The sequence below is a fragment of the Lytechinus variegatus genome, chromosome 11, assembly GCF_018143015.1.
Source record: "Lytechinus variegatus isolate NC3 chromosome 11, Lvar_3.0, whole genome shotgun sequence".
In the NCBI taxonomy this organism is placed as follows: domain Eukaryota; kingdom Metazoa; phylum Echinodermata; class Echinoidea; order Temnopleuroida; family Toxopneustidae; genus Lytechinus; species Lytechinus variegatus.
The window spans coordinates 14,603,300-14,721,739 of record NC_054750.1 but is presented as its reverse complement, the minus strand read 5'-3'; the positions used below and the strand labels follow the sequence as shown (position 1 = coordinate 14,721,739).

At 36.1% G+C, this 118,440-nt stretch overlaps 5 protein-coding genes across 6 annotated transcripts; 2 read left to right on the top strand and 3 right to left on the bottom strand.

Moving 5' to 3' along the window:
- The first annotated feature begins 509 nt into the window (after positions 1-509).
- LOC121423978 (solute carrier family 23 member 1-like) lies at positions 510-29,945 on the top strand. Of its 2 annotated transcripts, XM_041619535.1 has the most exons (13): positions 510-620; positions 1,717-1,941; positions 15,967-16,124; positions 16,423-16,511; positions 18,563-18,639; positions 19,380-19,561; positions 20,694-20,814; positions 21,546-21,702; positions 22,072-22,325; positions 23,975-24,104; positions 25,479-25,622; positions 28,087-28,182; positions 28,604-29,945. In XM_041619535.1, exons 2-13 carry the CDS (start codon positions 1,735-1,737, stop codon positions 28,858-28,860), a joined length of 1,872 nt encoding a protein of 623 aa, XP_041475469.1. In that variant the 5' UTR covers positions 510-620; positions 1,717-1,734; the 3' UTR covers positions 28,861-29,945. The 2 variants fall into 2 exon arrangements, with proteins under 2 accessions (XP_041475469.1, XP_041475468.1); XM_041619534.1 differs by lacking the exon at positions 510-620 and having other exon boundaries at positions 1,612-1,941.
- A 2,702-nt stretch (positions 29,946-32,647) lies between these two features.
- Positions 32,648-62,965, bottom strand: LOC121424284 (monocarboxylate transporter 12-like). Its single transcript, XM_041619911.1, has 7 exons — positions 62,531-62,965; positions 48,727-49,024; positions 43,147-43,443; positions 40,025-40,524; positions 36,911-37,136; positions 35,799-35,942; positions 32,648-33,241 (listed from the first exon to the last, which is right to left on the bottom strand). The coding sequence occupies exons 2-7, from the start codon at positions 48,908-48,910 to the stop codon at positions 32,973-32,975; spliced, it is 1,620 nt and encodes a 539-aa protein (XP_041475845.1). The 5' UTR covers positions 48,911-49,024; positions 62,531-62,965; the 3' UTR covers positions 32,648-32,972.
- A 7,991-nt stretch (positions 62,966-70,956) lies between these two features.
- Positions 70,957-82,783, bottom strand: LOC121423771 (thioredoxin domain-containing protein 12-like). Its single transcript, XM_041619257.1, has 6 exons — positions 82,616-82,783; positions 79,062-79,122; positions 75,107-75,159; positions 74,279-74,352; positions 73,412-73,565; positions 70,957-72,648 (listed from the first exon to the last, which is right to left on the bottom strand). The coding sequence occupies exons 1-6, from the start codon at positions 82,695-82,697 to the stop codon at positions 72,587-72,589; spliced, it is 486 nt and encodes a 161-aa protein (XP_041475191.1). The 5' UTR covers positions 82,698-82,783; the 3' UTR covers positions 70,957-72,586.
- Positions 82,784-86,104: 3,321 nt separating this feature from the next.
- Positions 86,105-98,218, top strand: LOC121424351. The gene is made up of 7 exons (XM_041620001.1): positions 86,105-86,336; positions 93,064-93,107; positions 93,899-93,955; positions 94,461-94,540; positions 95,360-95,674; positions 96,235-96,436; positions 96,948-98,218. The coding sequence occupies exons 1-7, from the start codon at positions 86,276-86,278 to the stop codon at positions 97,221-97,223; spliced, it is 1,035 nt and encodes a 344-aa protein (XP_041475935.1). The 5' UTR covers positions 86,105-86,275; the 3' UTR covers positions 97,224-98,218.
- A 1,699-nt stretch (positions 98,219-99,917) lies between these two features.
- On the bottom strand, positions 99,918-114,978 carry LOC121424409 (zonadhesin-like). The gene is made up of 11 exons (XM_041620096.1): positions 113,784-114,978; positions 112,626-112,705; positions 110,054-110,260; positions 109,724-109,909; positions 108,686-108,871; positions 106,611-106,787; positions 105,629-105,808; positions 104,431-104,601; positions 102,840-103,034; positions 101,492-101,747; positions 99,918-100,693 (listed from the first exon to the last, which is right to left on the bottom strand). Exons 2-11 carry the CDS (start codon positions 112,690-112,692, stop codon positions 100,597-100,599), a joined length of 1,722 nt encoding a protein of 573 aa, XP_041476030.1. The 5' UTR covers positions 112,693-112,705; positions 113,784-114,978; the 3' UTR covers positions 99,918-100,596.
- Between the last annotated feature and the right edge of the window lie 3,462 nt (positions 114,979-118,440).

The window sequence follows — 118,440 nt, the reverse complement described above, 5'->3', positions numbered from 1 at the left end:
TTGAGTTTAAAAATCAGATTCTTTCATACTACAAAATATACAATTTGTTATCTTCTTCTTTTTTATAAAGTTTGGACATAATCATGATAGTGGTGGAAGCCTGCAATGGTGATGGCATCGTGAGAGAGGGAATATTGTTTGGTTGAAAAATGGAACGTATTGTTCGAAAAGTTGGGCACCATACATTGCCAAAGGTCACATCGGTGAAATCGACTTTAGACCTCCAAAGACTATATGACGTTACCGGGGAGATTCGAGTGATGGGGGGGGCGCAAGTCCACCTAAAGATGACGTCATGTTATATTGAGGGATAGTATATGTTGCCTTACACGACCTAGACTACTTTACTGACACTCTTCTTTTTCTCTATTTCATTTTCGTCTTCTTTACAAAAAGTTCCCTTTCTGAAATATTTGAAAAATAAAAGGGGCGGTACGTCGCCCATGGACCCACCCCCGCCCTCTGAAATTTCATGGTTTGGTTTAGATCCAGTTTCGCTTATGTGCCTGCATCATTAAACCCGGATAGTCATTTGTGAATTTACCTTTGATCAGGGTTCGAATTCATAATCTAACGGATTTACCTATGGCCAGTCAGTGTTTGTAGTTGGATACTATTCGGTAAGTAATCCCATGTTTCTCTCTTCATACTGTTAGCAAGTTTGTACGTTTCGCTCAACCAATAATGATTAACAGAAGAAATTACTTGGAAGAAACGCTTTCGAAAATAGTTTCTTCTTTTCATTAGAACGGGAAAAGTCGTTTGATATATACCGATGTAACAAAATCTTTTATATTTATTTACTTATTTATTATTTTGGGAAGATGTTCTGGAGGCAGCGTTATGCCTTTTTAATTTTAGATTAAGCAAAAGGTATATTTAGAGAATTGTGAGGAAATAAATAATTTTGAATTGTTTTTAATAATTTCATTATCCATGTCCATGACGTGTCAATCAATCATCGAGAAGAGTGTTTGAAAATCACCTCCGTATTAGTTTATAACGAAAAATTAGATAAAATGTTAAACAGAATAATTATACAAAAATATACCACATTTGCTGATTTCATAGATTAGCCCCTGTATTACAAACGCTGTTTACAACATTAATTGATATTATTTCATTTTCAGGCGAAAAAAGGTTAGAGAAACAAATTTTTTTGAAAGAATACAAATTATGAAATCGTCTGAATGAAATTATTGCAAGTCGATATCAATATTCCACCTTTCTACAATATTCAATGCATCGGAACGACGTATACTATGAAAGCGCTTTGCAATAATTACCCCGGTCATCAAATCCTGGCATGCCCGTACACAATGTATGCACTTTCTCTACTCCCTGGGGAGCATTCTAACAAGAATATCCAGGCTATTTTTTTTTAGTTATTCTACATTGTTTTGCATCCTTCAGACACGTCGGATACTCATTTTGATATCATTAATAAGATCAAACGAACTTTATTTGTCAGAATTATTACACTTTAAAGATAAACTGCCACAACCTTCATGATTTTATCTTTTTTTTACGAGGAGGTGGTTTATTTCATATAGTGTATGAATCGAGAGGTCGATGTAAAGAGAAAGAAAATAATGATAAAATAGTTGTTATTTAATCATGGCATTGTTATCAACACAAGTTAGATTGTATTATATAGTGAAAACAGTTTCTCTCATGCCACAAAATATACATTGTGTTATTGTTCATTTAACAAAGTGTGGATATCTTTTAAAAATGGCGGAAGCGATCAATGGCGATGGAGGGATTAAGCTTACGACTTTTGACAAAGAAGATGACCATGACGACGTGGAGAAGGAGGTCGACATCGAGAACATCGCCCAGCAGAGAGCTGATGATATCATGAAGGAGACATCGAGTAGGGTTATGTATGCCGTGGGGGACAGACCGCCTTGGTACACGACTATTATACTCTCGTTCCAGGTAGGCCGTTTTACATCTACCGAGTGAGTTTTAAAAAAAACCTGACGCCTCACAAATCCAACATTTTAGGAAAAGATATGTCATTAACACATACTTATAGCATATGGCCTGAAAGAGTATCCCCTCCCCTCCCCCTTCCCCCTCCCCATAAAGAATCTTTATGTGGTATGTCTTCATGCTTGGAATTGATGAGAAGACATTTTTTTATTGTGATGTAAAGTTTGATTTGTGCCAAAGTAAGGCATGGCTGCAATTTCATTTCATTTATTTCATTTTCAGCAAAATATAAATCAAATAAATACAATCATAACAAGTCAACATCATAAAAAATATATCAATGTCATAAAATCAACTTGAGAAAGACATGTTATAAAACAGTTACATATAAAATAATCATGTGTAAAGAAATTGTGATTTATAATTTGTGAAAATGGAGGATCCCACTAAAAAGCTAGGCTTGTATATTGTGGGCTCCGCAATGAATTAATCCAGATTCCAATAATTTCATAATCACACATGAGTTTATATTATTGCAAATTCATTTTTAATAAAATTAACTTGAGAATTGTAATGCAATGTTGAAAAGGTGTTTTGCAATGGATTTTAATTCGATCCTTGTAGGATTATTGCAACTGGATTCATGAATTGCAGTCCTTACTTTGGCGCAAATAAAAATTTACAACACTTCAAAGAATACCTACTGAATATCTATATACGCGTGAAGACATATCACATAAATATTCTACCAAATTATTTCGGAGATGATACTCTTTAAGGCTCAATATAAATGCCTATTATTATCATTAAGGCCAAATATAATTATTATGTGTTCATGAGATATCTGTGAGATTTCAAGTTCTCCTTTTTTTAACTCAGGCGGGTATATTTGGAGGACTGGGAATTTTCTCAAATATGGTTTTTCTGTATTATAATCAAAGGTCAAATTCGAAAGGAAGTATCTCTTCTCTATAGTCATGATAGTCGTGTTCTGAATAACATTGGGCGAAGCCACAGGGTAAGCGAATGGGGGGGGGACAGGGGGACCGTCCACAATAAGTGAACATGCTGATAAATGGAGATGAAGGAGGATGAAATGTTAAGAAAGAACCAGTGGCGTATCTGGGATTTTCCACAGGAGGGGGGGGGGGGCAAATTCGTCCGCCCAAAAATTTGACAAGCAGTCTTCAACAACAAATATAGAATTTCGTACCAGAAAAAAAATTGACAAGCTCGTCAGGGGGGGGGCAGGGATACGTCCTTTGCATGGGTTGTGACTCGTCAGGGGGGCAGGGGGCAGTCTGCCTCCCCCCCGTAGGTACGCTAGTGGAAAGAACCCATCAGAAAATATGAAAGGACTAAAGGGTGGTGCAATAACAAAATATTTTCTATCAATTACAAATATTCTGTTGAAATTTCTCTGCTGATTTTAACTGTAGCAAGTTAGTCTGAACTCCTTGTTTCAAGAATCAGATTAACAATCTGCAAGTTTGCAATTAATTGCAAGAGATATGAATGATTTAGGAGCGAAAATAGACTTCAATTCTCTTGCCATATCCGACAAGTTGTGGAAGTCTATAGGAGTTTCATTTACGTCATCTAACCCCCCCCCCCCCCCCCTCTAAATTAACATCCTGGGGCCCGTGGCATAAAACTTTTGCCATTAAAACTCTGGTACATATTTGCCTGAGTTTTTTAATGTGTAATTTTCAATGGCATAATTTTGTTTGCCAGAGTTTTTATGGCAAACGTTTTATGCGACGGGCCCCTAAAGTCTTCCCTTCTACATAACGCACAGAAATGTTAATTGCTATTACATGATGGATTGTGACTTTATGAATGCAAATGAACATACATAATAAATACAGATGAGTTCTGCAGTTTATAGCTCATTAGTATTATAAATGAATAAATAAAGTCACAATATGAATCGTTAAACCATATTTATAGGCAATAATTCAAAGTTTGGACTATAATACCGGTAGCCAAATTTAGGGTTAGTTTGGATCGGAAAAATGAACTAGACGTTGAATAGATTATTTTAGACGCACAATAACAATGATCAATTCCGATAAACCAAAAAGGGTACACCTTAAGGGGCCTGTTGCTTAAAACCTTTTACCTGAGAAAACTCGGGTTGTTTTTACCGGAGTTTTGGCCCTGTGTTAAAGTCAATGGCAGAAATCTAGACTAACCTTAGTTTTCAGTTTTTACCAGAGTTTTCTCAGGTAAAAAGTTTTATGCAACAGGCACCTTGCGGTTGCATTACACTTGAGATGTATAAACAGATAAAAGCCTGGTCATACCGCCCGAGCGTTGTTGGAGCGGTCGTGGAGCGGTAGGGAGAGGGGATCAAATTTCGCTCACAAAATTGGGGAAAAAATCAAAAACAATAATCGAAAACAAAATGAAAACAATCGAAATCGAAAATGGTGAACGTGAGCTAGCGGTGATGATTTTTTTTTTCTCTCCGCTCCACGACTGCTCCAACAACGCTCGGGCGGTGCATTTGTCTATTAAACAATCTGGATAAATGATTTGAGGCAATTTGGGTTCCAAATTATGACAAGCCTTTTTGTAACTGTTCGTATACTGATACCATAAAAACCTATACTTCCAAAATTATAAAATCGATTATTGAGATCTGTGATTCTCGTACTATATGCTTGGTTTATTTTCAGTCGGTCTAATGCAAATTCGGCCAATTGCCAACTCGTCTACTATCATTTTGGTTTACCATCAGTTTGTCCACTATCCACATCGTCTAATTGTCTTTTATTACACTGACAATTTCGTCTAATTACCAATTGGTCCAATAACCAAATTTATTCCATATGCCATTTGGGCTATTTTGAATAAGGGGTTAATTGGCGAAAAGAAGAGCAAAATGGAGTTAGATCAACTGGTTATGAGGTGAAATGGCCATAGACGAATTGTTGATTAGACGAAGTGATGATTGGACCGAATGGTTGTTAGACGAAATGTTGATGGACGAAATGGTATTAGACTAAATGAAGGTAGACCGTACGTGTTGAGTGGGCATGTTGGTATACTTAGACACATTGGCAATTTACAATATATTCGAGTTTGTGATATAGAATTGGAATTCGGGGTATTGAAATCGTAACATGGTAAAATGGCTTGCCTTATGCATGCTATGCAGGAGAAAGAAAACTTAAGATTATATCCCGTTTATTTACCACAAACAAAGTGAATTGTAGTCTTTGTTTTGACCTACCGCGCGGGAAATATCGCACTCAACAAGTACACTTCAAATCTTCATATCGGCGAAAAATTTCGCGAAGTTCGTGTCTGGAATCAATAGCCGACTCCGGGAGCCGACTTTCGGTCGACTGCAGATAGAAGACGAAATGATGGTAGACCAGATGATAGTAGACCTGGGGGCGTTTCATGAAAGGACTTGTCGGACGTTTTGTCCGACAAGTCCTGTTTTATCCGACAGTTACCATAGGAACAGTGCCTCTCAGCCAATCAAAATCATGGAAAGATGTCAGATCTGACAACTTGTCGGATGAAAATATTGATGAAACGCTCCCCTGTTGGTAATTTGGACGAATTGGCATTAGACCAATTGAAAATATACCTTTTATATTCACTTGGTCTACTGCTTGTCTGAAATGTCTAATTTATTTTACTAAATGGTATTGACCTATTTGGTCTACTATCAAGTTGGTCTAAATGTCGTTTGGTCTGTCTATATCAGTGGCCTACCTAGGATTTTCCACAGAGGGGGGCAAAAACCTCCGCCAAAAAATTTGACAAGCAAAAAAAAAAGCTCTTCAAGCTCGTCAGGGGGGGGGGGGTAAACTATAATATGATAAGACTATGTGGGATAAGACTAAACGGACCGTAGATAAAGCGGGCCTACACCAGTAGTTTGCCAACGAGAGGTAACACTTTGCCCCATTTTAAACATTCATAACAAATTTTATATATTCCACAGAGACCTCGACCTGCATATTGACCGAAACATAAACAGGAATTCGGTAAAAAGTTCACCAGGCAGCACATTGCTTATCAAGGCATGAATGAAAACAACAGGCCAATTCAAACATGGGAATGAAACCTTTGGAACAAATAGGCTGGTGTAGAAACAGAAAAATCAAAGAATAAGAATAAAGAAAGTTTGAGAAAAATCGGACAAATAATGAGAAAGTTATGAGCATTTGAATATTGCAATCACTAATGCTATGGAGATCCTCCCATTGGCAATATATGCGACAAGGATGTGTGACGTCACTGATGAACAACTTTCCCTTTGGTGGACTATAAAATACCCTCAAAATGTCTCATTTTGCTTTTTCTTATGATGATACAAACTCTTTATCCATGATGTATTCTTAAAAAATATGTATTACATGCCCTCATGTACAAAGAACACATGATCTATGGATAGATGTGATAAAAGAGGCAATTCAAGTGAAATATATATGGGGAAAGTCGTTCACAAGTGACATCACACATCTTTGTCGCATTTCCAATTTGCTATATCTCCATAGCAATAGTGATCGCAATATTCAAATGCTCATAACTTTCTCATTATTTGTCTGATTTTTCTCAAACTTTTGTTGATGTGTTTCTTTGATTTTTCTGTTTTCACACAAGCTATCTCGTTCCAATGGTTTCATTCTCCTTTAAGAGACTACATTGAGGTACCTGGGTATTGCGTAATGCATACCATGTACTTTTTCTCAAACTTGAACGATATGCAGAACAACTTTGATTGAAATTATGATGGGGGTCTGGGACGCTCCCTTAATTCACCGGTAAATGGCTGAAACTTACAGACCATATAGTTTCAGTTTCCTGTTTCAGTGATAGCTAAGATTTGTTTAATTGAATCTCGATATATATATTTACGACAGGTGTGTTCATATAGACAAAACAGGGATGTAGGGCTACAACCCCTGTAATTCTCCAATATCTATCTAAAGGTCAACGTATAAAATCAAAGTTAACGCGTATGAAATTGTGCCATTAATATTGATAAATCAAGGTAAACAAGGACATCATTTCTTTTCTGATATTTCACGTACGAATAAGATTACATACACACGACGTTATATGAACAAATAATGTCCACTGACTCTCAAATATCTGTTTAGTTGTAAACATAACATGAACTGATTTCTGAGAGATAGAGATGTAGGAGTTTACTTTACCGAGTAAATATGTTTGCTCAGTCAACACATACACATGTGAATTAAAAAAAGTATATATGTTAAAGTTGATTAGAAAATAGTTCAGTGTAAATGTATAGTTGATGTATTCATATTCAAATGCATGGAAAACCAGAGCAGTTTTATCCCACAAATTTCTACAATAATGGTGGTTGTATTGCATTCATAAATAAATATAGAACCTATACATGTAGATTAAAATTTAAAAGCTAAATATGATACTACCCCCATCCTCAGGGGTCGGAGGGACCGCATGCGTGTTCCCAAAATGTCCGGTAAAGGTTTTTTTTTCGCGGGACAAAGGGAGGGAACGAGCATTATAGGCGTACCCTAAATAACACTGAGGGGGAGGGGAACTCCCCATCGGAATCACTGAAATATATCTGCATTGGAAGTCATTCGGCCGCTGCCGGAAAGAAAATTATTTGACAGAACCATCATGACCATGGAGGTAAAAAGAATTGAGTGACAACGATATGCAAATAGCTTCCAATTTCTAAAGAAGTACAAAATTAATACACAGGTGCCATGTAGCCTTTGTTGGCGACTTATGATGCCGCCAGTTTCATGGGAAAACTGAAAAATTATTTGTGGCGAAAAAAGATAACTGGGATGTTTCCATTTTTATTTGAGCACAAACATAATTATTGAACACATGACGAAATATGACGAAATATATATCAAAGGCGCATTGTGTCTTATACAGGACGAAATATTGAATGATGACAGTTTAAAAATGTGATAAAACCGAATAATTTGACATTGTAAAAATCAACATTTTACAAATTCCCACCCACTTTCACACTATAAAAATTACATGATTAGTTTGTTGGAATGTGTCAATATGTGATGCTATGTGTCAGAACTGCGGCCAGTCGAGTAATTTTAAATCATATTTCAAGACATACTGCAACATCTATTTTTGCTGTCCCCTGTATAAAAAAAAGTTAGCAATGTGTCTGCTCATGTTATCCGACCAGAAGCAGCGTAAAGTAATTATCATTACAAAAGCATATTTCATTTAGTAATTCACCTGTATAAAGTCTGGTGTTAGGCAGGAATCTTTTGTCTACAATCTGCAAGAAATATGCATGAAACAAAATATTGTGCAACATATTTTATCATTGCGTCATTAAAGTGACTATAAAGGGAAAATGTTGGGTTCTTCATGTCTTAAAACTCCTTGATAGAGCGGTGATAAGTCGGTATTTGTTTCCTTTCTGTAAAATGAATGAGTTTGCATCCATTTTGATACGTCTGAAGAAAGATAAATTGACTTTTGGTTATAAATGGTATAGAATATGAATTTAGTGTCATATCACAAACCATACATTCACGTAGTATGTTGGCATCCTTATACAGTATAAAGGGGATTATCTTTTGTGTAGAAAGCAAACAAAATAAAAACAAATTTCCTCTATCTGTTTGTATGATGGCGCCGGGGTCATCTTTCGAACAGAGATGAATAAAAAAAGTAATATAAAATACATAAACAAGAAATGCATACATTCTATTTGTGAAGTATATACAAAGGTTATAGTATACACCTAGTCTGCTGGGCGAACCCTTCACTCGAGTTAAGGGTCTGAATGTGCAGCCTACTCATGCCTTGTGTACTGTATGCCCTCTCGCAAGTTTTGTATGCGCTATAGTCTTTGAGTGGAGACACGCTTGTTGATCAAAGTTTCAATCAGGGTCTATGCCTGTAGACTACTATACACCAGTATCTTTATTTTCTTCACAATAGGTATCACCTCAAAGGGTAGAGGGGGGGGGGGGGTGTCACTTTCCACGTGGACTGCTGCCCATCTGTGTCCAACAACCCCCAAAATATTTATTAATTTCTTTATTTATCAAAATATCTTTATACAATATATACATAAAAGATAAAAGTGTAACTTAGGTTCTGTACAAGTAGTGAATGAATTCAATTTGTTCAAAGATAACATTCAATTTTTGAGGAATTGATGAAATGAGAATAGTTATCTTGTAGACAATACAATAACAGCAAAATATAAAGTAAGGTGTATGATATCATTGTAAATTAATAATTCAACAAAATTTATGAAGGAAATCAGGATTCTAATTATCATTGAGCAAATCATACTAGACTTATGTAGAAAATGTACATTATATTACAGTTCGTATCAAAAAAAAGTTTACACTTTGAAAAAGCCCTGGGAATTTGAAATTATACAACATGTGGGTATTTTTTCACATATTACACAATTTCACTCCAGAAGGAGCTATAATCCACTCTCAAAAGATGCAAATCCCACTCCAACATGACTGGTCTTTGAAGTGTAATTAGGGACAAGATTAGATATTTTGCATTTAGACTGTAATCTTCTTTTCTCCCCTTTTTTTTTTTTTTTTTTTTTTTTTTTTTTTTTTTTTTTTTTTTTTTAATTATATTTTTATTGGAAAATCATCGAGGATCACAATATATACAAACAATTTTTACATGATTAGAAAACAAAATCAAGGCAGAATAATAGCAAAATGGTGCATTGATCAAAAGCGAAGTTCCGAGACAGAAAAGGATGGCCAGTGTACAGACCTTAGTTTACAAACCTCCAGAAAGTCACTATTTCACTGACATCGAAGACCTACAAAAAACAGGTAAACAACGCGCAGCTATGGCCGGAATAAACAAAGTCGAACGGCAGGGCGATTCATGTAAAAATACAAATTGCCTTCCACCGCCAACACCCAGGCACCCCCCCCCCAACTGTCTCTCTCTCTCTCTCTCTCTCTCTCTTTCGCACTTTCTCCTTTCACCCCCCCCCCCCCCCCCCCCGAGGCATTACAATTTTTCATCACTTCCACGTACACCGCACCAACAACATAGAGTAAACCAAAAAATCGCTCCACCACTCGACCCCGTTCAGTCCAGCCCATTCAATATGCGAAGTCTACAAATTGTTCACCACCGAAAACAATGGTGGGAATTGTAGGTCAGGAGGTCATGCTTAAACGCTCGCCCTTGAGGTAAACGAGAGTTTACATAATAGCAGTACATACAAGTATCACATTGTAAATGAACATATACATGCAGCACTATCAGTATCATGGGAATAGGCAAACATTAGATGTGGCATTTTATACAAAAAACTGAAATAAAAAGACACTTTTAAGCAGAATACGTATTAATTTTAGGTTTACACAGGGTTTGCAAGGGAAAATTAAATCTCAAAGCGCCATTTCTTAAAGTGAGCAGTTAGTTTGTTTTTCTTCTTTGCCAAGTAAAATTCAACTTCTTTCTGTTTTTTAACAAGGGACCTGAAAGCTGATGAATTGGGAAGATGGTTCTTGAATTTGCAAATGAAAATGTGGTATTTCAATAACAAAAATAAATATGAAATGAATTTGTCATTACAGATTCCAAATAGTTTTTCAAAGTTGGTTACAATAATGACAGATTTGTTTTTCTGAAAAATTATAGCAAGAAGGTTCTGCCAAACTGGGGTAACCAATTCACATTCACAAAAAAGGTGGACCATTGTTTCCTCCTTTTTATTACATAGGGAGCAATTAGGTGAATCTTTTCGTTTAATCTTATAAAGAAAATCGTTTAATGCAATTGCTTTGTGGAAAATCTTGAAGTAAAATGACCTTAATTTGGTATCAATAGTGCACAAGAAATTAGTATTGTGGACCTTTCCCCAGTCAATACCAACTGGTACAGGTAAATTTTCATTCCAAAAAGCATATCTTTTGTTTGGAGTGTGAGAACCAAGCAATAATTTGTAAGTATTTCTGGGGACTTTTTTAGTGTTTACTAGCTTATGGACAATTGTTTCATGGACACCAACCATATCAGGATCAAAATTCTTCATCCACTCTTCTGGTATATTTTTAATTAAAAAATTAAATTTCCTCCTGTCTGTAGCAGGGATATCAAAATCTAATATAAGTTCTTCAAATAATTTATGGCCAGGTAGAGGTGGATCAAATAAATCAGATACTGTCAAAACGTTTTTACTATACCAACATGGATAGAATAAATGAGATTTAGATTTAGACCGAATTGATCTATTATACCACAGAATTTGACAAGCGCCTAATTCAGAAAACTTTTGTCATAAAATTCAATAGTAGCTTCTTCTCTAAAAATGTACCAACTTCTTAAAGATTCAGCTAGTTGAATATTACCCAAGGAATTTAATACACTCTCAGGAGCATGAGTTTCCCACAGAAATTGAACATTTTGGTTAAACTTTTCCAAACACGACACTTCAATATGTTTCCATGGAGCATCAAAATCATCATCTAGTAATAATTTCACCCAAACAAGTTTTTGAGCAGTTGCAAAGGAAAGGGGTCAACCATCTTGAGACCTCCTTGAATATAATCATTACACATTATCTTTCTCTGTATTCTATCTTTACCTCCATTCCAAATAAACTTAAAAAACAATTTATTCAATGTTTTAAAAAAGGAACAGGGTAATTTAATAGAGAGAACCGAAAATAGATATATTAATTGTGGTAACACGAGGGTTTTGATAACACAAACTCTGCCAATTAATGAAAGGTTTCTCATTCTCCAGCAGTCTAAAGTTTGCTCCAATTTTTTCAATTTCTCCTTGTAGTTCAGATCATAAATTAAGGAAACATTCAGACAAAAAGTAATTCCAAGACACTTAAATTGAGAGTTCTTCCACGAAATACCACGATCTGCATAAGGGAAAACTTGATTTCCCTTTTTTGAACCTATCCAAACAGCTTCAGTTTTGCTAAAATTTATTTTACACCCTGAAAATTTACCAAATTTACGTAAGGTTTCAAAAAGTTGAGAAAGCGAACTGTCTGTGCCATCCAAAAAACAAACAGAGTCATCAGCAAACAGGGAGATCTTGACTTCTTGATTTTTTACCAGGATACCCTTAATCAAATTATTTTGTCGAACGGAAAGGGACATGATCTCTATAACAAGTAAAAATAAATATGGAGAGATAGGACACCCCTGAAAAATTCCTCTTTCCATAGGGATGCGTTCTGTAAGGAAGCCATTATTCAAAACATATGACTGGCGACCAGCATATAATGTCTTTATTGAGTCTATAAAATCTTTGCTAAAATTGAACTTTTCTAGGGTTAGAAATAGAAAATTGTGGGAGACACTATCAAAAGCTTTCTCAATATCTAGTAACAGTATAGATCCAGGAATACTATTTGTTTCAGTGTACTCAATTATGTCTAAAATTAATCGAATGTTGTGACCAATATTCCTACCTTTCAGAAAACCTGACTGATCGATGTGGATAAGATCTTGTAAACAATGCTTAAGACGGTTTGCAAAGCATTTCGCCACAATTTTATAGTCAGTTGTCAATAGCGTAATAGGTCGATAATTATTTATGAGGAGAGGGTCCTTATCCTTTTTAGGGAGGAGAGTGATTATTCCATTCCTTTGTGAAGGGGACAAAATACCATTTTGTAAAGAGAAATTCAGAGATTTTAGAAGTAAATCGCTTATATCAGGCCAAAATACCATGTAAAACTCAACAGGTATACCATCAAAACCAGGGGTTTTATTCATACTCATGGACTTAATGACATTATACAGTTCTTGTATTGTAAGAGGGGTGTCTAAAAATGATTTCTGGTCTTCAGATAATTGTGGAATATTGATTTTATCAAAGAGAGAATCATTAATTTCCTTTTCATCAATTAATCCTCTAGCATCATCCTGAAAAGAGTATAGCTTACTATAAAAATTTTGGATTTCTCCTAAAATCCCAACTGGGTCAGTTACTAGGCTACCATTAGAGTCTTTAAGCCTAGAAATATTTTTCTTATGCCAGCCCCTGTTCTCTAGATTACAAAAATATTTAGTGCTTTTCTCTCCTTCCTCTACCCATCTAGCCCTGGAACGTGTAATTAACCCTTTTGTCTCAAAATCATAAATTTTATTCAATTTTTCTTCAAGTTCTTCTAACTTTGTCAAAAGAAAATCATCATTGGGAGATGGAACATTATTGGAAATTTGAAGTCTAATCTTATCAATGTCAAGCAGTAACTTATTTTTTTCATTATTTCTTTCTTTCTTCTTCCTAGATGAATATTCCATACTAACACCTGTAATAACACACTTCAGGGAGTCCCACAATATGTTTGGATTACAGTCAGAATTTTTATGATTTTCTTTGAAATCATTGATTGTATCCTTGATTAATTTAACAAAATCATCATCGTGATGAAGGTAGTGACAATTCATTTTCCAAAAACCTCTGCCCCTTTTGGGTTGATTGTCATTAAATAAAATTTGTACCATAGAATGATCAGATTGTATTCCAGGAATTATTTTAGAACTGACACAATTATCTATAAAGTTACTAGAAACTAAAATAAAATCAAGTCTGGATAAAGCCCTCGGGATTTTTGGTGACGAGTATACTGTCGTAAGTTAGGATGAAAGTGTCTCCACACATCAATTAGTCCAATATCTTCCATTAAAATAGAGAGCATTTCACTAGAATTTTTGTTTGAATGCTGTGGTCTTGTACCCTGGTAGTCAAGTGGACTAGTTACTAAGTTGAAGTCTCCACCTATGATTAGGAAGGGACTGCTTAATTTATCTATTTCAGCAAAAACTTTTAACAAGAAGTCTGGGTCATCCTTATTTGGTGCATATATGTTAACTAAAGTCAATTGTAATTCATTTAAACATGCCTTTAATACAATAAATCTCCCATCAGGGTCACTGAATACAGAATGAACCTGAACAGAGACAGTTTTTCTAATAAGAATTGCTACTCCCCTACTGGCAGAATTAAAACTTGAAAAAAAAGCCAGTTCGCCCCACTGAGTTTTCCATAACATATCATCTTTTTTATCTGAATGTGTTTCTTGTAGGAAGATAATATCTGAACCCAAACTTTTCAAATAGTGGAAAATCTTCTTTCTTTTATGAAAATCTTGCAATCCACGACAATTAAAAGTATGCAACTTTAAAGCCATGGTGTAGGATCTGGATTAAACACAAATACTAAAAGCCAAGATATTTGAATACTACATGTACATGTATGTTGAACTCCACTGTGAAAACAAATTGACAAGAAAACTGCATTGAGCACACTACTCCTAATGAAAAAAACATTCTGCCACAACATAAAATAAATTAAAAAAATTAACATGAATAAAGATAATTACAGTACCAAAAAACAAAAAAAAATGGGTTGCACTAAATCGAAGGAGATGGCCTCAAATCACATCACAGCCAAAACCAAAAATGCAAACAACAGGGGATATAGCAATCCCAAACAGGAAATAGATTTTCTTTTAAAAAATACCTGACTTACCAACTGTATTCTGTAACATATGAACAGCAATGCATACTGTGACATTCGAACCGCAATAGTATATACATATGCAAGCATAAAAAATACCTCTGAAGCTTTCGAATCAATACTGTATAACAGATGACCATCTGATAAAATCTAAATCATTTCAAACATTCACTTCACAAAAGGAAGAAACATTTCTAGACCAATCCGAACAGATAAACCTAACCAAAAAATTTACTGTAAAAATGACCAACAAACAAAAATATTTTTAAGCGAAATAGTATTAGGCCTACAGTACCAAAAAATTGTAAGGCCAAAACTGCCCACAATACATGTTTACATGTAAATAATTCATATCAGCGTTGAAGTTCTTCATAACAAATGTGACAAAAACTGGATAATACAACTGGAATCTTATAGTGTGTGTAGTGTTTAATGTTCAGTTATACGTTGATCAGCTTCCCGTCCGCATCCCTGTAGCAGAGTTTATCAGGAAAAACAAAGAATGGCTTTTTGCCTTCGTCTTTCAGCCGCTTGAATGAGACTGCCTTATTCTTCCTCAGCTGGAGCACACGGTGTGACAGGTCCTCTGCGACGAAAACCTTCTGCTCGTTGTAGACTGACTTGGTCATCTTTAACTTGTCGATGCAAGCTTTCCGTGCATTCTCTTTAAGCATGTAAGAAGCAAAACCTAGGTGGATCCTCCTAGGATGTCTTGATGAATTGACATTTCCCTGGGGCTGTGGGAGGTAAGTAGGCGTACGATGACATCTCTGGATGTCTTGGATGACTCCTTCCGGCACATTTGCGAACCTCAGGAAATCTGCTACCTTCTGTTTGCAGTTCTCCTTGTTGGATTCCTGAATACCAAAAATCACCAGATTGTTTCTACGGGAGCGGTTCTCCAGATCGTCAATCTTCTGCTCCAGTTTCCCATTCTCTTCTTTCAATGAATTGAGAGACGCTTTCAGATTGTCAACCTCAAAACCCAGACCTTCGATCTTCTCCTCGTGTTCGGTGACCTTTGAGGTAAGATCTCCTAACTTTCTATCGAGAATAGACTCTATGCGTGCATCCTGTCTATCCTCAAAGTCTGAGAAAAACTTAATAAACCACTGTGGTGCCTGCTCACTCGTTGATAACTCACCGGGCGGTGCGGGCGTTGGCGAGCTGCATGGCAGAATGCCCCTCTTGGCTGAGGAGATGTTGACTGCAGTGTCCCCGGCAATCCCGGGGGAGTCACGAAGAGGTTTCGCTGCGTCCACATGCTCGTCGTTTAACTTAAACTTCTTCGAAAGAGGTGAAGCAGATTCCATGATTGTACGTAAAAATAGCTCCAGTAAATAAATAGATGTATAGCAGAGTGTCACAGAAGAAAAAGATCGCTAAAAATCAACAATTTTAATGTCACTTTGATTCGTCACCGGTTATAATTCCTGTCTGAAATTGCTCGCTACGGAAATCACATCCGCACGAAACGCGCCGCCATTTTCCTTCCTTTAGACTGTAATCTTCATGTCTCCCCTTTTCATTTAGAATTCTCTAGGAATGTTTAGTGGCGCCCTCTCCATGCCCTTGGTTGTCGCTCCGTACCTATGCATCCTGGATGATCACTACAGCCTGTCACGTGTCTTTGCGTCAACATTCTTCGTCGCTTCAATACAGACACTGTTGCAGACTACCTTCGGTGTCCGGTAGGCTATCATGTAGTGTTTCCTAATACGACCCCCCCCCCCCTTCCACCGTCAATCAGAATAGGGTTTATGCAGTGAAAACTAATACCCCGTTTAGATCTACCGCAGATCGTCCTTTGTCCACAATAGACGGTCTCGGTACAAAGCGAGGTCACACGGCGTGAATTGACATTGTTTTCAATTGACTAATGTCCATTCATTATCATTTCCAAAGTCTTATGAACAAATTTTAACAGATTGATTTTCCTATCAACAAACCTTCTCTGATCCCCGCCTTATTTTCACCTGACCTTGACAGATTACCCATAGTTCAAGGACCGACAATGACCTTCGTCCTTCCAATGTTTACTCTGATGTCACTCCGGGGTGAATGCCCTGTAATTGGAGGTAAGTTCTCCTACATCTTATCCATTTTTTTTCATTCTATCGTTTGTAACATGATCAACTACAAAGCCCTAAATATTTCTATCGGTTATCAACATTAACGTTACAGTCACTCCAACGAAACCGACTCTGGATCGATGTATGTCGTGTCATTGGTCTTAATTTCACCGTTTTAAAAATGAATAAAACAACCGCTTTCGACTCGGCGTTTAAGGCCGCCGTAGGGAGAAATATGACTGCGCATTAATCACTTTGACCGGGTTAAAGGGATGGTCCGGGCTGATAATATTTATATCTTAGTGAATACAGTAAAATTCACAAAGCAAAATGCTAAAAATTTCATCTAAATCGGACAACAAATCACAAAGTTATTGAATTTTAAAGTTAATCAATATTTCGTGAAAACAGTTATATGCACATCGCCATGAATATCCAATAGGTGGGCCGATGATGTCACATCCCCACTTTCCTTTTTCTTATATTATTACATGAAATCATAAATGTTTCATTTTTTTCATTATGTGTAAACGATTTGTCTCCATTATGATGAAATACATTGCGGCAATACATAACTAATGCACTTAATCAGTTTTCAATCCGATTGTTTTAGTTCTTGGTAGAAATTTTTTGAATAAATGTAATTTCATGTAATAAAATACGAAAGAACAAGGGGGATATGACATCATCAGCCCACCTAATGAATATTCATTGAGACATGCCTCGAACTGTTTCACTGGAATAATGCAACTTTTTAAAATTCAATAACTTTGTTGTTTGTTATTCGATTTTGATGAAATTTTCAGCATTTTGCTCTGTGAATTTTAATTCATTTATTGAGATAGAAATATATCCAGCCTGGACCATCCCTTTCAGTAAATGATGTTAACAGCATCCTATTCTTGATTATCAAGAATGAAATGCTTGGTATATGAAAAAATGGGATAAAGGACGTCGGCATACGCTAGCAAAACGCCAGGGCCCATTGCAGATCGACTTGCCTTTAAACGCAACAAATGCAAACAATCAAGCGCAAGTCACACAAATAAACAATTTTGATTGGTTGTAAATCAAGTTGCCGTTAATTTTTGACGTCACTTTTGGTTGCAACTCTTTCTGCATCCCGGGGGCCGTAAAAAGCTGTTCGTAAGTATAAAGAGCGATAAGCCCCTTTTACACCTTCACGGATGCAACACGGATCATCACGGATCTCAGTCCGTGATGATCCGGGGTGCCAAATTTGTATTTTCCTAGCATTCCCGGGAGTGAGTACGGAGTTAACTGGTTATTAACACGGATATGTACGGAAAAGTACGGAGTCTACAAGGATAGGCAAGGTAGCAATAGGGATCCTGTTTGATATGCTCCCGGAACCAACACGGAATACCCGGATGATCACGGATGTTACTGGCTGGGTCTTTACACGGACCTTACCACTTCTTGTCGCCGGCATCTTGCTAGAATGAAGTCTCGTCCCTTTTTGCAGCATCTGGAGCATGCTCGTGCTTGGTTATGAATACGGACTATTGTTCATGTACGCAAACAATACAAACATTTGACCCCGGATAAAGCCGGTATCAACAAGGATCACCCGGTACTTACAAGGAGCCTCCCGGATGCATTCGGTAGCTACACGGATGTACAAGGAGGCTACAAGGATGAACACGGATGATTATCAGTCCGTGTTCTCCGGGATGAAAAATTGAACATGTTCAATTTTTCTACCGGACATGCCGGTACATCAAGGATGGCGCCGGATGAGTAGCCGGAGTGTACACGGCAGTCCCGGACTGTACACGGATGACCCCGGATTGACAATCCGGGATGATCCGTGTTGCTTCCGTGAAGGTGTAAAAGAGGCTTTGAACGACTGATGAACCTTTCTTGCGCGCTAAACCATCGCCAATGGTGCATACCATTTACCATAAGAAAGGATCACCAGTCTTTCTTAAAGTCACTCTTAACTTACGAACAGCTTTATGAATCGGCCCCCGGTGTCATAACCCCTTGATACTTACTTTGCCCACTTTGCTCCTAATCATTATTTTTGTTTTTAGATCCTATTGGTAATGAAACCAATGTCACGGTAACGGTAGAGGATGTCAGATCAGAATTCCGGATACGAATGAGAGAGGTAATGATAATGGATAACACCTTTGAATGTCATTATAGGGTTCTAGGACACCTTCCCCGGATAAACACCATAGTATCGATTAGTGCTTTTCCCCCTGGATTGGGGGGGGGGTATCTATATATACCACCGGAAAAGGCAGCAATAGATACTGCTGTCTTCGGGGGGGGGCAGAGTTTCTCTCTGGGGTATTCCGCCAAGGGCAGCCATCCTGCTATTCTCCTTGACAAAAGAAGACCAACACCTGTGCCCAGGACGACTATCCTCTAGAACAAGTGTGGGGGGGTGCTCCTGTTATGTTCTTAGAGGGTGTATATGCTATGATTTTCTGGGGGGGGGGTCCACGGTGAACGTGCTCGGGAAATTTCATCTGCACTATCCAACAGATCTCACGTTCCTCTTCAAGGATTGACTGCTTGTCTCTCCATAATCAAGTTCCAAAAGTTAAGCGAAAGCCTCACGAGGAAATTTGCATAATTCTCCTTGTTATATGAAGAAGTTGAATTTCTACCAACAAACCAATCGTATGATCCTATTCAAGAATTTGTAGATATTATTTTGATAATTGTGTAATTTCTGAAATCAAGGTAGAACACCTAATTTATCATAAGTTCCTATTAGTATAGTATTATAATAACCATGGGTTCCTTGAAGGGTTGAATTCCTGCCAACTGTATTTATTGCCTGTATCATCTGCGTCTCAAGGATACATTTCTGCTAATTATATATTTTTATTAACCAAGTTCCAAGGGGCTCTGTTGATAGCTTCCCTGTTCGAAACCCTTGTTGGTTTCCTCGGCATCGTAACCCTGGTCATGAGATTCATTGGACCGATAACCATAGCACCAACAGTAGGACTGATCGGATTCTCACTGTTTGAAATCGCAATCCTGCAAGCCGAGAGTAATTGGGGAATATCTGCATTGTAAGTATGTTTTGTATTATTGAGATATGCTATGAATAAAGTAGAACCATTATTGAAACACCATGACATATATGTTCTTGTTTCTTTTTCGCCAACGTAGAAGGATCTTATTTTTGAAAAGCCCCGATATTCCACTCTGATAACTTGATAATTTGATAACAGTATTCATAACTTTTAATGTTCAATCAAATACCTGTGTCCGTTATCCATATAGGAGGCGCTGTTGACATTCTGAGTTTTAGAGAGTCTGACTATCATCACGCTAAGTCATTGGCACACAATATTTAACAAATTTGCCTTCCAGTCTTAAAAAAGTGATGAAATTTATATACCCATTAGGCCATTGCTAACTAATGTATGAAAATACACTATAATCGAGTCAGGGGCGGATCCAGAATTTTCCAGGGGGGGGGGGGCACGGGGCGGCTTGAGGGCAAATAATAGGCATTTGTGCATTGAAATGTGATAAAGCATTGTTTTGCTGTCGTTTGCACAGGTTTTCAACTGTGACGTCATCTGAGAATGCTCTCCATGTATCACCAACGGAGGACCATTTTATTGTTTAGAAATATCTGTAAATGATAGATTATCATGGATGGTATTACAATTATTATTAATATACTGTGTTTTATACATCATCTTCATCTCAATGACTGTTATCCTATGATAATCATATTATCTTATTATTTAACGCTAATAATTACAAACCCTAGACTGATGATGTCCGAGTTAGAGAGCGTGTGTTATTGGACCACACCTTTAATTATTGTTTCGCGTCGAAAATTTCGTTATCTACGTTATCTTTGCAATTTACATTTTGGCTTGCAAAATGAACTCATAAATTCAACAGCTTTTTCACATTTTAGAAGCAAACTATTAAACAGTCTCCAATATCATATATCAGTTCTCGGTTTACCAAGTAGTAGCAATGCATTCTCTGTCCTAAATGCTTCTGTAATATCCTGCATGCATGCACGGTAATTCGGGGGGGGGGGGTCCCCTAGAAAATCAAATTTTGTACAGCAGCCTGTGTGAGAGCCCTCCCCCGACAGAGACCAAGATTTTCACGATCAAGACACAGAAAGTTAAAACAGGTTGCTTAAGTCTGAACGCATTTTTTTTCTTTCTAAAGCGTGGCAATCTTGGTAGTGATTTTCTCCCAGTACATGGAGCGTCTGATGGTGCCTTGTTTATCCTACTCTAAGGAGAAAGGCATCCACATCTCTCGGTTTCCCGTATTCAGAATATTCCCGGTAAGATATGATAGGTTGTTTTCGCTCCGTGGCATAAGGACGATTCAAGACCACAGTTAATGTATTGAATAAGCCTATTAACTACAAGGAAAAGCTGGGAGGTCTCTTTTATTTCGAAAATTATGAAGAGGAACAGCAGTTTGGACTGAGTTTCTGAGATGACGAAAAATTACAAATATGTCATTTCTCCACCAGTGTCAAGGGCTAAGCTGCTGCTTTCATTCTCGAATATCTGACAAAGACTTCTGTGTTGTTCTTTGTCACGAAGGGCATTCGCCAGTACATTTCCTCCGTCCTCGAATCCTCCTTAAATCGATGTGCGGAAAAACCTAATAAGATAGTAAAGAGTTCCTCATTGTGCCAGAATAAAATCGTATTTCATTTCACCTGGTTGCTAAATTGTTTTTCCTACCACATTCTCTTCCCGGTATATTATAGGGTTTATTCTTTCAAAGTCTACACATGATGAATCCGAATCGTAGAGTAATATAATTTGCGACGGCTTAATCCACTCGTCAGTATGAAAATGTACTTACAAAAGCTATATAAAAGAAATAATAGGAACTGAAATTATCCAAAATATTTAATAATGAGAGGGAAAAGAAATGTTTTCAGTGATCAGTTGGTACTTGAATATTTCTGCTGATGAAAGTTGTCGTAAATGGAGAGATGTGTATGATGTCTATGAATTCGTTTTTTTTTTTTTGGGGGGGGTGGTTGACTATTAACAGATCCTTCTGGCAACTCTATTAGGATGGCTGCTTTGCTACATTCTGACCATCACGGAAGTATTTCCTAGTGACCCGGAAGCAGCAGGTTACCGAGCCAGGACAGATCTCAGAGACGAATCCTTCCGAGAAACCGACTGGTTCTTTTTCCCATCTCCAGGTACAGAAAACAGTTGTTAAACAAATCGCAATTAATATATGAATTATTATTTCAAATGCTCATGTGCGACATTGTGTCAAAGAATTTAAGCGTAATTGAGTTTCAGTCCATATTTGGGGAACCAAAAAAATTAGGGGGCTCCACCGAATTAATGGGGGGGGCGCAGGAAACAAAATTGACAAGCAAAACAAAATGAAAAAAAAGTTTATCAACAGATATTTTAGGGGGTCCGTCCCCCACCTCAAGATTTTCAAACCTTTCTGTCGAAATCAACGCTCACTGTGATTGGGATATACTTGTCATGCTCGTAATTAATATGTTGCCTTTATTTTAAGGTGATAATGATAATTAATTATTTTATGAATAAAGGCCAGTGGGGTGCTCCTACCTTCAAAATTGGTGGAATCCTCGGAGTAACAGCTGGTACATTTGCCTCCATCATTGAATCTATTGGAGATTACTACGCATGCGCAAAGTTGGCCGGAGCGCCACCCCCACCCGGTCATGCGTTGAACCGGGGAATCGGTATGGAAGGACTTGGCGGATTCTTTTCGGCATTATGGGGTACCGGTACCAGTTCTACGTCATATAGTGGTAATGTTGGTTACATCGGCATAACGAAGGTAAGCACTATGGATTTGTCCCTTTGTTCGTCTTAGATGAATACCAACACATACACTATTAGAAATCCAATTATAAAAATAATCATCAGTGACGTCTGACCAATATAAAGGCACATCGAGCCCGTGTAGCGGCGGATTCGGTGCTAGGCAGATACGGTTGTACGAACACTATCTAAAGGCGGGTCGTATTCCAACTCAATTCAATTCTTCAATTCATTTCCATTCAAAGCATAATTCAAAGTAATATAAAGCAATACAAATCAAGTACAATTTTATAGAAGGGCAATCTTACTTCGTAAAACAGAAAAAACAGTATAATATAGAGCATAAATGGAAATGAGGGGGATCCACTAAAGAGCAAAGCTTGTAAAGTGTGTAACAGCTGGTACATTTGCCTCCATCATTGAATCTATTGGAGATTACTACGCATGTGCAAAGTTGGCCGGAGCGCCACCACCCGGTCATGCGCTGAACCGGGAATCGTTATGGAAGGACTTGGCGGATTCTTTTCGGCATTATGGGGTACCGATACCAGTTCTACGTCGTATAGTGGTAATATTGGTTATGGATTCAGAACTGACTTCTCATCGGCAGATATCGTTTCTCGATCTGCATGCACTCGGTACCCATTTTCTTCAAAATTATATCGGGCCTACCATTTGTATTAATATCTATTTTGATAGGAAAATATTTGTATTTATCTATTTTGTATGTATATTTGTATTTATTTATTTTGTTAAAAAAAATCAAACCGTCAACCTGGCAGATATAGTTCCGAGTAAAGAACAATACCTGCCTGTGGATGCCGTATTTATCAATACATTCATTCAGTTTGCTTAGCTGTTACGTTATAAATCTCATGTTTTCTAATTGCTTTAGCTGCATAGAGTAGTCGTTGAAAATGTTATTTCCTTTTGGATTATGTCTCTGTTCTGATACGTCTATAATGTTTGACCTGTGTATTCACAGCTTCAATCAATTTGCTATATCATTTTCTATGATATTCTCTAGATTATATGTATGCATTAATTTCATTTGAAGTGAATGAATAATAAAGATTACTTCAAAACAAAAAAAAATATCCACTGTGGAACCAGATCTGCCGCTACACCGGCCGCACATTTTAATTTCCCACATAAATTTCATCTGGAATGGAATTCACTCAAGATACATCGTCCTTGGACAAAGGACCAGACATTTTATAAAGCTTATAACTCATGAAACAGTTTTCCAAATCAAAGATTCGTTAAGATAGCATTTTCCATGTTTCCGGAGGTTCAATAAGTTTTATTTTAAAGGTAGAATGTGTGTTTTGTACACCAAAGTATCAAAATAGAAATAAACTCAATAAATACATGCAGTTGTCGAAGAAGAAAATAACTATGAAAGGTGTTATAGCCGATAGTAGGCGCCTGTCGAACCCCCCCCCCCCCAAAAAAAAAAGAGATAATATTTTCTTCCAATTATGTTCTATGATGTCCGCCTATATAATTATGTCACACAAATCTAGTGACAAAATGTGTTAGCTCTCTGAAAAGAAAATAAGCTTATCCTTGAATCGAGCTAGTGGATGGAAATATATTTATGCTATACATTATACATGCATAAAACTTTAACATTATTTGTTTTATTTTTGTTTTATATGCAAGGTTGGAAGCCGACTTGTTATACAGGGAATGGCACTAATACTATTATCGGGAGCTTTTCTTCTGAAAGTTAGCGCCTTTTTTGCCCTTATTCCTGTACCGGTTGTAGGCGGGATATTTGCAGCCACCATAGGTATGGATATCAGGACCATTCACAACAAACTATATTGTGTGATCTTGAAATTCAAAGTTGTAAATGGATGCATGTCAAAAGAAACAGACCAAAATCAAAATTTTATTGACCATTGTCAATTAAAACAATAGATCTTACCATTGTATCCATTAATTCCAAATCACGTCTTTGAAATAATGCATTGGTTTGGTGGCTTTTGTGTTTAGGATGAGCCATCAAAGCTCACCTAACTTGTGGGAACAGTTTATTTTTGTGCTATATTGCCATAACACAAGAACGTGATGTATCATCCGAATCGTTACCATCATTGAAGGTGTAAATGAGAGATGAGCAATTTTTAATTTCCTCATAGCTATTTCGTAACAAGTTTTAGAGAATGACTTTTCTTTTCTTTTTTTGTTAATTAGATAGGTTCTAAATTAATTGTTATTTGTTTAATAAGATAATAAGCTTGCTGACCAATCTGCGACATTTAACCACAATAAAAGAACCAATACAAAGGTCAGGGGACACGATTTGCAAGTTACTATTTAGTACACTGCAGAGGGGGTTCCGGTTTAGCCTAGAGGACTCAGTGATCATATTTTTTATGATTTTGATATTGTCATTTGATTACTGAGCCTAGACAAGGCAGGCTATGCCAGTGTGGAGAAGATCGTCGACCAGAAGGGAATTCCCTTCATATTTAACATTAGAACTAGTGGTCCATACATAGACCAACATTTTATTAAATTGCATACCTTTATACACCTAATGCGTATAAAGGTATGACGGTTCCCCCCCCCCCCCTCCCCCCCAAAAAAAAGAGAGAAAAAATAGAGATTTCATACCAGACCGATGTCATGTATCCATACTGTAAACACTGCGAGTCAATAGGCTTGACCCTTGAACCCGCTCCGATATGACGTACACGTACGTAGCTTCGATGAGCTGTATTACCAAGTGCCATTTTGAAGAAAAATTCATAGATTAAAAATGTTTTTTTATTAAATAATAAAAATGAATATTGATTGTAAATAAATAATTATTGTGATAATAATTATTCACAATCAATATTCAAATTCTATTATTTAATAAAAAAACATTTTTAAAACATTTAGTTTCGGTTACCATTATCGATCTAAAATAATTTGCTATCATTTGACACACTGGCTGTTGCCAAAAACCAAACATGACTGAATACTTTCTTAATGAGATACCAATCATGCTGTGAAATAATTATGTGAATAATCATGCTCATCTCGGCGATATACACTATTCCGGCTTACGCATATACGGCCAATGACCTTCATCTGCTCCTCCGCAAATTGTGATTACGTCACGAAATGGGCTTATTTGAGTAACAACGGATATTTATGCTCTATCCATCCTTAGGTATGATTGCCGCTGTCGGTATGGCAAATCTCCAATATATCGACATGAACTCACCCCGTAATCTCTTCGTTGTTGGGATCTCTTTTTTCTTGGGTCTCGCTCTTCCACAGCATATTCAAAGAAATCCCACAATTATCCAAACAGGTATGACTATACTCTATTTATTATATATAATGTTTATATATATATATAAATGTATATATAGGAATTTTCCTCACCTCTGGTCTACCAATGGTTTCGCGCCTCGGTCACAGCTAGGCGGCTCATCAGGACACTGCTGAAGCTAGTTGGATTTGGTGGGGGTTTGGTCCCTCGGTTGGGGCAAGGATGCATTTCACGGTCCGACGGTTCTCTGTTCCTTCTTTTGTGACGGCATATAATGATTAGTTCGGACCTTCGGTTGAGTGTGTTTTTCTTGTGAGTTGCAATAATGAGGGTTTTTTTCGTCTAAGCATAGGTTGCAGATTCCACTTCCCCGCATTGTCAAGTTGGATTTTTTCGTTATTGTCCATTTTAAATTGTATTGTTCCCCTTTCTTTTGTAGATCCCATATGTATTTAGATAGTTCTGTTTCGTTTTGATATTTCTAGTTTCGGAAATATTTTGTGTGATTTCTGAATCTTTCTCTAAAAGTTCCTCCTGCTAGGCCAAAATACGCTTTCGTGATTGTATCTCTTTGGCCGTGTGTGATAGATGCTTTGTATATTATCGACTTGGTCAGGCAAATTTCCCGTAGAGGGCAGTCTTCCTTCACTCGGCAGTTGCATGTTTTTTCCGGAGGGTTCTCTTATTATTTTGATTTTCTGATGACCTTTTTCGTTGTGTGATTTGATGATCAAATTTACGTCTTTCATGCAGCTGTATAGCTAATTTTTTACAGTATTTTTGTTAAAAATATTGTGCAGTTTGTGTCCCTTGGGGAAATGTTTTTCGACTAGGTTGATGAATTTCCCTCCGATGTTGGTTTTGGCATTACTGCTGTAGGGTGGATCGAACCACGTAACTTCTTTTAGGCGTTTTTTCTGGTTCTCTTGGACTCTTGGTTTTGGCGAATTTGATGTCACCATGGTAACCGCTGTTGCTCAGGGCTTCGTTGTATACCGGTGCTGCGGTCTCATTTATTTCTCTTCATTTGGAGATATTGGGATGAGATTCTTGCTTGTACTGTAGGAATTTGCATAGTGATGTGGGGATAGTCGGAGTTAGCGTTCACATACATCGGGGTGTCGTTGGGTTTTCTGAAGGGTTGGTAGGAGTTATACTCGAGATCTAAAGTTACATCTAGGTAGTCTACCCGTTTCAGGTTGGTTTGCGCTGTTATTCTCAGCCCGAGTTCTTGTAAGACTTTGATGAGTGTTTTTCTAGCTCTGTCGGCCCTGCTGCCCGAGGTGCGTCTTAAAGTGGCCAGTCCATCGTCCCTGTATAGACCGACACTGTCTATTTATTTTGGTTTCCAACTGCGATAGGGCATATAGGCCTACCAGTTCGCAGATTACGGCCCCATCGTAGGCCCCCATTGAGACATCGAATCGGCGTTGTGCCTCCCTTTTTTTTTGGCCACTCTTCTGTTCTTACGAACAGATCTGTAGTGCATGAAGTAATTTCTATTTGTTTATAAATACATGGTCTCACATGGAAGATGACAAAATTTATATTTAAGTTATGAAATTTGTTTTCTGAGTAGATAGCAGTATAAGCGAGAAAAACTTACTTAAAATCGTAAATTGCTCGTGCAAATGGAAATTAGAACTTATTTCTATTGTTCTAACTCAGTCATGCGTACATTATGAACGTTGAGATTGGCTTCAAAATTATGAAAGGGGGGGAAACGTATCTTTTCATTAATGTTCATAACATGAGGCTAAAGTATAATTATGATGGCAAAAAATTATATTGAATCCCGGTTTCCTTTTTTTCTGGGACGCACTGTATATTATCATAGATTACCTGGATTACCTGGCAAAACTCATCATGAACGTCCGGAATTTTCGGACAAGCAAAGGAATAATGAAAAAAGAGGTCGATATTTAACATTTTTGCAGGACCGGTGAATAGAGGTCAATTTCAATACCACATTTCCTGCTATTATATTTTTTATGAGGTCAGGTTAAATATGTGTAAGTCCCATTACAATTATGTTCCTTGGTTCAAAAAGTTGTTCGTTAATATATACGTGCAAATATTATATAGATATTTGTAATAGTGATTAGTGATTATTAGGAGTGTTTAGTAGAAAGTGTTTTTCCATATCGGTGATATTCACAGTATACTTATATCAACACAGAGCCACTGAAATTAACCCGGAAGTTTTTTTTTTCCTTTTTTTTTGGGGGGGGGATGGCGCAGCCATAGAATAAATGTTAATGATTTCAATAACTTTAAATTAACTGATTAAGCCATTATCGACTGAAACAGTTGAGTACTAGTATTGCAATTTGTTCTAAGGAATTTGTTTTAATTTCCTACATATCAAGTATTAAATTCGTCCCCCGAACCCATTTTTAGAGATAGCTATTATAATTATGGAATATATAGAACCTTTTAACAGTATACAATATATCATGTGTCATTTGATAATATATCATGCAAACAACTTCTTTTGAAACAGGATCAGACACACTTGACCAAGTTCTGCTTGCGGTCCTATCAACGAGTATGTTTGTGGGTGGTGCAGTTGCTTGTTTTCTGGACAACACTGTACCAGGTACGTCTTCAACAGTCATACATGTATATATTATCTGTGTTTTTGTTTTTGTTAGACAGGGTTTGAAAATTTGACATAACAGTGGTCCAATAAAGTAGAGTGTGATATTGCTGTGGGATAATTGAGTTGACGTATGAATCATCGTTGAATACTCACAACCTGCAATCCTGTTAACATATTAAGCACTAATGATTTTGGAAAACTCATGATCTGCGGGGATTAATTGGTGTGTCAACTTCAATAAAGGTATAGGGATTCCGATATATATATATACATATATACATATATATATATATACAGGTATATATACAGGTATATAAACATTATAGTGCGATAAGGGAAAAAATGTGTATAGATTCAGAAACATCTGGAGAAAAATGATATTATTCTGTCGATGATACCCTTGTCTTTTGTAATGAAGGAACGATCGAAGAGCGAGGAATGATTAAATACTGGAAGTTATACGATGATGACAAGTATGCAGGAGAATACGACGAAGAAACCGAGGGAAAGATTGAAAAGGAGGTAACTCGCATTGTCAATGAGTGTTATGACATGCCATTTGGTATGGCTCGCCTTCGTAGCTGGTCCTGGTCCTATTATGTGCCGTTTAGTCCAACGTTTAAGGGATTTAATACCCGATGTGGCTGCAAGAAACGAGAGGCGAAGGCCTCGTAGGTGATAATGGAACATATCTTTATTAAGGAGAGTCTACCCGGAATGGATAGTCGTTTCATGAAAAGAGAGAGAGATAATAGGTGGAAAATCGACATACTGAAATAAGAAAATTAAGATCTTTTTATTTGGTTCAAAAACATGCCATGCTCGAGTGATAGGGTCAAGAGAAATTATGAATTGGCTCCGAAGTGTCAGAAATCACATCTTATCAGAGTTTTAGTCAGTACGATATTTTTGTTTGTATATGTACGTATTTGAATATTCTATAAATTGGAAATTATGTATATACATGTATATTAGTTTTATACTAATCCGATAGCAACATGTTTAGGAAAAAATATAATGACAAGCAAGTACACGACAAATACAAGAATTTCCCTCTTTCGCGTGTCAAGATCTACTTTTAAAATTTATGGTTTTAAGGATTTACATTCTTTTATTTCATTTTGAAAATGGGCAAAACTTTCTTGTTTTATAACATATACATGTATGCAAGGGCTGACAATTTGTCCGAGTGTGGAGGGTTACCCATGTACAAATTTATCACCTATTTGTGACAGTAATTTTGTTAAACTGAAATATCTCAATAATATGTCATATCAACTACACTATAAAAAGAGCTGGTCAAAAGTATTGTTTTGGTGAAATTGTATTCCCGATCGGTCATATCTCACAAATTTGTTTCATAAAAATCGGTGAATATTTTCGATTCTCAACAAATGTTTACCTTACGAGTGTATCGAATGAATTAAAATGGGATAAATGTCAAAACATTTTTGCAGGTGGAATTACACACACAAAAAAAAAACCTTCCGGTGTAACGTATTCAAATCAAGTATAATTACACGATTTATATACAGATATATAAAAGGAACTGCTTAAAACTTGAGGTAAATGAAGATTTACTACGTATGTGAATACATACTTTTATGAAGTGATATATGCACATTAAAATTTAGTGATAATTCATTATCGCATCAGTTCTCACGTACATTTAGAGGTGTGGAGTTCTATGTCATTAGGTTGAATTCCAGCTGCCAAATATCAAAATAATTTCATTAGTATACCTTCCTCGTATATGTGTGTGTGTGTGTGTGTGTGAGAGGGGGGGGTGAGGAAGGTGGATGGGGGGGCCGAGAATTATGTCTATGAGGGTCCACAGATAATCTTTGTAAAGACCCTATTCCAGGATTTTCGTAACTCAAATGTGTATACAGTGAGTCCAACAAAAAAGAAACCAGTATTCATGGATAAATTTCACAATTATTAAATATGTTTTTACTATGAATTTGATACTTATGGTAAGGGTGGAATCTCATCTTAAATTTTAGACCAACAGTTTAGCAAATCATTCACGCATGGTAGGTTACAAACGAATTACGCAGAATTTCACGCGTTAATCTGAATCAACACTTATTTCAGGGTTCAGCGAGAGAAACTTAAAGAATACAAAATAAACGCTAATGAGTCAATCGTCAAATAAGCACGGCTGTCGTATCACGAATCAATCTTGTCCAGTTTTTCTGCGCAAACTGATATTGACATTAACATTTCAAACTCGTCTTGCTCATTATAAGTGAAGTGTTCGTCATGTATTAGGTAACAAAATAGAGAGGAATAATTGAATTGTACGAAGATGTACATAAAATATCATAATTAATTTACATTTGAAGGAAAAATATGTGGGAATCACGGATTCCTTTTTTTTCTGGGACGCACTGTATACACACTTTATGTATTCACACACAATGCATTTTCCCTCATCCATACAGAAACAGACTTTGGGTGAATCAGATTGTAGATCTAACACAGAGTTAAAATATTTCAATCAATTTAATAACTTTTTTAAATATTGCCTATATTCAGCTTCTATTTAATTAAGAATAATCATCAATTTTACATAAGAGATAAATATATCATATAAATTCCTTGTCATTATTATCGTGGTTTAATATTGAATATTATAGTCAGAAAATATAACACATGTTTTGTTTAAATGCATATAGTATGGAATGATTATAATTTATTAAATTTTGCTCAACCCTCTCAGAGGGTCTTACAAATCTTTACTTAATATGCACCTTCTCATAGATTTTCAAATATTACCTTACATTACCACTGTTACCTTGATAATACCGTAATATGTTGAATCTATATCGTAAATTTGATATATTTCTTAATTCCTTTTTTATATTGCTTGTTTGTTAATTTCATTGTTTTTAATTGTACAACATTTTTCAATTGATCATATGTTTTAATAAATCTTGAATCTATTACACATGCAGTATCTATATTTTTAAATAGAAAACATAATAGTTACGTAAAAAAAAAAAGCGGTATAAAAATACACACAATTACATATACAAATATAATTTCAACAAAACTTAAGAGAAATACATCAATTCATGCATTTTTACTTTATTACGTACCTGTATATTTATAAATCAAGAAAAATGAACTCGCCGCTAGGAATGACATGAAAGTTAAAACATAAAGAGATTTTGTGTTTTGCCGAATTTTTAAATGAAAGAAATATCGCCTTTTGCCAAAATTTCATTTCAAGTTGGTTTTCAACCACTTTGTGGGAGGAAAAGGGGGCTTGAGCCTTGACGGATACGTGCTTTTGTGTAGTAGCGCTACTGTAATTCAGTTATTACTATTCACAGGATAATGTTTACCCTTCAGAGACCAAAATACGTGATATGACCAATAATCTATATAAAAAAGCGAGGGAATGAAACAACCGAGGTAACAGTGTTGTAGTCAAGGCCGGAACCCTCAAAGCCAAGGCTTTATACCCAAGGCCAATAAGGCTTTGAAACCCGAGGCCAAGGCTTGAAAACCTCAAGGCCAAAGCAATACAATATTACGATATAAAAAATAGGGAATTTTACAAACAGAAGTAAGGCACGACAAAAATATGCATAAAAGGTGGATGATTGATTGAACCAACTTATTTTTAATTCACCGGAATTGATAATCTGTGAGATTACATGGTTTTAGTCGTGGTTTGAAATACCCATGCACGTTTGGTAAGTGTTTCCTTGTGCAGAGGTGTGTTTGATTCCATGTTAATGTTGACGCTAAGGTGTATGAAAACAAAAGATACTGCTGAGAAACTCACTCATCACCGCGGAAAAAGAACATAAATTTCAATATTGTGTCATTTTGTAACTTTTGAATTTAGACCTTGCCCCCACATTTCAAGACACTGCACCTCCAAGTGAACCATAATCATATGTAGGGTGTCATTTTAAAGAGAATTAAATGATCTTCTGAATGATATCAAATGTGCATTGTGTAAAATTGAGAGTTAAGATAAATTGATGGACAAACTCAGATGTACAAACTTTTTTTTAGTTTATATGACAACTATTGTCAAGATCATGGTCAGTTATCTTTATAACTGTTATTATCATGTGGAAAATCATAATTATTATTATTATGAATATCATTATTATTATAGTTACGGTGACTTTGATCTTTCATTATCATAGTCGAAATTATTATCAATTATCTTATGGTGACAATAAAAATAAAGTAGATGACACTATTAGTACTAGTATTATGGTAATATTGGTCATCATTGTCATTTAACATACAAAAAAATTAAGAAATTTAAGTTTAATACAGAAAAGACTATAGAAAGTATAAATTAAAAACCCTTGAAAATGCCTTGAAATTTCAAGGTTAAAATCCACAAGGCCAATGCTTTGAAAAAGTAGGTCTTAAAGCCAAGGCCGAGCATCAAGGCACTACAACACAGCGTGGTAATTACAAGAATTTTCTTTTTTAATCATTATTAAAACTAAAGGATCTGGTGCATATTTTTCTATGGAATTTTATTAATCTTTGCAATAAATAAAAACAAAGGGTTCGAAAATTTCTCGTGGCGATTTTTTTTCCGAGAATTTTAATTAGCAGTCAACTTATTTTGGCCTGTCGTTAAATTGAATTTTCTTTAGCTACAACTCGCTATTGATATGCTCACTTACGAAGCAGGCACATGTATTTGGGGGGGAATTGACCTAATCTGAAATTATTTTAGCTTATCAATAAAAGAAACCAGCTCCTTTAACTTCCTGTGCGGATGCAAGCAACAACAACAAAAATCATACCGAAGACACCTTATCCGTGACAATGTATGTTACGTTTTCTTCTTCATCCACACAAAGTGCTTTTTCTATTTTACTCGTATGTATTCCATCCTTGGTACTTTCTTCATGTTTGCATTCGAAATAAACGTCCATAACAAAACGGTCTTTGGCGAAGCACCTCTGGAGAACAGGAACTAGAACGCAAAACAAGGCACACACGGCGTAAACTCCAATGCAGACGTATAAAGTCATTTCGTACGATCCAGTCCGATCTACGCTTTCACCTACAAAAAAAACAAAGAAACTGCATGATATCAAGAGAAGAAGGAGAAAGACAGACAGAAAGAGAATGAAACTGGGTGCAAATCTTTCACAGCCTATGCAGAAATAATGTATTTTGCGGGTTAATAATAAAAATGACATTTTTTTTCATCTAAAATGGGTCTGGCACCGCATGAAAGGTAGCTCCAGACCATTTTTTCGGTGGGGTGTTAATCCTTATATCCAAGACCTGTCTCGGAGACAAGTAGGAAGTTAAAAACTTAATCTCTGGAAAAATACCCCTCCCCTCAAAAAAAATAAATAATAAAAAAATAAATAGATAAATTGAGATTTGGACTATCATTACAAAATGTTAACATATATAGTCTTGGGAGTGTTTCATGAACATGATGAAAGGACTGATTGTAGGGCGGTTCCTTTATTATCCGACAGTAGCCATAGTAACAGAGGATCTCTGCCAGAAAATGAAGGAAAGTTGACACCTACTGAAGCATCAGTCACAATTGTCACGGGGCCGTGGATCCGGAAAAGCTAAGCAATAGCTATTATAAAGTCGCCGCAGTGTTTCCGTAATGATTTGCGGCGAATTTTGTGTAGTCCTTGCGATGCCCTATAAGCATGATAAGGGGTTCACTCCTATTTTTCCATCAAGCACACAGTATGCAGGACGTGCAAGGTGGTAGCTAGACCATGGAGTTATTCAGAGCTCAATGGAGAGCTCAATTAATACACATTACATGTGACTTCCTCTTATAAACGAAATCGATACACACGGTCACTGTATTTTCTCCGCGTGATTACGTTGAACGCACAAGCAAATTGCGGCCACATGAGCTTCTTTGTTATAGAATGGAGTGTGTTTTTCAAGTGCTGTGATTTATGCTGATTCAATATTTCTAATAAAAAATACTCCATAGAATCTAGATAGCTCAAGAGAATTGAGGCGAAGGCACTTGTACGTCTGGATGTGACCACAAAAATTTTAGAACTTACTTGCCGTGATTTTTTGACAGAGGCAATAAGGCAGACGAACAAGATGGACGCTGTCCGCTCACATGGCAAACGCACTGAGCCATCGTACGCGAGACGTACGGCCGTTGTAGAATCGTTCAATGGCATTATGACATTGTTATTGTCAACATCGAAATGAAAATATTGTAAAATTCAATTCGAAAGCCACATTTTCGGACTGTAAATTTATGGATGCGCCGTAGAGTGGCACTGAGGCCGCCGCGTTTTTTTTTTTTTTTTTTTTTTGGGGGGGGGGTATTATTTGAGCCGCAGCTAATACTTTAGTCACTAGATTTCGAATACTATACGGCCGTCGCACAGTGGGCCGGGGTGAAAGAAAAGTCAAAAGTCATTTGGGGCAATTTCAATTTTTTTGTTCATGCCCAGCTGAAAGACAGCACTTTTGAAGAATGCTTCAGCAAAATATTTCATTCCGGAATTTGCACAAAGGTTGTTAATTTCCTACCTCAAATCGTAAAATGTGACATCTTGCGAAATGTCGCGTATACGACAACCTAGTTGAAAAACAGGCCATTCACAAGAAGTTTTTCCTGTGAGAATCTGAAATGGCTCCCACATAATCCTGATATATTCTTTTTTTCGTGTGAAATGGTTCAAAGTAGATAAGAGACACCTTTCAGGGGGTTTATAGGATGATTATTCCTCGATCGAAATATGCTGAAAATCCACGTTTTTGCATTTACATTAGAAACGTTTCGATTTCCGTGGATTTCCGTCTAAATTCTATAAGCACCATTTTTCCCGATGTCTAAATTTAAGTCGATACCAAATTTTACTGCCCGTTTTCATGTTAGAGCCGATTTTACTTGACACAACACCCCCAAAAACCTGTTCGAAAACGGTAATTTTTATACCGCGCAGTCATCGTAGTGCACCGTATGGGTGTACATTGCCGTTCGCTTTTGCACTTCGAGGACGATTCCCCTTAAAATAAAGGTTGCTAACGCAAATAAGGGCTTTACTAACAACTCTTCCAGAGATAAAACTTACTTGTACAAAAACACTCCTCATAGTGATACATTCGTGGTGTTATATACTCTGCGTTTTAAACAAGTCAACACAGGTTGATAAAGCACGGTTGATATTTTCAGATTTCAAAGTTTTTTTTTATAAATCTTAGTAATGATCATTTTGATGCCATAAAATTATTTTCGGCATCTCATACATACTTTTTAGGCATGTGAGAAGCATAAACCAACATTCACTCTGGTCAATCTTAAACTAGCACATAACACAAAGTTTATGTACTACACATTGTTGAGGGTTATTTGTCTTTTCACAGCTAGGTTTTAAGTAGCCAATCAAAATTTAGTATCAAGGTGACATCATATCGCCTTTAAAGTATGTTCAGTCGATTCTACGCAAATTACCCATAATCAACATGTTCAAGTAAACACGGGATATAATTTTGGCGCACTTTCAATTCATTCTGGCCCTCTGTGCGTCGTACATAATAAGACCCAAATTTTTTCTTTCTTTTCTGACGTCCAGTTTGGAAAGTAATCTTCATAATCCCTTGCATCTTACCGAGAAAGGATGCAAACATGAATCCAGCTCCATGGAAGAAGGCAATGATTGGAAGGGCTTGGGTTCCTATTGAAACACCGAAGGTATTGTTGGAAACTGAATACGGAAGACTGTCACATGTACCTATCACAGTCACGCCCAATGCTGAAATCAATCACAAATCGTTAGGAATTATCCACAGAGAATTTTTCTGCATATTCCATTTTCAAAAGAAATGTGCATGAACATAATGATATACATAAGAATAGGATGGATACCGGTAGGCCTTTTTGTCACTTTCCCATATTCCGTCACTCTCTGGCCCGTATTCTGAAGTCACGTTTAACTTGAACTCAGGTTTAAAGTTGTGTTTTAAGTGTGGATAGTCAATTCTTACATATACATCACTAACAGTAGATACATCATATTTCAGCTCATTTGGCTCTCAAATCATTCGTAATTGTCTAGGAAATATAAAAAGATGATTGTCTTCACCATGGATGAATCAGGAAAGAGCACAGTAAACATGAGAATAGTACAACTGAATAACAATTTTGACACTTATGGCTTCCCATAATTTTAGCACAGAGTTAGACCATGGGCTAAGTTAAACCTGACTTCAGAATACGGGCCTCTATCATTTTAATCTCATCATGGGGAAAGGAAGCATCTCAAAACTATGGCTGTGACATGTTTTCTTGTTTCTTGAGAGATGGGCAAGGGGGGGGGGTGGCAATTGAGGAGAAGAAAATGCTGCCCGGTGTGCTCACCACCCAATACTCCAAAGAGATAAAATCAGACCTCCTCAATAGATGATCATGATAAATCAAAGTGTTCCACAAATTATCGTAATATGTATGACAGAATGAAACCGTAACACTTAACATTAAGAAAATAATTCGCTAGCGTGTGTGACGATGGTGAATATTAGTTTGAAAGACAATATGAGCATCTCACGGGCAGAGTGAAGGATCTCCTTCCCAATTCTTTAGAAATTATAATCAGGACCGTCAATCATAATTTGTTGATGCCCGAAGTTTTCTACATTATATCTCCACCATCTACAACTTAAAAGTGTTTACTCCCTCCGGAGCACCTCCCCCCCTTCAAAATTATGAGCAAATAACACTTACTGCCCGTCAACAACAGCACAGCGATGTGTTCATGCACCCACAGAAAGGACAAGAGTATACCAGATCCGATGCAACTCGCGATCAGGAAGAAGCCAAGTTTAGGAAACGGCGCCATGTCTGCAAATAGGACTAGCAGTATTTTTCCGATCGTGATGGAGATGCTCATGACCATGACGGCCTGTGTTCCTTGTTCTGCCGTGTGCCCGATAGAAATCACGAAGTTTACCTGATAATTAAAGAATAATCATAATACTGCTACATTCGGTGCCATGACATTTGCTCTAGCGACAATCGCTCCGCTGTAAATTCCACACACAAATGGAATGACAAACGTCAATCCTGGATTTAACACTATACCCTATCCTAACCCTAACATAAAACACTTTTGCAACCCTTACACTTCATCTTGGACGAAATAAAATCCCGGAGCAACTGTCGCCTGAGCAAATGTCATGTCACCACATAGTCCACCGTTCATGTTCGATTAACTATTTGAGACCTTTCGTTTTCTGTGACGTGCCATATGGACGTACGAGATTAAGGAATTTTGGGAGCACTGCGCATGCGCGAAGTAATCTGTGACGAGCCTTCTCGTTCACTGACCAAATCTGTGACTCGTATTTGAGGGTTTTGACGTTCGGTGTCATAGTGCTCGAACGAGCGCCAGTTCGTACATGATGACGTCATCCCAGCTTGGCAAAAATGAATGAAGCCGCATCAACACTCGAGTTTCGTTGATTCAGCAGGGCTGGTAAACTGCAAATTACTGCTTGTTACCAGCTTTTCCATTACATTTAGTGTGTCCTGTTTTCAGACACTACATATCCGATAGGTAATTGATGTTTTATTTCCAAACAACCGTGTTTTTTGGCTTTTTGCGCAAGAGTGCAAATGTTGCACCCACAGTCGCCCCACTGGTTCGTAGCGTGATGCTACGCCTGATTCTCCGGCCAAGCATCGGCCCACGGCCCGCTCGCTATCACGCTGGTATATGCTGTGGCGTGGTACGGGTACGTCGACTTAAATCGAAACTGTTTTCATCAATGTACGAACGTGATACTGAACGAGCGGTGTCACCACTTCCGGTGAACTAGGAATACGTTGCAGTCGCAGACAATCGAAATCTCTCTAGTACTACGACTATGACGACCACAACGGACCCGTGGTCTGCGACATATAGAGAGTGATATCTATGATGGTACGTTATTGTGGTGGTGCCACGACAATTGCTCCTGCGACATTTCCTCTGGCCTTAATATCCTAGAGGGCATAGGGTTAGAGTTAGGATTGTAATAGTTTTTGTTTCAGAATAATACAAAGATAAGGATTGGGGTTTACTCAGTTTTGAAGGTTATGTTTTATGTTTGGCTTAACGTGCAGATTTTCCTTCGGAGCAAATGTCGTGGAACTTATTGGGATATCTTTATATGAGTGAGCATTCTGTAAAGCTCAGACGATTTACGGTATGACAGAATGATTTGAAATTATAATTACAACAGTAGCTGTAAAGATGATTTTAAGAATCTTCGACAAACTTACCGTTTTAAAGAAATGTTCGAAAGACCTAGCTCCAGGACGGACCGCCATGCGGTATTCCTATAACTAACCTTCTAAACTGCGTTAAATCACAAGCACACTTATTGATGACTGGGGGACTGGTAATACTCATTTATAGACCGATCAGATCGGAAAGAGATCACGAGACACTTCTGGAAGACCCAAAGAACTAATGGGCAGAACTATGGGGCTTGGGATTCAAAACCTGAAAGTCACCCATTAACGCTCTTAACAAGGAGGAATTCTGGGGGGAAAATAGCCTGTTTTGAGCATGGACCTATTACATGGTTTGAGCTCATGCGCTGTCAAGAAAACTAGCATGACAAATTCAGTAATTGCACTTGTAAAATGCAATATGACAACCTATACGTGGCTCTCAGGCTTGTCAAGCAATCACGTATCGAATATGGCACCACGGTGTGGATCCGTACATGTTTAAGAAGGACATGATCAACTCCCTTGAAAGAAAGTAAGAGGGACTTGTTTCATCACTGGAGACAACACTTCTTGAAATCATACATGGAAGTACGACGAAGATGCTGACCAGTCCCTTGCTCCTTGCTTGAGAATCCGAAGGCGGAGATGCCAAGGCCATATCTTTCTAACTAAAAGCGGCCGTTGGCCGGTTCCACCAGACCTTCAAATGAATTTCTAAGACCCATTAGACCAAAGCAAAGACATTTATTGGGTCCGAGACAGTCTGGTAGGCAGTACAAAGTCATATATTGATATGCTTTGTTGTTAACATAACATCAAAAAAGCTAGTAACATATTTCAAGGCTACACCGAAAAAACTCCGGTGTTGATTTAACACTAGCCCGGAATTTATATGTCCACGTCATAGAAGTATTGAAACAACACCAGTTTGGAATCAAAACCGATGCTGTTTAAACACTAATTGGTGTTGTATAAACACCTATCTGGTGTTAGACCAAGAGGAAACTGGTGTTGTTAAACACTTCTCTGGTGTGGACATATATAGATTCCGGGCTGGTGTTAAATCAACACCAGAGTTTTTGCAGTGTAATGTCGTAGACGACTTCCTTCAGTATCGTTCTTCTTTACCCCCATATCCTGGTCATTATTATACCACAACGGTCCTTGCCTATATCCAGATCCACGTTAAATACATTTTCCCTAATATTGCTGCTAGTTATACTCCTACTACTACTACTTCTACTACTACTACTAATATCGCACAACTACTCTTAATTGTAATTTGATAACTTGATGAGAAAAATCTCAGTAAAAACGCTCCAATATCATTCTCATGAATTCTGTTCCAGACAGCAAAGATATATGAAGCATCAAGTGTTGCATAGGCATGCAACATACATTTACGCGTCCACATTTGAATTCTTATATGAAAAACGTAATTTAGCGCCAAGAGAATTGGCCATTATTGCGCAGACAGCTTAATGGCATCGTACAACAAAAGCCAAGACATTATGAAATATCCATGATGGCCTAGGCACGTTTGGCAGTGTGTCTCTCTCTCATGTCTGAATGCATTATGTAATGTTGCTTAGTTTTGCCCCATCTTATCTTTAGTCTCACCAATTGTATGAGCACAACGGAGTCTACAAGACCATATCCGAATACAGAAAATGAGAGCAATAAGACATCTGGATACAATAGAGTACGAAGAATTCTGCAAATGGGACTACGTTGAGTTTCGTTTTCTTGATACGCCCTACCCTTGATAACCATTTTTCGTCCTTCGGCCATCCTCTCTGTGTTATCACACAAATCACATTCATCAATGGTTTTATCCATTTCTGCGGAAGTTTCATGCCTGGAAGAATTGTTTAGACTTTTGATGCCTTCATTTCGAGCGTCGGAATTTTCGTCCTCCTGTGAAGCTATTTTAGAGTATTTCGTTCTTCCGGACGCGCAAATCGTTTTGTGTTCTATTCTTGGTTTAGATGGCGGTTTCAAAACCAGGAAACTCAGGGGTATGCAGATGACCCCTATCAACGATCCCATGATTCTTAGCATGTTTCTCCATCCGTATCGTGTCTGTAGAAGGTAGGTCAAAGGTCCAAGGGTAAATGCACCTACAATAAATGGTAAAAACAGAATGAACAAACTATGAAAAGGCGAAATAAGATTTAAACTTCGCCAGTAAGAAAAAACACTCAATAAGTAACAATCAGTCGATTCTAAGTTGTGCATAATAGCGCGCTGGCAACGATTGCAGTCGCATTTCGGCGAGTCGAAAACAGCTGTTTTATTCATTTTCATTCGGACCACAATGTAGCTGGTACCAAAAAAATGTGACTGTGCCATTGGGTGACGAGACAATCTCGACTCTTGCTTCTTTCAATAACCATCATTTGTCAGTTTCGAAGTTTGTTCTTAATTAATATGTTGAAATGATATTCTGATTTTTTATGTTTTTATTCTTGATTTTATTGGGGTTTTTTATCTTGTTAATTTACTGTCAATATTGTGATTCTTGATGATTTAAAAACATTAAAAAATATTTTTTAAAAGTAATAGTAATACAAAAAAGATTTTATGAGGGAAATTTATGTTTTCCAATTATACCACTGTTACACAATGATGGCACACTAAGCATGTTAAGAAATTCATTACCACTCAAACTTAAGTTGCAGAACTTTTCTGAGGGGTTTATGTGAAGACCGTTTGTCATTGCAAAATAGCATAAACATTTCCAAAGTAAATCAACTGTGGTTCATAAAGCCCAGCTCACACTATGCGATCCGGTACGATGCGTTTTTTCAGGAAATTGCATTTTGCACTAGATATGAAAGTCCCAAGAAGTAAAATTATTTTATACAAAGTTTGGCAAGAATTTTAGGAATACTGAAATCATATTTTTACTATACATGGCAAGCCCTGTGGTCGGAGTAAAGTCCAATTCGGCTTCAAGTCGCAGCCGATGATGATGACATTACGATTTGGAATTGAATTAGTTTTATTCATTCAGGGAGGCTCCAACTGGACTGAATTTCGATTTCAGTGGTCCAACCACTATTATAAACTCTGACCAGTAAGATTATTAGTTGAAATGTCCATCTCAAATGTTATCACAATTTCTTTGAAATTCGTATCGCAACGAATCGCATACTGTGAACATAAATTTCCCTCATAAAATCTTTTTTGTAATCCTAATGTTATCATGGAATGTGCAGACATGGTAAATATGCAGCAATTAATGTAAACAAGTGGAACGCCTCTGGTAGTCTCGCCTGCCTTACGCAATTCGATATAGCAGCAGTGCTTCCTTTGAAAAACAGCTGGTTAGTAATTATTCACAGAAGAAAACACTACTATGATAATAACATATTTTCATTGACCCAAAATGACCTTTGACCATGATCATGTGACCTAAGACAATCATTCATACTCGATTACACTATGTCAATGTTTCATGAGCAAGTACCATAAACTTCATAAGTTATGATGCCAATTCAACACATACTCCCAACACGGCCAGAGTTCATTGACTTTTAAATGACCTTTGATCTTGGCCATGCTCTTTAAGTTTCACACAGAGGATATTCAGGGATACATTACTGCTCTTATGTCCAAGTTTCATGAACTAAATCCATAGAAAATTAAAGTTATGATGACAATTCCACAAATACCCCCCAACATTACCAAAGTTCGCTGACCCAAAATGACATTTGACCTTTATCATGTGACCTGAATCTAGCACAAGATGTTCAAGTATACTCAATTGTTCTTATGTCCAAGTTTCATGAACTAGATCCATAAAATTTCAAAGATATGATGACAATTCCTCAAATGCCCCCAATATGGCCTAAGTTCATTGACCCTAAGTGACCTTTGACCTTGGTCATGTGACCTGAAACTCGCACATGATATTCAGGAATACATGGTCATTCTTATGTCCAGGTTTCACGAACTAGATCCATAAACTTTTAAAGTTATGATGACAAATCCTCAAATAGCCCTAACATGGCACAAATTTGTTGACCCTAAGTGACCTTTGACCTTTATCATGTGACGTGAAACTCAGGCAGGATATTTAGTGATATTATTACCCTTATGTTTAAGTTTTATGAACTAGGTCCATATACTTTTAAAGTTATGACAACACTTCAAAAACTTAACCTTGGTTAATATTTCGATATTGATTCTCCCAACATGGCCTAAGTTCATTGACCCTAAATGACCTTTAACCTCGATCATGTGATCTGAAACTCAGGCAGGATGTTAAGGATTACTTCATTACTCTTATGTCCAAGTTTCATGAACTAGGTCTGTATACTTTTTAAGTTATGATGACATTTCAAAAACTTAACGTTGTTAAGATTTCAATGTTGACGACGCCGCCGAAGCCGACGCCGTCAGAAAAGCGGCGCCTATAGTCTCGCTCGACAAAGACCTCCCAGCTGTTCATTATTGTTTGACCGGCATTTTCAATACATTTAATGTGTTCTTGGAATCGTGTACGTGTCGCTGAAACGACGTCATCATGTGGCACTGAATTATAACACTAGCTGTGTTCACATTGATCCACAAAGTGCACAATCTTAGTATAGCCTTCCTCCAGAGGAAGACGAAAAGCCTTGAGAGTCTACCCAGGGACCAACCGAGCGAGGTTCTTTGTCCCAACTTCAGACGGAGACAGGAAGGAAGAGGAGAAACAAAATTGACCTCTATTTTAATAGAGAAGGGATAATTACCGAGGTTTGAGCTTGCCATGGGAATTGCCGTGGACCTGGTTGAATTCTTAAGGGGGAAGTAGGTGAGGGTGAGACTGAGGCAACCAAAGAACACCATCCCAGAGCCAAAGCCAAAGGCCAAGCTAAACGAGAAGTACATCGGCGGAAGAGAGTGCAAGAATGACGTCACAATGATGCCAACCGACGAGATTGCCAATCCTGTCACGACGATAGCACGAGGCCCAAAGCGTTCAATCAGAAGGCTGATTAGCGGTGAGCAGGCACAGCAAATACCTATCGGCAAGGAGCCCATCCATGCTGTGTAAGGGAGAAATTAAACATATTCAAACAGGCCTAACGGTTTAAATAAAAATTTTAGGGGGCAAAACGAAATTTTGCCCCCCCCCCATGTGCCCCCCTAAAAGTAGAAAATGATAAATTATTTAAAGCAAAGTAAACGACGAAGGCACTTTTTTGCCTTAAAATTGACATTTCCTTCCCTAAAATTGAAAGTGTTCCGGCGCGCCTGGTTCCATTATGATTTTCTTTGAGGAGTTCGAAAATAAATGTTCGATTTATTATGGAATGTTAAAGATAAGGTCAAGAGAAACGTGATATCCATGGGGAGTGCGAAAGGGGAACAGTAAAAACAATTGATTTTCATTTATTTGTATATGCACAAAGAAAGGCGCGCCGGAACACTTTCAGTTTTTTTTTTTTTTTTGGGGGGGGGCAAAATCCCGAAGGGGGCACAATATTTTTGACAGCGTGAGATACCGAAGCGATCGAGCAGGGGGAGGGTGTGGACCCCCCACACACACACGCACACACACACACGGTAAGAACTATGTGTAAAAATGGAGTATAAAAGTTGCGTTTCTAAGAGCATTCAAAAATAAATATCTTGAGAATTAAACATAGAATATACGAAAGACTATATTAATAATCTATGAGAGTATGAAATCTACGCGCAAAACGATCGCTTCGGAATGTGGTTTCGTGTCTGATCAATTAAATTACGTATTACGCTTATATTGACTCAAAATACTAGAGAAAAAAAATTATTATTATTATTATTTTATTTGGCAGAATATCAAACAAGTAAAATACAATGATAAAAAATAATTATTACAATAATACAGTAACATAAAAATAATAAAACAAGGGATTCACCTGGATGAGCTGCCAGGCATTGGGCAAAGTTAACCAAATAACTATAGTCCGCGGACCGCCCTAACCATAACCCATCCAGGTGAATCCACTGTAGTATTTTCATGCGAAATAAACATAGCATAAAATTTCATTCAAAATAACATAATATAACAGAATGTTCAATTACTCAGAATCAAAACATAAAATCATACAAACTAGTATCAATAAATACACTGCATTAAAAGGTAAGAAACTGAATAACAGAAAGGAAATATGCTGACCAATTGTCTGAATTAATTTTGGTTGGCTTGGTCGTGCAATTCGGTATGAGATTGTATAAATTGCAATAAATAATTGAAAATTGAAAGTACTGAGGTATCTTGGCCAGAATACAGCATATATCTATTCAATTTCATTAATTATATTGCACTTAACATGTTGAATACAACCCCCTGATATTTAAACTTGAATTAATGAAAATGCTGTTGGAATATTGAAAATTGAATTATTGAAATATTGAAACACCATTGGATATAGATAATGGCCAGTTGTTGATAATAAGAATATATAAATAGAAACAGTTAGATACTGAAGAATAAAAAGAGATAATTCTAAAAATACATAAATTTGGTGTCATATCAAATTTGGACACTTAATTAGAATCAACAAGATAGGAATTTAGGTGATTGCACCATGTTGAAAGGGATACAGTAAGAATAGAGTTTCTCAGGTCACAAGGTAAAGAGTTCCAGAGTCTGGGGAACTCATGAATTGGGCTGAAATGCAAACCATCTTTTCGTGCAAGGAGATGCTTGAATCTCAGGTCATCTGAATGGCGTGTGTTCACCACTACAAGAGCGTTCACAGCAGGGCATTTGATAAGTTTGAACAAACACTTTGCAATGAAAAACCAGGGTCAAGTAAGTTCTTAACTTCAGAGATTTCCAATTCAACCTTTGAAGTCGCTGCAAGTAGGGCATTTGTCCCCGCCGTTGCTTCAAAGCAAGGCGTGTTGCACGACGTTGGATAGACTCGAGTCTGTTGATAGAGCCTATTTTGTGAGGTGTCCAAACGGGAAGGCCATATTCAAGGACTGGTAGGACCAAACTCTTGTATAAGGTGAACACGGCCAATGAAGATAGGCCTGAGGCCAAGCTAGTTATCAGACCAAGTAACTGATTCGCCTTAGAGATAACATATGTAACATGGCTGTCCCAGGTCAAGCGATTGTTCATGATCACACCTAAGTATTTGATTTCAGACACTTCCTCCAGTTGAGTATCATTGAGATAGTACTGAGCTTGGCCAGGATGCCTTTTCCAAGATATTCTCATCACTTTGGTTTTAGACGTATTCAGACTCATTTTGTTTCTGTTACACCAACTAGCAAGGGCATTGACGTCATCTTGAAGAATCTGTTGATCTGCAGGGCCATAGATCGGGCGAGAGATAACAGTGTCGTCTGCGAACAATGCACTATTTGACATAACGTCCTCAGGAAGGTCGTTGATAAATAAGTTGAAAAGGCAAGGCCCCAGGACGCTCCCTTGCGGTATACCTGAGGTAGGCGTTGACCACTCAGAATGATGTCCTTTGTACTGAACACGTTGCAATCTGCCAGATAGAAATGAACGAATCCAGAACCAGATGTCGCCCGAGATGTTATATAAAGCTAACTTCTGCAAAAGGACGTCATGAGGCATGCGATCAAACGCCTTGGCGAAGTCGAAGAATATTGCATCGATGGAAGGAGGTCTACGCTTGTCCAGGTCCTGGAGCCAAGAGTGGGCCAAGGTCGTCAACTGAGTAACACATGACTTTTGATTAACAAAACCATGTTGGACTGGAGTAAGGAGACAATTTGATTCCATGTGGTGAAAGATAGCTTTTGAAATCAATGACTCCATCAGCTTGATAACAATAGATGTTAGTGCGATTGGGCGATAATTTGATACAACTGATTTATCGCCAGCTTTAAACACAGGGACAATATGTGCAGATTTCCATCCTTCTGGCAGAGAATGTTGCCTAAGTGATAGACGCTGCAAGACGCTGCAAGACCGGAGATATAACACCCGCTGATTTCTTGAGAAGGATGGGAGTAATTGAATCAGGGCCAGGGCTTTTCTTGTCCTCCAACTGCATGATGCCCCTATGAACTTCATCAGCTGAAATTGATATGGAGCAAAGTTGAGGTAATGGATGATTACACACCCTTGGACCATCTGGTAGCACACATGGAGGAGGGTAGATTGACTGGAAAAATTTTCCAAAGCTCTCTGCTATGTCACAAGGCTTATTGATGACTTTCCCATCAGCAAGTAGGATTGGAGGAGATGTACTCTTCTTCCTTGATCTGACGTATGCAAAAAATCGCTTCCTGATGTCAGGGAGAGCGAACAGGGTATTAACATACATCCAATAGCTCGCGTTGATCTCATTCTTTGTATCGTTACGGATGGCCTTGAAATTTTCCCAGTCTCCTATGTTATTTGAAGACTTTGCACGCCTGAATAAATTGTGCTTTTTTTCTGATCTTGCATTTCATGCAATATCCTTTCAGAAATATTTATTTACGTCCATACATACACGGACGACGCGAGAGAGCACAATCGTCATAACAAGGAGTGTATTAAGCAGAAGAAGCGTAACAACAGAAACAAAATAAATTGTAATGAATGTCTTTTCAAATTCAAAATGTCATACTGTTCTGACGTGGCAGACGTCGATAAGCACTTAAATCCCCATTCTATGCAAATTATTTCTGACATTAGCATTAGAGTCCCTGATTATCTATGCATGGGCAATACGTTTCATATTTTGTAACAGGAGGAAAAAGAAATATGAGAAGCTTAATTGTCTAACAATTTAAAACTTTTCTGAAAATCATTAAAGTTTAAAACATTACTCTATTGATGTGTTTGCTTTTGCATGTTTTGTATGACTGGGAAGCACTTTTGGATGACCCCTTCAAAATCTTCTTTTTTCTTGACATATTTTCTGGGGAAAATGTGACCATAACTAAGAAAGTATGAATATCAAATTCCAGGAAATGTTCATTTTGTAAATAATCATGAACTGATTAACAAACTACCACATTTGATGATGTACATTATGTAACATTATTTAGAAGATTACAATTACATTCCAATAGCGGATGTGGCTGTCGGTAGTTTTCGAAAAAGTGGATAGAGGAAGAAGTGAAATTGATAGGGGAGGAAGTGGGGGAAGTGAACAGTTGATAGTCGAGTAATGTTTTGTTTTAATGAGCGTAGTCCTAAAAAAGACGGTAAACCGGAAAAGGTTGAAGAGGCTTGAGTAGTTGATAGATGAGTACTCCTGCTCTGCACTCCATTCGCCGACTAAAGCTAGCATCTTCTCATTTATCCAATAATCCAACTACTCAAGCCTCTTTAACTCTTTAACGTTTTCTGTTTTACAGTCATTTTCAGACTCCATAATTATGTTGCACGAGTAACTAACGTTCACGCGCGTTAGTGATATCGGGTCGTCCGGTCTGAGCGTTTCGGGGCGACCGCGCGTTTGTTAGCCGACACAGCCTGCATTGGTGAACCACTTTCAATTTGTCATTCTGTTTTAGTCTGAAATGTATTCATTAAAAGGTAAACGTTATCACACTGTAATAAAATGGAAAGAAGGGCTTATCAAAGGTGTGTTTCACAGAGGGGCATGTTCGTCAAAAGACGCGAGGCTTACTATGATAATGTAATTGCCCTGTCAGGGGCGAAATTTTTTCATTTTTGACAATGAAAATGACAATTTTTAGTCGGAAAAGTGCCTTTATCGTTTACTTTTGTCCTTAAATAATTTATCATTTTTCTTCTTTTATGGGGCACATGGGAGGGGGGGGGCAAAATCTCGTTTTGCTCCCCCCCCCAAAAAAAAAATTGTTTGGGGGGCAAGCGCCCCCCTTCCCCCCCCCCCTCGCTTCCGGCGCCCTTGCACAAAAAGTCATGTGGCTGAAAAGGCTTTTGACAGGAGATTTCAGAATAGGATGAAAACTTTTTTTTAATTAACCCTTGATGTAGGAGGTCTTTTGTTATTATTGTCTAATTTCTCACTGAATATTTGTAAAATATCATTACCAAAATTTAATATGGATATGTTGTAAATTTTGACCGCTTCCAAAGTAGTATTTCTTAAAAAGAAACTTCTAAAAGAAATTAGATTTTTTTACAGCAAATCTATTCGACTAAACTGGCAAATGTTATTTGGTGGAAACTTATTTCTTAAAAAAATATATATAAATTACATCATAACAAAGGGAAGGTAACATCAAATCTCCTAGAGACTTTCTGCGAATGGGGTCAGATGTAAATAAAATAGATAAAGTTTTTAAAGTTTTAGAAAATGTTCCAGAAATATTTCAGGGGGGCTGTTGGGATGGTGCATTCAGACGTATGATAATCTCCAAAAACACGTACGTACCTGTTTGGGTGACTGAACTCTTGAATTCTTCTTGGAGGGCGACGAACACAATGCTGAAGACAAGCATGAACCCGAAGACGAGAAAGTAAATCACCGAAGCACCGGCCACGACGACCCAACCCCACCGGTCACTCAACCACCGCTTCGTATTTTCTATCCGTGATCCCATCCTAGCTGCCCCCATTCAAAGTATCGATGGTCAAAGCTGTCGGTATAGCATGCAGCCCGGAGAAAGAATTGCCTTTCCGATAGGGCCAATGGCGCTTGAGCTTCAACAGGAAAGTTAAAGGACAGCTAGCTGAAGACAAGAAATGACCGGGAGAAATTACCAGGTTAATTCTGATCTGCTCTCGAGTCTTGAGGGGAAATAAGACAAGACTTCTAGACTAATCCTAGATTTCCCTGTATGAATTGACGCAACCCTATATATAAATCACCGGTCATTTTCATCGGAAGCAAAGAAAAACCCCAGAATGTTTCCTTTTTAGCTTATGGCATAGGAACAGCTTATTCAGTCAGGACCATGCTCCGGTTAACAGGGATCGATCGTCGCATTATGTATTTTTGAAGTATCCCACCGAATATCTTGCCTGTAGAAAATGAATGGGGTTTTCTCACATACCCTCAGCACAATCATATAAAAAAGCACCATGGTGGCGGATATTTATTTTCAAATGTGTTAAAGAAAATAAAATTTCTCGTCTTCATTATCAATACGAGTGCTTTAATTTAATTAATTAGTTTAAGGAAATCCTGAAAAAAAAATAGCTGGACCAGAAAAAAAGGGGTAATAAGTGCTACTGAACATGCTGAAGGAGAGTGTTCGCTATTTTTTTTTCAACCTTCTACCGTTACCTATTCAATGAAAATCCTTGACATGGAGAAACCGTTTGATGACTATTTTCTCCTAAAAAATGATGCATTTACTATGTTGTTTTTTAAATCTGGTATGATTATGTTTAAGCTTGGATAATCGAAAGGTATTCTTTGCTGTGAAGTAAAATTTGATTACAAATCTTTATCCTGGGACTAATTGTATGAAAGCTGTCAGCACTGGCAAGTTGTCATTATCTGACAGTTAATTAGTAGTTGAAAACGTATACATCTTAGCCATTCTCACCAGACAAACTCCCCCTTTTGCTTTTACACAAAATAAGAATAAAAAAGGCATTTTACAAAAGTGTAAATCAGTTCTATTACGGAGAAGGCTGTATCAGGTACCTTCAAACGGTTTTATTACATTATCGCCAGTTGTGAACCATAAACAAAATCAATTTCAAGAAATAAAGGCCAATAATTGTGGGAGTAAAGAGGGGCTGTTTGAGATAAATGTTAAATCATTTCACTACAACAAACAATAAATAGTTTAAGTCAAGTCCACCCCAGAAGAAAATGTTGATTTGAACAAATAGAGAAAAATCAAACTAGCATAACACTGAAAATTCCATCAAAATCGGATGTAAAATAAGAAAGTTATGACATTTTAAACTTTCCCTTATTTTTCACAAAACAGTAATATGCACAGCTCAGTGACATGCAAATGACATGGTCGATGATGGTCCGTCTCTCACGGTTTGTAGAGTTTGGTTGCAAAAGGGGTTAGGTCCACTTTGGACCATTCCGAGAAAAACCATATTCTTTTTTATTTTCACTTATTGCAATATTCTTATGAGAAACTAAATTGTCAGCATATACCCTATCATGTTAACATAAAATTGGGTATAAAAGAAATCTGCTTGTCTTAATTTTTTTCTATATTAAAAGAATTATCAATGTGGACCTAACCCCTTTTGCGAGCAAACTAAAATGGATCCAATCTCATTTGATTTAAAAAGGTGATTTTCCTTTGCCACTTTTATTCACGCACGTTGTCATGTGAATTTCAAATTTTCTTTGGTATCATCAGACCGACTAAAAATTATGAGGTTTTGAGACAGAAAACAAAAGTTTTGAAAAATTGACCTAACCCCTTTTGACAAATGAGCTCTTCAGAAGAGTTTGGTTGCAAAAGGGGTTAGGTCCACTCATAGATTTTTTTACTGTCTCATAGTGCAATATTCTTATGCGAAACTAAATTTTCACGATACCCTACCATGAGAACATAAAATTGGGTATAAAAAGAAATCTACCTGTCTTCATATTTTTTAAAATATTCTTTTTCCATAAAAATCTGTGTGGACCTAACCCCTTTTGCAACCAAACTAAAATGGACATACCCCCTTTTGAAAAAAAAGTTATTGTTTTTTTTTTGCCTTTTTGGTTCCTTTTTAATGGGAATTTCAACGTTTCTTTTGTATCATCTTATAGAGCTACTAAAAATCTATGCATTGAGACCAGAAAATCAAATTTGATGAAAAAGGGGGCCTAACCCCTTATGCAAGTGAGCTCTTCATTTAATTAAGTGGAACTTTAAGATGTCATAACTTTCTTATTTCACATCCGATTTTGATGAAATTTTCAGTGTTATGCTCGTTGGATTTTTCTCTTTGTATTCAAATTAACTTTTTGTTGGGGTGGACTTGTCCATTCATGAGCATGACGACAGTTTCACGTTTGGAAAATGTATATGGAGTGTTATTTCTCGACAAGTTGATTACGGAAACCATTGAGCTACTACTACTACTTTGTCTTAGCTCCATGCGGAAACAGTACATTGCTGTGGTCAAGATGAGAGACATGGAAGAGAAGAAAAGTGCGTTGGGACTAGTAGAGCGGATTAGCCGAACAATTGTGCAAATTTGACTAAAGCATGAAACTTTCACAAGTATTAGTATATGCCGTAAGATTTATTTTAAAGATGGGAGGTAAATTTAAAAATGCCATTTTCGGCCGTTGCCATGGCAACGGAATAATTTCTCAAAAATGACATACATTTCCATGTAAATGGTAAATAAACATGATATAGATGAATAAAATGATAATTTTCAAGCTTCTAATTAAATATATATAAAATTTAGAAACATTCAAAATCAACAAGATAGTTCCATTTGGTACGTTGCCATGGCAACGGCTTGTTTTTCCCCAGAAAAATAAAATTTTGATTAAAAAAACGTTGTAGAATATGATTTATCTTTAATTTTCCCTAATTTTACAGTGTTAAACAAAGATATTTTGGTTGCTAGATGTATAAATCATATCTCAAGCCATTGCCATGGCAACCAAATAACAACTGATTTACAAAAATAACATGGTTGACAAGACAATGGGCAGGTGGAAAAATCAACTGGAATTGACTTTATATGTATGCTTTAGTTTTGACCCCCTCATTTGAACCAAAAATACAGAAAGTGTTCTGCAGGAGTTCTTTATAAAGATAAAACTTTATGTTGCATTGGTAATGCTTGAATTAAATAAAAAAAACAATGTTGCAAAGATCCCGTTGCCATGGCAACAGCTTATTTCCCTCGAGAAAAGTAAAAATATTGATAAAAATGTAGAATACATGTATGATCATCAGTCCATTTTCAATCATTTTTGAGGTACTAATCGGGATATGCTTGTGACTAAATTTATAAGTATAACATCTTAAGTCATTGCCATGGCAACCAGATAACATCTAATTAAAAACAACAACAACATGGATGACAAGGGTATGGAGACTATGGAAAGGTGAAAAGTACAATGAAAATTAACTTATATGTACATGCATAAGGTTTGACCTACTCAATTAATTTAGGGGAAATAATACAGTGAGTGTTCTGCATGAACTAATTGGAATGATACAGATTGATGTTGCCTTGGTAATACTTGAATTAAATAAAAAGAAACAATGTTGCAAAGAACCCGTTGCCATGGCAACAGCTTATTTCCCTCTAGAAAGGTAAAAATATTGATAAAAATGTAGAATACATGTATGATCATCATTCCATTTTCAATCATTTTTTAGGTACTAATCGGGATATGCTTGTGACTAAATTTATAAATATAACATCTTAAGTCATTGCCATGGCAACCAGATAACATCTAATTAAAAACAACAACAACAGTGATGACAAGGTTATGGAAAGGTGAAAAGTACAATAAAAATTAACTTATATGTACATGCATAAGGTTTGACCTACTCAATTAATTTAGGGGAAATAATACAGTGAGTGTTCTGCATGAACTAATTGGAATGATACAGATCGATGTTGCCTTGGTAATACTTGAATCAAATAAAAAGAAACAATGTTGCAAAGAACCCGTTGCCATGGCAACAGCTTATTTCCCTCTAGAAAGGAAAAAAAATGATAAAAATGTAGAATACATGTATGATCATCATTCCATTTTCAATAATTTTTTAGGTACTAATCGGGATATGCTTGTGACTAAATTTATAAATATAACATTTATTTTATTTATTATTTATTTATAATAAATAAAATAAATGTTATATTTATAGATTTATAAATATAACATTTATTTTATTTATTATTTATTTATAATAAATAAAATAAATGTTATATTTATAGATTTAGTCACAAGCATATCCCGATTAGTACCTAAAAAATTATTGAAAGTGGAATGATGATCATACATGTATGATCATCATTTTTAGGTACTAATCGGGATATGCTTGTGACTAAATTTATAAATATAACATCTTAAGTCATTGCCATGGCAACCAGATAACATCTAATTAAAAACAACAACAACAGTGATGACAAGGTTATGGAAAGGTGAAAAGTACAATAAAAATTAACTTATATGTACATGCATAAGGTTTGACCTACTCAATTAATTTAGGGGAAATAATACAGTGAGTGTTCTGCATGAACTAATTGGAATGATACAGATCGATGTTGCCTTGGTAATACTTGAATCAAATAAAAAGAAACAATGTTGCAAAGAACCCGTTGCCATGGCAACAGCTTATTTCCCTCTAGAAAGGAAAAAAAAGATAAAAATGTAGAATACATGTATGATCAATTCAAGGATAAAAATCAATGTTGCAAATGGCCTGTTGCCATAGCAACGGATCATTTAGTACCAATTTTTATTAAAAAAAAGGACTATAGAATCTTATTTTTCTTGCATTTCCCCTAATCTTAGTGTGTTAAACATCGATATGTTTGGTGCAAAATGTTTAAATAACATCTAAAGCTATTGACATGACAACCAAATAATATCTAATTTACAAAAATATTAATTTGGATGACAATATCATGGACAGGTGGAAAATACAATATAACTCAATGTGTGAAAGGTTTGGCCAGTCATTTAATTTTGGACAAAAAATTTATTAAGTATTCTGCATGAGTTCATTAGAATAATAAATTGATGTTGCCTTGGTAATACTTGAATTTAATGATAAATATTAGTAATTCAAATGTTCCCCTCCTCCCAGAAAAGTATAAGCAACTTTGATAAACAAAAACATGGTAAAATTTGATTTTTCTTTCATTTCACCTAATCATTAGGGTGCTAAGCATATATATCCGCTTGTTGTTAATATGTAGATAACATCTTCAGCCATTGAGATTAAGATGTAATTTATAAATACAAAAAAATTACACTGTTGAAATGATAATGGTCAGGTGGAATGTAAAATAAAATTTTACTTAATCTACATAATGTTTGAACAGTCATTAAGTTTTGAACAAAAATTACAGTGAGTGTTCTGCATGAGTACAATAGCATGATAAAACTGATGCTGCCTTGGTAACGGTTGAACTTAATGATATCAATGTTTGCAAATGTGTGTTCGGTTGCCATGGCAACGGATCATTTTTCCTCCAGAAAAGACCATCTTTGATTAAAAAAATACCTAGTAGAATCTTATATTTCATTTATTTTTACTAAAGTTAGGGTGCCAAAGATACGCGTACATTTTTGTTGTTTATAAATAACATATTGAGGCATTAATATTGCAATAACATAACATTTAATTTACCCAAAAAAAACTATAGCTGACAAAATAATGGACAGACGGAAAATACAATAAAATTAACTTAATATGCACAAGATTGGACCTGCTCTTTTACATGTAATGTTATGCATTGTTCCATTAGGTTGACAAAAATACTTATGTTTTGGTAATGCTCAACATAAAGATGAATATCAATGTTGCAAATGGCTCCAGAAAAGTACAAATTTCGATAAAAAATATGTTTATTTATTTATTTTTTCCCCTTTTAGGGGGGTGCTGAACATAAAAATGCTAAATGATAAGCACAATCTTGTTTCATTATACATGGCATCGAAATAAGACCAACAAAACTCGTATCAGAGTTTTGTGGGCTCAAATAAATGCCCGAAACTCGATGCTGGACAATTTCGTTCAAAGTATTCGCAGGCGGCCATTTTGAAGAAAGCGTCTTGGGGTGATATGTGTTTTAAAGCTGTTCAACATATCAATATATAAGGGGATTATAGGGGTTGATAACTCAAAATCTTAGGTCTATGTAAGGAGTCGACATGGTCTTGATATCCAAATCAAGGTAAATACAGTAAATCATCTTTTACATGGAGATCATTGAAATCATGCCTTGTCTGACTGTTTTAGCATACTTGGCTTGAAATATGATAGCAAAGCACTATTAAGCATCATCTGCCAGGATATGCCTATTTCCTGCATATAAATATCAGAAAATTGTTACTTTTTGAAAATTCCCATCATTTTTTTTTTAATTCCTGAAAATTGCCAAAAATTAAAAAAATTCCCATGGAAAGTTTCCATCAAGAAAATTCCCAGTAATTTAGCAACCCTTCTCCCCCCCCCCAAAAAAAAAATCATTACTAAAAAAAATAAAGAGAAAGTGAAAGAGAGATGGATGAAATATTATTTTACGAATAATGTACCCAAATTGAAAAACAAAATGAAATTTCTTGCTCTGTCGCTGGCTCGGTGAGAACATTTTAAAGTAAATTTTGCTCGATACGTCATATCTGGCCCCCTCAAAATTACACTGCTGATTTTGACGAAGAAAATTTTGTAATACTGTGATAATTTTTAAAGTAACGTTTGAATCTATTCAACACGAAGTTTAATCTATTCACTGGTTATTTTACATGAAAAGTAGACTGGTCAAATACGATAAAAATACCCTTACTGGTTGAAAGGTTAAAAATAATTTAAGCACTCAAGGGTGTTCCAAGATGATGCCCTCACTGGCTGCCGTGAGCTAAAAATCCACAATTTATCCATTACTTGATAAAATGGCTTTAATTTGGTTTCTATTCATTGGTTTTAAGGATAGTACATTTGGCCAAATACAAGGACAGCCAGTGGTTTGGAATGTCCAAAAATCCAAGATGGCTTCGAAAAATTGAATCTAGAATGGTTGCTGATACCTAAAGCGTACATAGCTCATTTCATATTGGCCTAGAGGATGATATATTGGTGTCTAAATCATTGGTTTCAAGAGTCTAACAATATTAGGACAAGTTACAATGACAGGTGTGTTTGAAAATCCAATATGGCTTCCAAAAACTATTCTAAAATGGTTGCTGATACTTGAAAGTGGAATAGCTCCTTTTATATTCACTTGTTGAAACCATAGCTTCAAGAGTCAAATAATAAATTAGGATATAGTTTGCTCAATATCTGTCTGGGGAATATGATTTGTTATTTCAAGGGTCAATACATAAGGACAAGCTACATGGACAGTCAGTGGTCTAGTATGTCCACATTTCCAAGATGGCTTACAAAAAAGGTTTTGTAAAACCATATCTAATGTTACTTACAAATAAACATTGGTTGTTCAATATCTGTCTGGGGAATATTATGTTGCTGTCTAAACCATAGTTTAAAGGGTCGTGTAATGCATTAAGACAAGTTACAAGGACAGTCATTGGTCTGGTATGTAAAAAAACGCAAGGTGACTTACAAAAATGGGGTCTAAAATTGACTGTTTTTAATCAAATTTGACGTAGATCATTCTATATCCGCCTGTGAAATGTGATTCTGGTGTCTAAACCATAGTTACAAGAGTCAAATAATAAATTAGGACATACCGGTAGCTTGTTCAATATCTGTCTGGGGAATATGATCTTGATGTCTCAACCATTATCATAGAACCATTTTTTAATGCATTAGAACAAGTTACAAGGACAATCAATGGAATGATATGTTAAAAATCCAAGATGGCCTCCAAAATGGGGTCTAAATTGACTGTTGTTACTTCAAAATGGACATATAGTTCATTACTAATACACATTGGGGATATGATTTTGGTGTCTACAGAAGTGTTTCAAGGGTCAACTAATACTGTACATTGTGTCCAGTTGAACAGACAGTCAGGCGTCAATATTGTGTCCAAAAATTCAAAGATTCTTTGAAAATGGTGGTTTTAATGTTACTTAAAAGTGGACATAGTACATTAAATACACATTGGGATGTTGTTTTGGTGTCTACACTAGGATTTCAAGGATCAAATGATACGTTGGGACTGGTTACAATGATGTATAATTGTCCATTTTGCCTGAAAATCCAAGATGGCTTCCATAAATAGATTCTAAAATGGCGACTGTTACTTTGAAGTGGATATGATATCCACTTGTGAGAATCTACCTTGGATTTTGGACAAAATTGAAAACTAACCATCCTTGTTACTTGTCCTAATGTAATAATGGACCCTTCATACCACAGTGTAGACACCAAAATTGTTTCTTACAGGTTTTATGAACTCTGATAATTTTTTAGTGATAGAAGTCATTTTGGATGCCATTTCGGAAAACCCTCTTGGATTTTTAGGCAAAATGGACAACTGGATATCATTGTAACAAGTCTAAACGTATCTTTTAAAACTTGAAACCAAAGTGTGAACACCAAAATCAGTTTTCCTTGGTGGATTTAAATGAACTATGTCAATTTTTAAGCAACAGGCTCCAATTCAATAGACTCCGATTGTTTGAAGCCATCTTGGATGTTGGAACATACTGGATTACTAACTGTCCTTGTGTCCTTGTAACTTGTTCCAATGTACATGATGTATTTACTGACTTTTAAAACCATGATTTAGATATCAAAATAATATGCACTTGGCAGATATTACACGAAATATGTCCATTTGTTAGTAACAGGGGCTATTCTATATTCCATTTTTGGAAGCCACCTTGGATTTTTGGACATACTTGAACACTAACTGTTCTTGTAACTTGTCCTTATGTATAATTTGACACATTTCACTATGGCATAAACTTATTCCAGGATATTAAAGAAACTATGTTTTTTAATGCAGCAACAGCAATTTTAGACTCCATTTTCAAAGCCATCTTGGATTTCTTTTAATATACAGGACAACTGACTGTCCGTGTAACTTGTCATAATGTATTACTTGACCATTGAAACCATGGTCTAGACACGAAATCATATAATTATCCCAGACGGATATGAAGTGAGCTATGTCCATTTATATATCAACAGCCGTTTTAAACTCCATTTTTGGAAGCCGTCTCAAGGTCTTGGACACATCAGACCACTACAGTTTTTCTAATCAAAACTGGTACTTTTCTTGGGAAAATGAGCAGTTGCTTTGACAACAGATCATTTGCAACGTTGATATTTATCATTGAATTCAAGTATTACCAAGGCATCATCAATGTTTATCATTCTAATTAGTTCATGCAGAACACTCATTGTATTGTTTCCCCTAGATTGAGGTCAAACCTTATGCATGCCATTAAGTGAATTTTTCACCTGTCCATAGTCTCCATACCCTTGTCATCCATGTTGTTTTTGAAAAAAATAGATGTTATCGGGTTGCCATGGCAATGGCTTAAGATGTTATATTTATAAATCTAGTCACAAACATATCTTGATCAGTACCTTAAAATAATTGAAAACGGAAAGATGATCATACATGTCTGTATTCTACATTCTTATCAATATATTTACCTTTCTACAGGGAAATAAGCTGTTGCCATGGCAACGAGCCCTTTGCAACATTTTAAAAAGAATTTAATTCAAGCGTAACCAAGGCAACATATTTTTTTATCTTTCTAAAGAACTCCTGCAGAACTCATTCTATACTTTATGTTCAAATGAGGGGTTCAAAACTTAAGCATATACAGCATAATTCTAATTGTATTTTCCACCTGTCCATTGTGTTGTCAACCATGTTTTTTTTTTCAAATTAGATGTAATTTGGTTGCCATGACAATGGCTTCAGATATTATTTGTATGTTAACAGCAAACATATCAATTCTTATCACAAAATTAGGAGAAATAAAAGAAATAAATCAGAGTCTATAGTCATTTTTCTAATCAAAACTGGTACTTTTCTTGTGTAAATGAGCCGTTGCTATGGCAACAGGTCATTTGCAACATTGATATTTATCGTGGAATTCAAGTATTGCTAAGGCAACATCAATGTTGGACATTCTAATTAGTTCATGCAAAATACTCACTTTATTATTTCCCCTAAATTAATTGAGTAGGTCAAACCTTATGCATAAAAGTTATTTTCATTGTATTTTTCACCTATCCATAACCTTGTCATCCCTGTTTTGTTGTTTTTTAAATTGAATGTTATCTGGTTGCCATGGCAATGACTTAAGATGTTTTATATATATATAAATTTAGTCACAAACATATCTCGATTAGTTCCTTAAAATTATTGAAAATGGAATGATGATCATACATGTATTCTACATTTTTATCAATATTTTTACCTTTCTAGAGGGAAATAAGCTGTTGCCATGGCAACGGGTTCTTTGCAACATTGTTTCTTTTTATTTAATTCAAGTATTACCAAGGCAACATCAATCTGTATCATTCCAATTAGTTCATGCAGAACACTCACTGTATTATTTCCCCTAAATTAATTGAGTAGGTCAAACCTTATGCATGTACATATAAGTTAATTTTCATTGTACTTTTCACCTTTCCATAGTCTCCATACCCTTGTCATCCATGTTGTTGTTGTTTTTAATTAGATGTTATCTGGTTGCCATGGCAATGACTTAAGATGTTATACTTATAAATTTAGTCACAAGCATATCCCGATTAGTACCTCAAAAATGATTGAAAATGGACTGATGATCATACATGTATTCTACATTTTTATCAATATTTTTACTTTTCTCGAGGGAAATAAGCTGTTGCCATGGCAACGGGATCTTTGCAACATTGTTTTTTTTAATTTAATTCAAGCATTACCAATGCAACATAAAGTTTTATCTTTATAAAGAACTCCTGCAGAACACTTTCTGTATTTTTGGTTCAAATGAGGGGGTCAAAACTAAAGCATACATATAAAGTCAATTCCAGTTGATTTTTCCACCTGCCCATTGTCTTGTCAACCATGTTATTTTTGTAAATCAGTTGTTATTTGGTTGCCATGGCAATGGCTTGAGATATGATTTATACATCTAGCAACCAACATATCTTTGTTTAAAACTGTAAAATTAGGGAAAATTAAAGATAAATCATATTCTACAACGTTTTTTTAATCAAAAATTTTATTTTTCTGGGGAAAAACAAGCCGTTGCCATGGCAACGGACCAAATGGAACTATCTTGTTGATTTTGAATGTTTCTAAATTTGACATGTATTCAATTGGAAGCTTGAAAGTTGTCATTTTATTCATCTATATCATGTTTATTTACCATTTACATGGGAATGTATGTCATTTTTGAGAAATTATTCCGTTGCCATGGCAACGGCCGAAAATGGCATTTTTTAATTTACCTCCCATCTTTAAAATAAATCTTACGGCATATACTAATACTTGTGAAAGTTTCATGCTTTAGTCAAATTTTGCACAATTCTTGTGATTTTTGGAGCTTATCCGCTCTACTAGTTGGGACTAGTCTGCAGGCACAGACCGTGATTTAAACTTTGATCAACAAGCGTGTCTCCACGCAAAGTCTAGTACATACAAAATTTAGAGGGCCTTCAGTACGCAAGGCATGAGTAGGCTGCACATTCAATGATATCTAATGTCAAGAAAACATTAACAAAGTCCATTCCAATTAGAAGATTATTTTAATAGAAAGCGAAAAAGTCAAACAAGTGTACTAACAGTAAAATCTATATCAAAATCGGACGTAAGGTAACAAAGTTATACTATTTGAATTTTTACCGTGAATTTTACGAACAGTTACATGTCCATGTATTTTGTAAGCTGCTGTTGTTTGATGAAGAGTCTGTACCTTCTCAACTTTTTCTTTGGGTGGAGTTTCCAGGCCTTTGAAGAGTAATTTTGAGCATCATACCCAAACCTTTCTCTCAGCGAAAACTGTGGTGTAAACCGGTGTACATAGAGGACCACACAGTTATTTTACACCGGTGTTATATTGGTGGTGTTAGTTTTACACCTATACGTGTTATTACAACACCTTTGATTGTTACATTTACACTTTTTGGTGTTATGTTCAATCTTTAGGGTGTAATTTTAACACCTCAGGGTGTGGTCCTCTATTAACACCAACTGGTGTCAGTTTTAACACCACAGTTTTTACAGTGTACTCACTCCTTATATCACCCTTTTTTCAAGGCACCCTACGCAAACTTCTTTTACATGAAAAAGCATAATCCATTAACACAACTTCAAAAAATCTTTACCTGCAAATGATTATAATATAAACACAAACGCACAGCATCTTTTTCGTACCCCCCCCCCTCCCCTTAACAGATAAAAAAAAATCCTCAATCTTTTCTAATTATCAGTAGTAATGTACGGCATTATGGGCATCCTAATACCCGCATGTACAAAGAATACCCTACTACTTTTTCCGCACTGCCTATCTACTAATAAACGCTGTCCCATTCACTCGTGTAAAAAAATACCCTCATATTTATTTTGAAGGTCAAGTCCACCCCAACAAAAAGTTGATTTGAATGAATAGAGAAAATCAAACTAGCATAATACTGAAAGTTTCATCAAATTGGATGTAAAACAAGAAAGTTATTACACTTCAAAGTTTCTCTTAATTCCACAAAAACAGTTATATACACATATCCTGGTCGGTATGCAAATGAGGAGACTGAAGATGTCATCCACTCGCTATTTCTTTTGTAGTTTATTACATGAAATATGAAATATTCTAATATTCTCCCCATTGTCAAGAGAAACAATGATTAATTTCTCCCTGAACATTTGGAATTAGCATTGTTTAATACTGGATCTGTCAACTTGGTCCTTACTTTTAAATCTGTAAAAAAAAATATGAAAAAAATGAAATTTTAGATGATTCAAACAATAAAAAACAAAATAAAAAGTGAGTGATGGACATCATCGACTGACCCATTTGCATGACACTGAGTTGTTCATATCACCGTTTTGTGAAAAAATAAGCGTAGGTTAAAATTCCATAACCTGCTTATTTTACATTCGATTTTGATGAAATGTTCAGCGTTATGCTGGTTTGATTTTTCTCTGTTTATTCAAATCAACATTTTTTTCTGGGGTGGACTTGACTTTTAAAATCCGCAATGCCTTTCTCCTAAACGCGGTCCCATTCACTTGTGTACTAGAAATACCCTCCAGGGGCCCGTAACACAAATAGCAATAATCGTAGAACATTTTTCTACGAGTACAATCAATCGTGGAAATCAAGCATACGATTATTCGTTAATCTTTGTGTTACGAGACCCAGGACACCTTTCTCCGAATAACTTCTGCCCCACTCACTAAAGGTATTCAAAACGTGTCTTACCTGTGGAATACCCATAATGCCGTACTATCTCATTAATTAAAAAATAAAGAAGGTGACAATCACCTGCTATACCCCCCCCCCCCCCCGCCAGTCCCCTTGCCTGTCTCAATACCGACCTACACCGAATCGTTAGGTGTCACTAATTATGAAAAAGGGAAAATTTACAGCAACGAAAATACACATTTCCTCACAATGGCAACAAATGGCAGATTCTAAGACTTACCACAAGTTACGGCTTATTCACTTTCAGACAGTAAACATAGTAAAGAACTCAGGGGTTCTGACTGATCAAGAGCGGAAGAGGCAAATAGCATGAAACAACACGAATGACAGATTTCGTCTTTCAGGAGCACTATTTCTCTTCATACCAGTTAGTAGAAGGTGACTAGGTATCAGCACTATGTATGTGCGTGTATTATGTGTGTAAACAACTCAAAATATCGTTATGATATCCAATAGAACCATTGTTATTTCTTACCCATGATTGCCCCAGATATCTGTGTAAGCCTATTGTTGAATGGAATTATGGTTCAGCAATTTTGAATGGTATTTTGGCGTTTATCGTTATGTTTTGAGGCCCGTAAGAACGCTCACTTTGAAGGTTATTAGTAAGGCAAGGTTAATTGAATTTTCTTTTGTCCCATGTTCATGGAACACCACTAAAAAATATCGATATTGCAATTGTTTTCGATAATTACATCACATGGGTAAACGCCATTTTAGATGGGGGGAGGGCAAAATCATGAATCAACGTTCCAAGGGCGCTCGATCACACAAGACGAGCAAACTCACCCACACACACATACTATTAGGCCTATATTATACAGGGGCCGCGGAGCGGTTTTCAAAGTGGGGGGGGGCTGACCATGCAAAAAATCACAATCATATGGTCATTTTTACGTTTTTGTACATGGTTTTGGAAAAAAAACTTGGGGGGGGGCTGAAGCCCCTCCCACAACCCCCGCTTCCGCGGCCCATGATACATATATATAGTATATATATATATATATATATATATATATATATATATATATATATATATATATATATATATATATATATATATATATATATATATATATATAAGAGTTGCCAAAAGCTGTTGTACATGTATAACTTTACACATTTGTATTTCTTCTCCCATATGTGTACTGTATCGAAGCAATAGCTTTGATCCAGCTGAGGCATGGCGGCTTGTCATTGTTCAAAACTCACCTTCACCCGACAAAGGAATATATAATTGGTATATAGTGTCGAAAATCTGTCTATCTGACGGTCAATCGGATCGGGCTCGCCCTAGCTACTAACCGTCTCTGTGGTCTAGTGGTTAAGGCACCGGCGTTCAAAGCTGGGGGCCCGGGTTCGATTCCCGGCAGAGACATTTTTTCGGCATCACCAATTTTTCCAAAGGGTAGATAGCTCTGGGGAACCTTGATTTAAGCTACGCCTACCATTGTTCTCTTCATCCATTTCTTACAATATATATATATATATATATATATATTACATAGGTTATGTAGATTCGAATCAGTGATAGGTCAATGTGCCATCACATGACCATAGCTGCGAGGATCGCATTTGTTATATTCTAGGTTTTGACGTCACTTCAGTCAATATAACTGCGTTGTATTGTCAATTGCGGCATTATATTCACTAAGGTGACGTCACTCGCTGCTTACAAGTTGCGTGATGTACGCGCTAGTGTAAACGCGTCGATTGCATGAAGAACGCGCTTGATGTATTTTCCAATTTTTTTTCTATCATGACGTAGACGGATCAGAAATTTTCGGGGTGGAGCCAGATGATAAAGGCAATCTCTGATGGCGAATATATATAGACTATATAAAATAACAGATATTGCCTGGTCAATCGTTTTAATAAATAGCATTTCAATATATATATATATATTATAAGAGCGACCATTGCACCTTGGATGGATGTGCGAGGTTGCACGTACCGCGTCCATATTGCGTATGTAAGAATTCTTGATCGGTGTCGTGGTCAATATGTTTAGGATTCTAATAACGTAGATCTCATGTAAGGCTTTGTTAATTATTGAGTGTGAATTACGTATCATCTATCAATTTGAATATATTTTCATCATTTATTCCATGTGAACATTGGGAGTTTAAATTGTTAGATATACAGCGTGTCCCACAAAAAAAATGTTAATGGCATTTTAAATGAGTATTATGTGAAAATTACTAAATCATATTGTATATATTTTTGCAATCGTAAACTAGCATTTATTTCATACAACTGGCTCAATTCTTTTGCAATATGGAGATATGAGCCTAATTCTTTCACAACTCATAATAAAGTGCGAAGTACAATTACGTCTTCACTCAATATCATATTTTTATTTTTATATTTGGGCCCACAACTTGCGGGCCCATACATAATAGAAATATCTATAACAAACAATAACTAAAAGGAAATCAGTTAAAAACAAATTTTTAATCCATAATCTCACCTTGAAAAGTTCTGTATTTATTTTTCACACCTAGTTCGGAGATGAAATTTTAGGTCTTCATGTGTAATTCGGTTGAATGTTGGTCGATTTAGCTATGCATGGAACATTGTTTCTAGTCCTGCAGCTTTGTCAGGGTTCTGGAGAGTGCTTTAATTGCCTCACCAGGTCAATGTTAATTTTCTTGTGTTCGAACTCCGATCTGCCCTTGTTGCTAGTACCCGTTGTCCTGTATTGACTTGAGCACATTTCTGAGTATTAAAATCTTACATGGTGCTCTTTGGTTGCTTTTTGCCTCGAACTCATCTTGTACCCTATTCAGATTTCTATTTGTTTGAACATATCTTTGAACCACGGAAGCCCTCTGCTCGGGAGTGAACTTCTACCCCGCCATAAATAATTTTTATAAATGATCGAGAATTGCAGTTTTCTTTTAAACCAAGATCCAATGAAAATGTTGGTGGGTTATGAGATGTGTCCTGGTCAAGATAACCTACACTTTGACCCCTGTTTCAACAAATACATCTCTCCTTTGTTCGTCATGTAGGCTTTGCAACAATTCTATTCATCAGATGAATGATGAGGTCAACTCTAAGTCCTGAAGAAAAGAAAAAAAACTGCAGGTTTTTACGACTGTGGATGAACGTGAATAGATAACAAATATTGCTGGCAGGACCTGACTGCACGTTCTACAAACCTTGGATGGAGAGGTTTCCTGTTGTGTAATGAAAAAAAATGTTCATATTTTATTATCGGATCATATCGCATGATTATTTCATCCAGTTGTAGAAAATGAATTGTAGTATACGGGGGTAAAGGTATGAATGTTATATTTTTAATATTTTTCCCATAGTGTCACTGGCATTTTTGTAGGACACGCTACATAGTGTCCTCTCTCTGTACTCTTTATATCATTACTTTATAGAAGTTTATGAAATAAACACAACCTTGTCCTTTCCACGCACCATCAGGTATCACACTCGCTAAGCTTCGTCAATTGTGTATTTTGAATTGTTATTTGGCGAGGATATAAAATTCTGCGGGACCTGTAGGTGGATGTGCAGTAATCACATTCACATTGGCTTTCCTCTTGCTGGCGCGTGAAGAGCGCCATCATATTCAACTCCTCCTACTGTACTACTACTGCTGCTACTACTACTACTACTACTACTACTACTACTACTACTACTACTACTACTACTACTACTGTTACTGCTACAACTAGTACTACTACTGCTACCACCACCACCACCACCACACCACAACCACTTCTACTACTACTTCATCTACTACTACTACTAGTAGTAGTACTACTACTACTACCACCAACACCACAGCCACCACTACTACTACTACTGTTACATATAAGAATTGTAAGAGCAATTATATTCATTTATGATAAGGAACATTCCAGAATGTCTTTGTTAAAGCTTTTGTTATGCAGGCCTCGCCTATAAAAGGCCAAGGAGTTTTATTGTTGAATAGGGAAAAGCAGACAACAGATTGCTACACAATTGCCAGCCTGCAGTGAAATGAAAAGAACAGTAGGATTAACTATGTTATTGACATGTTGATTTCACCGAGGCCATTCAAGAAAGTTTTAGAAATGCAGAATGCTCCAGAAAGGAGAATGTTCTAAATGTAGAGAATACTAGAAGTCTCTAGAATAGTTGTAATTTGTATAGAATCTGCAGTTTCTTCAAGGACAGATCATATCATACCAGATCACTTCATCACATCAGATCATATCAGATCAGAGCTAAGAGTTTCACGCCAGACTTTATGTCAGAGCAGAGTTTATTTCCACCTGGAATAATTAGCTTCTGTGGAATTATTTGCACGCCATCAATGAACTGTTTGCAGTTATTTTGAATGAGAAATTCTCAGTTCTCATCGAGATCATCAACCGGTTTTAATGAACACTCTTCAACCCACGGATTGCTGAAATTGACTGTTAATCATCATCAACATCGTCTTCACGGACATTTCAACTCGTTACAGTGACTCGTATTATTCATCGTACTTCAACATCAGTTTTATCATCGCCATCATTAATAAGGAATCTTCCCAGCCAACCTGGATTATATATTGGACTATCGTATCTGTGAACTATAACCCTGGATTGTACATCAGACACTTCAAGAGAATGATGTAAGATTGTTTGGTTTTATTTTGTTTAAGTACATGATTTATTCCCTGTAATAAAAAAAGGGAAAAAAATCAAATTAAAAAATTAAATCTTATTATTTGTTGCAGTATCGTAACACTACTACTACTACTACTATTACTGCTACTAATGCTAATACTACCACCACCACCACAATCACCACTACTACTACTACTACCACTACTACCATCACCACCACAGCCACAACTACTACTACCACCACCACCACTACTACTATTACTACTTCTACTACTCCTACAATACTACTACTACTTAAAGCTGACCCATGACCGATTATCTAAAAAAAAATGAAAAAAAAAATGACTAGCTAGACAAACACCATGTCCATTTTATAAAATTTTAAACATAACATAAAAATACAATGAAGCAATGAACTACACAAGTGATAGACACTTGATTTTGAATTACCAAAACTTATTTAACCTTAATTTTAATGGGTACTCCATGGAGCAAACAGTATGATTTGAACAGATAAATAGAAATCAGAGAAACAAGCCACTGAAAATTTGATTGAAATTGGACAAGCACTAACAAAACTCTGGTACTTAAAGATTTGCATCATTCCATGCATTATGGAACGGTTCTAGGCATGTCTTCATGAATATTTAATGAGCAAACTGATGTCATATTCCCAGTTGGTCTTTTGTATTTTGAAATTAGGTTGATTCATTTTTTTCTCCAAGAACTAAACAAATTGGATTAGAATTGATTTAGTGCATTAGATATTCATTCCTGCTATTTCATTATAAGAAAGACAATTTTTTATATCATTCACACATTTATTTAAAAAAATGAAACAATTATTTTACATAACATAAGAAAAAGGAATATGGGGATGTGACATCATCAGTACACCTAATGACGTATATAACAGGGGTCGCGGGGGCTGGCTTCAGCCCCCCACTTTTTCCAAAACCGTGTACAAAAATGTAAAAATGACCATATGATTGTGATTTATTGCATGGTCAGCCCCACCCCCACTTTGAAAACCGTTCCGCGGCCCCTGTATAACCTTTTCACAGAATATTGCCAAACTTTAAAATTCAATAACTCTGTGATTTTCACCATTTTGCTCTGTGAATTTTACTCCATTTATTTAGACATAAATATTTTCAGTTCGGAGCACCCCTTTAAATTCTGATTCCTTCAGTCGCTTCAGCGCTGATTTCGCTATTAAATCCTGAAAAAATATTATTTGCCAATTAACACATAATAATGTGATGTTTATACACATTGACAAAGATAATGACACACCACCATTGCATTTCAATGTTCCCTGTTATTAAATTGGTAGTTTATATCAAGAGAAGAAGACAATATTATGAAATTTGTTACAAATCGCGACTTTTCCAGTCTATAGATAAAATGATTCTAAAAACCAAGCTAACAACTATTTCACTTGACTCATTGATTTGCTAAAATCCCTAATATTTAAGTTGAATTGTTTGCAAAATATCTTTTTACAAAATTGTAGCCAGGGTCTCGGGCATAATATTGAAGAGCAAGTCCACCCAACAAACAGTGGATATCAAAAAAATAAAAGGTGAAAAATAAAGCAAGCATGATGCTAAAAATTTCATTGAAATTTGATGTAAAATAATTATTAAATCATTTTTTTTAATTCACTTATTTTCAAAAATAGTTATATGCATGTCAAATTGATGTGTAATTAAAAGCTGAGGGGTAAATTTATCCCTTTCTTTTCAAATAATTTTTTTTTGTGGAATTCCCCAAGAAACTAACTTAGGTATCAACATTTATCCACATACCAGGGTGTAGCTTCATAAATTTGTTCAATTTTACAGTCAACTAGTGACCCGTTCTTTGGGAAGGGTGACTTGTTAACCTAATCAAATAAGAATCGCACCGAGATGATTATTATATATAAATCTAAAACATCGGGTTTCAGTTTTAGCGGATTGGAATCGCAGTCATTGACACACAAGAACCACCAGGAGGTGTTTCACAAAGATTTAAGTATGCCTTAGAGTCGCGCTTATATACCATGGCGCACATGATATGTAACGTGCAATCTGACTCTAAGTCTAACTCTAAGTTGTCTGTAAAGTCATGCACAACTTACAGTTTTATGAAACAGCCTCATCCACCACCCCCTACCCCCCCCCCCTCAAACAAAATACAATATTCATATTCATGATATTCTGAGCATAAATAAGTCAACAATACACAAAACAAACAACATGGTTGGATATCTTCGAATTTGAATCAATGTCATTGAATCAATGAAGTGTCTCTGAATTTCAAGACTGCACAATACTCATACATTTCAAAGTTGGCTGTTATTCTTTGGGGCACTAAATTCATATTTTCATATTGTTTATCTTACAAGGACTTGTGATTTAACCATGGACTTAATCCTCTGAAGTCCAAGACCTAGCCCGATGACAACAGATTCCTGTTTTTCTTATGGAAGACAGTAGACAATATCATACATTGCCCTGGGTAGCGGGGGTGCTGCGTGTTATTCCCCATAGGCAGCGCCACCAATAATTCAGGTAGGTATGCTAAAAACTAGAAATATTGGTGAAAACTTTTTTTTTCTTGCTTGTAAAATTTTTCATGACCCAAATTACCATCATTTTGTATTGAAAAAGCTTTTCACTTGTCAAATTTTTCTTTCAAACCAGCACCCCCTATTAAAAAATTGTTCCCACTGCCCAGGGGGGTGTTTCACAAAGTATGATTTAAGTCACACTTAAATGCTGAAGCGTACATGATATGCAAAGTGTGATCTTATTGATTGATACGCAGTAGTGCGTGTCCTCATGAGATGATCTGACAAATGTGGTCAAGCCTTTCATACCATACGCGACTCGGTATTTAAGTGCGAATGTAAGTCATACTTAAGTATCAAACAGTTTTATGCCCATCACATGTGTGTCATACCTATAAATGCATTTGTGCCCATTACAAATTACTCAAGGTCTCTCAATTGATATCATGCATACTCCCATCAACACAAACATGCACATTTATATGTATATAAAACAACTGAAACAGGTGTCCCTGATTTTGTCTATATTACCACATCCGATTTACTGCCATGATTTTTTTTTTCAAAATAGGTGAACTGTATTGCTGAAAATCAACGAGCATATTCTACTTCAAATAGCACCTCATGGCACTTATTTGTATAAGCACAAGAACAGACTATGAGAAGTACATAAACTCAGATGTTTATCAAATTTATGACAACCATTAGTCCAATGCATTCACATATAAAATCTTTCCAATTCACCAAATTATAACTTGCATGTTTAATACGCAATAAATATTTTTCACTACTGAAATATGTAAATGAGATTCGCCCACATTTCATGTTGTACACGCCATCTGTAGCTCATGTATACCTTGTGAGTTAAAAAAAACTTGACACCTCAAAAATACTCAATTCAAAGAAAAAATATGTTATGAACACATAATTACAATAAATGATATGAAAGGGAATGCTCTTCCAAATAATTTGATACCATATTTATGTGGTATGTGTTAATGCCTGGATGATCAAGAGGTATTCTTTGCGGTGATGTAAATGTTGATTTGTTCCAAAGTACATGTAAGGCATGACTGCAAGGAATAAATCCAAAAGTTAATGATGTCATAAACCTACAATGGTTGCATTAAATCCATTTCAAAACACCTTTTCAATTTTGACTAAACACTTTTTTAGTATGAATGCTCAAGTCAATGTCATTGAAAACAGATTTGCAAATACGTTTACTAACTCATGTTGGATTATGACATCATTGGCGTCTAGATTCATTCATTGCAGTATGGTTTACTTTGGTGAAAATCAAAGTTTACGACGCTTCAAAAAATACCTACTCATTATCCAAGCTTGAAGACATACCACATAAATCAAATATTTGGAGAAGATACTCTTTCCACCCATATATCATAATTATGCATTCATGACATATTTTTCCCTTAAATCAGGGATTTGTGAGGTGTCAAGTTTTTTTCCAACTCACACGGTATAGTCCTGAAGAAAACAGAATTGTTTAGTTGTGTGAAGCAACATTGAATGGCATGAAGCCCCACTAAAATAAACCTTTATAAAGGTTACACCCTTCAAGTGAGCACCTGTTACTATCAATTGTCAAACACAAGGGTGTGAATAACTAACTTGCTCTGTTAACTTTTACATACTTAACTACTGGTATGCTTATCTATGTGTCCAATAGTTGAAACATAAAGCTATCTTTATACAATGAGATGAAAATATAATACAACAGTATAATGAAGTGAAGTGACATTGAAATGTTTCGTGCAAGGTAATACATACTCTTAGGTTTTTATATCAACAATGTTTACTGCTACAGTGGTTGCTCATGAGAAAGTGAACCCCACCAGAAATATATTTAAAGTGTTCAGGTTCTGCCATGTTTAAGATATATTTTATTGTGAATTCAGGTGATATAACATTCAATAAAGTTTGTTTCTCTGGGATTGCTGAACATTTTAGTGTTGTTGTCTCCATGCAACACTCAACATAAAGGAGTGGATTTTGTGATAGGGTTCACCAACTTTTAAGCATAACTGTATAAAATGACCATTTAGAAAGTCATTAATTACACGTTACATTCTTCTCCTTATCAATCATCGGAATGGAAATCTTATGAACCTTGAATTTCCTGTTTTACTAAGTCTTTTGCAACATACAATAGTTTTCAAAAATATGACACCATTTTACAAAGTTCCTGACAAAAAAATAATAAATCTGACATGTATGCAAGTTCCTCTCTTTCCTAACTTCCCTTTGCCCCCAGAATGATGATTACATTCAAATACAAAATTTCTGGTAAAATTATTTACATGTATGCGAGGTCCTCTCTTTCCCATCTTCCCATTGCCCCCAGAATGATAACATTCAAATACAAAATTTCTGGTAAAATTATTTGTGAGAAGGCTGTAGGCCTTTTAAATTCATAATTCCTTAAAGCAAAATAGAAAAAATATATATTCAAACAATAAATACAATAAATTCTTTTAAACTGCTAGAAAATTATTTGTAAGAAGGCTGTAGGCTATTAGAATTCATGTTTCTTATAAGAAATACAGAAGAAAATATGAACCTGAACTCTCTCTTTTTAAATGTTCATCTGTAACAATGTGACATCATCCTTACTGGACAGAATACATTGTGATATCATCCTCACTATGCTGCAGCATTTTCACACAGTGAATGGGTTAACCCTATGATGTCATGCTGTGATCTTAAGTAGGTGTTTTATCTTGTCTTAAAAATTACCCCCAATACATATGGGGGTAATGTATCCCCGAACCCACTGAAACGAAGTGTTTTCTTTTCAAGCAATAAATAGAACTAAACATTAAGACAGGCTATACAAATTCAAGTTCCGCCAATCCATGTCAGTATGCAGGAATGCCATCAGTGACTTTTCCATGATAATCCTACCATTTCAGCATAGAACAACATGGGAAAGTCACTGTAAAATGCACTAAGCAGAAACACTGCTAATGGATGAGACGGGCATTTCAGATGCGGTGCCTTAGTGAAATAAGCTTGAAAAAATTCACTTGTGGTATTCTATAATTAAAGGCTTTATTGCTTACCGTAGGTCTATATCCTCCACTCATCACAACTCTACATTTCTGCTTCCTCCAAGGGCATTGGCTGCAAGCTGCATTGCCGAAGTAACTGTATCAGAGAGAGCAAATTTGAAATTATCCTTTGAAATCTTGACTATTCATTCAAAAAAATTAATGCTAGAAAGATAGAGCTGCATTACAGCAAGCCAGAATATTTAGGAAAAGGAAAATACAATTTCAGTAATACAGCAAATAAAAAAAATGAAAAGGATAAGAATAAGAATAAAATATGACTCGTCATTGAAGTATTATGATCCTTAAAAACTAAAAATTTCTAGTTATTCAAGTATCATGACCGTTAAAAGAATTTTTTTATTGTGTTTCAAGCATGTCTTAAGGTTAAGGCTTAAAAGTTAAATTATTTTGTATGATCTGACATTTCAACCTTAAAAATGTGTACCTGTGTAAATAAAATAATGATTTTTCTCTTTGTTTTGGGAAAATTTAATGTTTTACTTGAGAATATTCAGCCTCCTAAGTAGATATTCTTAAATTTCTTTCAAAAAAATCTTCACCTTACAAATCTAATGATTGCATATACCAGAAAGCTATCAAAAACTAATAATATCCTCAAATTTACGGCCCATCCAATGTTCAAGACCTGTTTCATGAAATCAAAGACATCAAAGTGAGAGTAAACCATGCACCAACTCACCAACACATTTGGGTAAATATCAGAACAATCTCTCTAAATATCAGAGTTAAATTTATTACATGAACCAGTCCACAAATAATGTTTTGCACAATCTCACAGAGAAACACTGCTGTACACATGAAAATCTCCAACAAGAAGGTACGTCAATTGTACATACCCATATCTGCATTTGAGTAGAAATATTTGTATTTAGGATTTCCTTTCGTGTTGTATAGATCAGGTTGAACAGCGCCATCTGAGTTGAGAAAGAGAATACGGGGAATGTATCCACCATCGGGTTGAAATTCTGATCCTTCTGGTTCTTCATCGTCCTAGAAAAAAGAAACCCGAAAAAGAATGTGACAGGTTTAATAAGTTGACAAATGGACATTAGACAAATTTAAATTTACTTCCAGAAATTGAATAAAAATAAACTACAAACAAACATCAATAAAGTCTAACATGAAACAATTACAATAGACTGCATAAGGCACCTTATCAAAAGTCAAAGCTGCAGTCTTTCCTGCAGGAATCCTGCAAGTAGCTTTTCATTACAAATCATCACAGTCATCATAATAGCGACTGCAGGAAAGCTGCAAAGAAAACATCCTTGTAGTAGGATTCCCTGGTAGATTGTGCTACACACTGCACAGCAGTGACTATAGCTTCTACAGTGCGTATCAAAAAAAAGTTTACACTTTGAAAAAACCCTGGGAATTGAAAAATATACAACATGTGGGTAATTTTTTCACATATAATTATGGGTTGTCTGTGAATGCATGGAATCAGAAAACCCCAGCCTCCAAGTTTTGAATAATGCCACTTTGCTTACCCTTAAACTTTTATTCAACTCCTTCAATTGTTTCCATATAGAAAAAACTTGTTCAAGGAGTGAATTTCAAGAACAGAGAATCAAGTGCAATATCAATGTAACAGTCTACAGTACTACTGGAAGGCATGGTGTCTGTACAAATCTATAATGAGGGAATTTTAAAGTCACTAGGTAAACTACCTAAGACATGTTTGTAATAAAATGTAAACTTACCTCAACATTGACCATCACAAAGTTACTACTAAGTTTTAAAATGTCCTCACTGGCAGCAAACTTTGGTTTTAAGGCTGAATGGAGAGAAAAAAAATCAAGCACGATATTAGACAGCTATACATCTTTTTCTCATCAATGCCAAAATCTCATCTACATGTAAAGTATTGTACCTTCATAATGGCCATCTCTTTTCATGTTGGTCAAGCCATGTCAAATTACTAAAAAATAATGCTCATCAAAGAACAAAGTGTTTAAAAAACCATTAGACCTACTGTTCAAGCCATGGATGTATTAATTATCATTCCAGAGGTTTTCTCACCAACATGCAATATTGTTATCATGATAATGTATGTCTAGTTACATGTACTTTAGATTACTTGTATCAATGGGCAAAATGAGTGCAATATTGCTACATAATTCAACTCTGCGAGGCAATTATCCAACTCAAATGCGCAAAATAGACAACACGCAATTTATAAGCAACGAAATGCGCAATACTACAGTGTGTATGGCGTCAAAAGGAGCTACATGTGCATATTAAGTTGCGATTCAATGATCAAAATTATTTTGTTTTTCTTTTGTTCTTTTTAAACTGAATGTCTTGCTGTTTTCACGGCAAGTGGTTTGCATACTATTAGGTTTCTTTTGTGGGTCATCAGATATATTGCATCCATTACAATGAATATTGCATGATATAGCAGAGTTAGATGTATAAAAATAAACCAGATCAAGACCTACCAAGATATGGTTACAATTAACCTTGAATTAAATTACTGCTTGCTGCAACTACTATGCTTTGACAAGATTAAAGATTAATACCATATTCACCTTTACATGCACCACACCAGCTCTTGTGAATAACCAACATCAACGGTTTGTTGCTGTTTCAAGAAAAAATATTAGAGAAACATAATTGATTGAATAATGAGCATACTGGGGATAAAATATCTGTCATGCTTGTTCAGTTGGGATATATTGAAGACATCTTTTGACAGTGACACATCTAGCTGGGTTGGATGCTGTAGGTTTTTTTTTTAGCAGAACAGACTCAAGAACACAGTAGATAGACTGAAAATTCCGTCAAATGACAAAGAACAGCTATTTTTATTAATATCATTAGTTTGGCGTCACTTGTGCCTGGGAGGCGAAAGCGAAATGAATCACTATGACCCACAGGTCTCTCATTCCCATATAACTGATTGGGGGGAATGCAGGTGGACCACTACACCGGGGTTTCCCCCCTACTCTTATACGAATAGTGCAGTGGGTTCTTAACGTTCAAAGGTGATGCCTCTCTTCTCCATGGGGCCTCCATTTAACGTCCTATCCGAGGGACTGAGTGTTTTCCAGTGTAACATAGCCTGCATCTATGCAACATGGGAGAGACGTTTACACACAACGCACTGGCTTCAGTCATCCGCCCGGGGTGGACTCGAACCCACGATCTTTGGTTCGACAGGCAAACACGTTTGCCCTGCACGTTACAGTTCTTTGTTAGAATTTGGTGAACCGAAACAGCAGTTTTGTCCTCACAGACATAGTTTCGAAGCTGACAAAGAATTGCAAATATGTTGTTCCTCAAGATTCCAGGATGGAAATGCCGTTTTGATTCACAAATTTTCTTCAAAGGACTTCTTGGTTATTCATTTCATTTTGTTTATTTCCATTTTCAACAATTACAGTGTGTTTTGTACATTTTGACATATAAATAACGAAACATGTTTTAAGTATCCCTGCACAAAAATTATATTAAAGATTATTACATATTAGGTTGGAAATGGAGGAGGCAGCTAAAAAGCGGAGCTTGTAGAGTGCAGCCTCCTAATAAATATTCTTGCAGTTATAAAAATCAAAATAACAACTTGAGCATAAACCAGTTAAATTAAAAAGAAATAGGGGAAATTAAAATAGAAAAAGAAATAAGAAAAAGAGAGATTAAAGGTCTCCAGAATCCAGCCCCAGCACTCACAAACAGACCTCGTTGATCAACAAGAAAACAAAAGAGATGGAAAAATGTACGTCACATGATAATCATGTTTGATTTAAAAAAATACAAGAGTTTGAGTGATGAAGAGTTAATTCAATGGTTATCTTGGAGAATTTTTTTGAACTAATATTTGAAACAATTTAGATGTTATTATTAATAGTTCCCCAGAGTCTAGGGCTTTCAAAAGTAAACACTGATTTTGCAAGGATGGTCCGGGGTAGTGGTAAATGGAATTCATCTGATTGACGTGTGGGATATTTGTGAAGAGTTTTGATTTTGTTAAAGAATTAAATATGGGTGGTAACATAATATTGTTTAACTGATACATGAATAACGTATTATTATATTGGTACAGTGGTTTTATTTCTAGAATGTTATTGTTGAAAAAAAAGTGATCTGTGTGGGATCTCAAGGACAATTTGAAAATAACATGCAACACCTCCTTTTGTAAAAGCAATATTCTATCTAGGTAGGTTGAGTAAGTATTTCCTCAAACAATTGCTCCATAATTTAAGAAAGCGGTCATTTTGCCGATGGTTACAGAAAAAAAAGAAGAAAAAAAGAAGAAAATAAAAGTTGGCCTAACGAGTTCTGGGTCATTCCATGGGGTTGGGGCAAAAATTGTGACATCAGGGTCAAAAAATAGAAATGTAATAAATGTTTTATTTCTTATATGTTTCATGGGACAATCCTTCAACTAAATCCACTTACAGGCATTTGATACCACCCTGCATATTGGAGTAAACTGAGAAACAAGATTTGACAAAATACCACAGTTACATGGACATCATTTATCATCCTTGCTAAGACTATGCTCTCCCACTGTCAAAAAAAAGGGGTTGATCTCCATTACTCTTGATAAATATGTTGCTAACTACATTGTTAGTCACTTAATTCCACACTTTCCAACATGGCATATATATTTTGATAGATTTACATGTAGCATCAATAAATGGAACTTGATGCTCTGTGTGTATACCAGTGCCATGTTCTGTGTCATTCTTTTTTCTCACCAGTCTAGAAAACTGAATTTATGATGGCATGTAGAACTAAATAGTTGAGAGAAGTCATGCCTCAACAGAATGGAATATTCTCTTTGGAAAACTCAATTACTCTTTCTGGCCTAACCTTCTATTTTTGGTGTTACCACCGTTACATGGACATCATGTCTCAGTAACAGAGGTATACTTTGAAGCATTGTTAAGTTAAGGTCCATTAATGGCCATTACACACCAAATTCCACTTTGTGCCTTAGAATATTTGCACAAGATCAATTGATTATGGTAAAATCAATGTTGAATAAAGCATTTTTAGGGAGGAAGTTGGAAGAAAAAAACTTTCTTGATAACACCAATATTGTGTGAAATTGTACGACATAGAAAGTCAATGTGTGTTTTCCAAGATAATTTGTTGTCTATTATGAGACCTAAAAAAAAACTTCAATGTCTATATTGTCCAATTTAATATTAAATGGCAATTGTTCTAAAGATTTGCTAAAAAGTATGCATTTTGTTTTTGTACATTAATTGACAATTTGTTAGCTCTAATCCATTATACCAACTTATCCAGTTCATCATGAAGGACATTTAACAATAAATTTTCAATGTTTTTAAATATGTTGTGCGTTGTGGAGTGAAAACTCCTTAATACCATTTTGGGGCCGGCACAGGTTTGTGAACTTTGTGTACAATAGTAAGCCCCCTTGAATCCAGCTGAATCCACATATTTTTATAGACATGTTTTAATTGCATTGTACGGAGAGGGGCGGGGGGATTTTTCCATTCCTCCCACTAAATTCAAAATTGAAACCAAAATTATTAATAAACAAACTTATTAATACTGTACGTGTACATGCAGATCTGAAACTGTTATTTGTTACAGTACTATAATTAAACAGATCATCACAATTTTAGTTATTGTCTCAAGTGGGACAGAAAAAAAAAATCTTTAGATTAGCTTGCCTTTTGTTTGGGGGCTATTTGCCTAGTCTGCAGGCACAATGGTTTTTGCAATTTGCATACTGCACAGTCTGAAGTGATAAGACTAGTAGAATCACTATGTACTTTGGCTAGTTCTACAGTACACAGACAGGCTTTGGCATCTAGTCTTCACTCTAGACCTTTTATTGGTTAAAGTGTCAAACATTAGTCTGTGCTTGCAGATTTCTATTTGCAATGGCTAGCAGAGTCTTTATTAAATTGTTATCATATGATAAAGCAAGCTTTATCTAAGGAAAAGGGTGAAATCGAAACCTTTGAACAGCTCTGAAATTCACTGAAATTACCGTACACATTCCACCGTCTAGTTCACATGGTTTTTAAAAATCTACCTGTTCTTTTTTTATCAGAAATTTTTCATATATTTTGACAACCTTATTAGACAAGATGTGTGAGTGAATGACCACAAATGAAAAAAGATTGAAATTGCAAAAGCTTTTACACCTTTGTACAGACAAGAGTACACAAACACTGAAAATGAAATAACACAAAATAGCTGTATAAGCTAAAAAGATGAACTCTCACACCCCTGACGGTGATGAGATGTACAGTACCTATATACATCATTCAACAATACCTGGCAGCACAATAATTGCCTACGGTGTGTGTGTATTTGAGTTTTGTCAGACGTGTATTAATCAGGTATGATTATTTACGTCTGGGACCGACCTTTAACGTCACCGTCCGAAAGACGTGATCAGGGCTCAACCTCAAACCTCTGCATCAATTTGTAACTTCCACACAGCTAGGATTACAGGCGCACGCCACAACGCCTGGTGAATAGTGAACGCAAACTTACGTGTTTTTGGCCATCTCCTTTCCATCTTCAAAATTAAGCCAATCATACTGTTCTCCAAAACCTAAAAACAAACAAGAGAGAATTGTGTCAAAAAGAGCATGTTATGATTGATCCTTTTTTTATAAAGGGAAAGTCCACCTCCCCCCTCAAAAAAGAAAAATTTATTTGAAGAAAAATAGAAATTCATCTGGCATAAAAAATGTTGTAATATTTTATTCTATCTTTTCACAAGGCAGTTAAATGCACAACACAGTGAAATATTCAAATTAGACATTCATTGTCACTCCCTCCTTTTTATTTTGTATGTTTATTCTCTGAAAAATATTTCAATTTTCAAGAGATTTGGGCAATTCCATGATTTTTTACACTTAAAGAAAGTTCAAATTCTACATTCTAATAAAGTAGTGCTTTGCAATAATAATTAAAACATAGAAAAATTTGCGCAATCCGCAATGGAATGCTAAAAATTACAACGATCATAAACGTTGGTCATATTCAAAGTTGATCACTTAATTTATGGAAGTTTATATAAGAATATAAGGTTTAAGAATATAAAAATATAATATTTAACTTTGAAATGTTCAATATTTCAAAGTTAAGGAGTATAGAGACTACATTATTGCTATATAGGGGCCGAAAGAGGCTACCGTGATATTTGCTTTAACATGACATAGGAGCTGAAAGGGGCCTACCCTACGATTTAAAATGCGCCTCTTCGTATGGACTTTCCATAATTTTTTTTGATGAATTTATCTTCATTTGTAAAGATTGTGATGGATTCGTAAGCTATAAGCCTAATCTGTATCTTAAACTCAATTAGCTATTTTGTTACTGCAGATTTTTGTTTTGTTTCACATTTCAAGTTATCCCAAATCCAAGAAATAATTTTCATTGATTAAAATTTATCTCATCAAAAAATAATGATCATAATGAAAATGAAATAAATAGATTATTTAGCATGTTTAACATCTTATTTTATTATTTTTTTTGTTGCTGAACGTTATAAACACGTTTTTTACCTTACGTAATTTCTTTTAAAGAAATTTGTTTTCATGTTGTTTAATTATCTATATTGAGAAAGCATGAGGGGCCAGAGAGATAGTGCCGCCCATTCCGATACTTCAAGTTTATCTTTTTTTTTAATGGAAAAGGGGTGGGAATAGGACAGGAGAATAAAAGAAAACATATTTTAAAAAATATTTGGGCCTACATTGCCCCCGAAGAAGTTAAAATGACATCCGTTTTTGGTCGTCTTGTCGACCTGAAATTGATGACAACTAGCACCCATATAAAAAATAACTTGGCGCCATCCCAGATAAAATGCATCATCAACCCCCTTAAAAAATATGTTTAAAGGTGATATGTCAGTGTGGCTTGCCGTAAACGCATTTTCTCTCAATGCCGACGGTGGCAGGCGGTGTGCAAAGATCATTCCTACGTAGGACATGGCTGGAGGTGTCTTTCCAAGGACCATTCTTTGTATCGTCCAAATCGGCTTTATGAAACAGTTGAGCGATATCTCGTTCTTACGTAGAACGGTTTTATGAAAGACCATTTCATTTTAGCCATTTCAGCACACGTGACTCCCTAATTAGAAATTCACTGCCAAATGCGGTTCTTTGTGCTAGGTTGGTATATGGCAAGATCCTAGTCTTGAGGACGCAATGATGATGATTTTTTTAGATATGTCATATATTTCTTCATCATTGACGTCTTGACACTCTCTCCATAGTGCCTTCAGCGAACGACCAAAACAAAGATGGATTCCCCCAATAATCCATCCTTTTAAACCGAATTAAAGAGCATTCATTTAATTTTATTAATTCTTACACCTTCCTACGCCTAATGCGTAGGAAGGTTTTAAATATTACTATTTAAAAATGTAAAAAAATGAAGATTTCTTACCTAACTGATGCCGCGTAGACCCCTCGTTCCACATGTAAACAACGGAAATACAATAGCGTCGACCCTTGAACCGCTTATGTATGACGTACTTCCGGAAAGCAATGCCGTCTCAACGAACAATTTAGAGATAAAAAATCTTATTTAACAAATATTAAAATTTATTTCGTGATCATAAATAATTCATATCAATATATATAAATTATTTATGATCACAAAATAAATTTTAATATTTGTTAAATAAGATTTTTTATCTCTAAATTGTTCGTTAAGACGGCATTGCTTTCCGGAAGTACGTCATACATAAGCGGTTCAAGGGTCGACGCTATTGTATTTCCGTTGTTTACATGTGGAACGAGGGGTCTACGCGGCATCAGTTAGGTAAGAAATCTTCATTTTTTTACATTTTTAAATAGTAATATTTAAAACCTTCCTACGCATTAGGCGTAGGAAGGTGTAAGAATTAATAAAATTAAATGAATGCTCTTTAATTCGGTTTAAAAGGATGGATTTTTTTGGGAATCCATCTTTGTTTTGGTCGTTCGCTGAAGGCACTATGGAGAGAGTGTCAAGACGTCAATGATGAAGAAATATATGACATATCTAAAAAAATCATCATCATTGCGTCCTCAAGACTAGCAAGATCCCCCAAGTCTGCACAACTCAGTCCCACTTGTCTGCGCACACGCATATATCTTATCTTAGACCAAAAGCTTCAGTCTCTGTTTTGTTGGTTGTTCAGCTGAACTCCATTGGCTTCACTCACCAAATACAGAGACCGAAGTTCTAGTGCGATCTGTACAGGGGACTCAATGGCCATATGTTTATGTACTTAAGATCGGATAAAACGGGGAAATGAATTTGCGCGACAGCCGAGGTAAGTCACTGTTTTTGTTCCTTTTAACTTCATTTTTCTCTGTTTTTTGGCAATTATTGTCAAGAAGGAATATAAATTTGCATTTTGGTAATGTTAATTTTCAAAATTTTTATTCATTAAAGACAAAAATTGAAGAGCCCCGACTTGGAGATTTTGCATTGCAAGTCTCCTAATGGTGGCTGCACAATAAAAAATGTTTAAAAAACTCCTCGAAACAGACGGCTGCCAGCTGTCTAATCTTATCTGTGTGATTTTAGTAAAATTTTCTAAAAAAGATACGCAACAATTCGAACGAATACAAATATGCCGCAAAACATAGAACGATAATCAATATTCTTTAAAAAAATCTGACTCAAATTCAAAATGGTGGGAAAATAATTAATTACGGGCTTTTCATGAGGCAGCCTAAAAAGCAGCCTTTCTTATCAAAATCCCTGAATCGTGATCGTGTGCAAAGTGAATGAGTGTTGCAGACATTTCTTTTTTTCAATCTGAAATTGAAAATGACTGCCCAATTTTTTTCCAAAAAAATCCTATATTTCTTTTAAATTTTTGTGAGATTTTTGGTACACTTACTCATAATTATTTAAGGAACATTGTTAACTGAAAGAATTTGTGAAATAAAAAGGATATGCACGTTAAATCTTAACTCAAATTGTTAGGTGCGCAGACTTAAGTTTGGGCCTAAAATTTAATAGTAATCTGCAGTCCCACTGCATTAAATTCGTGTGGGCACTACTTGGCCATTTTATACTATTTTATGAAAATTACTTACCACGTCCCTTAGTTTCCTCTGCTAGCACATCCCCAAGTAGACAGAGAAGTGTTCCGACCAAAAACGTGAGATACAACTCCATTTCAATTAATTTTGTAAAAGAACAGTTAGAATGTGAAGAACGCTCGTCCTACATTAGATTAGTTTGACTTTGGGCAGACGTCAACACTGTCGACCACGTATGACTAAAATGTTGTGAACGCTAGGGGGCGGCAGCGCCGGCGTGGGGTAGATCAGTGGGTTCGAGGACCTTGCCGAGTATGAATGGTCGCAAAAAGGGTTACGTCCACTTTGGACCATTCCGGGAAAAAATCATGCTTTTTATTCTAATTTAATGAAATATTTTTTATGAGAAACTAAATTGTCATGATGTACTACCCTATCATGTGAACATAAAATTGGGTATAAAAGAAATCTACCTGTCTTCATTTTTTCTATATTATTTTTTTCTAAAATTATCATGTGGACCTAACCCCTTTTGCAAGCAAACTGAAATAAATCCAATCTCTTTTGAATAAAAAAAGTGATTTTCTTTGCCACTTTTATTCACGTTTTAATGTTATGTTAATTCAAATTTTCTTTTGTTATATATAAAAATAATTGTAAGCGAAATTGCATTCATTTATTTAGATGTTTTCTCTATAGGATGTTCATTGCCTATGATTAAGAGAATATTTCAGAATGTCTTAGTAAGTTTTGCAAGATACGCATGAGATAGAGCAATGGTTTTTATTTGGGTATTTTTGTATTGGACAATAGAGACCGCTAGACAATCGAGACCCTGCAGTGAAAAGGATAATATGATTAGCTTGCAGTGAAAAGCATAATAAGATTAGCTATGTTGCTTACATACATTTAATTTTTAAGGTCATTCAAGAGTGTTAGAACAGCTCTAGAAAGAGGGAGAATGTTCTTTATAAAGACAATACCAGAAGCTTCTAGAATAGTGAAAATTATATATTATATAAGCTGGCAGTTTCATCATCACATCAGATCAGAATTTGAACTGAATGTGGCAGGGGCTGCGGAAGAGGGTGGGAGACCCACCCCCCCCCCCACACACACTTTTTTTCCAAAATCGTGTAAAAAAACGTACAGATGAATCTATTATATTGTGATTTCTTGCATGGTCACCCCCCCCCCACACACACACACACACATACTTTTGGTTGAGCCCTCCTCCCTCACTTGAAAAACCGTTCCGCGGCCCTTGTATGGTAACAATATATCACTTCAGGAATAGATGCACTTATCGGCACATTTTGGTTAAAAAGTTCGTTTACCAAAATGTGCATATACCAAAATTACCCATAACAAAGTTTACGGCACATTTTAATAAATTAGACATTTTGTAATTTTACGAAAATTTGCCTAATGAACCCTTGTCATTCCTGTCACGTTTGGTTCACGATACCGTCATGCCCTATAATATAGCAGTGCTGCCAATGAGTAGGGTTTTATCCTATATAGTTGGATTTCTAAGAGGAAAGTAACACTAAATAGGTTTGTGCTTTTTTTATTTGCAAGAACGATGATTTTTTTTGTATGTTTTTCTAATATTTTAAAGACAATAGGATTCTAGGCTTGAAAATATGATAAAAAGAAATATTTTTATTCTTTATTTTGTACAATTAAGGTTGGCAGATCCGTATCAATTTGTTGCGCACTTAATGCACGTTCTCCATTATTTTGTATAATAACAGTCCATAAAGAATGTGTATTATTAATCATAAATCAATTGTTTAAATGCTGGCCAGTGCTAGAATGTAAGACTACATCAAAAAGGCAAAATAAGAAAGGAAAATGATAAGGTAGAAGAAAACGAGAACATTTAGTATAATCTGAAGAGAAAGCCAACCATCATAAAAGTTCATCTTGATCAGAAGTCGACACGGCGCGCCGCGGCGTATCATGTCGGGAGGGGCACAATAATCACTTCGAGGTCTGAGTTGGACTTGCTTCTCTTGTATGTTATTTTCTATGAAGTATAAAAATATATGTAATAAAAATAATGAGATTTATAAATGTACCACGTCTGTCAAAGATGACACTTTTAGTGCAGCATTGAACGACCATCATGTTGAATTGTAAATATAATTATGCTTAAATTTGATTGAATGATGGACAATAAAGAAGTTTAATGTGAAAGGAAATTATTTACTGTAAATAAATAAGGGCGCGAAACAGTGATAATGAAATGTCTGAATAATGATGGATTACCCATTTTTCATTGAAAATGAATGGAATGTTATAGCTCCAAGGTTATAAGGGGTAGAACACGGTTAGGGGCGCCATCCGAAAGGGAAAGGAGACTTACGAATATTAAGGGAAAATCAATGAAAAGAAGGCAAGCAAAACGAAGAGTTTAAATTTATAACAAGAAATGTCTAAACTCTATATGATCGTACACTTGTTATTCAATTAACAAAACCAATATCACCATCGTCTTGCCGTCCTATCAAATGGTGTTGCCCATGAATATGATGAACAACTTGATTGGAGTGTGCGTGTGTGTGAGGGTGTGTGTGGGTGTGGGTGAAATCTCTATCGTCATGAAACCAAATAAAACATTTGAAAAGACGGTGTGCGTGTGCGCGTTGGAATTTGTTTTAAATGGTTGCTACCAGTAATGAGCCAAAGATTTTTAGTTGCGAGATATTGGGGCAAACTTTATTATAATAACAAGTTGCGAGACAGCAAAGCGAGCGAGTGAGCAAAAATTATGACATTATTAAAAAACAAACTTTGTGATAGATTTTGACATAATTTTCAGAAAAATATCATGTCACCTTTTGTATTTTATTTTGGGGGGCAAGCGCCCCCTAGACCCCCCCCCCGCCCCTCATATGTACACCACTGGTTGCTACCGTTACTGCCGCCTCCCCACACACCTTTCTGTAAGACTTTTTTTAATTGCATTTTATTACCTTGTATCGATGTTGACTGATCAAGAGCAAACATCGTGCAAAAACAGAAGGGCGACTGATGGGCATTCAAACTTAGACTTCAAACCCACTTGAACAATTTTGATCGATACGGTGATTTTCTTTTATCTCCATTTATCTTCAAACATATATTTGTCAATGTGATATGGTACGTGGAGATTTGGCATGAGTAGGATCACCAAGATGGGATTTTAAAAAAGAGAGATGGAGAAGAAAAAAAAACTATTTACTTATCAGCAAGGTAATAAAGCCATGAAGACGGAGGAGAGAGAAAATAGAGGGAGGGAAAGAGGGAGAGGGAGAGAAGGGGAGAGGGAGAGTGGGATTGAGTAGGAGAGAAAATTAAAGAGAGTTTGAAAAAAAAGGCAAATCGAACGAGGAGGTCAGAAGAGAGAAAAGGGAGGAAACGATCGATCGAGGGATCAGACAATAAAAATGAAGAAAGAATAGAGACAGGCAAAGTACAAAAATCAAACATGCTTGCGAAGACCCTGAACCAGCATCATAATGAAGTTCACGTGTCTTGAACTGAGACTAGCTGATATTGACAGAGTGCTCGTGTTTCTGAAGCAAACTCTGTTTGATGATCGTCATCTTCAGATAGGAACATACCTTGGTTGAGAGCGCACCGTAGTCCATTGAGCACCACGTCGTAACACTGCCACATCCGAGAGTTACACTTAATTCGAAGTCGATCTCGACCACCTAAACGAGGATGAAGACCTTGTTGCTCGCAGTAATGGTCATTCTGACCATCTCTTCAGTTAATGGCCAGGGTAAGTTACATTTTCTGTTAGATTAGGAAATTTCAAGCTCAATGAGTTTGAGGAAAAGCAACGAATTCCTCCAATTTCCCGCCCCTAAAACCAATATGTATCCTGTATTAAATCCTATCAGAATATGATGATGTCGGCTCATCTCGGCTATAAGTTCCATCTATAATAATCAAAGATTTATTTATCATAACTTCGTCAAAATGAATCAGACAAACGACCAAACATTGTAAAGCTTATGCAGCCTCCTCCGTTATCTGTTAAATGTAGATAATTCATCATCCATGCACGGATGAGATAAACAATAGAACATGACTTGTCTATATTCAAGAAAACCATGGCATGGTAGAGGAGACTCTAAGTTTTACAGTGAAAATGAACCCCTTTTTTTCTTACTCCCATTTTGCTCATAATGCTCTTTTATTTCTCATCTTACCCTCTTTTGTATATCTTCTAATAGAAAATGGTTTTGTATTAAGTGCATTAATTAATTTAGCTTCTTATATAAATTTTCAACAAACAAGAAAACCAAATATGAAAGGAATATTTGAAATATTCTTAGAAGAAATAAAATGGAGAGCAGATGTTAAAAAGAGTGTGTTTTTTGGAAAATGGAAAAAATAGAAAAAAATCAAATTAGGCATTTGTTTTTCATACCTACTTTTTGATATATCTCTTCTTATACCTCGTTGTCAATATTGTTATGTTAAATATTATTGTATATAATGCGGTTCTTTGGTTTAATGTACAGTGTCAGTGATGATGTAATTAAGAACATGCAAATAAAAATAGATATACACAGCTTGTTCAATTGAAAAAGAAAATATGTCGGTGCTATTGAAAATGTCAGTAAAAAGCAAATCGAATTGAAGCTTTGAATATGATGACAAAGGGTACAATGATCGTTCTAACATCATAAAACATTCAAAGATAAAAATATTTGGCATACTTTGATCCCAAATCGAGATGAAGTTGGGATTAAATCCATGTCCACAGCGGGAAATAATTTTCACCTGTACTGACTGATAAGAGCGGTTTGTATTTAGATTTTGCTCTAACTTGATTGAAAGTAAATGGTGTATCAGTATAAAGATTTTGACTTGCACATTAATTCTTAAACTGATCTATTGATTCATATCATTTGTACCTAAGAAAAGTTGAGAACTTCCTAACTTCATATGCATATGCCATAAAACTGCCCAGGAATAAGATTATATGCATTGTTTTTTTTTACACAATGATTTTTCAAAATCTGTCACACATATTCGATTGAAGGGCTGCTTTGGTTCGGCAACTCGTTTTCTCCTTCAAAAAAACAACAACAACCGCGTTTACTATTTATTCAGATCCTTCACATCTGCAAGAAAAATGAACATGATGAGGACCGTAGACCTTGTGTCTATTTCCCCCCTTTGGCAATTGTGGCTGTTTAAAACGCAGCTAAGAATGAACAGAACGGCTATTTTTTCCCGGATTTTTTTTCAAAATTAATGGTAGGCGGCGTTAGACGATGGTTTAACTCGGGACCGCCACGAGAAGCCACTTTTTAGGGGGTGGTATTCTTCAGTTATACCATTAATCGTTGACAGGATCAAAACGATATGTATGGCGGGGCATGGAAAATCGCAAAATGACCATAAAATCCGCGTCCAGAACAAAATTAATGTCGATAGTGTTCCCCGCGTTTCGGACTCAGGCATCTTCGACGTCTTTCGGGAAAAGGGTTGCTTTTTTCAGCACCATTTAGAATGGCAATCGCCAGTTCGGCATTATGGGACGTTTCTCACCCACCCAACCATTTAGAGTTGCTTATTTGATTGTACAGAGGTGAAATTTAATTGATAAGGCATAATATTTTAATACGAATTATTTATGAGTTGTTTGAGACTTATAAATTGCTTCAGTAAGCCGGATTTTTTTTAATGAACTGTATCAGTGGTGGATCCACAATTCCACAAGGGGGGGGGGGTGGCATGGGGCGGATGTGCCCTCCACCCCCCCCCTTGAGAACCTTAATCAAAATTTTTAATGTGAATATGCCGTTTTTACCTAAATGTGCCCACCCCCCCCCCTTGAAAGTGAGGATCTTTTTATTTTTATTTTTTTGCTTGTCTAAACTTGCCATCGGGAAAATGTGCCCCCCCCCCGTTAGGAAAATCCTGTCTCCGCCCCTTAACTGTATCATTATATGTTTCACATGTTAGCTGAGAACATCAAAGTATAGCCGATTTCACTTCTTACGCAATGACTGGAACACTGGGACCTGGGGGGCGTTTCATGAAAGGACTTGTCAGACGTTTTATCCGACAAGTCCCATTTTATCCGACAGTAACCATAGTAACAGTGCTTCTCAGCCAATCAAAATACAGAAAAGTTGTCAGATCTGACAACTTGCCGGACAAAAATGTTGATGAAACGCCCCCCTGGGTTCGCCCCCTCCCCACCTTTTCAATGAACGTTTACAAAGATATAAAAAAGACACCATCTGATTTTATTTTTTTTTTTTTACATTAGACCCGACGTTGCCCCCCCCCCACGTTAAGATCCGTTCTACTACCCATTAGGGTAACAAATAGGGATTTGTCTTTTCATGTCCCTTTGGTAGCAGAATTAGAGCATATCCTTCATATTACTTAGGTGCTAAAAGTTGCTTATCTTGTATGTTACGCAGTTTAAGTTTGCAAACATGTATTGCGCCGTTTTATTTACGGTAGATTCCTAAGGTTTTTGGAAACGGGTGGGTTGCCCGGTGCAGCCAATGTGGCGAGTGACCCACATCCCCCCCCCCCCCCTCCCCCGACTCTCTGTGGCGGGGATGGGGTACTTGAGCCGCTATGTAAAATCGGTGATTATCCTTTTGAAAAATCATATACCCTTGTTTTAGTACTTAAGTTAAAATAAATCATATCAAATTAGATGAATGTTCTATTTATACTCTGGTTTTCATAATGTGCCATGAAAACGAGAATAAAGACATGATCTGAGCTTCGATCATAGAATCGGTGATAATCATGTATTGATTGAAATGAACGGGCACGTTCGAGGGTATCATTTATCATTAAGGTGCATTTTCAATTGTTACGAAACACCCTAAACAAATACCACAGTGTCCACAGGGCTGATCCTCTTATGTTTACTCGAGACAAAGTACAGTCTTGAATAAAGTATACTCCCGCCCTCGTTCTGATCATAAAATCATAAAAAATATTTGAGTTGGCAGTAGGGAGAAATAGATATGCAAAGAGGTGTCCTCCCCTATTGAGTCAATATTTGATCCATCATAAAGAAAACGTGACATGTTTATGAAATTCATGGTTTACCGATAGCTGCTGGTGAGAAGAAGAAAATGAAAAGAGAAGAAGGGAAAAAAGACGGAAACAAGAAAATATCTAGCAAAGGATTAGGAACAGTGGTGTAGTTTGGTGAATATTAGAAATATAACTTGGGAGTAAAGCCACTAAAGGGGTGATTGATCGGTTGCCAACAACATAAATGTCCCGACCCGCCCTCACAAACTAAATGGTAATGATGATGATGATGATAATAATAATAATGATAATAATAATATAATAATAATAATAAACAATAATTAAAATAATAATGATAATATTAATAATGATAATAATAATGATAATGATGATAATAATAATAGTGATGATAAAAACGATAATAGTAACAAAATAGAGAAGCCATGATCAGGGTTTCACTCAATGTGGAAAACGTCCCCAACGACAAACGCGACTATCGAACGAAGTCAAAGAAGAACGTAATCATTGTTAATAGTCTTGCTCGGCAAAACAAAGCGTACATTGAGCGGGACATTTAGTTACACATTACACCCAAAGGTATCAGTTACCTATTGTCTCTGAGTGACATGCAATACAGCATGAGCTTCTACCATGAAATAACTGAAAAAAATAATTATTCCAAGCGACTGGGTCATGGTCTACAAGCCTTACTACTCCATGGTTATTAGCACAATCTAGATTTCTTTATTGAAATAGGATCAGGGTCTCATTGCCTTTCACCGATATTTTAATGTAAGTATTTCCCTGGAGTATTTCTTTTCTAACTTCCATTGTGCCCTGCACTCTCTCGCTCCACTGCAAGTATGTGCTGGTTAGAATTATACAGCATTTGATATCAACAAAAACCTTTTGTGTGGTTATGCTAAAAACATGTTTAGAAAGCGCAATTGCACTTTGGTCATATTTGAGTTCGTTCATTGTCAGTGTGGAAAGTAGTAGGCGTGCAAATACTGGCCCTCAAATCAAGGGTCCATGCTAAAAGTCTGTATATTTTCTTAATTTCTTCCTCAGAACATGCGGCGAAATCGTGCAAGAAAGGGACTTTGCCCGTTGACCTTTCTTCTACCAAACACAATACTTCTGACAGATTACAAATTAGTTACGAGGTCTGCTTTATAGTTAAGGGCGTCACTGTCACCTACACCCCCCCCCACCCTCTGAAAAAATCTCCCTTTTCAGTTTCGTCACGGTCTTCTCTTCCTGCGTGTCAGCCCACAACCGTTTACTTACCACAGTAAAAACAAAAAAATATCACGCTGTTTAAACCAGTCACTCTAACAACAAGATGTTTAAAGTTTTTTAATTGTTTAAACGTTTTTAACATCTTGTTAAGAATTCAACAACTTGTTTCAAACATTACACAATTGATGTTAGTGACGGGCTTAAACAACCTGCTTGAAATTGTAAACAGCGATTTTACAGTGTACATCGCTCAATTGCCATTTGCATTCCATTGCTTTATTTCTCTATTCAAAATAATAATTTAATTCATTTAACCCCCTCTCTCCCCTTCTCCCCCCCTCTCTCTTCCTCTCTCTCGGGTCCATGCTCTCACTAATCATTTCACCCTCCTCCCCCGGACCCTCCCTCTCTGATTACCTTTGATCTTTTATCTTTGCAGCCTTAATCTGCTATAATCATAGACATGGGCGGAAATCCCAAGGGGACAGGGGGCGCGTCCCCCTACCCAAAATAGTAGGGAGGACACAATATCAAATGTCCCCCTACTATTTTTGGTGGAAAGAAATACATCATTCAAATCGAAATAAAAACATGTATTTTGGACGAGATGACGTTACTTTTGGGGTGATAACATTTTTTTGTCTCCCCTTCCTTTGGGGCGAGATTTCCGCCCTTGTGCATATATAGACGAACATTTCCTGTTTTTTTTTTTTTTGTCTCCATCTCCCGGTCCATCTATATAGGGGGAAGAGACGACTCTCTTCAACAGGGCCCTGTACAAAATGTAAAGATTAAGGGAGGGGGCTCGTATGACCCCTCCCGTCCCTGGAATCGCCGCCAATGGTTATAATTATGTACTTCTATTGAGAAATAACCTTAATTGTTAACAAAAGACCTTGCCCCCCTCAATCGGTTTCTAGCCTGAATGCCTTCCGCATCTCCTTTTTTCGAATTCGCAGTTGGCCGCGATCACTCAAATATTGACATGTTCTGGTGAAATGCTACTAAAACGAAAAAAAAGAGAATGCAAAGCTAATAATCGTAAAGAACCTGTGAGTAATTGTGGTTCTCTATCCATCTGAACCTCTCCGGAGGGGTGGGGGTCATCGATATCCCTATACAGTCACAGAAGAAAGACGTTTATATATCCGAAAGATTCTAAATCTTGTTTCATGAATTCGATTAATGACCGTCCTATCAAGCCAACAATAAGCTGACTTTGGTAGGAATAAACGTAAACAAAATGCAATGCAAAATATGAAGGGTCTACCATTTTTCATTTCACTTTCATTAAAAAGAAGTAACCCTGTGGGCCGTACAAACGAGGGATTCGTTGAACTGAAAGAGGGGTGTCACATATCTGTTGAAATATCAAATACGTGTGCATGAATTTCAACTCATAATAGATTTGAAAATAAGAAAGAAAAGATTTTCACCATTTATATAACAACAGAGGAAATGATTATTTTACATCAAATCAATTACATTCTTGGAGGAGTAGATAAAATATTCTTGACGCATCAGTGCCTTCATTGGCCGTCCAAAAAATAGGGCCTCGATCAAAATGACATCATGATGATCATATCATAAACCGGGCTCTGTACACGCGGTATTGTACTAAAAGAAATAAATCCATCAAAATTTGTAATTATTATTACCCCGGTGCCAATCAAAATATGCTCAAAGTAAAGATTACAAAGCAACACCGGCGTATCTAGTTGGAGGGGTGGGGGCTTGGGGCAAAGAAACCGAAGAAATTTACAGCACGACTCAAGAAAAAAGGAACAGAAAAAAAACAGAAAAAAGGAGGGAAATTATGAAATGTGATGTTTCTTTCTAAATATTTCCCCTATGATATACATGCAAAAATACATGTATATCCTAGTATGTTTCTAATGTTCGCTCGCTTGTAAACTTTAAGAAATCTTGCCCTATATTCCATATTATATCCCCTCATATTTTTTTCTTTGCCTGAATACGTACAAGAGACTGCATAATCATGAAAAGGAGTATGTGGTTCCAACTCTGTATCACACCTCGTGATTTGAAATACGGTTCAGAAAGTATCACATCAAAAAGAAAAAAAACGCGATGACCAATTAAGTTCCTTGTTGCATCCTGCTTTAATGTTGTCTAACGTAGACATTTGACCAATCAGAATGGTTGTTTTCATTTTTATTTGATTATAATTCTCACAATCTGCCCTATTGATTTTTATTCATTTTTTTGTTACATAACAGCTGTGCCTACCTGTGATGCTTCTACGGGCATTTCCCAAACTGAAGTGAGTATAGACTTTTCCTGGTTTAATCATGTTCCTACCTATAGCATTTTTCATTTATTTCATATTAAACCCATGCAAAAATAAATAAATGAAATACTCTAAACTGTAAAGACTTTGTTTTAAATTTTAAGCGCGTTTTTTTTTTGTAAGCTCGTATTTTTTTATAACTGTATTAAAAATATTTGATTATTTTTTAAATGGTTAAAGTTTGTAAACAACTCGTTCAAAACTTTAAACAATAGTTGTCAGAGTGACGGGCTTTAGCGATGTGCTTAAATTTCGGAATACACTCTAAAAAGATCGGTCAAATTACCAATAATGTGTCTGACCGAGTTTCTAAACAATAATTTGGTCAAGTTTTTGCATTTTTTCGGTCGGATTACCCAAGAGAATTGTGATTTTGACCAATCTCTTTTAAGAGTGACTCTGTTCTCCCAGCGGGCCGGCCACTATAGCGTACCGACGTATCCCTCCCCCCCCCCCCCCCCCGACGAGCTTGATTTGAAGACTTTTTTTTTTGCTTGTCATTTTTTTTATGGTACGAAATCCTTTATTTGTGGTTGAAGACCTTTTTTTTTCTTGTCAAATTTTTGGACGGACGAATTCCCCCCCCCCCCCCCCCCCCCGTGGAAAATCCTAGGCCCTACATCAGTTCTTACAACAGCAATTGCTGAGCCTGGTCTACGAACACAATTATGACGAAAAGTATTTTCTAATACTAGGGTAATATTACTAAATATTCATTCATAAATAATTCCTTTGTTGTTTTCTTCCTTGTCCTATCTATACAGTGTGATGAATACGTCGCTGCAGGTGCCATAACTGTGACATTCGACGGCAAATCCGACGTAAGTATATACATCTATATTCTTTTTGGTTCTTATCAAACAATGAAAGAAAGAAAAGTGATACGTCCATAACGAGTAAAATAACAAGGGTTTATGCACGTGATATAATTACTTTGTTGAATTAAGTCGCATCGTCTTCGTTAATACATGGGTTTCACGGTTATTAATCACAAGATAATATTTTATATCAAATTTTCAAAAAGACTTTAACATATCAAAAATGTAACGTTCATAAGAATGATAACTTTTCTCCTCCCAAACTACAAAGAAACTTGCTAGGAACTCCGATGTGATTAAGATGTTGAATATCAAATGGTTTTATTGTGAATTGATCCATATTTCGTTCGCAAATTATATATATATATTACATTTCAAATGCTGTTTTAAATTGCCAACTATGGATGACTTTACACTCAAGGAGTTTTCCCGTAATGAAGGACAATTATCTCTCATACGATAATTCATTGAAATCTTTATTTTTCGTCTCTATTGTTTTTTTCTTTAGGTTTTAACTGATGTGGAAACGGAACTCTTCAAAGAAGTCATCGCTAACGTGTCCAACGACTATGTTATCCTTGAAGTTTTGTAAGTAAAATTATTGTTGTTATTTCATAGGCTGTTAGTAGTTACGCACGACTGGAACATGTTCTTAGGTCATGAATCAATTACATAGGGATATTACATAGCACCAAAAAAAGATAACAAGTCGTGCGTAAAGTCATTCGTATCTTACGAACAGCCGTTATGAAACACCCTCTGGGCTACAGGGCCTATAGGATACACAACTGAGCAAGAAATAGGTCATGCTTCTTGATATGAGGAAGGGGGCAAAAGTTTACATAAGTACATGCTAAGAAAATGGGAGAAAAGGGTCAAACGTCAGAACTACATATGAAAGCACTTTCCATTAAAAAAATGCGCCAGTGCACCTCCCCCCCCAAAAAAAATATATATATACATATATATTTATATATGTATATATATATATATATATATATGTGTATATATATATATATATATATATATATATATATTACATTTTTTAAATTCTCTTTCTTTTTCTAATTTGCTCTGAGGTAATGTGAGCATCTAATTATAGTTGTCAACGGCATTAAGGCAAATCTTTATGCGGTAAACAAGATGACATCCATACAGATGAAATTCAATTAATATCAAATTCAGATTATCTTATTTAAATGGTGAGCAGGAAAAAAATCATTAAAATTTTCAATTTTTCATATAACATCTAACATTTTATCTAACATCTTTTTAAATGATATTTTCACTTTTGACTTTCACATTTTGGAATGTGTTTCTTGCATGTTTATCATCCACCCCCCCCAAAAAAAAGATATATTAATAAGAATAAAAGTCATTACTACCCTTTTTACTTATTCTAACTAGGCCAGAGCATGTGATCATCGTGCAGCGTGTTCGTAACACCGCAACCAATGAATTCGGCCTGGTGTTCTTCGTGCTTAACCCATCCGGTTCCGAGTACATGCCCGTAGCACTCCGCAGGCAGGAGCTCTACCTGATGGTGAAGCTAAACAACGATGTCATCAATGGCTATCTTGGTCCCGATTTGGACATCACTGCCCAGGAGCCCCCATCCTCGTACCCATTGGCTATTCCAGCTTGGGCGATAGCTATCATTGGCTATGTCGGGCTGGTTATCTTTGTCTACTGCATCATGGTGTTGACTAAAGATTGGAGAAGGTATGTGGGCGAGGTTTAGATGGAATGAAAGGTATGGCCCCTTGCCCCAATCATTTCCTGGAAAAAGTCCCCAAATCACTTGATGGCGATGATGATGAAGACAGAAATCATGATTATAATTATAATACTGTTCAATATAAATAGAAAATTGTTACTTCCACTTCTACTACTATACTACTACCAATAAATATAATAGTGATGATGATGATATGATGATAATAAATATAATAATAATAATAGTAAAGTGCTTAGAGAAATTCTAATCGGTGCTATATAAATATTGAATCATTATCATTATAAATCAAAATACATATGACAAAAATAATAATGGAGATGATACTAATGCTTGGAATAATAAAATGACAATGATGATGTCATCCCACATGAACTATTCCCCAATACAAGTCACAGGTATTCCACATTTGCGTTGAAACACATTAAGTACTTCTTATGTGCCTATTTACGAATCAAGCAGGAAATGTCCAGAACAAAATGTTTTCATCAACAGCTTACTCTATTAAATTCTGTTTTGAGCTATGTACTCTATTTCATCCCTATAGGAAAAAGTCTGAAGAGTTTGAGGCAAATCTAGAGAAGGAGTACTATGCCAATACAAATGGAGTGACCGCAGCAGGTGATGAGATACCAATGAAGAAGATACCAGCTAACAATGACTACCAGGAGATTATGGAGACCAAGAAGAATGGTGGACTGTCCCAGATATCCATAGGAGTACAAACGCCTCGTCATGTCGCTGTTCAGGTAAGGGAAGACCATAAAGCCACCATTCATTCTAAAAGGGGAGGGAAGGTATAAAGCAAATAGTCCATGACTTTTAAAACATATATATTTCAAGCTAAAAGGAAAAAATATCAGTGGAAAATCACTGTTTATTTCATAAAACACTCCCTAGTTGGCTATAGATAATAGGTTCCTTGGCAGTCGAAGTCAAACCACTGGTGATCAATATCTCATGGGTAATAGGTTTCTTGATAATCCAAGTCAAACCACAGGTGATCAATATCTTATGGGTAATAGGTTTCTTGACAATTCAAGTTAAACCACAGGTGATCAATGTCTGTATAGGTAATGAGACACCACTGGCATTCATATATGCCACAAGGGGATTTCTGTAACTCCATTAAACACCTATAATCAAAATGTTTGGAATTGGGCTTTTTTTTAATGCGATTCCAGGGAAACCATAAGTGATCGAAGACCTCTTTTCAGATATATCTAACCCACCCTTGTTTTCCATATCTAACCCTTCTAGGTTGACCCAGATGAAATAGCAGGTGGGCAGTCTTCGCCCGCTCCGAGTCAGACAAGCACCACAGAAGTGGTGATCGAAAATGGCCATTCCACGATCGATGATGAACCTGCATACGACTCTCCAGATATTCCAGACACTGCCCCCATCGTTACCCAGACGAATGAAGTCAACGCCGATAAGGAAGCCGATGATGCAGCGGCGGCTATAGAGGGCGCTATAAATGAAGGTTTTGCGGAGGATGAAACAGACGTTGCTCAACCTTCCACGAACCTCTAGCTGTAGCTCAAAAACAGAGAAAGATCTCTCGTGTGATGTGATGGAAAGTGACCTGACCTCAGATCGACTTGACCTTGGAATCTCACATAGTCTTTGCACTTTTAAAAATTTTCTTATCTCTGTCTTGTTAGAATGACGAATTGATAGTTATATTATAATCAGCCTTGTAGCAGTTTGATGCACATGACACAAAGTCACTCTTGTTTTTATAAAGAGATTTTTTTTCCCTATATACAGCATTAATTATTAATTTTGACAATAGGAAATCAAGAAGGTTAATATTCATTGTATGGATAAAGAATGCTTAGCAACATAAAAAATAACGATTCGTAACATCTCATTCCTATCCTCATCTTTGATATTATTTCTTTATCTCGCTCTCTCTCTCTCTCCCTTTCTCTTTTTATGAACTCTCTGAATTCCTGTTGTCTATACACTAGGTCTGTTCAGTTTCAGTAGGTAAATCCCCCTCCCCTCCCTCTCTCTTTCTCTGCCTCTGATTATTCTCTGACTCTATCTCTCTTACTCTTTCATTTGATTTTTACTCTCTCTTTCAATTATGCAAATCTTTGATGTTTTCATCCAAATAATCTAATAATCTAATGGTCTAATGAGGGGGAAGATTATCATTACAGAATGAAAGGGAAGGAAAATCAATTATATGCAGCATAGATGATCCTGAATTCTTCTTTATGATTTTGTCCCAAAACTCTTGCCAGCTATTATGAACTGTGGAAAAGACGAAGATGATATATACGCATACCACAGGAACATTCAAGCATTGATTAGTGAATAAACATCACATTTGGCTTGTATCAACAATGAAAAATTGAAGGGAGTGCGGAAAGCTCTGTCGTAGATAGAGAATCAAACATTGTTCGTGAATATGTGTGTTTCATAATACGGTTCCATGACATTGCTCCAAAGAAAAATCTGCAAGTTAAGCCAAACTTAAAACCCAACCTAAAACAGGAACTAAACCCTAATCCTAATCTAACATTATTCTGAACAAAAAAAACTCCATTACAATCCCAACCCTGTACCCTCTGAGATATGAAGACCAGGGGCCTGTCTTACAAAGAGTTACGATTGATCCAATCAATCGTAACTCTATGGAAATCCATCAGTATCATATTTTTTTTCTACAGGAAATTTGCAACATGTTCTTTGTAAACAAAGGAATACACACCAATTTGTCAAGAAATCAATGGCTTTATGGATATACATTCATATGTAGAAAAATATTTGAACAAACATGCATTTCATGTGTTGACTTTGCTGGTTTCCATAGTTGCAATTGATTGGATCAATCGCAACTCTTTGTAAGACAGGCCCCAGGGCTCCGTAACACCAGTGTTTGGCTATTTGGTCATGTTACCATGGTAATTTTCATTAAAAAGCAAAGTTACCATAATAGTAACTTTAAAGCAATGGAGCCCAGTTCTCACCCACATCCCGCGCTCTCATGGTGTTGGTGATGCATGTATCATGAAACACACAAATGGTACATCAAATACATGTAGACAAAGGGAATATCCCAAATGCAACTATGGTCCCACAGTGTAATAATAAAACATGCTGATTGATACCCCTGGAAGTGATCAAATAAATTGCATTAAATTAAGCTTCATTGTCGTTTCGTGTGTTCTGTAAGATATTGTGAAATCTGTGTCATAAATATGGTACACTCTAGATACATATATAAAATCTGCACTTTTAGCCAAACATCAAAACCTAACATCCAAATCTAAATAAACACTAATCCTTATCTTTACACTATTCTACACCAGACACTCTATTACAACCCTAATGCCCTCTTACAAATGTCGCAGGAGCATATAACGTGTCACCGAATAATCACCAAAGTAAAAACATGTTTCTAGACCAAAATACACAAACATGTGTTATTTTTCTCTTCCAGATCAAAGTTTGCCTTTGGTAGTTGAACACATTTCTGTGGCACCAAGATATCCTACTCAGGTAGAATCACCTGTAAATAACCAGTAGCATCAATAGATCTGTTTGTTTTATTTCAATTAAAACTGTAAAGACTAGCTTCATTTCGACTGCATAATAAAGATGACACATGATGATGATCATTATTACTATGCAGATGAACAATAATAATAATGATCATACTATATAAAATACTGATACAATTATGACGATAATTATGTTGACGATGATGAAAATTATAATAAAAAGACATCATCCTCATAAAAGTCACCAAGCAAGAGAGATCTCAAGATGGTATTAATAAAAACTAAACTTTGATAAACAGGCATTTATCTTTCTTCAATTTTTCTGTCCATCACTCTATCCATTTGTCTCTCTTTCTTTGGTTCTATCTGCCCACCTCCCCCCCTGTCATTCTCTCACTCTAGAGCTCTATTCCACTAATCTCCTTGACCCTCTCAATCTCTCTCTTTCTTTGGTTCTGTCTCCCATCTACATCCCCCTCCCTCTCATCTCTCTCTCTCTCTCCCTCTCTTGCTCATTCTCTCAATCTCCTTCACCCTCTCCATCTCTCTCTAATTGCTTTTGTTTCCCTCTCCTCTCATCCAGTCTCTATTTCTTACTTCCCCCTCCCTCTTATTTTTTGTTAAGAATCTCTTTCCTTATTGTCAATTTAGTCCTTCAATGAAATACGTCAAGAAATTAACATGCAACCAATGAATCGAATTTGTATGACTTACCTGTGACTGAAATCATTTAATATCCGACCTTACACAGACGAGTATATAGATATGTTCTAACATATGAAACTGAAGGGTCCAGTATTTTTCTTAACATGAATTTAACATGAAAAGTACAGATTGAACGTTCATCTGCCTTCAAACTTGGCGAATTAATTCTGAAATTGGTAAGACTAGAATTCATAATGTTGTGTAGTCACAATTGAGCCACCATGAATGTGCATTATTTACATTCTATGCAATTTTCAAAGCAATTATAAAAGAAATTTTTATAGTTCTGAATAGAATATTTAATAGCAAGCCCAATTTAGGGCACTTGTTATCTAACCTACAGATGATACACACAACATAGTAAGGATCAAATCCAAAACTTTGTGAATTGTGACATCATATCCAAGCAGCTGCACCACAATGTTTCATAATATAATTTGATAATTATCATCAGAACAGATCTCTAAATCAATAATAACATTAAATCATTTACTGTCTCCTCCTATTATTAGAACAGATATCGAGATCAATAATAACATGATTACATCATTTATTGTCCCCTCTACTTTATGGGTAGTTTCAGAATTCATGATAACCTTAACATGTGTCTTCTGGTACTGGTATAGGTGCCACTCGCATGAAATATACACCTGGTATTCACACAGTACTTGTTTAATGGTTGAGTTTTACGCCGCATTGGACCTCACGCCACATTGGACCTCACGAAGCCCTTCATTATCGTTGACATAGAAGACAGCGTTGCAACTGTTACAGAAGTTGGACCTATAATGGGAGAGATTAGATTGAAAGATCATTGAACCTGTATCACAAGCATTTAAATGGAGAAGCGATCCCTGAGGAAAAGTTGTGTTGTAAAAATAGCAGAAAAAAGGATTTAAAATAATATTGGTGAAGGTTTGAGGAAAATTATTCAAAGATTAAAGTTAATAGAATTTAAATTTTGTGATTTATGACATTATATCCAAGCAGCTGCCTCAAATTGTTACATGTACATATTATAAAATGAATAAATTTCATATTTTTAATGGTTCCTGATGACTCAGTTATGTATTGCTTTCAGAATCGGATGTGAAATCATCTTTTATTGATACACTGCACGTACAATAAAAACCCTTTTCAATATTTTGAGAAAAAGACATTTTATTGATTTTTTTACCATAAGATATGTGGGAAAGCTGCTCGTACATGACGTCATAAATAGAATTCTGATAACTTTTTTTTCGATGGATTTTCCTCAAACCTTCACAAATATACTATCAATTTTTCTGCAATTTTTACAATAAACGATTTTAAAACCTTCACAAATATACTATCAATTTTTCTGCAATTTTTACAATAAACGATTTTATTCATGCTTTTCACCTAAACAAATTTGACTTCAAAAACACTATGATGTATACATTATAGGTAGGCATGAGATAAAAATCTGAAGTTTAAAGAATGCCACATGCAAAGAATGATGTTCCTTCAAGATTAAAAAAAATGCCACATGCAAAGAATGATGTTCCTTCAAGAATAAAAAAAGGACAATAAGAATGAGAGTCAAATGTGAATACTTACACACACTGAGCATCTGGAAAGTCGGGACATGTTGCAGAAAGGCATGGATCTGCAAAGCAACTAGCCACCGCACAAGATGGACATTCCCCTGGCTCAATGCACCTGCCGTTGTGGCGAAGATAACCCTCCGTGCAAAAACATCCAACATCCTCTGGTCCACCAAAGACAGTAGAGAGTGGTGTGAAAGAGGGACACACCGGGTCAGAATTGGGAACCGCGATCTGATAGACTTCATTTTCCGTGCACTGCGCTGCCTCTGGAAAGACAAATTATATTGGGGGTGATATTTTTACCCAATTGCTAAGAAAGAATGAATGCAGTCACAAAATTGTGCAATATTTTTGTAAGTGCATGTCAGACCCAAAAGTGCTATAAAAAAACCCATGATGAATTTGTTTACAAATCCAATGCATATTGTGTTTTCAGCCAAAATTCAATTTTTTTCAGACTCTAGACATACCATTACAAATATTGTCATGTAATTCTGACTCAGGTTGCAGAATCAGCAAACATTATCATGATATGTAACTGCTACCTATGTACATGGAGCTCCTGCTTGCTGAATGCATGTAGTGAGAATATAGAGCATATGAAATATATTGCACATTTAACATTTGACTAGAATTACTAAAATTCTTTCATAATCTATTTAGATCATCATTCTTCATGTACATGCATGGGCCAAATTTAAATTTGATGTGTTTTTTATATCCTTATGTGCCATTTCTATGCATGAATTCGTAACTCTCATATGCATACACATGAGCCAAGTTTAAAATTTGATTTCTCTACAGTTTTGCTTGACAGAGATGTACAACCTCTATGATCTATACCCTATGATCTCCTGATATCCCTAAAACTCAGCAGAATATTGTGTGGGGGTTTTTTTGTGCCAAAATTGACACCTATTGCAATGGTTTAGCACGCCACTTTATCCATGAGTCCAATAATTGAAAAGTGGACTCATTAATTCAAAACAGTGGACTCAATAATAAAATATTGTGGATAACCACAGCAACAGGTGTCAATTTGGCGCACTGTGACAAAAGCGCGCATCAGCATTGGACATTTTTTTATATAGGCGGTAAATAGGGGTAATTTATACAGAAAATCTGCATAACCATGGTTTCATTCGATGGTTTTAAAAACATCTTTGTGAATTCGGGCCAGTGTGCATAGAAACAGTCTCCTAGTTCATGTAGAGAACTCTTAACAGGCAAATAAACCTTCCTATGTCTGTCCTCCCATAAAAACCTAGTTTCTTCTGAGCTGTTCTCAAATCTAACGCTCATAATTGCAAGATTTTGAAGGGGCTTTAAATTTTCATGATAGAAAAATGAGTATTTACGTGGGCAGTCGTTGAGATGAACACAGCCACCATCTGGCCCTCTAACGTAACCATTAACATTGTCACACAGACACACTTTGGTTGGACAATCGCTGGCACAGCGAACTCTGGGACCTATATTTTCAGCACATGTCGGTTCCCCACAAGTACATCCTTCAGGTAACTCCCCTTCACCATCACATTCCTTCCCAGCATCTAGAAAAAATTATATTCACAGCGAGAACTACACATTGTGACATGGGCGGTGTTTCATGAAACAGTCGACTGTGATTTTCCCCTACTCATTTGCTCTAAGGCCAATCAGATGCAAGGATTTCAGTAGCCTGAAACAGTTGTCACTGAAAATAATTATTCGTTTTGTGAAATCCTCTCAAGGAAGGATGACCATATTATTGTAGATAATTTCAACTTTATACAAGATTCAAGTATATACAATACAACTACTTTGTGTATAATACAACAACCAAACTTGATTAACCCCTTATGTGCTAAAGTTTGATATTAGCCTGTGTTGTATTATTATAGAGTGGGTAAATGTATATTAATTGTATTCATTCACTTCAAGAAGGTGCTTTTCAACCCACACAAAAACAAAATTATTGACCAATGAATATTTTACATTATACATGTAAATGCAAGTGGTGATCGCACAGTACAGTAAAGCTGTATAAATATTAAAATTTCAACTTTTTCATAGTTTGTAGTTTTAAGATTATATAATTCCATTCAATTAATACATTGCAAGCACCTTGGGCCTAATGGAAAGAAGCACAGTATAAGTAATATTAATAAAAAAAGATGACAAAATGGTGATAATAAAATGGTTGTTATGAGAAGGTGGTCATTATGGACAGGTTCCTGTAATACTGTAACAATAGGGATATGTTTCTTGAAGGGAAACTACATGTAAACTTGTGGTCTTATAGACAAGTGCATAGACAAAGCAATGTGGAAACGCAGGCAAGCCACTTTGAAAGATACCGCGTGGGCTTAACAATTAGCATCCTTTCCCTCTAATGTAGACACAACAATGGCAAATGAAGGAAATTAGCTGTAAAAGATGCCCAGTGGAAATCACACTCAGTGTATGTTTCTCTTTAATCCTCCCATTTCATCATAGACCAAGCAATGAAGAAATAGCGTGGAGCCCTGCGAAATGTAGTGAGAGGGCTTCCTCCTTAGTGTCTGTTCCATTCTTATCCTCCTGTTTTAACAAAGACAAAGCAGTGGGAATGCAGGAAAGCTGATGGGAAAAAAACAGCGTATTCAAGAATCCTGCTCAGAATCTCTCCATCTCTGATACTCTTATTTCAACACAAAAAGGCAATGTGAAATGCTGGTAAGTCACTGTGAGATATACTGTGTAGGCTTTTTAAAAAGCGTCTTTTAAGTGCAAATCTCAAAGCAATTAGAAATGCAGGATAACCACTGTAAAAGATGCTGAGTGGGATTCTTACTCAGCATCTTTTTCTCTCTAATCCTCCTATTTAAACATAGACCAAGCAATTACAAATGCAGGAGAGCTATTGCAAAAGACACTGAGCAGGATCCTTGGAGGAGATGCGGACGGAACAAACTAAAGGAGACTTACCTGTTGGGCAATCCGTTCTGCTGATACATGGACCACCTATTGCTTCACGTACAAAGCCTTCTTCACAGAAACATCCTATCACACATTGTTCAGTGCAGAAGAGTGGCTTGTCGTCACATGTTTCAGGACAGGCAGTTCCGCACTGATCATAGACCTCATTTGCCTGACATTCTGAAAATAAAGAAAGTACCTTTTCTTTATGAATTCACGAACTAATCCCTCAAAACTTTTTTTTTCATGTGACAGGTATAAACAATTTTCACATAATTAACCTTTTGTGAATTTAAACTTTTGCTCTTAACAGCCCCAAAAAGTTGAAAATCGTCCCTCTTAAGGGTATATGAATACATAATCCATTTTGAAGTCAAATTGATTTAAAAGGGATCAAGATCTTGAAACATGACGAGTCATTTCTGGGTGGCAGAGACAAACAAAATATATGTCATCTAAAAAGGGAAATGAAACAGACCTGGTCATCTGTACATTAGCATTTTTGTGTTAATGAATATAGCTGAAAAAAGAGATGGTACAAACAAATTAACATGCTATTTTTTTAATTAGATTGAAAATCTAATTTTAATTAGAATCTAATTTTAATTAGAATGAAAAGATTATTTCATTCTGATTTTCCTTTCACAAAAACAACATTACATAAAAAATATCACATCATTGCTGCAGTTCTACATATTTAAACCTTTAATTTCAAAATGTAAAATTTGTAAGACAGCTCAGAAAATGCTTGATGTTACAGTTATAGTAGCGACCTTCTTTTCCCTGAAAGGACTTCTCTACAGGAAAAAGGAGACTATTTTCACATACGAGGTTCTCACCATTGCCATACCAGGGGGTGTATCACAAAGATTTAAGTATGACTTGGAGTCGCACTTAGATGCAGACCCATTTATAATATGCAATGCGCAGTCTTATTGATTAATATGCAGTATCCGTCCTCTCAGCATGATTTGACCAATGTGGTCATGCCTTTGATAATTCATGCAAAGAGGCATTTAATTGTGACTCATGTCATACTTAAATTGTTGTGAAACACCCACCAGTACCCTTAGAATACCTCTTTTTTCTGATCTACCCGAATTTTCATCAGTTTTGAGATACAAGGATTTAACAGCCCAGTGACATCATAATACATGAAGAGAGCTGCACACCACAAGAAAAATGGAAGCAGGAAATATTGGCTTACGAGATGTGCAGTCTGATTCTGGAATACATGGTCCATCTACTGATTCACGAACATATCCTTCTTCACAGAAACAGCCTACTACACAATTTTTAGTGCAGGGGATCAATTCATTTCGGTTGTCACATGTTTTAGGGCAGGCTGTCCCGCAACTGGCAAAGACTTCATTTGCTCCACAACCTGCTGTATTGATGCAAAATAATAATAATAATAATAATAGGCATTTATATAGCGTCATCTATCTAGAAATATTCTTTTCCTAGGCGCGTTGTTATTATTACCCCGGCTTTAGCTCGAGCTGCCTTTGAGCGCTCATGCATTCATTTTCATCGCGTAAGAACCCATCGTCGCAGAAACATCCTTCAACACAAAGAGCAATGCAGAACTGTTGCCCATCTTTATTCTCACAAGTTTTTGGACAGGCTGATCCACAGGATTTGAAGGATTCGTTCTCCCCACAGCCTACAGTATGAATACAACAAATGTAGAAAGAACATTGTGAATATCCTAAGAGATAGACAGGAAGACAGAAGACAGCCAAGATAGACCAAGAAGGAGAAAGAGGAAAAGTCAAAGAGATAAAAACAGAAACACAGAGGCAATGGGAAGTCAGAAGGTGGTTTCAGACCGCCTCGAAGTTTGTCAGTTCCTGGTATTTTCTGATCAGGAAATTTACCCGATCAGAAAATAGCAGGTAATATTGGCAATGTGAAAGCAAATTACGCGTAATATCCCCGATAGAAATTACCCACTAAATAGTAGGTACTTGGCAAAATTACGAGAATTTTTCCAAGGTCGCAGGTATTTTGGCAATGTGAAAGCAATTTACGGGAACTTCAGGAATTTATCCCAAAGGCGAAGGGTATGTTTCGGGGTGGTGTGAATGCAGGAATATTTAATGGGTTTTTTTAGCCTAAAAAAGTTCTCGTAATTTAACGCGGATTCTTATGATCGAGGCGGTTTGAAACAACCTAGAGTCACTTACTTGTCGATGGACATTCACTTTCAAGGATACATCGACCATTTTCATCGCGTAAGAACCCATCGTCGCAGAAACATCCTTCAACACAAAGAGCAATGCAGAACTGTTGCTCATCTTTATTCTCACAAGTTTTTGGACAGGCTGATCCACAGGATTTGAAGGATTCGTTCTCCCCACAGCCTACAGTATGAATACAACAAATGTAGATAGAACTCATAGGCAAACCCAGAATGGTGCATGCATGGGCGCACATAATATTTATTTATTTATTCACGTTTTCTTTAAAAGACAGGGTAGTCCCATTCAAGCCAAAAGGCCTGCTTTACAAGGGAGCCCTGTCAAAGTGTACATACATGATTTACATAACAAATACAGAAATAAAATCAGTGAATGAAAATAAATAAAACAACACGTTTCAAAGAAAAAAAAACATAAATGAAATGAGTATAAAACAATGAAAATAATATACAAACACAAAGATAAAGCATGATGGGCAAGTACAAGTAACAAAAAATAGGACATGATAAAACAATGGTAATTATGGTTACATAGAAATGGTTACATAATATGAAAGACAGTCTCAGTCAGGGAGGGGGGATAACTTTATACTTAATGGCTTGCTAAGTCTGGAGAGAGACATATAAATAAATCAATAAGTGTTAAGTCAATGGTATACATATATTCCATGCACCTTCAGAAAGTAAGAATATATTAAACAAACGGTAGGGGAAGGTGGGGTAAGTTGTTACACTTTTTGCATTTTGCATGTTAGAATTGATATGACTAGTACTATTGTAGAAATAAGTACCTTGCCTTTAAATTTGATTCTTGGGAAATGTTTTTCACCTACATTACTTTCTACCCCCACACTGAGGGTCATCATGACCTTTGAAAAAACCGATGTCAAATGGCTCAACTTGCCCATATATGGGGTAAGTTGAGCCACAAAAACTATGTACAAAATGTATGAGGGGAGAACCAGCGTGTAAATTTTTTGTTTAAAGTCTTTTCACTTGCTAATTCTTTATAAATACTAACATCCTTTAAAAGGAAAAGAGCAGTCATGTAAATTTGCTCCTTTCAACCTGCATTTCAATCGATTCTTATGGTTTGTTTGTTTTTTAAGATACATTACCATAAGAATTACCATGGCTCAACTTGCCCCATGCTGGTTGGCTCAACTTACCCCAGTTCGAACTTAATGCGATAATTTTGTATCCACACATCTATTATGCAACTATCATATAAAAGACTATGACAAGAATGAAGATCCATACCTGGACTAACAATGCTGTTATCATGTCTTTACTATATTTAAAGACGTATGTGTGAATAAAGTACTTATCTATTTCACACTCTTTTTTACTTTTTTGGCTGAAATTCATACTTTTCCCTAGAAAAAACTACTTTTTGTTTCAAAGTGGAAAACAATGTGGTGGGGTTAGGGGTTATGCTATGGGTCATCAATACATGACACCACCACAATGTCTGACTCATTCATTATTGGCCTGGGGCTGGTGGCTCAACTTGCCCCTATGCTCAACTTACCCCGCCTTCCCCTACCGTTTCATGACACTTGTTATAACAAAACATTTGTGATAACAGTTAAAATCTACTGAAATCATTCAGTTTGATTGGCTGATACTATTCAAACTTGTTAAAAGAAATTGTGCAAAATTTTTATCATAACAAATCTTTATTGAACGGGACCAAATGCAATGACACCTCTAAGTGCTCTTTGAGGTCATTAGCACTACTGAGGAAAATAATTTGCTTTCACGAACATGCGCTTGGACATTCATCTGGTGGAACGCATGGTCCGTCTTCAACCAAACGGACAAATCCTTCTTCACAGAAGCATCCAGCCACACATTGGAGAGTGCAGATGACAGGTTGGTTGTCACAAGTACCTTGACAGGCCGAACCACATGTGCGAAAGATCTGGTTCTCATCTGGCCCCCCCCCCCCCTTCATACAATTATTATATGCTGGTTAGGAAGGAGATTAAAATTATTTTAAATAAGAGTCTGGTTACCCTGGTCCCATCCTCCCTTTGCCAAGGATCAATTTCTACTTACCAGGTGGACATTGTGATTCTAGAATACATTGGCCGTTTTCATTGCGATCGCGGATAAACCCTCTGGCTTCGTCACAGACACATCCAGGAAAGCATGGTGCTTTGCAGGCTAGGTTTAAATCTTTATTTTCACAGGTTCTCCGACAAATGGAATCACAGTTAGAGAAGACCTCGTTCTCGCCACAACCTGCATGGAGGAATGATGAGTGGATACGATATAGTGTGTCCCAGAAAAGAAGAAACTTTTTTTAGGCATAGATATCTCAATCACCAAGAGTATTTTGATTTCATATTTGACACCAATAGAATGAGTGATCACGCTCATGGATGCGCTCTACCGCATATCGACGAGACTGAGTATTGTGCATGTTGGCACTTCTGATTCTTTATGCCAAAACACCCTCTGAATAAAGAGACCAAGTTTTAACAGTTTATATTCACTTGGCCAACAAGCAGTTGGTTTTCTTCTCAGACAGTCAATACCACACGAGCTAAACACATTTGATCTTGTTGCGGTTTGGTCTACATTACACTTGATTTTATCCTCACTTAACCTAATTCTCACTTTGTCTAATGCCTAGTTGGTCTACTTTCCACTTTTTCTACTCATTTCTTTTTTTTTTCATTTGTCAAATAAAATTTGATCAATAAACAGTTCTTACAACCATGTTAAGACCAAGCAGTCTTATACCAAGTTATATTATATAAATTGGGTATAGACCAAATGGTTATTAGATGTAAATGTAAAATAGTTCAAGTGGTAAATTGTCCAAAAAGGTTACTAAACGACGTAGTTGTAGACAAAATGGGATAAGACCATGTGAGATGAGATGCAGGTTGGCTTTGGACAAGGTACACGATAAGTATCAAGGGCCACACTGTCAGCACATTCTGAAGAACAAGAAAACAGACTATCACCATAGCAACAAAAGCAAGAAGAGTAAGAAAATATTACAGGAAAATGTGCAGGAGATAAGGAAGAAATATCATGACATAAAATAATATCTCTCGATTGAGAAGAGGACTCTTTACAACTTACTTGGTGGACATTGTTCTACTTGAATACAGTCACCGTTCTCATCCCGGACATATCCATTGTTTCGATCACAGATGCATTTTGGAATGTTCTGACAAGCCGCTCTGCAAAATATTGGCTGTGGGTAGCTGCATGATGGCTCAGGGCAAGGTGCACCACAAGCATCAAGGACCATGCCTTCAGCACATTCTGAAGATCAAGAAAATAGAATATTACCATGGCAACAAATACAAGAAGAGTGAAAAAATACAGGAAAACATGCAGGAAATAAGGAAGTTGATCAAGACATAACAGATTATCACTTGAATTAAGAAGAGTTATTTCAAAACTTACGTGGTGGACATTGCTTTTCTTGAATACAGAGACCGTTTTCATCACGGATATATCCATTTTTTCGATCACAGATGCATTTTGGTATGTTCTGACAAGGTGCTCCACAAGCTATTGGCTGTGGGTTACTGCATGATGGCTCAGGACAAGGTGCACTACAAGTATCAAGAACCATGCCCTCGGCACATTCTGGCTCTTGAGCTGCCGATACTGCAAAAGTCAAAGCAACACAACAAGTTACTTAGCAATAATTTTCCCTCAATTAATTTTACCTGTGTAAGATTGGCATCTTAAAAGGGAAGTCCACCTTGACAAAAGGTAGACTTGAATGATGATAAAATCAGACAAGCTTAATAACTCTTAACATTTCATCAAAATCAGAAGTAAAATAGGAAATTCACAACAAATTAAAGTTTTGGTCAAGTAAAGATGTTCTTATCTTCTATTCACTGCCACTCAACTCATCTACTCTATTCTTGCTGCCAGCAGGATTTCTAATCTCCTCTACACATCTTCTCACTGCCTCTCAACTCAAATTAAATCATCTTCTCACAACTCATCCACTAATCTTCTACTCATCACTGGCAGGTTTTCTCAACTCCTCTATTCATCTTCTTCTCACCACTGCCCACATAACTTCTCATCTCATCTAAACTCATATTCGTCTTCTACTAACTTCAGACAGTACTTCTCAACTCATCTTTTAATCTTCTTCATCAACGACAGGACTTCTCCACTCCTCTTGACTCAATTTCTACTCACTGCCACCAGGACTTCTCAACTCCACTACTCATCTTCCCATCTTGTACTCACTGCTGGCAGGACTTCTCAACTCCACTACTCATCTTCCCATCTTGTACTCACTGCTGGCAGGACTTCTCAACTCCACTACTCATCTTCCGATCATGTACTCACTGCTGGCAGGACTTCTCAACTCCACTACTCATCTTCCCATCTTGTACTCACTGCTGGCAGGACTTCTCAACTCCACTACTCATCTTCCCATCTTGTACTCACTGCTGGCAGGACTTCTCAACTCCACTACTCATCTTCCCATCTTGTACTCACTGCTGGCAGGACTTCTCAACTCCACTACTCATCTTCCCATCTTGTACTCACTGCTGGCAGGACTTCTCAACTCCTCTACTCATCTTCCCATCTTGTACTCACTGCCGGCAGGACCTCTCAACTCCTCTACTCATCTTCTTCTCTCAACTTAACTCCTATACTCACCATCTATTCACCATCGGCAGGACTTTCTCAACTCATCTTCTCATATTATACTCACTGCCTATTCACTCAACTCTTCTCATCTTCACTCTTCTACTCCAGTAATATAAAAAATCATTTTTAGGGGACAATTTTCAAAATCACGATTACCTAAATCTGCAACTTTGGACAAGCTTTAACATTGCATTTAATGGAAAAATTCAGGGGCTCTTTTTTAAATATCTGGGGCACTTTTGAGCATTCTGGAGGCAAAATCGCCTCAAGCCCCTGTGCAATTTTTTTCCCCGGTCTACTCATCTTCTACTCACCACCAGCAGGACTTCTCATCTCATCTCAACTCATCCACTAATCTTCAACTCACCACTGGCAGACTTCTCAATAATTCTCACCTCATCTACTAATCTTTTACTCATCACTTGCATGATTTCTCAACTCCTCTCAACGTATCTACTTATCTTCTGCTCACCATTAGCAGCACTTTCTCATCTCAACTAATCTACTAATCTTCTACTCATCACTCACTACTCACTATATCCTACTCTACATTTCTTCTCCAATACCCTTTTTACACAGGATTTTCTTATCCCCAGACTATCGCTAATCCCGTACTATCCTTAACACAGTACTATTTTTTTTCCTTTTCACACATGCCAAATTGTTATTGCTAACCCCAGATAAGGAATGCATGCTTTTTACACACGAAACTCGCTAACCCCAGACTAGTGGTTTTTGTCGATCATTCGTAGTACAAGTAATTCACTCATACACTTTTTACACACGCTAAAATTTCCTTAACCCCGTACTATAGGTGGGGCTAAATTGCTATTTAACCCCACCTATAGTACAGGGTTAAGCTTAGCCCACTTTCGTTTTACACTAGCGATCTTAACCCCGTACTATCGCTCTTAGCACCGCAATTGCTGGGATAACCCTGCTTTTTTGCAGGGCCAAATAATCCCATACTATAGGTGGGGTTAGCCCAATTTGCAAAAATGCTGTGTAAAAAGAAAGTGGGCTAAGCTTAACCCCGTACTATAGGTGGGGCTAAATGGCAATTTAGCCCCACCTATAGTACGGGGTTAAGGAAATTTTAGCCTGTGTAAAAAGGGTACAAGTCACCAATTCTATCTGGTTTACAGTCCTCCTTAGGGAAAAAGATACTTTTACTCTCATCTTTCTCTTTCTCACCTTTCATTTTTCCTCATCTCTTTCAATCCACCATCCAATAATTCTTCTCTTGCCAAATAAAATAATGAAACATACGCCTCTTCTATGATATCTATACCACCAGGCAAATATATAAATATCATCCGAGAAAAGAAATATAATTTGATAATAAACTCACAGTTTACTTCTGTTGATGCAGCCAGTAGCCCGACCAACAACAATGGGAAAAACATTCTTGAAAACATCTTGAAAACACACCTGTAATAAATAAAACAAAGGTATTTCAAAATCTTTATGAAAACACTCCTGTAAGTTCTGGGGCCCGTTGCAGAAAGAGTTGCAGACAGTCAAAACTCTAAAAATCAATCCAACTTGATTTTTAACCAATCAACAGCATGCATTTGGGACTTGCGATTGATTTTTTTTAACTTGCGTGTAAACGCAACTCTTTCGGCAGTGGGCCCTAGACATTAAAAGTATACCAAAGGCTATAAAGGACTATAACCCATTGACAAGGGAAATATGCAATTACCATGATTCTGTTCAGTAGTCATAAAGCTTCAATATCCTGAAAGAATAAATGTATAATGATCAAAAAAAGAAAAGGACAAGGCCTGCTCTCCCTGAGCTGAGGTAAAAAAAACCTACACTCTGAGAAATGCTAGCAAAAAGCATTAATAAGTTTAGTTAGAATATTCACCTCCTAACAAATAATGTTTTTGAATAAAAAATCTTTTGACCAATTTTTATCATGCATGTAGCTCTTATTGATGATACTATTTTTTTTAGAAGCTATAGGTTTGAGGTTTTAAAGTCTCTCCTATCGTTTCTTCAGTTCTGATGACAAATTAAACAAATTATGTGTATTTGACTCCAAAACAAAGTACTAAAAGTTATGTTAAACCCAACTTATCATTTTCATTATCTAATTATGTTTCAGAAATTATAACTCCCACTCAATTTACAGGATTGTATGTGGACAAAGATACTAAAATATTGGAAATTAAAATCATAAATATACAATTCGATCTCTTTCAAAATGAAATTCCCAGAAAAGTGGTAATTACAAAAAACAAAAAAGAATTCAATAATAAATTAATGTTGTTCTGCCTTCCTTTTTGGTAAGATAATGGTTGAAAAGTGTCAGCTCTTTAAAAAAATATGACTCTTTAGAAAATCTGATAATGAAAACCATGACTGAATATCCAAGAGAATAATATGAATTCTCACAATCACCTCATCAACCTTTCCAAAAGAGGTACAAGCCAGGATTTTTTTTATAAATTACTAGCATTATGAAATGTTCAACTTGAGCACAAAATAAAACTTGACTTACCTAGATGGTTGTAACCTGTGATCTGAGAGAATATATTTCCAAAGTGAGAATGTATATTTTCAAATAAATAACAAAACACAGATTATTGATCCCTGGCATCTGGTTCCACACCAAGTACAGGTGTTAAAAATGGAGGCCTGTGGGGTTGCCCCCGCCCTCCTTCTACGAACAGAATAAATACAGTTAAGATTATTATTGAAAATAACACAAACTGGTAGAAAATGTGCATAACAGATAAAACAATTATAGCTTTTTTTATGAAAAAAAAATACATTTATTGTTTGTTTGAAGCTATCTTTTTTTAGCTTTGCTTTGGAAAGATACAATTGACATCTCATTCACTGAAACCATATTCTTCCCTTTGTATTCCATATCAGAAGTGATTTAATCACTTAAAACATTTTTTTGTTGATTATTAGTTCTAAATCACAAAGTGATTTGATTAAGGACCACATTATACTGGTTTGGGACTCCTTGATTAAAGCTGTGTCATCAGTTCGATATCTCAGTGTCGTATTTGACGAAAATATGTCCATGGATGCACATATAAAGAAAATATGTCAATCGGTATACTATAATATTCATAATGTTAACAGCATTAGGAAAGTCCTTGACCATAAGTCTGCTGCTATGCCTATACACTCATTTGTCAACCACTATCTTACCAAAAAGAAATGCAGAACAAAATCAATTTATTACACTCATTTATACACTCTTCTTTTTAATATAACCTCACGCAATGTCAATAAACTTCAGTATGTTCAGAGCACCGCTGCCAGGGTTTTAGCTGGTACGTCAAAATATCAACACATTTCACCAATTCTCCAAAAGTTACATTGGTTGCCAATCCAGAAGGGTATAGAATTTAAAATAATTCTACTCACTTGGAAAGTGTTAAATGATTTGGACCTCAATATCTACAAGACCTTGTCATGCGTTATACACCAGCTCGTAGCCTAAGATCATCACACCAACAACTTCTTAAGACTCCCAAGACACATGAAGCATATGGTGCGTGAGCTTTTTCTGCGTCAGCACCTTCTCTATGGAATAATTTGCCATTGAATTTTAATAAGAATTATACCATCACTGGAAACCTTCAAATCTAAACTGAAGTTTTTTCTAGCAGTATTAGTTATTGGCACTTTGACACTCATCCAAACTTTCTAATTCTTTCTTTTCCTGTACGCCTCGGAATAGAATATTTCTAGATGGATGGCGCTATATAAATGCCTATTATTATTATTATTATTATTAATTATAGAAAGAAAAGGCATTTTCTTAAAAAATAATGTCAACTGAACGATTGAACATTGCTTAATTACTGACAAATCAACAAAGTTCAATCTCTCTTGTATGCACATCCCTATTCCTTTTGGTGCGCACTAGAGTTTGTTTTGAACATGCACAAGGATGATGCTCTTTTTTTTTGGGGGGGGGCTAATTTACATCAGTGCACCTATGAGTTATGAAAAAAAATGCACAGTGAAGTGCAATGAACCTCAATCTAAAGGCATGGTCACACCGCCCGAGCGTTGTTGGAGTGGTCATGGAGCGAAATTGAAAATGGTGAACGGTAGCGAGCGGTACTGATTATTTTTCTCTCCGCTCCACGACCACTTGGGCGTTGTTACCATGCCTTGAGATAGTACACAATTCAGCAGATCCAGATACATGTAGTACACATTGTACAGCATTTCTTTAAAATAGCACACATTGCAATGCACTTCTCCCAATGTTAGTATACAGTGCAATAACTTGCATTTTGAGCTCACTCCGGGTAAAGAAAACGTCTGTTGAAACTGTATTCTATAGAAACTCGGAAGATAGGTGAAAATAAAGGGTACCACTTGGGTCCCGTTTCATAGATACTCGTTATGATAACAAATGTATAATTTCTAGAACAAGTTTACTATCACCAATTGAAAGGCGCATCAGCATTGGACATTTTTTATATACACGCCCGATGCGCGCTAAATTAAGCGTAATTTACATAGGAAATCTGCACAAACCATGGACTCGACCGCGGGTTTTCAAAACCACCTTTGTGAATTAGGGCCTAGGTGTTTGATGTGCAAATTAGAATTGATCATGTGATTCAGTTTAAACCAATCAGATTGCAACATATTAAACACACAATCACTCCCTGTAATATAACTGTTGACAATACCCCCAATATTTGTTTTAAGTTCGTAACAATAGTGTGCACAGATGGAACATTCCCAACCCTCAAAATCTAACTTGATTCACGCTTAACAAAACTATTAATCCTTGCTTATCCCATCGACCTACTTCAACCCAAGCTTATACCAATTACATTCAAAACTTGAAACAAAAATCCAATGATTATATTGTTTGATATTTGACAATAATCAATATTTAGTTGTATACATGAAGGTTAACATCAGGTTTTAAGGCTACATTCTATGAAAAAAATAATGCAGTTTGGATTATAAAAATTTTTTTTGAAGGACCACAGTACCATCGTGTGACAGTAACGTGAACAGATGGAGTTGTCACATCCCTTGAATCGCAAAAACAAACCCTTGACCATCCCATAATTCTATCACTTTGATTTACAATATAGACAATGATCTAGTTAAAAAATTGACACTCAAGGTTTGTTTTTCTTGTATGCAGTTATTAACAGTTGGGATTACTCTAATATGGGAATAGAATGCATTTCGCGATAACCATGTACAGTGCGTATCAAAAAAAGTTTACACTTTGAAAAAGCCTTGGGAATTAAAAAATATACATGTGTGTAATTTTTTTTCACATATAATCTTGGGTTTGGGTCTCATCTATCCAATGAAAGTAAAAGTTTTGACAGAATGTTACACTTGAGTGAGCACTGTCCAGTTTTGTAAAGCTCTAAGAAATCTGTTTGTGCAGAAATGCTTGTTTTCAAGATGCGTCAAGGGGAAAGGGCGAAATAAAACTTACTCTGAGAAACATTTCTCATACATTTTCCTTGCACTTTTAGTCAATTGAAATAAAACGGATACATTCAAGCATTTTGTAACAATTTTGTCACCCAAATTGAAATTTCAACACTAAATAAGCACTTAGAAAACGCAACCTTTTGTGCCAGCTGGAACTGAGGACATAACTGAATCTGATCAAAAGTTTATATCAAACATCTCTAGCATTTTTTCACCAAGTTTTTATCATTTAAAGTGGGTTTTTATTTCATTTTCATTTAATAATTGTTTCTCCACACCTTTTTCAAGCTTGACAATGATTAACAAATGAAAATCAAGCCTAAGCCATTTCATGTGAATCACAGCTCAGTGTAAAGCAAATATCGTCACGGTGGCCTCTATGTGTGGGGAGTGAGGTGGGGTGCAATACAATGCACTCTTCAAAGTGTTTTGGGCAAGGAAACAAGTTTGAAAAGGTTAAAGATATCTTCAAATCAATTTTACTAGCTAAATTCCACATGTCCTTCATGATTAAGGTCTACTTTATTCGCAAAACTATTTCAAAGTTCTGCGCAAATTATTTTTCACTAACTTTTCAAAAGTGGTGCTCACTCAAGCGGAAAGATTTTTCGACAGTTATATCGTCATTTACATAAATGGATCTGTACCAATGCTAACATCTTCAGGATATTACATAATTTTACAGGATTTTTTTTCTAAGTGTAAACTTTTTTTGATACGCACTGTATAGGTGTACTAGATTGGAACAAACAAAACTTAAATTTTCTAATGAAGAATAGTTATAATATTGAATTGTTTTGGAAACATCTGTCAAGTGTCTTCTCAAGTGTAAAATTGCTTGTTTTTCTACTCAAACATTATCATTTTCAACTTTCTCAACCTTATCAATCATACTTTGGTTTCTTTTCCTTCTTCAGAGGTTTTTCTATCAAATGCATATAGGCCTATAGAAGACATTTCTCCTCTCCTGTCTCCAACCCCAACCTCACTACCCTCTCTTTCTTCCTCTCATCATCATCATCATCAAAATCATCATGTCTCCAACTCATAACCCCCCCTCTTTCTATCTCTCCCTATCTCTTTCTCTCTCTTCTCTACTTCTTTGCTTTTCTGTCTGTCTGTCTGTCTCTCCCCCTCTCTTTTCTCCTGTTGTTGTTATCTTGATACATATATGTACATATTGCCTATAAACTAAAAGGAAATATTGAGCTACCACTGATACCGAAAAATAAATCTATCACTGTTGGGATCATTATCTACAGTATCATCATCTTAATCAACATCATCACCATTTTCATCATCTGAATCAACATCATCACCATGACCATCATCAACACCACCACCACCACCACTATCACCACCACCATCATCATCATTACAACATTTTACATGAAAATACACCATTCTAAGTACTTATAAATCATGTCTTTATCATCAGAACCAAAATCAAATGGAGTGATCTTGACTATCAGGAGAGCTGACTAACTAAGCATTGCTGGAGTAATCTGCAAGCAGACTCTAAATTGACATTTTAACCCATTATACCAGGTCTGGAGTGAAGACTAGATTCCAAACTCTCTGGCCCATATTCTGAAGTCGGGTTTCATTTAAACTCAGCTTTAAAGTTGTGTTTTAAGTATGGGAAGCCAAACACATCAACATTTTTTATTAAAGGAAAATAAAATTTTTGGAACAAGATAGCTTGTGTGAGA

Coding starts and splice junctions, on each gene's coding strand:
- LOC121423978 (XM_041619534.1), top strand. CDS start 1,618: ATGGCATTGTTATCAACACAAGTTAGATTGTATTATATAGTGAAAACA. Junction 1,942..15,966: donor CTATTATACTCTCGTTCCAG/GTAGGCCGTTTT, acceptor CTTTTCATTTAG/AATTCTCTAGGAATGTTTAG. Junction 25,623..28,086: donor TCCCACAATTATCCAAACAG/GTATGACTATAC, acceptor CTTTTGAAACAG/GATCAGACACACTTGACCAA.
- LOC121424284 (XM_041619911.1), bottom strand. CDS start 48,910: ATGGGGGCAGCTAGGATGGGATCACGGATAGAAAATACGAAGCGGTGG. Junction 40,525..43,146: donor CATGGCAAGCTCAAACCTCG/GTAATTATCCCT, acceptor CATTTATTGTAG/GTGCATTTACCCTTGGACCT. Junction 33,242..35,798: donor CATGTTTGCATCCTTTCTCG/GTAAGATGCAAG, acceptor TTTTTTTTGTAG/GTGAAAGCGTAGATCGGACT.
- LOC121423771 (XM_041619257.1), bottom strand. CDS start 82,697: ATGGAGTTGTATCTCACGTTTTTGGTCGGAACACTTCTCTGTCTACTT. Junction 75,160..79,061: donor AAGGAGATGGCCAAAAACAC/GTAAGTTTGCGT, acceptor TTCTTGAAACAG/CAACAAACCGTTGATGTTGG. Junction 73,566..74,278: donor TTGTGATGGTCAATGTTGAG/GTAAGTTTACAT, acceptor TCTTTTTTCTAG/GACGATGAAGAACCAGAAGG.
- LOC121424351 (XM_041620001.1), top strand. CDS start 86,276: ATGAAGACCTTGTTGCTCGCAGTAATGGTCATTCTGACCATCTCTTCA. Junction 93,108..93,898: donor CGGGCATTTCCCAAACTGAA/GTGAGTATAGAC, acceptor CTATCTATACAG/TGTGATGAATACGTCGCTGC. Junction 95,675..96,234: donor TTGACTAAAGATTGGAGAAG/GTATGTGGGCGA, acceptor TCATCCCTATAG/GAAAAAGTCTGAAGAGTTTG.
- LOC121424409 (XM_041620096.1), bottom strand. CDS start 112,692: ATGTTTTCAAGAATGTTTTTCCCATTGTTGTTGGTCGGGCTACTGGCT. Junction 109,910..110,053: donor AGAAAAGCAATGTCCACCAC/GTAAGTTTTGAA, acceptor CTTGATCTTCAG/AATGTGCTGAAGGCATGGTC. Junction 101,748..102,839: donor TCATCTCAACGACTGCCCAC/GTAAATACTCAT, acceptor TTGTCTTTCCAG/AGGCAGCGCAGTGCACGGAA.